General features: G+C 37.1%; 1 protein-coding gene and 1 long non-coding RNA gene across 7 annotated transcripts; one reads left to right on the forward strand and one right to left on the reverse strand.

Moving 5' to 3' along the window:
- Positions 1-7608: 7608 nt before the first annotated feature.
- Positions 7609-16565, reverse strand: LOC140528245 (uncharacterized). Its single transcript, XR_011975124.1, has 2 exons — positions 16479-16565; positions 7609-8850 (listed from the first exon to the last, which is right to left on the reverse strand). It is a non-coding gene; the product is annotated as an uncharacterized lncRNA (long non-coding RNA).
- Positions 16566-17084: 519 nt separating this feature from the next.
- On the forward strand, positions 17085-121559 carry CDC27 (cell division cycle 27). 6 transcript variants are annotated; one of them, XR_011975122.1, is made up of 19 exons: positions 17085-17177; positions 57426-57501; positions 61311-61458; positions 64692-64817; positions 76594-76691; positions 77739-77893; positions 78260-78471; positions 79346-79460; positions 85208-85323; positions 88808-88907; positions 89872-90079; positions 90527-90699; positions 94011-94163; positions 94898-95106; positions 96481-96598; positions 98476-98604; positions 103321-103395; positions 117786-117985; positions 120093-121559. XR_011975122.1 is itself a non-coding variant. In XM_072645917.1 (19 exons), exons 1-19 carry the CDS (start codon positions 17151-17153, stop codon positions 120173-120175), a joined length of 2502 nt encoding a protein of 833 aa, XP_072502018.1. In that variant the 5' UTR covers positions 17085-17150; the 3' UTR covers positions 120176-121559. The 6 variants fall into 6 exon arrangements, 4 of the variants coding, with proteins under 4 accessions (XP_072502018.1, XP_072502020.1, XP_072502019.1 ...); XR_011975123.1 differs by having other exon boundaries at positions 117786-117961; XM_072645917.1 differs by having other exon boundaries at positions 117805-117985.
- The last annotated feature ends 337 nt before the right edge of the window (positions 121560-121896 follow it).

Below are 121896 nucleotides of genomic sequence, written 5' to 3' on the forward strand. Positions count from 1 at the left end.
AATTGAGGCAAACAGGGTTAAGTGATTTGCTCAGGGTCACACAACTAGGATGTGTCTGAAGTCAGATTTGAACTAAGAAAGATGAGCTTTCCTGACTCTAGGCCTGGCACTCTATCCATTGTGCCACCTAACTTTCTCATTAGGCTAGCTGTAACCAAAAATTGGGTTTAATAGTCTCTCTTAATGACCAAAGAGCCTGAGTGAGAACAACAGGGTCTTTTGAACCTAGGTGTGTCTTCCTTCTGATTTGGATCTCCCCTGGCAAAGGTAAGACAATCCTGATTGGTAGTTATTTTAATGAGGAGGTAGGTTAAGAGTTATTCAACTCCTACCTATTATTTCCTCATTGGGAGATAGAAGTAATCTTCATGTGATAGGATTAGTTTGCAGCACATGGCTGTAGTCTGCAATGACTTTGATTGAAATTTGATTGAATTGAAATTTTGATTTGATTTGAGTGGGTGGTAGGTGAGGTTACAAAGGTGGACAACAGCAGGGTAGAGATACAAACTAAAATAATAGAACTGAGACTCAAATGACTCAACTAGCACCTCTGGTGTGAAGGCTTGCCAAGTCCTTTTCAGGGCTGCTCATCCATCTTTGGGGTTCATCTTTCATCCAACTCTCATCTGTGGCTCCTAGAAGCTGTAGCATGTGCACTGACACCCCAGTAAACCATCTTCACAGACGGCTAAATCAGATTAGGGGTAACTGACAAGCCTCAAACCCATCGGTGAGTTAGGGAGATGTCTACCCCAAACATGTGAAGACTTCCCCTGGCAGAATGGGTGGATGAGAACAATTTGTTCCAATAGTCAAGAAGATGATCGAAACACGCACTGTGGAGTGCTTAGAGCTTGGTCATACATGGAAGATGCCAAGGTCATTCACTGTATCCTGGGTGAATTCTGCCATTGGACTTCCATAACTCAGGAAGAGAGAGTGTGCCTGAGGGCTTTTTGTACAAGTGTACCTCACTTAAATCTAATTCTTGTGCAAGTCAGCATATCACTGTGATATCTTTGATTCCCTTTGAAAATGAAGGACAAACAGTTACAAAGTGTAGTTAGACAAAAAGCTTAACCTTTAGGTAGGTTTCTCCAGAATGTAGGTGAAGGGTGAAGTTGTAGGGGTAAGGAGTTTAGACTCACTCTGTGTAGGAGAGTATTAACCTATGCCAACTTAACTGAGTCTTAAAAATAAAAATAAAATCAATTTTAAGTTTTACAAAAGGATAATTCTGGGAATGGAATAATCACAAGAAAAAACAAACTTCCTAATTCTGAAGGGCAGATTAAAATGGAGGGGGAAAAACTATAAGGGAGTGCCTGGGATTACCTTAGATAATAGGAAAATGGTTGAAGCGATTGTGGTATATATGAATAGGATATTATTTTGTTCTAAGAACTGATCAAAGAGATAATTTAAGAGAATTCAGGATAATATGAATTGATGCAGAATGAAGGGGGAAGAAACAGAAGATCAGCTTATTCACAGACAGTTACATTGTAAAGAAGAACAACTCTCAAAGATTTAAGAACTCTCATCAAAGTCAGAAATATCTCCACAAGACTGATGATGAAGCATATTATCTCCAGAAAAATGATAAATACAAGGTGCAGAGGCACACATTTTTGAATACAGCCACTGTTTAAATTCATTTTACTTTACTATGTGTATCTGTCACCAGGATTTTTTTTTTCTTTCTTTCTCTTAGTTAATGGGAGGGGAAGGTGGCAGGTAAGGGAGAAAGGAGTGAGCAAATTAAAAAAAAAAGCAGGAGGGTTATTTAAATACTTTTTTTTAAATATCAAAGAAAAGAATATAAGGAGGGTCAGAAGAAATTAGGACAGTTTTGAGATTAATGTGTTTACAGGGAGAAAAATAGACCTTTAAGAAATAAAGTATTTTTAAGCATTCCTGATGAAAAGACTAAAACCGAATTAATATTTTCAAATTAAAATGCAGACTTCAAGAGGAAAACATAATGGTACATACATCTGTTCAAATGGAAGGAACTATGTGGTGATACATTTTTTATAAAGTGAGAAACAAATGTCTTCTTAAAACCTTGAAGGGTCATAAATATAAGTTGTAAGGGTCATAAATGTGACAGAACATCTGAGCGTTATTTTGTTGTTTTGATGGTCATAAGACAGAAATGGGAAATGTGCCAGACAATACTGGGGAAGAAAGGAGGAGGTGGGTGTGAAACATCATTATCATACTGTAGGTACATAAAATAAAGATTATTTAAACATGGGAGAAGGGTTGGAGGGAATGGGAATCCTGTGAACTTGACTTTCATCTGAACCAAACAAAAGAATATTGGACACAATTACACGCAACCATGCATGCACACATGAAGATCGCAAATAAAAATGCATTAAATGCAGAAAGGAAATAGGGGACAGCTAGAGGAGATTAAGAGAGAAAGGATTTTAAGAGGGAGATAAAGGAATAAGCCTAAGCAAAATAAACTATCATTTTGGGAGACATGTTCCAGTTACAATGTTGCAATGTATACTGGGGAAGATGTGTAACAGAAAAGGAAGAAAGAGTAAAAATCTAGGAATAGGAATGGAGTAAGAGGGGCAATAGGCTATTTCATGTTTTTGTTCATCCTTCATTCTAGAAGAGAACTAATGACATCACGATGTTAGGGTCAATGTACAGTATGTTCAACTGTGGCTATATAGATCAGATATTTTGCAAACTTCTGATTTACTATCTTTTTTATAAAGAGGGAGATGAGAGGAAAGAAAGAAAAGAGTGTGAGGACAGGATGGAGGGAAACACATAATTAGCAATCATAACTGGAACGTAAGTGGGATTAACTCAAACATAAAACTGAAGAGGATAACAAAATAAAAAACAAAATCCAACAATATGTCATTTGTAAGAAATACTTGAAAGTTAAAGATTCACATGGACTTGAGAGGCTGAAGCAAAATCAATGTTTCATTGAAATTTTTTTAAGAAGCAAAAATTGAAATAATGATACCAAATAAGTCTACAATAAAAATAGATATAATAAAAAAAATAAACAGGGAAACATCTTGTACTTAAAGGCACCATGGTTAATAAATTAGTACTAATAATTAATGCACATAAATCAAATAGCAAAGTGTCTAAAAGTACTAAAAAGTCAATCTAACTGAATGGAAAAACATAGTGAAATCATAATAGTGGAGAGAATCAATGTATCTCTTTCAGATCTACTAGACAAATCTAAACAAAAGAAAAACAAAAAAGAAACTAAGAATCTAAAAAGAACTTAAAAAAATAAGGATGATGAATCTATGGTGAGTCTTGAGTGAGAATAAAAAGGAAATTACATACTATCTCAATTGTGCACAGCACTTTTACAAAATTTGAACCTGTATTGGGGCAATAAATAAATCATCAAAAATTTAGAGTAGCAGAAATGTTAACCACATTGTTTACTGATCACAATGCAATAAAAATTATACCCAACAAAATATCTGTGATGAAATAATTTAAAATTAATTGGACTCAATAACTTTATTCTAAAAAATTGATAGGTCAAGCAACAAATTACAGAAATCATAGAAATTTCATCAAATAAAATTATAATAATAAGACAACATACCAAAACTTAGGGGATCCAGCTAAAGTAGTTGAGAAGGGAAAATTTATATCTCTGGATACTTTTGTTGACAAAAGAAAGAACAAATCAATAAATTGGACATACAGTTAAAACAAAAATGAAAAATAAATCAAAAAGCTTCAGCTGAACAGCAAAATAGAAATTTTGAAAATCAAAGAAATGATTAATAAAATTAAAAACAACAAAAATTCACTGAATTGATAAACAGTTCAGGTGTTTGTTTTGTTTTGTTTTGTTTTTCAAGAAAAATAATTAAATACATAAATATAGGTATACTTCAGAGATATTGCTGGTTGGTTTCCAGATCACCTCATATAAAATGAACATGGCAATTAATCTATTTTGTTTCCCAATACATATGATAGTTAAGTTTACACTATACTGTAGTCTATTGAGTGTGCGGTAGTATTATGTCTAAAAAAAACCCAATATTTTAAATTAAAAAATATTCAATTGCTAAAAAATACTAGCCATCATCTGAACCTTCAATGAGTAATCTTTTGCTAGTGGTGGGTCTTACCTCCGTGTTGATGACTTCTGACTTATCAGGGTGATGATTTCAAATGGTTAGAATGACTGGCAATTTCTTAAAATAAGACAACAATGAAGTTTGCCACATCAAGTGAATCTTCCTTTCACTTGAAAACTTATAGGCCATTGTAAGTAAGATTATTAGTTGGCCTAATTTCAATAATGTAATTCAGGGAATAGCGAAGTCCAAGTAGAGGGAGAGGATGGTAACAGGTGGAGTAATCAGAACACATACAACATTTAACAATTAAATTCATAGTCTTACATGAGCGTGCTCTGTGGTACCCCAAAATAATTATAAAAGTAACATTAAAATCCACTGGACGCAGATCACCATCACAGATATGAAAAGTTTGAAATATTAAGAGAATTATCAAAATGTGACATAGTAACAAAAAGTGAGCACATGCTGTTGGAAAAATAGTGCTGATAGACTTGCTCAGCACTGGGTTGCCACAAACCTTCAATCTGTAAAAAATTCAACATCTACAAAATGTAATAAAATAAAATGAAGTACAATAAAATGAAGCACGCCTATAATTAGCTAATCTGATAAAAGAGAAGAAAACTAAATTGCTTATAACAAAAATGGAAAAGGAGAATTCATAAAAATTAAAGATGAAATAAAAAAGTATCAGAAACTATTTTGCCCAATTATATGCTAACAAAACTAATAACTTAGAGGAAATGAATGAATACTCAGAAAAATGTCAAAATAAACTGATCAACAAAGGAAGAAGTGTTTAATTTAAATAATTTAATATCAGAAGAGGAAAATTAATAAGCCAAAGATGTAATCCTAAATGAAAAACCTCTAGGACCAGATAGATTTACAAGTGAATTTTATTAAACATTCAAAGAACAATTAATTTCATTATTACATAAACTATTTTTTCAAAATAGGAAATGAAGAGATTCTTTCAACCTCTTCCTATGACATAAATATAGCCATGATACCTAAAGAGAGATAATGCAGAAAAAAAACTGTGAACACTGACAGAAATTTTTTTTTAAAAAAATGTTAGCAAATGAATGATAACATATTGGAAAGTTTATGCATCTTGGCCAAGTTCAATATTCCAAGAATGCACAGTTTGTTCAATATTTGTTGCTGTTGTTGTTGTTTGATTGTTTCTATCATGTCCGACTCTTTGTGACCCCATTTGGGATTTTCTTGGCAAAGATATTGGAGTTGTCTTCCTGATTCCAAACCTATTGCTCTATCCACTATGCCAACTAGCTTCCACAAATTATAATTCCACTGAGTTACACACATGGCAAAGGTATACCCTCACAGCAGGACATACCCAAACAACTGCTATGTGGATCAACCAGGAAGAAAGAAATCAGAGGGAAGGGAAATGATTTTAAGATCTCCAGAGATATAACTTCAAAGAAGGCAGTCTATTTAATGACTGGTTGGGGAACTCCAGCAGCAGATAAATCATCTTGGTGTGCAATCACCTGGAATGGATGGCCTCTGAGCCTAGCATTCCCTCCAGGGCCTACTCCCCAACTCACACTGGAATTCACAGGTTAGGTCCCCTGAGGGGTGATTACTACTATTCTCAGCATTATTAAGGATAACCCTCAGAGGCAGTACTTTTAACTGTTGCTCAGGAGCCCCATAAACAACCAACCACTAGAGTTAATTAGCTTTTGCAAGAGTATTTATTAAGATTTATGGTAAGAATAGTTGGTACAAAATATGACTCCCCAAACCTGGAGTACACTCTCCCAAAAATACACACAACATCCATCAGGAAAACAGGTTCAAATTTAAAATACAATGATAGTGAGGCTTATGTGTAGAAAACCTGTATGTCAAAGCATTGAAGTTTAGGGGTGCTGGGACTCTGAAATAGAGACACACAGCTCCTAGCTCGAATGAATTTGACAAAAACCTTCTTTCAGCCAAAGACAAGGTTTATTAGAGCACTGGTCAGATTGGACATGATTCTAAAAATCCTCCATATTGGCCAGACTCTTAAGGAATCTGAGCATCTTAATGGAGGCAAGGTGGATCTTATATACAGAAGACTGTAGGAACAGAGAAGGGACCCAGATGGCATTAAGGGAGTGAAGGACTAGGGTGGTGCCAAGTGCAGACAATGAAATGTCAGTTAATTAATTGGGAAGAGTCAACTGCCTCAGGCAAATGCCAGGAACCTGGGCTGTATGGGAAAGTTCAAGGGATTTTCCTTTTTGGGGTATAGATCCGAAAGCCTTGGTCTTTTCCTTTTGGGGGTTCAGATACCATCCCTATCAAAAAGAGTACCTTCCAAATGTTGACTCTGAAAGCCTTTTCCCCTAATATATAAAATTTATGTAACTCCCTTTAGTTGTGGCTCTCTGCTGGGCTCTATGGATAAGAAATTCTAGGTGTCTTTCTAATTCATGAAGGGTCTCTTCTCTCTACCATGAAGGGTCATGCTGCAGCCATCCTCTAGTGATTATCTTTCCACACCCACTGGAGGTACTTCTACTACCATTGACCACTACTGCCTCTGGTGGACACTGGCACTGTCATTGTTTTGACCTCTAATGAGATTTGTTTCTCCCGATCTCACAAAATTGCCTGGACATTTCCATCTCAGAATACATGCTCACCAAAGATGAGGAAGGAGCAGGTACAAAGGGACAGAGGTGGCAATGTGTTCATGGCCAGGTGGGAAATGAAGGAGTTGCCCTTTTTCCACCAGCTCTTGAGAAAACAGGTCAAAGAAGTCTTCCCTCTTGATAGTCACAAAAAAATGAAAGGATCATAGAGGCAAGTCACCCCTTTTGTATACCTATTCTGTTCTGGATCAGCAACCATGAAGTCATCAGCTCTTTGGAATCTAGCCAATTAAAAGGCTTTTCATCATCATCTAGAACAAGCCCTTCAATCATTATGGCCAGAAACTGGTTCTCCAGAGTTACATGTGATAGGTCTAAACCAAGGAGGAAATATCTGTATCTACTTTGTATATACTCCATTAGGAAGGGCAAGTCAGAGCATGTGCCCTCTGTTAAATGAGCCAGACACAAGGCTAAGCAGCCAGGATCACAGGGAGACAGTCTTCAAATCACAGGTGCAGTCACTACTATTTGACATAAAATCTTCATAATGATAATGTATGTACTCAGTGTGGTAAGCTCTTATACTTAGGTTCAAATAATCACAATTATACAACAACCAGATGGAGGAAAATCTGGTTTGATTTTGATCTGCAGGTCTCAGTTAACCACAACCTCAATCATCAGCACAATGTGGCTGCTAAAAAAGCTAACACAATATTAGGCTACATGTATAGGCTAGTGCACAAATCAGAGAAAATAATAATCCCATTGTATTTGGCCATATCTAGAATACTGTGTTTGGCAATTTAGCAATAGAATTGTACAAATTAGAATGTGTTCAGAATAGGTGACCAGAATGATGGGGGATCCACAAACTAAGAAAATGTTCATTTATTTTTTTATTTATTTATGCCAAACAGTTTTAAAAATTTTGAATTCCAAATTATCTCGCTCCCTCCTTCCCTTCCCCCATCAACTGAGAAGGCAAGCAACACGACATCAACTATACATGTGAGGTCATACAAAACATATTTCCATATTAACTGTCTTGCAAAGAAAAGAACCATACAAAAAAAACAGAAAGTGAAACAACTATTTCAGTTTGAACTCAGAGTTCATCAGTTCTCTCTCTGGAGGTGGATAGTATTCTTCATCATTAGTCCTTTGGAACTGTCTTGGATTACTGCATTAAGCAGAGTCGCTAAGTCTTTCACAGTTGATTATTGTTACAATATTGCTGTTACTGTGTACAATGTTCTCCTGGTTCTGTTCATTTCACTTTGGATCAGTTCATGTAAGTCCTCCCAGGCTTTTCTGAAACTATCTGCTTATCATTTCTTATAGTATAATGGTATTTTACCATAATAATTTACTACAACTTGTTTAGCCATTCCCCAATTGATGAGCATCACCTCATTTTCTAATTCTTTGCCATCACTAAAGAAGCTACTATAAATATTTTTTACATATGGATCCTTTCCCCTTTCCTTTGATCTCTTTGCAATACAGACCTAAAAGCAATATTGCTGGGTCAAAGAGTATGCACAGTTTTGTAGCCCTTTCGGCATAGTTCTAAATTGCTCTCCAGAAGGGTTAAATCAGTTCACAGTTCCACCAATAATGCGTTAGTGTCCTTATTTTTCTACATCCCTTCCAACATTTGTCATTTTCCTTTTCTGTGATATTAGTCAATCTGATCAATGTAAGCTGGTACCTCAGAGTCTCTTTTGATTTGCATTTCTCTCACCAATAGTAATTTAGAGCATTTTTTTCCCACATATAGACGACTTTGATTTCTTCTAAAAATGGCCTATTCATATCCCTTGACCATTTATCAATTGAGGAATGGTTCGTATTTTTATAATTTTGACTCAGTTTCCTATGTATTTGAGAAGTGAGACTTTTATCAGGAAAACATGCTATAATTTTTCCCTCCTAGTTTCCTGCTTTCCTTCTAATTTTGGCTGCATTGTTCTTGCATGTATAAAACCTTTTGCATTTCATATAGTCAAAACTATCCATTGTGTTTCTCGTGATCTTCTCTCTCTCTTAATGGTCATAATCTCTTCCTTAAACTAAGAAATATTCCTTACAAGGAACAGTTGAAGAAACTAGAGATCTTTAACCTAGAAAAGAGAAAACAAAGGAGAGACATCATAGCTATCTTCAAATATTTAAAGGGTTTGTACACTGGAAGAGAGATTATTATTATTAATAACTAGTAGTAGTCATGGCAATGGTGGTAGTAGTAGTTGTTGTCATTACAGTGGTTGTAGTAGTAATAGTTCATTGCTGTCCTTCATAATCAGAGGGCCAAAATGACATCTCAATGTCAGGAACAATGTACAGTGTGTTTGACTATGGCTGATCAAACCAATACAAGCTCAGAAGGCTCTACCACAGGTCAGGCACAAATTGTCCATATGATCATTTGGGAGGGAAATGTCTCTAAAATCATACATCTCATTTTTTTTGAGCAACTGCAATTCTACTGTACTCATAAAACCTGTTTAATACAGGCATACCATGCTGTCCTGTGCCAATTTCTCCCATGTCCCACAATCAATACCAAACTTCTTCAGAGAGACGTTGAAGGTGTTTTTGTATTACTTCTTCTGGCCTCAGTGTATAACCTTGCCTTGTATGAGTTCCCTGTGAAATTGTCTTTTAAGCAAATGTACATTCAGCATTCAAATAATGTGATCAACCCATTGGAGTTGCCTCTCTGAAGTAGAGCTTAAATGCTTAGCAGTTCAGCTAGAGAAAGGACTTCAGTGTCTGGTACCTTATTTTGCCAGATGATATTCAGAATCTTGCTAAGATAAATCAAATGGAAGTGATTCAATTTTCTAGACTGTCCAGATTTCATAAGCATACAACAATGAGTTCTGCACAATGGCTCAGTATTACTTAACTTGAAAAGGCTCCAAGCCAAGAATAAATGTGCAACTTTCTGTTCTCAGGTGATTATGCACTCAGTGTAACCTCTGAGGCTGGGATGCAATACAGTATAGACTGATTCTCTGCTACTTGTACTAATTTTGGCCTGACAATTAATACTAACAAAAGTTTCCCACCAGCCAGAACTCCACCATCCATACGTAGAATCATTGGTTACAACAAGTGGAGAAATTTTAAAAACTGCGGGATGTTTGCTTACCTTGGCAGTATGCTTTCCAGGGACATACACATAGATGATGAAGTTGATGCATGCTGCATTGCCAGAGCTAGCTAAAGTGTTTGGGAGGCTCAGAAAGTGTGGGAGAAAAGAGGTATTAGGTTTCCTACCAAACTGAACTACAAAGCTGTAATGCTGACCTCATTATTGTAGCAGTAGTAGTAGTTCTAGCAGTAATAGATCATACTTACATAATACCTTAAGGTTTAAATCCCCTTTACCCCACATAAAATCTGTGACAAAGTATAGATATAATTATCCTCATTTCTCAGGTGAGAAAACAAAAGCTTAGAAAGGAGAAATCTATTATCAAAAAACTAAAAAGCATTAGGGACAGTATTGGAACACAGATCTCCTGATCTCGGGTTCAATATTCTTTTGACAATGTTATGCTAGTGTCTTCTCTGTAACTTCAGAGGGATGAACTAGTAACTAAGTATAAAACCAATTTCAGCTTAATATAATAAAGAAATTTCTAAGAATTATTTCTGTCCAATAATGTATGTAAAGAACTTCCTGTTACTAGAGTAACCAAGCAGAGATGCTGATGAAGGATTCCTGACTTGGGCAGGAAGTTGGACTATACTCCCTCTAGAGTACTTTCTAACTACAAGAGTTTATGTTTCCATGATTTTTCATTTCATATTGGTCTGTTTAGCCACACCCATAGAAAAGGTAAATAATCATAGGATCAAAGTTTTCCACAGAGCTACAGGGACCTAAGGGGCTGTCTTGTCCAATTTTGTCATTTTACAGATGAGAAAATAAGGTCCAGTAAGAAGTCTTCCCAAGATCACAAAGGTAGCAAGTAGAAGAGTGGGAATGGAGAGGAAGGGGGATTTGAATCTAAATCTTCAATCATCCTGGATTTCTACTTAATCAAACTGCAAATAAGTTCAAGTGATGGAAAGATTCTTCATCTCCCTATTATATGCAAATCACTTTGAAAGAAAGACTGGGAAGGGGTAGGTAGAATTGATTGAGAGAGATGTTGTACTTCACCCAACTTTCCCCTAACAATCGAACTGATGTCCTCCCTATACTGTCTACATGTATACCTAGCTGACTTGGCTATGGACTTGGAAAACAATGAGAGTAGCAGTGGGAGAAGAAGTCTATCAACTGTGGAAGGGTCTTTAAAAGAATCTGGAGATTGATGAACAAGTTTGTTAGTGAGTTCTCTCTGCATCTCTTGTCTCTTCAGACAAATTACATTTTTCTTCCTCATTGGAATCATTTCGTTATGTCTTCAGAATTTTATTCTGAAGTATCTCACATATCTCCTGGGCTGACTTCTTCTGAGGCATTTTACTCTATAGGATTCTAACTATCTTCCCTCTGTAACCTTTGAAATGTACTCTACCCACCTCCCTCCCCAAATCCAGAGTATGTCAGACTATGCCCAGAGTTCACCCCCTTTTATAAAATTACAAATTTTAGGATGGAATTGTCACTTTCCTTCAAGGGTTGCTATCATTTCTACCCTAGCAACTACTATTAGTGAGACTCAGATCCAAAACAGAATTCCCCTTTGTTGTCTTCTTTACCTTTCACAGGAAGGAGAGCTGGACAAACAGACAGAGACAGAGAGACAAGAGAGAGGAAGAGGAAGGAGGGAGGGAGGTAAGAAAGGGGAGAGTGAGAAGAAAGAAGGGGGAGGGAAGAAGAGAGGGGAGGAAGATAGTAGGGGCAGAAGGACAGAGTAGAGAGAGAAGGAAGGGTGGAGAGGGAGAGAGAGGGAGAGAGAGGGAGAGAGAGAGAGAGAGAGAGAGAGAGAGAGAGACCTCGTGTGTGTGTGTGTGTGTGTATCTGGATAATTAAAGTCTTTCATTAAAGTCACATTATCATGTCTATGTTTCAGATTTATGATCTATTTCCCAAACTCCCCAACTAATAGTCTCTGTCTAGGTGGTCTCTAGTATACTCCAATGACAAATTCACTTCTGTTCCTCCTTTCTCCCTCCTTTGACCTTCACCCAAATACTTTCTGTCATGTTTCCTTTTTCTATTTCCTAGATTTTCCAATATGAGTCAATCTTCTTAATGTACAGTACTGCCCCATCCACTCCACCCCCTTTTATCTATCCTGCTTTTTTGAAAAAGGACAATTCAGAACCACAGTCCACTCACAGGTTTCATTCTATCAAGACTTAGTGGCTTCAGTTTCTGTAGGAGCAAGGTGAATATTTAAGAAAGGCAAAAATTCTAAGAGATGAAAGGTTGCAGCTAGAATGCTGAAACCAAGGATCAACAAGTAGACCTCTTTATTTTGAGATCATAGTGTTTCATGATTAGCAGCCATCTAACATCTATAGGAGAATATCGGTCTGAAAAAGGTAGGCTTTTCTAGCAATAAACAACTTGAGATCTTTGAAATCCCAGTGCAATTTCCCAAATTTAATGCCAGCTAGCCCTATCCTGTTCAATTCTGGGCCCAGTTCACTATTTGTGGCATCTGAACACAATACATGCAGTAGTGAACTAACTGAATAGGTCACCCATAATAATTGGTATCTACATAGCACTCAAAAGTTTACTAAGTGCTTTATACATACTATGTTATTTGTGCCTCCCAACAAGCCCATATGGGGTAAGTACCAGAGGCATTATTATCCTTATTTTAAATGAAGAAACTAAGGCTTGTTGAGGTCAAGCAGTTTGCTCCAATTATACATATGATACATCAAACTCACCCATGTGTACACATACACACAAACACACATATTGTCATGCATAGTTAGTAAATGTGAGAAGCAGGATTTGAACCTAGATTGTCCTGGCTCTAGATCTAGCACTATGTACTGTATCACACTGCCTCTCAGCATTCCCAGCCAATTCAATGTCTTAATCTATCAGTAAGTCAACAAGTACTTATTAAGTGCTTATTATGTGCTGAGCACTGTGCTAAACACTGGGGACACAAAGGCAAACAGTCCCTTCCCTTAAGGAGCTCAGATTTTTATGAGGAAGACAACATAAAAATATCTATGTGCATAGAAGATATATAACATACAGGATGCTTAAAACTATCCTAAGCTGCTCTCTCTCTCTCTCTCTTCCCTCCCTCCTTCCCTCCCTCTACCTATCTATCTATCTATCCTGACTATGTGACTTGGGCAAGTCATTTAAGAAAGACTGTTTGCCCAAGTCTCCTCAACTGCAAAACAGGGATAGTAACAGTCCTTATCTCCCAGAATTATGATGAAGAGCAAATGAGATAATATTTGAAAAGTATTTTGCAGACTTTAAAGTGCTGCATAAACCATTTGAATGTATATTACTTCTTCTATTAGACTGGACAAATTTTTGCTTTTTTTGTTGTTTTCTCAGTACTCAGCATGGTAGCCAGCACATAGTCAGTGCTTAATAAATGCTCTTCAATTTACCAATAGATCATGCAGAATGACACCTTCTTATTTATGCCAACTTTACCTTGGGCATGTTATATTAGATAGATGATGGCTCATCCCACCTTAGTTACATGAAAGGCAGCGTGGTACAGTGGAAAGAGACCTGGGTTTGAATCTCAACTTTGATATTGACTAATTGTGTGACCATGAACTAATCATGTCAATTTTCTGAGCCTGAGTTGCTTCATCTACAAAATACCTATAATACTTACCTTATAGGAAAGATATGTGAGGATCAAATGATGTAAGATACTTCGCAAACCTTCCAGTAACTATATGGACATCATTATCTATCTACCTACATATCTATCTACCTGCCTGTTAATCTATCTGCCTTCTGTCTACTGAGAGACAGAGAGTAGCTAGAAGGTAATCTGAGAGGGAAGAGGCACTAGCAACAAGGGGATAAGGAAAGGCTTTCTGCAAGTGCAATGAAATAGAGACAAGAGTGTTGTGTGTGAGAAGCAGAAAAAATTCGAGGAGGCCAATAAGGTATAATAAGACGATTAGAAAGGTCAGAAGAAATCAGATCATAAAGTCAAGTCAATTAGCATTTATTAAGTACATACTACGTGCCAGGCACTGTGCTGAGATTAATTTGGAAGAGTGTTAAATGCCAGACAGAAGACTTTACATTTGATCCTGGAGGTTAACAGGGAACCACTGGAGCTCACTAAGCCAAGAGATGACATGGCCAGATTTGTGCTTTAGAAAAAATCACCCTGGCAACAGAGTAGAGGATATGTTAGAGTAGAGAGAGATCTGAGGCAGGAAGATGGTTATTGCAATAGTTCACAATGCAGAGTAATATGCATGTACAAATGCATTTTACATCCAATTTGCTTTTCCACACAATTTATAATTTATATGCATCTTGTGTTTTACATATAGTCAGTGGATTAGTGGAAGAATCAAACAAGAGGCACCCCCAGAACTTCACAAGATTTTATATCACTATGAGGTTAAAACCCAGAAGAATCAACACCAAATGATTTATAAGGTTAACCATTTATGGAGGAGGTGATTTGTAAAGGGTATCTCCTAGGTCCCCATCAAGGACTGATGCTGTGTGAAAGGAGCAGAACCAGGAGAACATAATACACAGTAACAACCACAATGTGGGAAGAATTTTTCTGGTAGACTTAGCCCATCACAACAAATGCACTCCTTTCACACAGCATCAGTTCATATAAGTCCTTCTAGGCCTCTCTGAAGTCCTCCTGCTCATCATTTCTTATAGCACAATAGTATTCCTTTACATTCATATACCACAAGTTGTTCAGCCGATTGGGGCATCCCCTCAATTTCCAGTTCTTGGCCACAAAGAGAGCTGCTATAAATATTTTGGTAATGTGGGACTCTTTCCCATTTTTATGGTCTCTTTGGGATACAGTCCTAGAAGTGATATTGCTGGGTCAAAGGGTATGCGCATTTTTGGCATACTCTATGGAATGGTTGGATTAGCTGAGCTCCACCAACAGTGAATTAGTGTTCCAACTCTCCCACATCTTCTCCAACATTTATCATCTTCCTGTTCTGTCATATTAGCTGACCTGACAGGTATGACTACATCTCTATCTATAAGAAATATAACTGATGTTCATATAGTATTGAAAGGTTTGCAAAGTGTCTTTCATCATTTGATCCTCACATCTTTCCTATAAGGTAAACATTATAGGCATTTTGCAAATGAAGTATCTCAGGCTCAGACATGACTAGTTCATAGTCACACAATTAGTTAAGTATCAAACTTGAGATTCAAACCCAGGTCTCCATCTACTATACCATGCTGTCTTTCATGTAACTATGGTAAGATAAGCCACGATCTATCTAATGTAACATGCCCAAGGTAAAGCTGTCATAAAAAGAAGGTGTCAATCTGCATAATCTTGATAAATTGATGAACATTTATTAAGCACTGACTATGTGCTGGGTACCATGCAAAGCACTGAGAAAACAACAAAAAAAGCAAAAATTTGTCCATTCTAACGGATGAAGCAATATACATTTAAATACTTTATGTAGCTCTTTAAGGTTTGCAAAATGCTTTTCAAAAATTATCTTATTTAATCCTCACCGTAACTCTGGGAAGTAAGGATTATTATTATCCCTATTTTGGAGTTGAGAAAACTTGGGCAAACAGAGGTTAAATGACTTGCCCAAGCCTGAGTTTAGATTTGGACTCGGCTCTTTCTGACTCCAATGCCAGTGCTCTATGCCACTTATAAGGCTAGGTATAGAGGGAAAGCAATCTTAACAGCAGACAACCTTAGGGTCAGATAGAGGTGGTACTTGAGCTGAGTCTTGAAGGAAGCCAGGGATTCTAAGAGACAGAGTTGAGGTGGGAAGTGCATTCCAGGCACAGAGAGCAAAAAAAAGTAAGAATGTATTAATGCGTTTTCAGGAGGAAGAGCATTCTGATTCCAAAGACTAGAAACTTCTTATTCAAATACATCTCTCCCTAGAACTGAGAAGAACAACTTATCAAGCCACCATAGCTTGAAGGAAATATTCCTTAAGGACACCAACTCATTTTGCTCTCATGCTTATCAAGCAGTGTTCTAATCTGTAATTTGGCCTCTGGAGTAAATAACTGGAGTTACCTTGCCAGATAGCTCTCCCAGTGCAAATTAATAATTTGGTATTCTAGTGGATAAATCTGTCTCTTGTCAGTTTGGTTAGTGTGAATCGATTCCCCTTGGCCTGAAAGCCTAGAGTGAACTTATAAAAAAAGAAAGGAAGCTTTTATGAATTCCTCTACTTTGGGATATCATTTTTCAAATTATTTCCTACTTATTTTTCTACGTAAATGTTTGTTGTATCCTCTTTCCCTTCTTCCTAAGCAAAATGCAAGCTTCTGAAAGGCAGAAATGGTTTTTTCCTTTTGTCTTTATTTTCCCCTTCTCCTAGCACAGTGCCCTGAACACAGTAGGTGCTTAATAAGGTCTTCACTCGGTTTGCGTAGCCCCTCCCCTCCAAAACTAAGCCACAGATTAAGACACATTGTGGGTGTGTAATAAATGGCTTGTTAAATTGAATTAACTGTAAAGGGCCTGACCCAGCTTGTGGAGGCTCCCAAGGCCTAAGCCGTATCTGCACATCCGAGGCGCTTAATAAAGGCTGGTTCAATTCCATTTAAAGGCTTGACGCAAGGATTCCGCCGCACCTGCACATGGTCGCTCCTGTCCAGGTTCCCAGATTCAGGACCGGAAGAGACCTCCGAAGCCGTCTAAGTGAATCCCCTTCTTTTAACCGACGAAGCCGCCGAGGGCCTGGAGCTTAAATAACACGACCAAGGTGGTGCTGGCCACGAGAGGCCCTGGCCCACACTCCCGCTACAGCCCGCGGTTCCGTACGTCCACATGGCGCACTGGGCCTCCGAGGCCCGGGCAGCAAGGATGAGGCGAAAGCACCGAGCTAAAGGGACTACAGCGGGCGGGCGCCGCGACCACGCGGCGAAGCCCACCGCCCGGCGGCTCACGGCCAGCCTGCTTGCAGCTGATTGGCCGAAGAGCGCGCGGGTAACTGAGCTCGAGGGGAGCGTGAGCTTCCTCCGTCTAAGCCAGCCTCGGTTTTCCTTTGGCTAATCTTCTAGCGTTTCCGGCTACGCTCTGCCCCTCCGCCAGCCTTCGTGTTTTTCCGGTCGAACTCGGGCATTTCCGGCTAGCCCTAGCTTCGGCGGTTTCCGTGCTGCACTCGGGTGGACTCGGCAGCCGTTCGGCCTCCCCCATCCCCCGGTAACGGTCGCTGCTGAGTTTAAATGAGCCGGGGCTGGGCCGGGCCGGAGCCGCTACGGGGGGGCCTGAGGCGCGACGGAGAGCGGGCCTGAGCCTTAAGAATGACGGTGCTGCAGGAACCCGTCCAGGTAACGAGGACCTCGCCCCCTTCAGCCCCAGGCGGCGGCGGCGGCGGCGGCGGCGGGGGTGGCGGCGGGGAGGCCACGCTCGGGCCGGGCCGGGCTGCGGCTCGGCTCGGGCAGGGCCTGGCGCGGCCTAGGCCCCGGGACGTTGCTCCTCCTCCTCCTCTGCGGACCGGCCCGGCCCGGCCCTCAGGACGCCGGATCCCGGGCCCACGCCCCCGGGAGCCCCCGGGCGGGGACGGGGTCCCAAGCGCGCCCCCGCCCGCCCCTCCTGTCAGTCCCCGGGGGCGCCTCGTGGACGCCACCGGGGAGGGAGAGAGGGAGCCGGAGTCCTGCAGGCGGGAGGGTCGGCTCGGGTCGGCTCGGGTAGTGTCTGTAGTGGAGGGGGAGGAGGATTGGCACCAGGCTGGCTAGGCGTCCCCCGGGAACCCGCGAGTTTGGGGATGGTTTGCGCTTTTTTTTTTTTTTTTTTTTTGGCGCGGTTGCAGATTTGGGGCAGGGGGGCAGGGAGTGAATGGTGTCTTAAAGGAGAGCTTGGCCTTTGGGTGACTTGGCCTTTCCCCAGCTCCTGTTGCTTTCTGATTTCAGTGTGAATTCACCACTGGACATGTGGCTTAGCCTGGCTGGAATCAGGTATAAGATACAGACACTTGCCTAACAGCCACAGTAGGGCAGGGCAGGGCAGGGTGGGGATGGTATCTATGCCAGGTTTTTCTATCACAGATAATGATGGGATCACGGGGTATTTTTTTCTCTTGCACATACAGAAAGTGGAATTTAAAAAAAAATTCGAATACCTTTCCCATCTTTTTTTAAACCCTTAAATCTTCACTGTCATTACCAAATCAGGTATGTTTTTCATGTTCACTGTTCTTTTGGGATGGAATAGAAGAAATCCTCTTGGATTTTGAGAATACGATGCAGTGCCAAATCATTTTTTGCTATGCTTTCTGAAGGAACTGAGTCCTTTGTGCCTTGGTGATGCACCAGGTTTGGGGGTTGGGGGGGGGGGTTACATTATGTCAAATGAGTTGACCTGTGACGTGGGTTTCTCTATGGTTTTAGAGCTGCTGCTGCTGCTGATGATGATGGTCAGGAAAGACTAGGTAGTATCCTTATGGTTTTGAGAAGTGTTCTGTATTACCATTAATGTACCTGTTAACTACCAACAAATGAATCTAACAGTAAACATTTAAATAATGTCATCCCCATTTATTCATTTCAGAGCCCTTAGTGTTTGAGTCAATGTGATATGGGGCTCTAATTTAGAATTGTAACCATATACAAGATATCCTAGTGCAGTAAGTGAAAATCCAAAAATATTTTCTCATTTGACCAACTAGCATTTCTCTTTTCAATAAATAAGCTTAAATTAAAAGTCCTGCCTTTTGGGGGCCTATAAAAGAATTGATAGCTATCTATGCCCAGTTTCAGTTTAGTGAGTATATGCTTGCTTCTGTTACTTCATTTGCATTTCAGATTCATTTCATCCAAGACATTTTATGCTGATACTGAGTTATAAATTTGCTTCTTCTAGCCTCAAAAGATTTTTTTTAGAACCTGTCTGCCAAGGTTGTAAGGATCAAATGAGATAATATTCGTAAATGCTTAACATACCTCTAGCACATATTAGGTGCTATGTAAATGTTAGCTATTATTTTTTTCCCCTAAAGTGATTGGCTTGTGTCATTACTGAAGTGCCACTATTACTTAATAATTACACAAAGGAGAGGAAATTTGTGATCCAGAACCCTTGGATGATACACACCAATTTTCCTTCCTTTCCATCCAAACCTTCTTATCAATGATGCACTTCAGGCCTTCTTAAGCCTTAGAATCCAGTAGCTTATTAAATTCATATGGTGAAAAAACCCAACATATCACTGCCCTTTACTTCAGAGAGGTCTTTTGTCCAGGTGAGGTTTTTTCTAAGATTTGATCTGTAGAGCAATATGAGTTCACTACCAACCTTTGATTAGGTGGTATGGTCAGGAGCATTGAGCAGACATCTTTGGCTACTGCCAATGAGGATCAGTCAAAATGGGGTGGTGCTAGAGGTTGAGGCAGGGGCTGAGATTGGAATTAGCAGGGAAGAGGAGTTTGTAGTAGCACAGCAGAAAGATAAATACACATATAAAGGTGCTATTTGTAAAGATAGAGGGAGGCATATATGGGAGTTTTGAGTAGTCCACCAAGATTTCTTATGTCATCTCAACTGGCTCTTTACTGCTTTACAGAAACCTTTTATTGGTTCCTGATTAACTTGCTTTCCCATTCCCTACAGTCTCTGTTACAGACCTCTGCTGTCCTCAAGCTAACTTTACCCTCCTGCCCCCAGCAGAGGATCTGACTTTATATGTCACTGAAACAAATGAGCCTACCTATCATGAGCTCCCCTATTCTTCCCATTTCTACTGCACTTCAAGTGCCCAGCATTATCCCTAATTCTGTACTCCTTTGCTCCAGAGGAAGAGGGCCCTCCCCCAAGCTTGGCCCCACAATCATCCCTTTTCTATAATTTTCAAGCTTTCCTCCCTTACCTGCTGGATCTATCCTCACTGTCTTCAAACATGCCTTACTCTTCCCCAACCCTAAAAAAAATATAAAACAACCCAAAACTTTCACTTGATCTTATAATTTTTAAAAAAGCAAAAACTACCAAAACAAATCTTTTCCTTTTTTTAAATTATATTTTCAAGTCATTCATGCTCCACTTTTGCACCACTAAACACCTAGGAAAAGTTGTCTCCACTCATTACTTCTACTTCTCAGCTCCTTGCCGTCTGGCTTCCATTCCTACCACTCAACTGAAATTGCTCTTTACAAAATAATCTCCTAATTACTAAATTTAATGGCCTTTTCTTGGTCCTCACCATTCTTAACCTCTCTGCAGCATCTGACAGCATTGACTATCCTATCCTCCTTAATAATCTTTCTTTTTTCGGGGTTTCCATGACACAGTTCTTTACTGATTCTCCCACCTGTCTGACTATTCTCGATCTTTACTAATCACTATTCTTATTCAGACTTCTAACCATGAGTGTCCTCTTTGTTCTGGGCCCCCTTTTCTCTCACCAATGTCCCTTGGATCTCATTGCTTCCTGTGGCTTTATCTCTTACAGATGACTCTCAAACCTATATATCCAGCTCTAGTCCTGAACAACTGCCTTTGGATATCTCTGAGTGCTTCATATACAACTTAAACTCAAACTGTCTCAAGTGGAACTCATTCTCCCCACCCAAACTCATCCTTCCTACAAATCTTCCATTTTCTGTTGAAGGAACCATCATCTTTCCGTTTACCCGGTTTCACTTTCAGTCATCCTTCACTCTTCCCTCTCCTTTACCACCCATATTCAGTCAGTTGTCAAGTTTTGTCAATTCTGCCTTCAGAACATCTCTTCCATCTTTTCCATTCATTCCCTTTTTTTCATTCACATACCCTTTTTCAGATCCTAATTGTATCTTGCTTGGACACTGCAACAGCTTCCTTTTGGGATTTTCAGTTTACAGTCTCTGCATTCTCCAATCCATCTTTCACACATTTGCTGAAATAATATTCTTAAAACAGAAGTCTATGTCACTCCCCCTAATTGAGTACCTTTGATGGCTCCTACTTGCCTCTAGAGTGAAATAATAAGTCCTCAGTTTTGGCATTTAAAGCTCTACTCAGATTCCAGCTTAACTTTACCAGGCTTATTGCACATTACTCCCCTTCACATGCTGAATATCCCAGCAAAACTGGCTTGTTTTGTGTACCTGAATTTGGCATTCTATCCCCTTGCCTTCAAGCACAGCCTGTCTCTTTCCTTCCTCCCCTTCATCCTTGTAATTCATTCTTTCCTGACCTTCATCTCTTCGACTCCCTAACTTCCCTCAAGAGGCTCAGCTTCAAGGGCTACCTCCTGTGGGAACTCTTTCCTCATCACTCAGTCGTTAATTCTCTTTCCTCCTCAAATTATCATCTCATTTACATACATGTATATGTATATGGTATGTATCTGTTTATACATTATAATGCTCCCCCCTTTCCCTCCCCCCCCCCCACTAGAACAGAAATTCCTTTTAGGGCAGGGATTTTCTTAAAATTAATTTTGTCTATTCCCAGAACCTACCACAGTGTGATGTACATAGTAGGTGCTTAATAAATGTTTGATACATTGGATTGGATAGCTCAGGCAAGTTAAGTCCATGAACTGACAACTTACCACATAAATGGTATACTTGCCTTCCTCTTTCTAGCATTGTGGGCAGTCCTCCAGGCAGAGCACCCTCTGCTTTCTCATGTACCTCTAGCCCACTGCCTCTGAAAAGTAGTGTCTTTTGATTGGCATCTGTGATTTCATCAGGTTGGAAACCCTCCTCTTTCTGAAACCCCTAGTGATTTACTGATTGGCTGACCCTGAAAGGTTAAATGACTTGCTGATGGTGGTATGGCTTTTATATATCAGAAGGAGCCCTTGAAACCTGCTCAACCTAACTCCTTGGTTTGCCCTCTCTCCACTACCACCATGCTACCTGTAACATCTCTCTTCTCTAGTCAAGGTATGCATTTCCCTTTTCATTGCAAGAGAAAGAGGAGGGTTGAAGAAGAGTAAAACAACTCCTATATATATTCACCTGCTATGTTGGTATGAGCTAGCAGAAAAGAAGAAGCCATTCCAAATGAAAGCACTTATACTGTGGTCAAAGGCTTATACTAGAGCATAGAGCCTACTGTCATCTTTCTTCTTCCTTTGCCAGTTTGACGGACTAGAGAAGAAAAAAAGTGGTGCTTGAAATTGCAGTGGGATGAAGGATGGGGCTAGTAACTAAGTGGAAACTGGAGGTAGAGGAAAGAAAAAGATAGGGAAATGATAGTAACTAAGAAAAGGAAGAGGACTTTGGAAATATTTCCCTTCTCTTCAGAAGGAATATGGAACCTAGAGATTGTAGAGACCTTACTTGTCTGAGAAACTGCGTGGATTGTGGAGCTAGATGTGAAGTTAAAGACTTTCCTGCTCCTAGGGAGAGCTGGAGAGTACAGGCTCTGCAAGAAGTACTTGTAATTGGGAATGTGTCTATCTTTCTGTGCCTCTGAAGCTAAAGTCTTTCAAGAATCTCTTCTTTTAGTTTTTTATGTCATAAACTGAGGACTTGCAGGAAGAGTGTTGATCTCAATACACCATGGATATATTTTCTGGGTCAGGACTATGAGAAGGGAAAAATCTTCCAGAGTATACTGGGCCCTTTATGTCATGAAAATCTCTGACACGAGGGTTCCCAGAGGTTTAGGGGTTTACAGTTCACTGTTTTCATCTGCCTCACTCTTAGAAAAGTATAAAAATGACAAGTTACTCTACTGGTAAACTCTTGGATTAGTAGTTTGTTCTCTGAATTTACCTGAATCTACCTAGACCACAGTAGACCTGTCTAGCTACTTTTGCACTCAAGGCAAGTGACACAAAATGTCATCAAATGCTATTGTGGAGGTCATCAGGAGTGGAAGGGATTGGGAAGTGGTGGGCTGGCAAGCTGAGTAAGATGTCACCTGAACTGTGACCAGCCAACCATCTGAGACCTTCCCATTGTAACTAATTGGTCTTGCTAATTAGATGTTGAACTTAGTTGCGTCTAGCTGCTGTTGGCACCCTCTAAATTTCCAAACCCTGGGAAAAGGCAAGGTTGATCTGCCTTAAAGTTTTGATGCCAAATTGCTGACCCCTGTTCTATAGATCCTGGGAGAAGGAAAAAGAGCCATTGGTTTTGGGTGAGTGAGTGCATAGCTAGAAGAAATTTCTCTTATCATTCCTCTCCTCCACCCCCCCCCCCCCAGAAAAATATCACACACATATATTCCACCACTACTTAGCAGATCATTGTTGGAAAAATTGACACGCATGTCAAAGCAGTGTGATTTGGCAGCTGACTGAATGAAAGAACAAGGATGAGTTGAACAATTAATTACTTTGAGTTTCTTTGCCTGGGTTGTTTTGAGAAATGATAATGGTATCAACTGAGCATAGAGAAAAGTTAAGGAAGGTCAGCAGTTCTGTCTTTGGTAATTCCATTGTTAAAATATAGCAGCCTGATATATATTAAATATAGCACATAGGAAATAATCTAAAGAGGTAAATTTCTGGATAAAGATTGTTTAATTTAATCTAAGAAAATAGGTAATATTGCCTACAGTCCAACACAGGCAAGAAAAGTTAAGGACAGAGCCCTGAGAAACTATGATTAGTGTGAACTAGTCTGCTAGTGGAACCACTGAAGAAGACACTAGAATAACTAGGGTGATAAGAAGCAGTCTAGCTGAGAAAGTGATTAGCAAGAATTTGTGTTAGGCATTGTATTAGGTGGACACTTTAGGAATATTTAGGAGTATTCAAGGAAAATATAAGATGTATTGTTAAATAGTAGCATCATCCTCTTGCAACTTATGATCTTATTAGGGGTTCATTGGTATAGGGAGCCTCCAGAGAAGGTCACCTTCTCTGCAACTTTATAATCATAGTTGCCTACAGCTCTGAGAGATTAAAGTGACTTGGCCAGGATATTTAAGAAGTAGGACTTGAATCCAGCACTTCCTGGATTTGAGACCAGCTCTCTACTGTACCATACTGCATCCCTATTCCTATCTTGACAGAATGAATTTTCTCCTCTGAATCTTTTTGTTTATGTGCCAGAGCTGATAAGGGTCCCATGAGGAGCCCTGGGGTCAGGAAGGAGGCTGGGGAGAGAGATTCAATTGCTAAGGGAGAGTGGTGCTTGGTGAAAGAACTCAGGAGGCCAGGACATCCCCTATCTGTGTCTAGGCCAGATCCTAACTAGGGGGCCCACTACTTCCCTGGCTTTCCTGGAACTTGTGCTTCTTAGGATATGACCCCTCTCTCCATGCTGCCCAGGACTGACTCTCTAAGTGGGAGGGGCCTCTAATTCAGGTCCAATGTATACAATAGAAATACAAGGTTAGGTAGACATCTTGGATTGGGAGGGGTGTGGGACTGTGAACTGGAGAATCAAAGTTAGCCAGGATCATTGATCTAGGCTTTGCCCCACAGCGCCCCATAACTCCCCCAGGCAATCCCAAATATGATGATAGTTTGAGAGTGAGATGCTACTCTAGTGATTAGGCTTTCACAAGGCAATAGGTGCTGGCCAAAGACTAGAGAAATACAGACCCCAGGACCTGAGTGGGAAATAGAGTGAAATTGGATTGGAATTGGATGAGATTAGAAGGTAGTAATTGGGTGTGGAGAAAGTAAAAGGCTGGGAGCAGTACCAGAGGATCAGATAAGGCTACTAATGGAGAAGCCATTCCCAAACTGGGCTTTTTCCATCCAAAATATGTACTTCCATATGTATGATGTGATGGTGTATTGCTAGTTTCAGTAAAGGGAATTCATCATTTTCTGCTTGGGAAAAATAGGGGCTGGGGGAAGGGGTTGAGTTAGAGATGCTATGAACATTGGTGGTAGAAAGGAGTCCTTTCTACCTTCTACCCAAGCTAACCATGATCCAGTACAGAAATAAGATACCCCTGATGGCAAAGAGGGATGAGGGTACTGTGATGTTTGGAGGATTCCTGTATTTGCCATTGGTTGTCTTGGTCTCTGCCCTACAATGTTGATAATCCCTGGTACTCTATAGGCACACCCCTCTCCCCACCAGAGTTTGGAAGAAGTAAGCTGAAGGTGAAGGGCACTATGAGCTGATCCCATCAGTCCCAGAGACTGTAGCCAGACAGCAGAGAGGTCTATGGCTGCTCTCAGTTGGGGCCAGAGGCACAGAGCATGAACTTCTCGACTGCCCTACCAAACAGATCCCAGCTGCATCCTTCTCTTGCCCTAGCCCCTTAACACAAGTTCAAGAGACAAGCAGAGGCCCTGAGGAGAGCAGGTCTGACTGTAGGTGGGCAGGGTGGGAGTGTGGTTACTTTAGCATTTCTAAGACTGACACTTGAGGCTTCACCTTGAAGTACTGGTTGAGTATAATGACAGACTGTGTATTTGAGGAAGTCAAAGTCAATAGTGAAGAACTGGTTCTGTGTGAATGCCCAGAATACCCCCCAAAAATGAGACACCAGTAGAGTAAACTGAGAAGGAACAGTCTTACAGGTAGGAGGAAAACCAAGAGAACAATGTCATGAAAATCCAGAGAGAAGAGAGTATCCTAAGAAGACAGGGTATTCAGTAGTTTCAACTGCAGAAAGATCAAGAAGGATGAGGGCTGAGAAAAGATCAACAGTTAGAGATCCTTAAGAAGTTTCGTTTGAGAATGAGTTTGAAAACCAGATTGCAAAGGGTTGAGAAGTGAATGAGTGAGTGAGTGAAGAGGAAATGGAGGCAATAAGAGTAGTCAGCATTTTCTGGGAGTTTAAGAATCAAGAAAAGATATAGGGGAAGCTTGAAGAGACAGCAGGTCAAGTGAGAATTTTGTTTGTTTTTTTAAGAATGAGTGAGAGAAGAGGCCTTTCCAGTAAGATCAGGGGCAAAGCAAGGATACATATTATCATTACTACTACTTGATATAGTCATAGACATACTACTAGACGTACTAGCTGTAGCAGTAAGACAAAGAAATTGAGAGAATAGACATAGACACAGAAAACAAAATTAATCACTTTTTACAGATGAAATGATAATACCCTTTGGGAGCCCTAAAGAGTTCATTAGAAATTAATTGAAGTAGTAGCTTTGGTAGAGTTGCAGAATATAAGTCCACATAAATCCACATTCCCATAAATAATCCAGTAAGAAGAGCTAGAAAAGAGAATTTCCATTCAAAATAACTACAGAAACTATAAAATGCTGGAGAGTATATTTCCAAGATTCATCCACAGACTATATGTATCTAATTAAAACACTTTGCAGAAATAAATAATTGAAGAAACATTAATTATTTATGGATAGAGTTGATGTAATAAAAATACTATTTAAATTAATTTACTTGTTTATTGTTATACCAGACTCCCAAAGGTGTATTTATAGACTTAGAAAAAATAATAAAAATTCACATGGAGGAACAAAAGATCAGGAATCTCAAAGGTAATAATGAAAAAAGTGGAAGGAATGGAGTGTCAGTACCAACCCTCAAAATATACCTCAGAGCAACAGCTATTAAAAGAATTTGGTACTGACTTAAAAAAAAAAAAATGAAGGTTGATCTGTAGAACTGATTCTGAAGCAAACAGTAGCATAATGTTTGATAAACCCAAAGATCGCAGTTACTGGGGGAAATGACTTACCATTTAACAAAAAAGAATGGAAAAACTAGATAGCAGTCTGATAGAAATCATGTTTAGACTAACATTTTCATATACTAAGCATAATTCCAAATGGATATATGACCTGCATAGAAAACATCACATCATAAACAAATTGGAGGAGAAAGGAAGAAATTACTCTTTGGATGTATGCATAGTGGAAGAAGTAGTTTGTGACTAAATAAGTGATAGAGAAGATCACACATGATAAAATGGATAAATTTGATTATATATGTTTTAAGAGTTTATGTACTTTTAAACAGATCTTTAATGTAAAAATTAGAAGGGAAACAGTTACCTGGGGAAAAATTCTTTGCAAACATGTTTTCTGATAAAGATCGAACGTTCAAGATACATAAAGAACTGATTTAAACATACATGAGTAACAGCATTCTTCAGTAAATAAAATGGTCAAAAGATATGAAAAGACAGTTTTCAGAGGAAGAAATCCAGTCTATCAATAATCACATGAAAAAAATGCTCCAAATCACAAATAACTGGAGAAGTGCAAATTAAAGCAACATTGAGGTTCCATTTTACATCTCTCTGGTTGTAAAATATTATAAGAAAATGACAAATGATGAGAGACTGTGGGAAAACAGATACACTAATGCACTGTTGGTGGAGCTTTGAATTAATCCAACTCTTCCATAAAGCAATTTGGAACTGTCTCTGAATAGTTACCAAACTGTGCATTTCTTTTGACCCAGCTATGCCACTAATAAGTCCATATCCCAAAAAAATAAAAGAAGGAAAATGACCAATACAAAAATATTGAGTAGCTTTTTTTTTGTAGTTGCCAGAAATTGAAACTTAAGGGATATCTTCCTATTGGGAAATGGCTAAACAAATGTATATAAATGTAATGGAATATTATTATGCTATAAGAAATGATGAAGTGGACACTTTCAGAGGAATCTGGTAAGACTCGTATAGACTAATGCAAAGTAATAGTTTGCATCTAGCACAATTAGAACATTTTATACACTGATAACATCATAGAAAAAAATTTAGATAACTCCAGTTAGCATGATGATAGCCAATGAGTCCAAAAGAATGAATATGAAACATGCCATTTACCTCCTTTAAGGGAGGTCATGAAATTAAAATGTAGAAAGATATTTGTTTTTCAAGACTTATAGATGTATGTTAAGTGGTGTGTGTATTTTTTTAATTGCTTGGTGGGGTTGGGTGTAGTAGGAGAGGGACAGATTAAAAAAATACTTGTTACTTGAAAAATTAAAAAAATAAATTAATGAGACAAAAAAAAAAAGGATGGGAGGAGTCCTGGATATGTTTGTAGGCAATAGGGAGGGAGCCAATAAAAAAGGAAGAGATCAAAGATAAGAGAGGGGATGGTTATGGAGGCAAGATTCCATAATATAGGAGAGAGGAGGGAATAGGATCAGGGATACATTTTGAAGGGTTGGCTTTGGAGAGTAGAAGGAACATCTCTTCATCAGATACTGGAGTAAAGGAGGAGAGAACAGGGGATGATATCAAGATGTTTAGAGATGGAGAGAACAGTTCATAACTGGCTTTTATTTTCTTAGTCAAGTATAAGGCTAGGTCCTCTGCTGAGAGGCTGGGGGGAGCAGGAAAGGAGGCAGAGGGAGAGTAGTACAGAAGGCTTGAGAGAAGAGAAGGGGAATGTGATATAGGATCAATAAGGGAAAGTAGGAGAATTCCCTTACCGAAGATGGCAACATAAATTTGTAAGGGACGCAGTTTGATTGTCATTTAAAACCCTGGCAGTAGCCCCTGCTTAAGTTGCATAAGACATCAATAGCTGTAGGACAAGCAGGCTAGAGATTCAAGATAAGACTGCTAACAATGAATTGTAACAGCAGGGTTAAGATCTGGAAGGAATGGGGAAGAGAGGAGAAAAAGTAAAAAGAAGAGAAGGAAAGAAGAGAAAAATCAGGTTGGTTTGGGAGGGTAGAAGAATTGGATATCCTGAGGACAAATAGATTTTGGAGGAGTAAGGCATAGAGAGAAATGGAATGATAGGAGATTATGGTTAGATCAAATAATTTCAGAATTCTTAATGATAGAAATAGAAAACTTGTAAGATCAAGAGTGTGACCATCCTGTTGTGTGACTGGTGGAGTGAAGGAATAGATCATGCTCATTGTTAGAAGTGAGCCATCTAACAAGCCCCAAACAGTGAGAAACATGCTCACCTTAAGCAAAGAACAATACTTGTTGTGAAATCAGAAAAGCCTTTATTAATCCTTACGCCCAGGGTAGCCTCCCCTGTAAGGTTACAGGACTACTACAACGTGTTCAGAAAGATGGGGCTTCTTATACTGTTTTCCAAACTTTGGATCTCCAGCGATTCTGTCCCCTGGTCATGTGATTTTATGTTCTCTCTGATAGGCTTTTCTTCACACAGCTCCTTGAGTCTGCACATTAGTTTCTGACCTCTAACCTATCCATGCTAGGTCACATCCCTTCTCAGCTAGAACTGAGGAAAACAGAATTTCTTTGTTTCCTGTGAGCATTGAGGAGATTGAGGAACTAGGAAGCCAAGATGCTTGAGGAAACATCCAAACATGTATGTTGAAGTCCTTTAATGTAAAGTCATGGTGTGGTTTAAAGAAGAGGACTGTGTTCTAAGTACTGAATTCTTTGAAAATAACTGCAGAGATTTCTCTTGGTTTTTGTGACACAACTCTTAATCCAGTTCACCTCCTACCTGTCTGATCATTCTTTTTCTTTTGCTGGTTCATCATCCAAACTCCACATCCATATCAGAACCATTGATTAAGAGTATTCCTCAAAGTTCTATTTTAGACCCTCTTTAATTTTTTTCCTTCTGCATTCTCTCTCTTGGCAACCCCATTAGCTCCCATGGTTTTAGTTATCATTCTGTATAGATGACTTCCAGATCTGTATATCTAGCCCTTGGCATTCCCCTTAGTTTCACTCCCACATCATCAGTTACCTATTGGATATGTCAGAATGCATGGAGGCAGCTTAAACTCAACATGTTCAAAGTGAAACCTGTTATCTTTTCCCCCCAAAGCAAATCTCTTCCAAATCTATTCTGTTTCTGTTGAAGGCACTACCATCCTTCCAGTCTCCTTGATTCTTTTTTTTTTTTTTTTTGCAGAAGGTAGGGCTTTCTTTTTTTTCATTTTTTCTCCAAATTTATTAATTTATTTGTTGTTAGTTTTCAGCAATCATTTCCATAGGTTCCAAATTTTCTCCCCAAGATGACATACCATCTTATATGGGCTCTACACATGCATTCCTATTAAACACATTTTCACATTATTCATTTTGGCATAGAAGAATTAAAATGAATGGGAGAAAGCATGAGAAAACCAAAACATAACAAAAGAGAAATAGTCTGTTTTCATTCTGATTTCTGATTCCATAGTTCTTTCTTTGGATATGGATGACGTTTTATATCATGACTCCTTTAGCAATATTTTAGGTCCTTGCATTGCTGTGAAGGGCTAAGTCTATCAAAAACAGTCCTTGCACGCTGTGGCTGTGTATACTGTGTATAATGTTCTCCTGGTTCTGCTCACTTCACTCAGCCTCAGTTCATATAAATCTTTCCAGGTTTTTCTGAAGTCCACCTATTCATCATTTCTTATAGCACAGTAGTATTCCTTGTTCAGCCATTCCCCGATTGATAGACATTCCCTCAATTTCCACAAAATTGGACACCACAAAAATAGCTGTTATAAATATTTTTGTACATGTGGGTCCTTTTCCAATTTTTATCTCTTTGGGATACAGCCCTAGAAGGGATATTGCTGGGTCAAAGGCTTTGCACATTTTTGCTGCCGCTTGGGCATAATTCCAAACTGCTCTCCAAAATGGTTGAATCAGGTCACAGATCCACCAACAATGAATCAGTGTTCCAACTCTCTCACAACTAATCCATTTGTCAGCTAATCCAAAATGTCATTTTCCTGTTTTGTCATGTTAGCCAATCTAATAGGTGTAATGTGATACCTCAGAGTTGTTTTGATTTGCATTTCTAATCAATAGTGATTTAGAGCATTTTTTCATATGATTATAGAGAGCTTTAATTTCTTTCTTGGAAAACTGCTTGTTCATATCTTTTGACCATTTATCAGTTGGGGAATGACTTGTATTCTTGTAAATTTGACTTCTCTACATAGTTTAGAAATGATGCCTTTGTCACAGACACTAGTTGTAAAATTTCTTTCCCAGTTTTCTGCTTCCCTCCTAATCTTGGTTGCATTAGCTTTGTGCAAAAACTTTTCCATTTAACATAATCAGAGTTATCCATTTTGCATTTCATAATGTTCTCTCTCTCTTGTTTGGTCATAAATTCCTTCATTCTCCATAGATCTGACAAATAAACTGTTCCTTGCTCCCCTAATTTGTTTGTATTATCAGCCTTTATACCTAGATTGTATACCTATTTGGACTTTATTCTGGTATACGGTGTCAGGCATTGGTCTATGCCCAGTTTCTACTATGCTATTTTCAAGTTTTCCCGGCAATTTTTGTCAAACAGTGAGTTCTTATCCCAGAAGCTGGAGGTCCTTAGGTTTATCAAGCAGTAGACTGCTATAGTCATTGACTACTGTGTCTTCTGTACCAACCTATTCCACTGATCTACCTCTCTGTTCAGTCTCCTAGATTCTTAATCTTGGCATTATATTTGACTCCTTACTCTGCCTCATCATACACATCTACATAGGTTATAAAATCTTGCCATTTCTGCCCTCACATCTCTTCCATCTTGACCCTTTTTCTCCACCAACATGACTACCACCTTAGTTTAAGCCCTCATTTCCTCTCACCTAGATTATTGCCATAGCTTCTTAGTTAATTTCTCTGACTCAAGTCTCTGCCCATTCCAGTCCTTCCTACAAACTACTACCAAATTAATTTTCCTGAAGTACAAATATGACCATGTGATTCCTACTCCATTCAACTCCATTGGCTTCCTATTGCCTCTAGGATAAAATAAAAACTTTTCTGTTTAGTTTTTAAAGCCATACAAAACTTGGCCTCAACCTATTCTTTCCACACTCATTGAACATTACTTTTCCTCTCACACTTGTAATTCATTATTAATTCAATATTAATTTAAAAAGAAAACACAACACATTTATTAAGCATCTGCTATGTGCCAAGCACTATGTTAAGTGCTAGAAATACAAATAAGAAAAAGAAAGACAGCTCCTGCTGCCAAGGAATTTACAATGCAATGGGGATGGGGGATAATACACAAAAGGGAGCTGAAGAGGGGATGGGTGAGAGGCTACTAGGGGGTTCCATGGAGTGGAAACCAAGGAGAGCTGCTGATGAAAAATGAAGCATTACCAACAATTTAACCAAGGTGTCATTTTCTCTGTTCTTCACTCCATGTCACTGTAGCCCCTGTCCCCAAGCCTTTGCACAAGTTATCCAATAATCCAGGAATGCACTCTTTGCTTATCTCTAATTCATGAAGACTTTTTCTTCTTCTAAGACAGTCCGAACTTCATCTTCTGTATAAAGCCTTTTGTGATCCCCCAATTGCTAGAGCCTTTCTTGCAAAACTATTGCATTTAATTGTTTTGTATATGTTTGTATTTATTCACATTATATCTGTGCTTTATGTGTTTTTATATATACTTGTCTCCTCCATTATATCTGCTCTTTGTGAATAAGGGTTGGTTTGTTCTTTGTACTTTTGTCCCTAACCTGGTACAAAATAGACACTTAATAAATATTTGTTGATTTTTATAGTTCCCTTTACTACTCTCTGCTTTAGTTTTTTTAGCTGTAAAACAGTCATACTTGATGAATTCTTACATTTGTTTGAGGTCAGGAATCATTTCTTCATCTTCATTTTCTCTTAGTGATAAACATAGTAAAGTGCCTTTCAGTAGTAGATGCTAAACACATGTTGCTGTGTTGAAACGAATTGCAGTCCTAAAATTCTATGTCTGAATAAGTACTGGGTTATTTGCTCTCAAGTATTACTGTTAGAGGAATTTGGAAGAAAGTTTATAGGGGGTTGAGGGTGTGGGTGGGATAAGGGATAGCATCCATGGGTAAGATGATTGGTATATATAATCTAAATAAGACACAGTGGAGAAATCTTTGATCTAGTTGTGTTCAAGAATACCCTTTATTGTTATTATGTCATATACTGTCCGTAACACAAATTTATGTCACATAATTAAGAGTTGTACATGTTTGAATGTCCCTGCTATAGCATTTTATTAATCGATAGTGGTGCATTTTAACTTGTTTAACTGATACTTAATTTGACTTGTTTCATAGTTACATTTGCTACTATTGAAGTGAATTGAAAACTTGTTTCATTATAGCTTCTGTAACTAAATTTTTTCTGATATAAATAATAACTTTTTATCTTTATTTAAGAGTTCTACTAGTGGGACTAAGAAATGCCCACGGATGTCATTGGGTGCCACTTAGAGGTCTTGGTTATAATTAATTATCTCTCCAATAGCATTTTTACAATATTTTTCTCATGTGCTTATGTAATCTTCTCTTAGGTCAGGCCTGCACAGCAACCCACCAAAGGATTTCAGGCAGCCTATGAAAATTGTAGAGGAAAACATCCTTTTTATGTAGAGGAAATTCTTTGGTGTGTAGCAAGCAAGCAACTCACGGGCCACAAGTTTTAGAGGCCTGTGTCAGATTGATATGGAATCTCTGTTTCCCTCCTATCCATTTTCTGGGTTATGAGTACTATGAAGGCTGGTGTCATGTTTTATCAAAATTTTGTTTCTCCCTCAGCACCTGGCACAGTGTTTTGTAATCAGAAGGGCTTACTGATATTATTGTTTTTTAAATTAAATTGATACTATTTGAGCACCTAACTTGTACAAGATGCTACAATAGGCATTATAGTAGGGAAGACAAGAATGGACAGAAAACTGTTTCTGGGTCTAAGGAGTATATAAGTGAGGAAATTAAACATAGCCCAGATATGGTAGAGTGTCAGTGGTATACAGGGACAGGAAAAATTAACTTTAAGTGAGGTAATTGGGTATAACTTCAAGGTCCAGTACTCAAATGCTATCTTTTCTATGGTAGATAGATATGGTTTCCACTAGTAGAGATGGGAGGGAGAGAAAATTCTTATCTAGAGGCATGGCAAGAGTAAAGGTTTGGAGGTAGAGAAGAACAGAGCTTGCATAGGGAATGGCAGATAAAACAGTTTGACCCTCAAGTGTAGGGTACATATATATATTGTACTGTTGAAAGGTTAAGGTGAGAAAGACAAACTGAGACATAATCTAGATTCGTGGAGATAAGATAGATGTTTACATGTTTACCTTACTGGAGCTGGGATATTATTGCACAGGGAGTGGGGAGCCATTGAAAGTCTTGGAGCAAGAGATTGAGTGTATGTATAGTCTTCTTTATGTTTACTTCTCTAATTCCAAGTCTATATCTAGTACATGGAGAATAAATATTCACCGAATGATAAATGAATGGATTTTTAAAAGGCTAATCTGTCTGCAATCCCTGTGGAGATGTTGTCTGGCCACCAGTTGCTACAGCTACAGCTACTTAAGACCCAGGAAAGAAAGTTCTTGCCACCAGAGTCTTTGGCACTTGTCAACATCAGAAACATGTTTATCAGTACAAATGGCATTAAAGAAGAGGCATTACTACCAGCTTTGCTTTTGCACCTTAAGGATATTAAAGCCTTTCCATCCATCTGACTTGCACTAGAAACTTTCTATATGTGATATCTCTCCAATTAGAACATGAGCTCCTTGAAAGCAAGAATTGTCTTTTCTATTTGTATTCCCAATGATTTGCATATAGTAAGTGCTTAATAAGTATTTTCTTCATTTATTCATTTTTGCATTATTATTTGGGACATAGTGATCAAGAAAAATATCACCAAGCAAAAGAGACAAGTAGGAACTTAAGATTCAGTCACAGGGTCACTTAGACTAGCACAGGCTCACTCTGCCGTGTCCTTGTAATAGCATAGCCAAAATCCAGACCTTCCAGGACAAAAAAAAAATACTGCAAGCAACCAGAAGGAGGGAGTTCAACTAATGTGTTCCTCTCTCAGATAACTTTCCATTTAGTATGAGTGCATCTCACATGTACCTAATTTTTACATGTTGTATCTCTCCATCAGGAGACATGCTCTTTAAGGGTAGGAACTGTTTGCCTTTCTTTGAATATTGTGTGCTTAACTTAGGCCGTCTCCAGTCTTCCTGATCTATATCTTGCCACTGGACCCAGAAGGTTTCAGAGGAGAAAGTGAAGTTGGTGACTTTGCACAGCCCTTCCTTACTTAAACAACTTGCATGTCATCATATCACCTCCCTAATGTTATGATCCTCTTTGAGAATGAAGGACAAACAACAACAGCTTAGCTCAGAGCCTGGCATGTTTGTAAGCCCTATATAAATGCTTGTTGACCAACCAAGGACTCACTGTCATTTGTAGCTATCACTACAAATGAGAGGAAAGTTTGCAGTATGCTGTTTCCCAAAGGCAAAATATAAAGGTTTATTTAACAGAGGTCTGGTACTTGTACAGAATACCTTTGAACATCCCCTTACTTGGAAGTGCTAAGGAGCCTGCTTCTGGGAGAGAGTCATGACGCAGAATGCATATGTGGTTCCAGTGTGCTAAACACATGGTAGTGTGCAGCCTCTTTGATTGGCTTCATTTGTGGAAATGGAATAACATACCTTGCAAAATTTAGCATAATACTACAGAGAACAAAGTGGATCTTTGATGGAATAGAGGACTTGCAAGCATTCTTAATGAAAAGACCAGAGCTGAATGGAAATAGTGAAATGCAAACACAAGAAGCAATTGGAAGGGGCTAAACAATGACTAAGTGCTTATGTTCTACTAGGAGAAAAAGAGGCCCTTCAGAATCCTACTGACTTTTTAGTGTCACAGAAAGATTTTTAAAAATAAGGGAAACAGGGACTGTGACTGGTAAAACTGTGATGGGCAAAATCTGAAATAACTGAGGAAACAAAAATTTGAGTTTGTGCATGTATCATTTATTAAGCAATACATGCCAATTGCATAACAAATTGGGACCAGGTATCCTTGGCTTGGCACTGGACCCTGAATGTAGGGGAGACCAATTTTTATGCATTAAAAGGAGAAAAAAAGAAAATAGTATATAAGCATTACAAGATTAGGTCAACTGATTTCTAATTGGAGGAAAGATTAGAGACTTTCCAAGTTAGAAGGGGGAGAGTAAACAGGTGAAATTCCCAGAAATTAGAAAGAAAAAAGATGTCCGCTTCCCCTGAGTGTATGCAATGAAAGGAACAAAGAGGCAGTAATTGATTCACCAGTGTGGGACCGATTTTCAGATAAGACATATGGTTGCTTGAGATGTATAATTGTGAGAGAACTCCTTGTATCATTCTTTGGATCTGACTGGGTTTCTGGTCAGCATAACTGTTGCAATCACGCTACTCTCATGAAAATAACTCAAAGACAGAGTGAGCAGAGGAAGGTGATTTATCCTACACATCTCAAGCCATGGGTACTGCTCACAGAGAACAGCCACACAGACAGAAGCCAAACTGAGCATTTTGTGGGGTTAGTACTTCCTGGTCCCTCCCTTCAGAACTGGGGTTGGTCCCAGCTCTTCCAAGTTACAGTCTTTCTAGCCTGCCCACTACTTGTCAGTTCTTGATGTGTTCCCTCTTCCCAAACTTCAACATAGATCCATGATCAGAAAATCGAGAGATAATTTTATGCAGGGTGTGGCATTTAGTATGCATGAAGTTTATTAAGTTAGGGCAGCTGAGGGAATACTGTGACCTCAGCTACCCCCTTAGTTTGGCCCTTCTCCTGCTGAAGTAGGCCCTTGAGACTTCTCAGTACTCCCTCCCAATCACATAGCTACCAGATAGGATGTTTCTTTCTGTGGAGGGCAAACTTTATCTCTTACTAACAATTCCTCCATCTTTTCTAGTAAGGATTTGACCTCCACAGTTTCTCAATTTCCTTTTGTTCAAACTTAGCATCATTTCACACTCCTCATTAGGGGAAGGGATTGAGGCCTTTGTGCATTCAATCATCATCTTTACATTCCCTCCTTTAAATTTTGTTTTCACCTTTTTAATGATCCCATACTCTTTCCCATATGAATTCTTCCCTTCATCTATCTCCCCTTTAAGTAGGAAGGGGGAGAGGTTGAGTGACACATTGACATATTATAAGGGGGCAGTCCCCTTATATAAGTACAGATGCAGAGATCCAAAAGAAAAAGGTAAATCATTGAATTATCCATTTAGAAGTTTCATGTCATACAAAAACATGGGGTGGGGGATGTCATCTGATGCAGCTTTTTGGTCTAGATGCTCATTTGAGCCATCTTCAGCAGAGTATCTTCTTGCCATCTTTTTGTAGAAATCTTCTTTCCTGTGTCTCCTACACAACTGATCCTGACAATTTTACATTACTATTCTTAAGCTTTATACCCCTATCACTTTTACAAAATCAAAATTGGAACTTTGGCCAATTGTCCATTATTTATTCCCCCATCACAAGGATGAGATTTCACTAAGGAACTAATAACAGGCTGTAGTGCATACATAAATACAATAAGTAATCAGTTTTTAACACAGTACATATCAAGTCATAAAACATTTCCAATTTCTGGTCACATTATACTTCTTTAAAGCATTTACAAGCTGGACCACAGACCATTTTTCTTTTAACATCAATCACCTGAGACAAGAATAATATGCTGATTTCACAAGCCCTTGACCTAATTGTCTCCATAATATTACTAAGGATTAAAGGACCCTAACTTATACGGGTGTGTGTGTGTGTGTGTGTGTGTGTGTGTGTATCAGTAGCAGATGTCAAGGCTAAATAATTAGTTGTTGGGCTAAAATCCTTAGTCTAGTAACTCAGTTCTTACTATAATAACTTCACATGTTCCTGTACTAACTTATTATTTAATAGATCTGGTATTATGCTTACAAAACTTTCATTTACAGGAATTTGGCATTAAGAGTAGGGACATAGCTGGAGCAAGGGAACCATATTTCCCTAACTTCACGTCAGTTCCAGGCAGAAGTTGTATAGATTGTCAAATGGCACTTAGCCAGGCTTATATCTGCCAGGTGTCATTAGGGAAATTGAGTCAGGAGAATCCTACGTCAGCTCAAGCAGAAAAGTCATTCTCCCAACCTTCCCACAAGATCACTTTTTGCAGTTCATAATTGCACAGAGTAGCTAGCATCGTGGATCAGTGGCTCAGACAGCCTTTCTTGGTATCCACACCTAGAGTTAGACAGAAAAAGTCACTCCCTTAAAATCTTAAAATAGTAAGCTACAATAATCAGTTTCAGATATAACTATAATTTCACATTGACTAAAGGACATCTTTAAAGTGAGCCTTAAGTAGCTTGCTTACCTTTCTCTACTTGTTCTAGTTCCTGAATAAATAACAACATAAAATCAGACTTACCATTAAAATCATGTTATTGCCCTAATAGATTTGTATCTGTTTCCCAAGCTTCTTTATTCTTTTCTAACCAAACTCAGTCTAAAAGAACATGATACATATATAAGTTCAAACACTAACTTCAACTTATTTTTAGGTCATGGAATGAATTCAGATCAAAACAGAAACATTTAACTTTTCCATCAGGGCAAAAATATTACCACAAGTTACCTGCCTCTAAGAAACTTAACACTGAAATTATTTTCCCCACACTAAAGATGTCTCTGATTTAGTCTCTGTAATTAATTTAGTCGGTTGTATTAATTGTTCCTTTATTACATCACTTTGAAACATACGATAACCATATTCCATACAGACATGCCTTTATTACGGTTAACTTTAAATCCTAGCCTTACTCTGTGGGATAAATGATTCAACATTGTGTTTGTACCTTTGTTTCCTTTCCTTTATCTAATTATTTCCATATCATTCAGAAAGAATGTTCTTATTCCATGGATTTTTATCTTTTACAAGACTATACAAGAGTACAAATTTACCCAGTTATTTGATTGAAAACAGCAAGATTACACATGCTTGCATTGTGCTCACATCTTTCACTACCTGCTTTGATTACAGAAACATTCCATAAAAAGGAAAAGCAAGGACATGACTAGATAACCAGACTCAGTCATGTTTTCTTTGAGTAGCTAATGACTTTCCCCCAGATACTGCTTTAATGCAGACAACTATACCCAAATTCAAACTCAAAACAAAATTAATATGGTCCCAAGACCTCAAACAGCAAATTTCACCAATCACAGCTTAGAGCCTAATGCAGTTATTTTTATTTTCATGGAGTTGCAATAAGCAATAAAGGGCTCACATACATAAGGGATTCCATTTAACATCTTTCCTTCTCAAATTTACACTTGTCCTGATGTAAAAGCCAATTATGAGAAATCCTTTCAATCACAAACTTTTGAGCAAGCTAGATTTATTGTTTAGGAACTCCATAATCCAAATAAATTCTTTTCCTAGGGCTGATGACCTTGCCCACACAGATGGTTTCGAGGGGCCTTGGCAAGTTTCCAAAGTAAGAAGATTTGACATGGATCCCAGGGAGGGGCTGATGCTAGTGCCCTGCCTGCTGACACTCCATATCTACAGGGGGACTGTTCTGAATGGACAGAACCAATCCAAATAAAGTTTTTACCCAATCCCCTCCTTTTCATACACAGTAATTAATTAATTTTTACGGCTTAGCATTAAAATAGTAACCCCCAAATAACTTAGCTAATAATCCCCAAAATTTCATAAATGATAATGAAACAATTTTAACTAAAACTTCTCTCTTAAAGCAAAAATAAATCTTTAAATACTGGAATTCCTTAAAACCACTTTAATTCCTAGTTATTACAGAATTAATGTAGTAGTGCATAAACCTCCAGATTAACCTACACAAATATATCCTTAGATGAAACAGGATTAAAAATCTCACACACACATATTTTCTTTAAAGGATTCTCATTTTCCTCATGGAAAATTTACAGCACAGCAACTTTTACACAGAATTCATAAGAACCTCCCCACACTTAACAGCTTCTTAACCCATTCATCATTTTTCTCTCACAGTACAATTAAGAGAAGTTACTTTTAACCAAATAGGGCTGATGATTGTTTGCCAAATCACACAATTTAGAAATACTCTAAACATTGTTGTGTATTTAAAACTTGAAACATCCTGTTATCCATTTAGGTGAGTCATTTCCAAATTACCTTGCACAGAGACTAAACTATAACTTTTAACCCACTGCATATACACATTTTTATGATAGCTCAGATTTCAAATGAAAAATTTTCCATCATAGATATCAATAGCATTATCACTGCTTGTTTATAACAAATTTTAACAGTTTCAAATTATCAAAACAACCCAATTTAGAAATATAGTAATAACACATATCAAGTTCATTTCCAGAAATTATCTTATTACTTTTGGCATTTAGAATCCATTTCAAAGTTACCAAGTATAGAACAATTACCTTATACTGCAGTCCTTATGTTTACTTTACTATCTTAAATGCCAAATAACAATAGGTAAACACTTTTATTATTTATATATGCACATATATATTTAAGTTAAATCTTAATAACCTTTCTTCTTTCTTAAAAAGTTTAAAATTATATTAACTTTAAATGTGCTAAGTTAATGTTCTAACTGTTGTCCTTAGCCCAGAGAAAAGAAGTCTTGATAATTTTGAACCAATTTTAACAAGGTGGGCTCTACTTCTCCTCCAAGCAGGGACCTTGGAATTTAATATTTAATTGAATAGTAATAATTACAAATCACAGTAATCAATATCTTTACCATACCATTCAATAAAACTTTCCATAACTTTATCTATTGGTTTTCCAATCAGGCTACAAATTTTCCTTTCCTCAGTACTCTTTCAACATATCCAAATTTTCTGAAATAATATTGGGGAGGGAGTGACTGAAAGCACATGGGCCCATTGCTCCCCCGCCCCCATTTTTCTTTACATCATTCCTTTTTCTTTTCTATCCTCTATATATTTGCTCAAGCTTTTATTTCTCTCTTTCCTAATCTTTACTCAGACTGCCTTCATTTTCCTTTATATTTCAAATAAAAAATCATCCCCCCAATTTTGTCCTACTTTCCCCAACCTTAGAAACTGGAAGGAGTTAAATGCCTAACAATTTACATACCAAGAAAGACACATTTCTTCCCCTCCCCCTCTGCAAAAAGCCCCCCCTTTTTTATCCTAAAGTAATCATTTTTTAAAGATAGAAAAACTTCTTATTTTTTGCAACTTTAAGTACGTTGTCTGATATCAGATAACCTTGATTTAATCTGAATATAAAGTACAAACTTTAGCTTTGAGACCTAATTAAACCTGAATTCATAACTCTCAGCCCTTCACTCTAGGCTTTCTGCTTGAGATTTTTTTTCCACTTGCTAATCTTCTACTAACTTCTAGCAGAGTTTAATAAATTTTAACCTATCTTAAGCATTAAGTTAAGACTGACACATTTCACCCTCTTACATTTCCAGATATGACCAGAATGAATTCAGTTACCTTTTGGTTGTGTGCCGCTACAAAAAAACTTCTCCTTTGGGTGAGGCAGGAAATGGTTAAATGTTGGGTCAGCCTGCCTTTTTTCAGTCTGAGGGGGAAAACATATTCCCTCCTTTTTCTTTCTTATCTCTCTTTTCAGATTCAAAACTTGGCCAGAATTAGGATGAAGAAAGAAAGAATTTTTACCAACAACTTATTTCCAAACCTTCTGTTCACATGGCACCTGTGCTTCTTTCCTTTCTACATGCTTAAAGCCCCTTTAAAGCTGCACATGCCTTATTTCTTTCTATTTCTGACCTGACACTTCTTCTGTACTCTTTTACTTATTATCAATCATAAAAGCTAAACAATAAAATAATTTTTCTCCCCCCAGCCCCATCCACCCACTCCTCTGAAACTGATCTAGGAGAGTTGAAGAAGGGAAATAAAGCGGCATTCCAAGGACAATCCAGCTACAGCCCTTCAGCTCTTATTGATTGGCTAGCTACATTTTAAACCTTACAAGGTGTCAGATTAGACATAAACACAAACTCTCATTCACACAGAAACATAAACACAACATATACAGACAGAGCAATACAGGTCTAAGAATCAGTTCATTTGGCCATTCAAAATTGTTTCCTGGGGTAGATGCGTTACCCCAGTCTGCTAGAATCTTCCCCAATGGACTCTCTCAGGGAATTTCTAGAGGTGCTTCTCCACCTCCCCTGAGTATCCCAACCTTAGAGCTCTTCGAATCTTAGGACTCATACTCGAAGGTCTCCAAAGGATTAGGCTTGCCTAAGACCCCTGAAACCTCACTCTGATGACCCAAACCCTGGGCAGGTTCAGTTAAAGGGGAGGAATCTCTGGACTAACAAGGTGGTACTTTGCCACCAATTTTCCCAACTTCATTCAATATATTGACTAGGAAAGCCTCGGTTGTCACCAATTTGACCTTTTTTTTTTTTTTTTTTGCATTCCTCTGCACACTCTTCTTGTTTAAACAAGGTCTGGGTTTCTTTAGGATGTAAGGGGGAATTCCCAGCCTGGATACAGAGACTGCTCCAAGATTGAGCAGGAGCTCTCTTCCCCTATCCATCTACTCACCTTCCCCCCCCCCCCCCCCCCGCCCAAGTCTCAAGCCCCACTTGGGCACCAAATTCTTGGAAACATGCCACTCTCATGAAAATAACTCAAAGACAGAGTGAGCAGGGGAAGGTGGTTTATTCTATACATCTCAAGCCATGGGTGCTATTTACAGAGAACAGAAGCAAAACTGAGCCTTTTTATGAGATTAGTACTTCCTAGTCCCTCCCTTCAGAACTGGGATTGGTCCCAGCTCTTCAAAGTTACAATCTTTCTAGCCTGCCCACTAATGTGTTCCCTCCTCCCAAACGTACTTCAACCTAGAGCCTATGATCAGAAAATGGAGGGTTAATTTTATACAGGGTGTGGCAGTTAATATGCATGAAGCTTATTAAGCAAGCTCAGTTGAGGGAATACTGTGACCTTGGCTCCCCCCTTAGTTTGACCCTTCTCCTGCTGAAGCAGGACCTTGAGACTTCTTCTCAGTACTCCCTCCCAATCACATGGCAAACTTTTATCTCTTTCTAACAATAACCTAGGTACTTACTCAGTGGTCTCTAAGTAGCAGATAGAGGTGATCCAACTTCCCAGTCATGCAGGACTAGGTTCAAACAATGCAATAAAGTTTTCTCCCAGTTCCCACAGTTGAATAAAGTTTTCTCACAAGACAGAAATTGGACAAACTAGTCCCATAATTGAATAGAAAGGGAACAGAATTGAGTCAGAAGATGGAGTCAATGTGGTTTACTCAATTCCCACAATTTTCTGAATTCTCTCAAGACCAGGGATAATTTTGTTCTCTTTTGATGGTCTTGAATGAAAAATCCATTTAAGGAAGAACTAAGGAGTAGAACACTACCTCTCTTAACTTATGAGAAGAATATATAAAGTTGGACAAAGGGGTAGAGGGAGTAGGTATCACATGAACCTCCCTCTTGTCTGAATTGGACAGAGTAGGAAGAGACATATTTAAACTTGGTGCCTGGTTTTTCTGTCTTTTCAAATACATCCTTAGTCTGTCTTGCTGGTTCTTTATCTATGTCACACCCACTAACTCTGTGTGTCCCTCAATGGTCTGTCTTGGGCCCCTTTCTCTTTTCATCCTAAACTGTTTCACTTGGTGATCTCATCGTCTCCTATTAGTTTAATTGTTGTCTCTGCTGATGATTTTCAGATCTTTATGTCTGGCTCTAGTCTTCCTTCTGAGTTATAGTCATGCATCTCCAGTTGTCTCCAAAATCGATGTCCTGTGTGCATCTCAGACTCACCACATCCAAAGCAAAACTAATTATTCCAACCTTTCCCTTTCCCTCCCCCTTTCAGAACTTCCCTATTACTGTTAAAGGTACCTTCACTCTCACTCATCCTACATATCCAGTTTGTTACCACATCTTGTCCTTTCTACCTTCACAAACACCTCTTCTGTATTTTCCCTTCTGTCATATAGCCATAACCCTAGTTCAGATCCTCTTCACATCTTGCCTAAATTAGTGCCTTCTTACTGGTCTTCCTGTTTCAAGTCTTTCCTTATTTCATAACATTTTCTACTCTGCTGCCAAGGAGATTTTTCTAAATTGTAGATACAACCATGTTACTACCCAGTGAGCTTCAGTGATTCCCTGTTAACTCCAGGATCAACTATAAAATTTCTTTGATTCTTCATAATTTATCCTGTCCCTTTCTTGTCTTTCTAGCCTTCTTATACTTTATTCCCTTCTTTCTAATCCTATAATCCAGCTATACTGGTCTGCTTACACTTTCTCAAACAATACATTCTATCTCCTATTTCTGTCACTTCTTACTGACTGTCCTCTATGCCTGGAATAAACCTCCATTATCTCCATCTCTTCATTTGCCCAGCTTCCTCCAAGACTTAACTCAAACCACACCTTTTACAGGAGGTATACCCTCCAAGCTACTCATACCTTCCCCTTTCAGGCTACCTCTATTATATTTTGTGTATATCTTATATGTACCTAGTTATGTACATAATCTTCTTCATAAGCATGTATGTTCTTTGAGGGCAGGGACTGATTTTTCCTTCCTTTATAATCCTGAGGCTTAGCACAGTGCCTGATACACAGGAAGAATCTAATTAAGGTTTGTTGGCCCAGTCAATTGTCTGTAGCATCTTTGCAAAGTCAAAAATTGACTTATCTGCTAGGACTTAAAAGCCTCATAAATGCAAAATAACATATATAAAAGACATACTTTACTGACACAATGCAATAAGAATTTTAATAAAGGTCTTTTGAAGAGAAGATTCAGTCCTTTTTAATAGTAATACTTTTATTTTTAGGCATTTCCCAATTACATTTTTTTAACATTTTTCAAGTTTTCAAGTTTCCTACCCTCTCCTACTCATTGAGAAGTAAATATAATATCTTTTATGCATGTGAAATCATGCAAACCATATTTCCATGTTAACCATATTGCCAACAACAAAAAGCAAGGAAAATAAAGAGGAAAACTGCTACAATATGCACTCTGAAGTGGATAGCATTTTTCATTATGTGTCCTTTGGAATTGAGTTGGTTGTTGTTTTTTTTGTTATATAATTTCTATTTTTTTTAGTTTATTTATTTTTAGTTTTCAACATTCATTTCCATGAGATTTTGAATTCCAAATTTTCTCCCCATCTCTCCCCTCCCCCACCGCAAGACACCATGCATTCTGATTACCCTTTCCCCAAGTCTGCCCTCTCTTCTATCACACCCCTCCCTTCCCTTATCCCCATTGTCTCTTTTCTCTTGTAGGGCAAGATAGATTTCTGTATCCCATTACCTGTATTTCTTGTTTCCCAGTTGCATGCAAAATCAATTCTCAACATTTCTTCCTAAATTTTTGAGTTCCAACTTCTCTCCCTTCTTCCCTCCTCACACATCCCCACTGTGAAAGCAAATAATTCAGTATAGGCTATACATGTGTAATTATGCAAAAGACTTCCATAATAATCATGTTGTGAAAGACTAACTATCTTTTCCTCCATCCTATCCTGTTCCTGATTTATTCTGTTCTCTCTTTTGACCTTTTCCCTCCCCAAATGTGTTTGCTTCTAATTACTCCCTCCTCCCATTTGCCCTCCCTTCTATCATCCACCCCACAGCCCACTTATCCCATTCTCCCCTACTTTCCTGTAGTGTAAGATAGATTTTCATACCAAATTGAGTGTGCATGTTATTCCTTCCTTAAGCCAAATGTGATGAGAGTAAGAGCTTCACCTTTTCTCTCTTACCTCCCCCTTTTTCCGCTCCATTGAAAAAGCTTTTTCTTGCCTCTTTTATGAGAGATAATTTTCCTCATTCCATTTCTCCCTTTTTCCTGCCAATATATTTTTCTCTCACCCCTTAATTTTATTTTTTTAGGTATCATCCCTTCCTATTCAACTCATCCTGTGCCCTCTTGTCTATATGTATATAATCCCTCCGACTACCCAAATACTGAGAAAAGTCTCAAGAGTTACAAATATTATCTTTCCATGTAGGAATGTAAACAATTTCAAATTTAGTAAATCCCTTACAATTTCTCTTTGCTGTTTACCTTTTCATGCTTCTCTTGATTCTTGTGTTTGAAAATCAGATTTTCTATTCAGCTCTGGTCTTTTCATCAAGAATGCTTGACAGTCCTCTATTTCATTGAATGACCATTTTTTCCCCTAAAGTATTATACTCAGTTTTACTGGGTAGGTGATTCTTGGTTTTAATCCTAGTTTCTTTGACTTTCTGGAATATCATATTCCAAGCCCTCTGGTCCTTTAATGTAGAAGCTGCTAGATCTTGTGTTATCCTGATTGTATTTCCACAATACTTGAATTGTTTCTTTCTGGCTGCTTGCAATATTTTATCCTTCACCTGGGAACTCTGGAATCTGACTACAATATTCCTAGGAGTTTTTCTTTTTGAATTTCTTTCAGGAGGTGATCAGTGGGTTCTTTCAATATTGATTTTACCCTCAGGTTTTAGACTATCAGGGCAGTTTTCCTTGAGAGTTTCGTGAAAGATGATGTCTAGGTTCTTTTTTTCATCATGGCTTTCAGATAGCCTCATAATTTTAAAATTGTCTCTCCTGGATCTGTTTTCCAGGTCAGTTGTTTATCCAGTGAGATATTTCACATTGTCTTCTATTTTTTCATTCTTTTGGTTTTATTTTATAATTTCTTGGTTTCTCATAAAGTCATTAGCCTCTATCTGCTCCATTCTAAATTTTTCAGTGAGCTTTTGAGCCTCCTTTTGCATTTGGCTAATTCTGCTTTTTAAAGCATTTTTCTCCATTTTTGGCTTCAGCATTTTTTTGGGTCTCCTTTAGCAAGCTGTTGACTTGCTTTTCATGATCTTCTTGCATCACTATCATTTCTCTTCCCAGTTTTTCCTCCACCTCTCTTACTTGATTTTCAAAATCTCTTTTGAGCTCTTCTATGGCCTGAGACCATTGCAAATTTATTTTGGAGGTTTTGGATGAAGAAGCCTTGACTTTGAAGTCTTCCTCTAATGGTATGCATTGTTCTTCCTCATCTGAAAGGATGGAAGAAAATACATGTTCACCAAGAAAGTAATCTTCTATAGTCTTATTTTTTTTTTTCCTGTTTTGGGCATTTTCCCAGCCAGTTACTTGACTCTTGAGTCCTTTGTCAAGTGGAGGGTATGCTCTAGGGACCTGTAAGTTCTCAGTTCCTCCAAGGTGACCCAATCAAGGGAGAGGAGTTTATTCCTCTCCTGGCTTATTCTGTGAACTGGAAGCTTTTTTGCTCAGGATCTGCAAGTAGGGTTCCCTCTCCATAACTGCCTCATCTCCATTGCACCAGTGCACCTCCTTACCCCAGGGCTGCCACTCAGAACTGAGACCCAGATTAGGTTGATTCCCCCCAGGGTCTTTAGGGGAGGGCTCCAAAAATGGACATTATAGCTGCCCCAGCCCCAGGGCTACAGCAGGACCTTGCTCCCTTCACATCTAGGTGAAAGAGCTTTCTCACTGACCTTTGAAGCTGTGTCTGGCAGTTGTGGGTTGAGGAATCTGGGAACCACACCTGCTACCCGGGATTCCATGCCCTGAAGGCTGTTCCAGTTGTGTCCCTGCAGCACCGCCCGGCCAAGGCTGGACTGTGCTCTGTGGGCCCTTTGGAATTGTTATGGATCATTTTAGAGTAGCTAAGTCTTTTGCAGTTGATTATTGTTACAGTATTGCTGTTACGCCATATGGTGTTGTCTTGGTTCTGCTCATTTCATTTTGCATGAATTCATATAAGACTTCTCAGGTTTTTCTGAAACCACCCTCTTCGTCATTTCTTATAACACAATAACATTCCATCATGATTATATAATCAACTGGTTTAGTTGTTCCCCAGTTGATGGACATCCCCTCAATTTCCAATTCTTTGCTACCACAAGGAGTTGCTATAGCTTTGTACAGATAGGGTCTTTTACCTTTTCTTTGACTTCTTTGAGATAAAGACCTATAGCAGTATTGCTGGGTCAAAGTATATGCGCATTTTTATAGCCCTTTAACCATAGTTTCAAATTGTTCTCCAGAATGGTTGGAGAGCATTGTGAACAGAATGGTTCACAAATCCTCGAGCAGTGTAGTAGTATGCCTGTTTTTTTCATATCACCTCCATCATTTGTTATTTCCCTTTTCTGTCATGTTAGCCAGTCTAATAGGCATGAGGTGGTGCCTCACAGTTGTTTTACTTTTTATTTTTCTATTAGTGAGTTAGAGTGTTTTTATATAACTATTGATACCTTTGATTTCTTCTGAAGACTGCCTGTTTATATCCATAAAGGATTCAATCCAAAAAGAAAAGGTGGATAAGAAACAAATAGAAATAATAAATAATAGATAATGTCATCAAAAAAATGACAACAATTTTACAACATACTGAAATTTTGGGGATTTAGCCAAAGCAATCCTTAGGGGAAAATTTATTTCTCTAAACAATTTCATCAATAAAGGAGAACAGATCAAGGAACTGGAAATGCAACTAAAAATATAGAAAGACCAAAAATTTTAAAACATAAAAATAGAAATTTGGAAAATCATAGAGGAGATAAAATTGAAGGCACAAAACCATTGAGCCAGGTACTTTTTCTCAAAAACCAAATAAAATAGGTAGGTGGTTGATTAATCTTATTTTTTTTTAAAGAAAGGAAAAACAGATTACCATTCTAAAAAATGATAAATAATCACAAGAAATAAAAGGGAGTTAGTAGAAACTGTTTTACCCAACCATATGTCAGTAAAATTGATAACAAATGAAATTGTTGGACATTTGCAAAAATATAAAATACCAATTTTAGTAGTATAATATACATAGAATTTTTTTAAAAAGAAAATAAACAAGCATAAATGAACTAACAAAGAAAAAAAAATAACCCAGGACCATATAGATTTACAAGAGAATTATAACAAACATTCAAAGTATTTAATTCCAATATTACATCAATTGTTTTGCAAAAATAAAAAAAAAGGAATCCCATCAAACTCATTTTTAATGATATAAATATTGTCTTGATATCTAACCTTGGAGAGACAAAACAGAGAAACAAAGATATGGAACATTATTGCTAATTAATATCAATTTAAAGATAATGAATAAAATATGAGCAAGGTAATCACAGCAATACATTTAAAAGATTATATACTGTGACCAGATTGGATTTCTACCCAGAATGAAGGATTGCTTTGTTTATAGAGAAAACTTTAAACATGATAGGGGGTATTAATTACAAAAAATAAAATTGACTTGATTATTTCAAAAGATGCAGAAAAAGCTTCTGACAGTCCAATACCTATTGCTGTACAATAGAGCCATTTTAAGCAAGTGACATTCTTCACTCTAATCCTTTTCCCCAAACCCTTCAGTTACTTAGAGGCCTAGTTTTGTCTTTTATTACCTCCTTCTTTGATCACCTACTCCCAGAGAGTTTTAAAAATTATGCATGGGCATTAGGTTTAAGCTTTGGGTTTTAAGGGTGCAAAAATATCTTAGGATACTGCTTGAGTACTGCTTTGAAAATTTGCCTCTTAAGATAAGTACAAATGCAAATAAGTACAAATACTCTGTGTGGTAGAGTAAGACAGAGTTTTTTTAAAGAAATGAATCTCTCCCCAGAACTCTTCTCACTAAAAAGATAAGATTTTTATGGGTAAAAGGAAGTTTCAGAAATGTTAGTTTAATGATTGACTGAAGTTTGGTTGTATGTAAACTGGTAACCATATACTGAGGTGGATGGGAAGCAGAATTATTTAGAGAACCTGTGAATTAGAGTGGTTTCTGTGTGCATTTAATAATCCACTACTGTATGCTAGGGAAGCTACCGCAGAAAGTACAAAGATGAACTAGACAAATATCCCTGCCTTAAATGGGTATACTATTTATCAGGGAAAATAGATGGATTCTGTTCAGTTTGGCAAACATTAAGTGCCCATTATGTAAAAGTCATTGTTGAGTGTTGGAGATACAGTGGTACAACATAAATGCCTACAGTGTTTAAGGCCTATTGAGAAAATAAAGATGAAACACAACAGTTTTTGTCCTTGAGAAATTTATAGTCTAGTACTGGGAATACAACATACACAAACAAGTATGTGTTAAGGGCAAGGTAAGGAGTGCTTTAGAAGTGGAGAGACGCCTCAGGGACACAATGGAAGAGAACACCTCTCCTTGAAGAAAGGGAAGAATTTCGAAATTCACTGTTGACAGGGAAGACAACATAACAGATTCAAAACCAGCAAATGATCAAATTGAAAGGTAGAATGCATAAAGGGGAATTTTATGGGAAAAAGAGGTTAGAAAGGTTTGTTAGAATCAGACTGTGGAAAACTTAAGTGTCAGGCTAAGCAATTAGGTTTTATTCTATAAGTAGCTGATTGCTGCTGAAAGGGTTTTGAACAAAGCTGTGACATCAAACCTATATATTGAAAAGATTGTTTTGGCAGTTATGTAAGGAATAGATTGGACTGGAGATGCTAATAGCAGTTATGAAGCTCTTGTAATAGTACAAAAGAGATGTGATAAGGGACTAAATGTTGATAATGAAACTGGAGAAGAGGAATGAGTACAGGAGATTGAAAAGGTAAAATCAAGAGGATGTGGTAACTCATGGTAATAAATTGAATATGGGGATGTAAAGGAGAAGGAGCCATAGATGACTGAGAATTCAATTCTAGATGATAGTAGAAAAGTTGGAAGGAATAGCAGGTTTATGAGGTAAAATGTTTTTACATGTTAATTTTCAGATACCAGCAGAACATAAAAATAAAGACTCTCCAGTCCTAATTGCTTACTTGACGGTCCTACGTAGATGTTCTATAAGCATCTCAAATACTCCATGTATACAACGTAACTCAACTCTTCTCTGCTCCCAATCCTCCCATCTGCTAAACTTTCCTATTTCTATGAAGGGTACCATCATCCTTGTAACTAAACTTCTTCTAAATTCAAGTTTGCAGTATCATTGTCCTGCTTAACACTTCATTCACCCTCACTTAATAAATCTTATAATTTCTATCTCTATTACATCTCTTCCATCCATCCCCTTTTGTCTGCTTACATAGCCACCACTTTAATTCAGGTTTTCTCATCCTTTTCCTGGATTACTGCAATAGCTTCTTGGTCTCCCTAGCTCAGGTCTCTCCCTGCTCCAATCCATCATCTACACAACTGCCTGCATCATTTTCTTAAAGCTTAGATCTGAACCTCATCATTCAGTAAACTCCAGGGGCTCCCCTTTACCTCAAGAATCAGGTAGAAACTCTTTTGTTGGTTATTTAAAGCTCTTGATGATCTGACCTCATCCAACCTTTCCAGGTGTACACACATTACAATACCTCCATACTGGCCTTTTTGCTATCCCTGACACACAACACTTGTATCTTCCATCTCTACTTTTACACTGGTCATCCACCATACCTGAAAAGTTATCTTACCTTACTTCCCTCTCTTGGAATTCTTGATTTCCTTCAAAACTTCAGTTGAAGTGCCATTTTCTGCATGAGGCTTTTCCTGGTACCTTCCAGCTGTTAGTGCCTTCCTTTCCAAGGTTATCATGTATATATTTTATTTAAATTACACACATACACACACAAATGTTGTCTCTCAAGTTGTGGAAATGTGAATCCTTTGAGGGCAGGAACTGTTTGATTTTTATTTCATCTTTGTATCCCCAGTGTCTACCCCAGTTCTTGCCACGTAGGTGGGTAATACATGTTTTTCGATTGACTTGCGTTTTCTAGAAAGCATTTGGTAAAGTAGGCAGTGATTTAAGAGAAACAGGGAAGGGAATGAGCAATTACATAGTGCCTACTATGTGCTAGGAACTATGCTAAGCACTTTTTACAAATATCTCATTTTGATACTCACAACAACCCTATTGAGGAAGCAGGGGTGGACAGACCTCAAGTGAGTCACACAGCTAGTAAATGTCTGAGGCTATATTTGAACTCGGGTCTTTCTGACTCCAAGTACAGTGTACCACCAACTGTCTCTGATGTATTTGTAAAAGCATTTAACTGGAACCAGGTGGCTTAGGTTCTAATTCCCATGCTGATATTTGTAATGTGTGATCTTAAGCAAAACTTTTTACCTTTCAGGGCTTCAGTAAAAAGTGCAAGGTTGAATTAGAAAGTTTGTAAAAGTCCTTTTCAACTCTAAAAACGAAAGAGGCCAACTTGGCATTCTCTATTCTCTGCTTAGACTTTTTATTCATTTAAAGTTTCTTGAGCTCCGGAGAGATTGGGGAATCATCTGAAAGAAAGGTAATAAGAAGTTCGATCAATTCAATATCTATGGCAAACTATAATTCCAAGGATCCAGTAATGATACATGCTATCCACCTTCTGACTGAGAGGGGAGGGATGCAGAATAAGATACATTTTTGGACATGACCAGTGTACAAATTTGTTTTGCTACACTAGGCATATTTGTTGCAATAATTTTTGCAATAGTTTTTGTTTTCAGTGGGTAAACTGGGAGGAACAGAAATTAATTGGTTTTTAATTGAAAAAAAATTCACATCCAAATGTAATGGAGTTAATAACTGAAGCCTTGAAATTGGTTGAGCTCAATAAGCAAGAAGAGTCTAGAAATAACTGAGGACAAATCCTCGAGAGATACCCACTTTGGGGCATGAGAAAGAAGAAGAACTAATGAGGTAAAGTGAAAAGGAACAGTTTAGAATAAAACCAGAAGAGAGCAGCATTTTAGAGACAAAAATATAACAAGGGAAAGGGAGGAATCAGTAGTCTCATGCCACAGGAAAAGGTCAGGAATATTGAGGGCTGAGAAAAGACCACTAGATGTGTCAATTTAAAAGTCCTGATTGCAACTATAAAGTAATACCCTAGAATTTGTGTTTGTATCTGCATTGATACACCTTTCACTGGAGTAGTTCGTAACTTGTAAGTATTAACTTAGTATATAATCTTCAAGATTTGTGTATCTGAAAAACTTATCACCCTATTGTCAATATAGTAGTGAGCCTCTCTGAACTTAGCTAAACTGGTCTTCTGATAACAGACCTATCATTGGACCTATCCTTTTTTTAAATAAATGTATTTATTTTCAGTTTTCAACGTTCACTTCCACAAAACTTTGAATTTCAGATTTTCTCCCCATCTCCTCCCTACCCCCACTCCAGGGCAGCATGTATTTTGATTGCCCTTTTCTCCAATCTGCCCTTCCTTCTATCACATCCCCCACCCCCATTCGCCCCATCCGCTTCCCTTCTGTTTTCCTGTATGGTAAGATAAATTTCTCCACCCCATTGCCTATATGTCTTATTTCCTAGTTGCATATAAAAACAACCTCTAACAATCATTTTTAAAGCTTTGAGTTCCACATTCTCTCCCTTCCCTCCTCCCCATCCACCCTTATTGAGAAGGGAAGCAGTTCAATACAGGTTATACATTTGTGGTCATGCAAAACACCTGCATAACAGTGATGTTGTGAAAGACTAATTTTATTTCCCTCTCTCCTGTCCTGCCTTCCATTTATTATATTCGCTTCTTTGACCTGTCCCGCTACCAAAGGGTTTGCTTCTGATTCCCCCGATCTGTCATCCCTTCTATTATCTCCCTTCTCTTATCTCCTTCACCCCTGCTTTCCTGTAGGGTGAGATAGATTTCCATACCCAATTGAGTGTGTATGTTGTTCCCTCCTGAAGCCAAATCCAATGAAAGGAAGGCTCACTTATTCCCTGTCACCTTCCCCTCCATTGTAAAAGTTTTTTCTTGATTCTTTTATGTAAAGTGGTTCACTACATTCTACCTCTCCCTCTCTCTTTCTCTCAGTACATTCCTCTCAACCCTCAATTTTCTTTTTTAGATTTTATTCCTTCATATTCAACTCACCCTGTGCTTTCTGTCTCTCTATATATACATATTTATGTGTATATATAAACATATATATATATATATACATATGCATATACATATATTCCTTCCAACTATCCTAATACTGAGAAAGGTCTCATGAGTTACAGATATCATCTTTCCATGTAGGAATGTAAACAGTTCAACTTTAATAAGTCTGTTATGATTTCTCTTTCCTGTTTACCCTTCCATGCTTCTCCTGATTCCTGTATTTGAAAGTCAGATTTTCTAGTCATCTCTGGTCTTTTCAACAAGAATGCTTGGAAGTCTTCTATTTCAATGAAGTTCCATTTTTTCCCCTGAAGTATTATACTCAGTTTTGCTGGGTAGGTGATTCCTGGTTTCAATCCTATTTCCTTTGACCTCTGGAACATCACATTCTAAGCCCTCTACTTCCCTGGTGTAGAAGCTACTAAATCTTGTGTTATCCTGATTATGTTTCCATCATACTTGAATTGTTTCTTTCTGGCTGCTTTCAATATTTTATCCTTGACCTGGGAACACTGGAATTTGACCACAATATTACTAGGAATTTTCCTTTTGGGATCTCTTTCAGAAGGTGATCAGTGGATTCTTTACATTTCTATTTTACCCTCTGGCTCCAGAATACCAGGGTAGCCCTCTTTGATAATTTCTTGAAAGACGATGTCTTGGTTCTTTCCCTGATCATGGCTTTCAGGCAGTCCAACAATTTTTAAATGATCTCTCCTGGATCCGTTTTCCAGGTCGGTTGTTTTTCCGGTGCCGGTGAGATACTTCACTTTGTCTTCTCTTTTTTCATTCTTTTGGTTTTGTTTTATAATTTCTTGATTTCTCATAAAATCATTAGTTTCTACTCGTTCCATTCTAATTTTTAAAGAATTATTTCCTTCAGTGAGCTTTTGGACCTCTTCCTCCATTTGATCTATTCTGCTTTTTAAGACATTCTTCTCCTCATTATTAGTTCCTTTCATCTCTTGCCATTTGAGTTGGTCTAATTTTTTTAAAGGTATTATTTTCTTCAGCATTTTCTTGGGTTTCCTTTAGCAAGCTGTTGACTCGTCCTTCATGACTTTCTTGGATCACTCTCATTTCTTCTCTCAACCTTTCCTCCACTTCTACTTGACCTTCAAAATCCTTTTTGAACTCTTACATGGCCTAAGACCAATTTGTATCTTTTTAGAGGCTTTGGATGCAGGAGCTTTGGCTTTGTTGTCCTCTTCTGCCTGTATGTTTTAATCTTCCTCATCACTGACATCATAAGAAAATACCTCTTCACTGATAAAGTAAGAATCTATAGTCTGTTTCTTTTTCCTGTTTGCTCATTTTCACAGCCAGTTACTTGACTTTTGAACTTTGTTAAGTGGAAGTCTCCAGAAGCAGCCTCTGCTTCAGCAGTAACTGTAATCACCTGGGGCTGGGGCTGAGGCCAGACCATACTTCCCTCTCAACCAGGTGAGAGACACTGACCTTTGAAGCCCTCTTTAGCATTTGTGGGTTGAGTAGTCTGGAATCCACAACAGCTGCCTGAAATTCAGTCCCTTAAGGCCTGCTCCTGCTCTGTTCCCACTGGTGCTCTGCTCCCAGCCTAGTGCAGTAGACCCTTCCCATCAACCTTCCAGATTGTCTTGGGCTGGCAATTTACTTCACTGTCATTTGGTGGCTTCTGCTGCTCTAGAGTCATTTTTTAGAGGTTTTTTAAGGGTTTGGGGGGAGAGCTCTTCTAGAAGCTTCTACTCTGCCCTCTTCTACTTCTTGGCTCTGCCCACCCCACCTTGGACCTATTCTTAAAACTTTTCTAGCATAAGATTTAATCAGTCAATAAACATTAAGCACTTGCTTAAGTGCCTGGCACTGTAAGTGCTGGAGATACAAAGAAGAGGCAAAAGACAGTTCCTGCCCTCAAGTAGCTCACAATCCAATGGAGGAGACAACATACAAACAGATATATACAAAGCAAGCCATATACAGTATGAATAGGAATTAACAAAGGAAAGGCACTGGAACTAAGAGGAATTAGGAGTTAGTTGAGACTTAAAGGAAACTGTGGAGGTCAGTAATAGGAGCAGAGAAAGGAGAGCATTTTAGGTATGGGGGGACAGAGAAAATATCTGGAACTGAGAGATGGTGTGTCTTATTCAAGGAACAGCTAGGAGACTAACGTCACTGTATTGAAGAGTATGTGCTGGGGAGTAAGGTATAAGAAGACTGGAGAGGTTGGAGAGGGCTATTTTGTCTTTGCTCTTGGAGGTAAGAGGGAGCCACTGGAGTTGGTTTGTTTTTTTTTTTTAAATTTTTATTGTGTTTGTCCATTGTTCTCAATGAGGACCGTGACATCAGGGAGATGATTATATAACTTGCAGTTGACCTTGATTTGAGTGAGGGAAAACTGAGCAAGGTCACCAGCCTCACTTTTTCCTCCAGACCCATCTGGGTCCAGTGGCCAGATATTCATTAGGACAACTAGTTGTGGCTCTGGATGCAGTGAGAGACCCTGGCCCTTTTAGGCTAAAGCCTTTTCAGGTTTTCACTTTGAGTGAGATACACCCATTCAGTGAATAGGCTTCTTTAAGTAGTTACTCAAAGGATGGCCTCTTAGCAAAAAAAATCAAACTGGGAGAGGAAGACCCTCAGGATTCCTAGATAAAAGAGAATTAATTACTATTTAGCATTTACTGGAGTTTATTGGGTAGAGGAATCCCATAGTCAGACCCCTACTTTAGGAAAATCACTTTAGTAGCTGAATGGAGAGTGGATTGGAGTGGAGAGAGATGTGAGGCAGGCAGATCCATTGTCAGGCTATTGCAATAATCAAGCTGTGAGGTGATGAGGCTAGATTGATGGCAGTGTAAAAAAGAAAGGGGTATTTTGGAGAGATGTTGCAAAGGTGAAATCAATAGGCTTGTGGCAACAGCTTTGTTGGGGGAGCTGAGTGGTTTAAGATAGTGATGAATCCAGGATGATATTTCCCTCTACAGTGATAGAGAATGTAGGAGGGCAGGAGGATTTAGAGGGAAAGATAATGAGTTTTGTTTCTGACATATTAAATTTAAGATGTCACTGTACATCCTATTCAGGATGCCTGAAAGGCAACTGGAGAAGTGAGATTGGAGGTCAGCAGAAAGATTGGGGCAGGAAAGGTTGTGAAATCCATGGGAACTGATGAGATTGCCAAATGAAGAAATATAAAATAAACTGATCAACCTGCCAGATGACAAAGGTAAATGTAGAAATCTGTTCCCTGTATTAATAAAACTGAGACAAGCTGAATTGAGTAAATAATATATGTACTTATAAATTATCAGGTCAGTATATAATTTTTACTCAAATTTCCTCACAAACTAGATTAAATATTTTAAATGGTGAGTTTATAGGTAGCCACTAAGAAGGGAAAGGACCAGAGAGAACTAAAGAAAAATAGGTGTAACTCTCAGTGTTCCTTTAATCCTTTGGATGATGGTAATATTAAGCTGGCAGTAGTGAATGTGGTGGAGTTGTCTGTTTAGTCTTATTACCCTGTTGAGTTTCATTACAGGTATTTGGTTTGTTGTTGTATGTACTGACTAGGTTTGGAGAAAGTCAAGAGGTAGAATAACAATGAAATTGGAACCTTCTCACTGGTCTTATTTGTTTAGTGGTCTTCCTTCCCAACTTTCCTCCAGATCTGAATCAGTTTGAAAAAGTTTGTGGAGTTGAGCATTTTTTGTGCTTACTAAGCAACTGAGTCAACAAGTGACTTTGGGGAACCAGAATTGAAGAGTTGCCTTGTTTGTAGTTTTTAATTTTAATGGGGAAGTCTTGTTACTAAAATGGTAAATGCTTACTGATATCACTGGCACTGAGCTTATCCCCCATTAATCAATTACTTTTAAAATGACCCAAGTTCCTAAAACAATTTTAGGCAAGGCATCAATTTTACTATTTAGCCAAATACTGACATTGCTTGAATTGTGGGTGCTAATTTGAAATATTCAATTCATCCTTTAACTATTCTATTAGGTGTAGGCACTGTGGAAATAAATAAGATTTTTGAAATATGCACAAACCATTCAAGATCTCAGAGGTCTTTTTTTCTCTCTCTGCAGGCTGCTATATGGCAAGCACTAAACCACTATGCTTTCCGAGATGCAGTTTTCCTTGCAGAAAGACTATATGCTGAAGGTATGTGACCCATTTGTTTTAAATTTGCTCTTTAATATTATTTACAATTTCAGGCTCTCTTCTGGTTTTTACTAGTCAGAATCAGAAGAAATGTTTATGGCAAAAATCTTTTAGATTAATTTATAGATGAGAGTTTTGTTACTTTTTATTTTATAGGTAGTTTTAGTTTTAGAGGGTAAACTATAAGTGTACATTAATTTTATTAGATGGCCACTTACTACTGTTAAATTTTGTGATGGCAGGAATTGTCTGATTTTGAGAGAAATGCTAAGAAAATTAAGATTCCTCCTCAGTTTAATTGGCTACTAGGGACATGCGCCAGAGGCAATTTATATTCAGCTGAGATCTTGAGTCTTAGGGACCTTAGTAGAGGGTTTATGCTTCCCAGGACTAAGGCATGGGGAGTTCACTCCTTGAAAAAGGTATCTTCTATTGGGAATGAAGCCATTGCTGAGTGGGATCCCAGTCACTAGGAACAAAAGCACCAGATATCTACTGATTCAGAGGATAGGCTATACTGCCTTGCCACCTCTACCTTCCAACTATATTCCCAGTTTTCCAGTGTATAGAGTGATGACTTATGGACACTGACACTATCATTTTCATGTTGACCTGATTATTTTCTTTTATCTTATGACTAACAAACTTGTACCTCTTGCTACCCTTACCTTAGCCTTGTGATTGACAATCACTATTTACTGAGAAAAAAACCATTTTCCTCTTTTAGGGCTCATCCATATCCACCACAGTACTATACCTCTACAGCCAAATCTTCCTCTGTCTTCTCATTTTAGTAGATGTAGCACCAGGCCTGAAGTCAGGAAGACCTGAGTTCAAATCTGGCCTTAGTTCCTTACTAGCTGTGTGACCCTGGGCAAGTCACTTAACTTCCATTTGCCCTAATCCACTGGAGAAGGAAATGGCAAACTGTTCCAGTATCCTTGCCAAGAAAACTCCTTGGAAAGTATGGTCCATGGGTTAACAAAGAGTCAGACACAACTGAACAACAACTGTAGATCCCAGTCCTGTATCACCCCCAATACCTGCCTTCTCTGTTCCTGTTTCTTTGGTGCTGAACAGTTAAGGAATTCATGCATGTGTGCCAATTTTGTCCACCCCAGATTCATGTTGATTCAGTTTTGCTGAGATGTTACTGCTGCATGGGAATCCTTTTTTTCTTCCTCAGCTGAGTCTCCATTCTGATCTCAGTGGCTCTTTCAGGTTTCCTCTTCTTTTCTCAAGTCTCCTGTATGGTCTCTTGCTTTTCTCTTTAGGAGCAAATAACATTAACTTCTATTTCAAATGAAAAAATCTATGCTTTTTTTCTTGAATTCCCTCATATCCCCCTATTCTATGCTTGAAAACTCTTGTATCTTTATATTCCTTTTGTCCTTTGCTCCAGTTTCTGAGGAAGAGGTGACCTTTCTCTTTGTGCCTACTGACTATCCCATAAGCATACCACTTCCATTTTCTATCCATTGGCTATCCTCTGTGCCTATAATGCATTCCTTTCTCACCTCTACTGTTTGGAATGCTTGGTTTCTTTAAAGATTCAGACCAGGGACCACCTTCTTCATAAAACTTTTCCTGGCTCCCCCAGTTGCTAGTTATTCCCCTTTTCCCAAGCTACCTTGCCTTTATTTTATATGTATTCTGTGTATATTCATTCATCTGTGTTATCTGTTGTCTAATTAGAATATAAGCTTCTTGAAAGCAGTAATTGTCACTTTTGTCTTTGTATCTCCGGTGTTCCTCTTATGGTAAGAGCTTAAAAAATGCTTTTCTCTCAGTTTCCTTCCTACTTGACTGTTCCTTTTGGACTTTTTGGCTAGTTCATTATTTTTCATCCCCCCCCTTTCTCTGCTGCCCCATCCTCAAGGAGTGTTACTCAAGTTTCCTTTCCTGGTCTTTCTTCTCATTTCATGCACTCTTTCTCTCCCTTTCCAGTTTTATTTCACATAATAACTTTCATACAATGTTGTGGTATATGTACAAGTGGTAATCAAAACCTACTTTCTGTTAAAATGCTTTCCAGTTTTTTCAGCCAATCTCGTTAAATAAGAAGCCCTCCCTCCTAGTAATTTTGTGGGCTACTGTGTTTAATTGCTTCTGGATCATGCTTATCTAGTCAGTTCTACTAAACTACTTTTACATTTTTTAATGTAATAATTTTAATGAATACAGCTTCATAATAACATTTCCAGAACTCCACTTCTGTTTGACAAAATCTTCTGAGAAAACTGCAAAACTATTTGACAGAAACTAAAGTTAGTGAAACAGCTTGTGGCTCAATGGATAGAGCATTGGGGCTGGAGTCAGGAAGATATGAATTTAAATTTACATTTCCTAGCAATGTGACTCTGGACAAGGCACTAAACTTCTGATTGCCTGACAAAAAGAACTACTGGATTCACTGAAGAAGGAAATGGCAAACCATTCCAGTGTCTTTACCAAGAAAACCTCGTGGACACTTGGTCCACAGGGTCACAAAGAGTTAGATGCTGCTGAATGATATAGAGATGATCATAAGTGATAAAATATATAGTTTCAGTTAAATAAAATTATGCCGCCAATCTTTTTATTTCTCTTGAGATGCTAGATCTTTTTGTTTCTTCAAATGAATCTTGTTATTTTGTCTGTTCTAAAAAGTACTGGTAACTTGATGTAGCATTAATTTTAAGTGATTTTCATTTTCTTATTATATTGATGTGGATCAACATGAACAATAAACATTCTTCAAGTTATTCCAGTCTTCCATTTTTAAGTATTATTTTTAATTATTTAATTTTATTGATGCCTTTCTACATCACAGCTGTTTCAACTCATGCCTTTCATCACTCAGAGCTTTTTCTTATGACAAAAAGTTAATCAAAACCACAGCATCTGGCCCATAGTAGGTACTTAATAAATGCTTATTGACTGACTAGTGTCTGAAAGAAAGCATATGCCATATTGCATGCCCATAGCCTCCCACATCTCTACAACAGAAGAAGTGAGGTATATTTATTCTTCTTTTCATGTGGTTATTGATAATGGCATCTTTTCAAAATTGTTCATATCCTTTTACCATTTAACTATTGGGGAATGAATTTTTTTAAAATAATCATTTCTTTCACTCGTTTGGTTAAGAATTTTCCCCCTTCCCATAGTTGTGAAAGGTATTTCTTATTTTTCTCCAGTTTGTGGATATGTTGCCTTTTATAGCTAGGTAACATATTTACCTGGAACTTACTAAAATGTATAATATAAGGTGCTAGTCTAAACTTTAGTTGTAGTCAAATTGCTTTCCAGTTTTTCCATTAGTTCTTAGTGAAGAGGTATTACTTTCCCAGATAGTCATTGGGCTTAACTAGCATTGAGCTACTGTGTTCATTTGTTTCTGATTATTATTTATTTGTCTTTTCCACTGATCCATTTTTCTGTTTTTAATTATTACCAGGTAGCTTTGATAATTATTCCATAATATAGTTTGAAACCTAGATGGACCATTTCTCTTTCATTCCTACTTTTTTTCATTCTTTCTCTTGCGATTTTAGCTCTTGTGCTTATTAAAGATTTTTAAGTAGAAGTATGATAGAGTTAGATCTGTGTTTTTGTTCTCTTCTTCTGAAAAGTAATTACTCTGTTGTTCAACTATAGGTTGTTTTATCCTCATTGAAATTTCCAAACTGTTTTATATTAAATAATTGCTTTATATTCCTTTGTTTTTAGTTACTAGTGAATGATCATAAAATGGAATCTTATTTCTTGCAGTTGCTTGTTATTGAGGACAAAAGAATAACCATTTTTAAAATTTTTTTCCCCTTCAGTACACTCAGAAGAAGCATTGTTTTTACTGGCAACCTGTTATTATCGCTCAGGAAAGGCATATAAAGCATATAGACTCTTGAAGGGACACAGTTGTACTACACCACAGTGTAAATATCTACTAGCAAAATGTTGCGTTGACCTCAACAAGTAAGTTAATTAGCTAACTTTCCTCTATTAATGCTATATATTTAGACAAAACATTGTGTTACTTGTCAGGTCCTGTTATTATAAATTCAGCATTACTATCTAGATTCTTGTGTGTTAAAATTTTGTTGTATTTGAATAGTGAGATAATTGGAGTGTTTTTATTGAAATGCAAAGGTAATATCACAACAGTAGTTATTGGAATTTAACCTATAATTAATCAATTCTACTGTCTCTTGAGATGAGGTGCTACAAGTGACAATACCTTTTGAATGGAACAGGCATATTTAATGAAGACCACTCAGGGAGTAGAATAGGTATATTTATTGAAGACCCCTCAAGAGCCCCTTGTGTCAGCCCCGTTTGTCTCACTGGCCCTGATAAACCAAACAATAGAGATTCTATTTTTCTTAAATTCTTTTTGTGTTATGAGTTAGTCCTTGACAGAGACTGCTTTTGCTTACTCCCAGACTACCTTTGCTCACTCTCTTATCTCCTTTCCCAGACATTGCCTTGTGCCCCATGACAGTCCTTAACAGAAGTTGCTTACTCCCTTACCCCCTTTGCCAAAAATGTTTCTTGTATACTTATTCATTGTTGCTGGGGTAGATTTTCTGTGGATAGATTGTACCCTCAAGGCTCAGCCAATGGGCTAAGAGGAAGGGGGTTAGTGTGGGGGTGTTGTGGTCAGGGTCTATAAAAACTACTGTGCAGGGCATACCCTTGCCCTTCCCAGCCATCACCATCTTGAGTGCAGGCGGGAGTGCCGTTTCTCAAGAAAACTGAATAAATATCTTTTCTTTTTACTCTTTTGATGAAGACTCTAGTTTTATTAAGGGGGGTCATTCCGCACATGACCATCTCCATTTTATGTGTGGAGATAGCCAAGAGTGTAAGTTCTATTAAATTATTTTTGAAGATTAAGTGAGGGTTTGTTAATAGACCTCCTAAGAAGTACCTATTGATAAGAGCCCAAACATTTATTTGTCCACAGACTAAACTGATGACTTAAAAAAAAGAAAGCTGAAAGAATCTAGAAAATTCCTGAAAAGTTTCTTTTTTACATTATCTTCATTTCCAGTTATCCTTCTCAGTCCCTTCTATCTAATCTAATTTGTAATGAAGATTAAAAAAGAACAGTATAAAAAAAAAAACCAGGTTAGCAAAACTAGCCAACACATTAGCAGAATCATTAACAACCTGTGGAATGTACCATATCCATAGTTCCCCATCTCTGCAAAGGAGGTACATTTTCTCATCTCTTCTCCAGTGCCAAGCTTGGTCATTATTATTATGTCATGCATTTTCTCTTTTTTGTAGTTTCCATTCACATTGTTGTAATAATTTTGTATTATTGTTTTTCTGTTCTTCTTAATTCACTGTATATCAGTTATGTAAATCTTCTCATGCTTCAATGAATTCTTCATATTATCATTTCCTATGGTATAGTAATATTCTATTCAAAGGTTTCTCAGTGAGTTATTTAATACTCCAAAAAAGCATCAAGAATTTAAATTCTAAAAACCTATCGATGTATTTTGCTCATTGATTCTATAGGCAAAAGTTCAAGGTTAGGTATTCTTAATTTATATTCAAATCAATTCAAATACATAAGATATTAGTTTTATATAAAATAACAGTAGATTGTCATTCTTTATGTTAGGATAGTTATAGTTTTAAATGTTTATAGTTTATATATTTATAGTTATGAAGGGTTAAGTGGATTAGTCAAGAATAAGATGTTAGTAATTAGAAATATTTTTCATGATGGAAATTTATTTTTAAAAGTAAATTTAAAATATAAACCTTTATGAACCCTAATTTCCTTTTGTAAATAAACCTATATTGGAATCAAAATCCTATTTTCTCATTCACCACTACTTTAAGAGATTTCTGGGTAGAACTTAGTAGGGAAGTCTTGGTTCTGTAACTAACTCACTATATGACTTTGGATAAGTCACTACATCTATCTGGGCTCTGTTTCTTCTTTTATAAATAAAAAGATTGGATTTGACAGTCTCTATGCTTTGCTAAGTTTATGATCTCCATCATTTTAGATATAGGAATGAATCATGTTTTCAAGGAAATATTAATAAGTAAATGGCTGATTACTGATTGTTTAATGTCAAGAAATTACATTTAGTTTTGTTTAGTACATGTTCCTATTTCACGAAATTACAGAACTGCTAAGTACCTCATCATTCTTTAATTTAATACCATTTAATTATTTTCCCAAGTAAAATTTATTGATTAGTTTGTATGTGCTACCTAGAAAAAATCCACAGATTGACAAAATTCAAAGTATTAGCTTTAGAATTAGGCAACTTAAATTCAAATCCTGTCTCTGTCACTTTCTAGCTCTGTAATAAGCTGGGACAAGTCTCTTTACCTCCTCCAGGGGTCTAACATTCTATTATTAATTTGACTTGTTCTTTCTTCAAAGGCAAAACTGAAATTTAATAAAGAATATGCTGCCCTAACCGTAAAATTGAAAAATACCTGCCTATATAAAATCCTCTTCTATATAAAAATATATCAACACTTTTTGTAGTAGCAAAGAACTGAAAACAAAGTAAATAACTATCATTTGGGGAATGGCTAGGCAAAATGTAGTATGCTCTAAGAAATGATAAATACATGGAAAGTTTACATGAAATAATGCAGAGTAAAGTAAGCAGAGTCAAGAAAACAATGTACACAGTGACTCTAGTAATAACAACACTACAAAATAAAAGTGAATGTCATTAAACTATAAAGAACAAGCCTAGTTGCAAAGAAGAGATATGAGAAGATATCCTCACCCCATACCTTTGCAAAGATTAGGGGTTTATGGGTGTGAAATACTGCATATATTTTTCAAACTTTTTTAGTAATTTGATTGGTTTTGCTAATTTTTCTCCTTTTTTTGTTTAAAAAAAAATTCTTTATTATATGGAATGGCTCTCTGGGAGGCGGAGAGTCATGCTGTAAGAAACTTCAGTGATATGAAAACAAAAGGTATCAAAAAATTTATTTAAAAAAAAGTGCCTGCCTGCCTTTTCTTCCCTACATACCTGGAAGAGCTATATATCTCAGGTTACCTAACCTACTTAAAGGTAAGAGTTAGAGTGTCAGTTGGTGTGTTTCTGACAGACCCTTGCCTTATCTGTTTTATCTCTAGTAGAGGTTGGTAATAGAAGATATCTTTATATATAGTAATTTTTGATTTTGTGCCTAAATTTGTGTTTTATTTTAAGGCTTGCTGAGGGGGAACAGATCTTATCTGGTGGAGTTTTAAATAAGCAGAAAAGCCATGAAGATATTGTCACAGAGTTTGGTGATTCAGCTTGCTTCACACTTTCATTGTTGGGACATGTGTATTGGTAAGTGAAAATTATTTCAGCTGTTAGAAATCTGTGTTTATAATGAAGATTACAGTTCTACCCAAGTTATCTAACTTATTCTGTGCCTTATCAATCAAATTAATTGTTTGCAACCCATGAGTTCTTACAGGTCTAAAAAGTGGTACTGATTGATTTATTTTTATCAAACATCACTTGTCCATCTGTTGCTATAGACATTGGGTTCCCAGGCTTTTTGAGCTTACAGATGTAGTGAAGATACTGGCTTCTATGTCTCACTCTCTAGTTGTCCCTTTTTACAATTTCCATGCCTTTCTCTCACCTTGGAGGGAAGAATGCCAAAATGTAGGGCATTGAAAGGGAAGAAAAAGGCAAGGAAGAGAGTAAAAAACTGAAGCTTTTCTCTACATTTAAATATCTCCCTCTCCATGGAGAGACTTTACTAGCATTTTGGGAGAAGTCTTTTTTTCTTTCTCCTTCCTTCTTCCCTTTCTTTCTCCCTTCCCTCTTTGTTCTCTCCCGCATTCCCTCCCTCCTTTTCATCCTACTTCTTTTCTTCTCTTCCTTTTTCCCTTCCTTCCTCCTTTCTTCTCTTTTCTTTCTTCCTTTCTCATTTCTCTTACTTTGGTCACTGAGAAGTTAAATGGCTTGCCTAGGGTTTCAGAGTCAATATGCATCAGAAGTGGGACTTGAAACCAAGTTCTTCCTAATAGAAACAGCCTAACTATCCACTACACCATACTGTTTCTCTGTTATTTTTTAAAAAGAAAATTGACCCCAGTTGGCATAGAATTTTTGTCTCTTTCTCCTCAACATATTTTTTATTTTATTAACTATTTCTTGATTACATGTAAAAAAAATTTTAATGTTCAATTTCTTTAAAATTTTGAGTTTCAAATCCATTCCCTTGAGAAGGCAAGTAATTTGATATAGATTATATATGTGAGGTTATGCAAAACATTTGCATATTAACCATGTTGCAAAAGAAAACACAGGACCCCTCCAAAAAAACCAACCAAACAAGAAAAATAAAGAAGGTAAAAAAAAAGTGTGCTTTGATCTGCCTTCAGACTCTTTGGAGATGGATAGCATTTTTCATCATAAGCCTTTCAAAATTGTCTTGGATCATTGTATTGATTAGACTAGCTAAATCATTCACAGTTGATCATTGTACAGTATTGCTGTTACTGTGTACAGTGTTTTCCTGATTCTGCTCACTTCATTTTGCATCAGTTCATGTAAGTCTTCCTAGGTTTTTCTGAAACCATCCTTGTCATTTTTTTGCTTTTAAAAATGAGCATCCCCTTGATTTCTAGTTCTTTGCCACTACAAAAAGAGCTGCTTTAAATATTTTTGCACATATAGGTCCTTCCCCTCTCCCCTTTTAAAAAATTTCTTTGGGATACTAGTAGTGGTATTGCTAGATTAAAGCATATACACAGTTTTGTAGCCCTTTGGGCAGAGTTCCAAATTGCTCTCCAGAATGGTTGGATCAGTTTACAACTCCATCAACAGTGCATTAATGTCCCAATTTTTCCACATCCCTTTCAACATTTTTCATTTTTCTTTTCTGTGATATTAGCCAATCTGATAGGTGTGAGATAGTATCTCAGAGTTGTTTTAATTTGCATTCCTCTAATTAATAGTGATTTAGAGCATTTTTATATGATTATAGAAAGCTGATTATTTCATCTGAAAACTACCTGTTCATATTCTTTGAACATTTATCAATTGGGGAATGTCTCAGATCGTTACACATTTGACTCAGTTCCCTGTTTAAGAAATGAGGCCTTTTTTAGAGACATTTGCTGTAAAAAAAAAAACTGTTACCTGCTTGCTTGCAAAAAAAAAAAAAAATTGTTACCCACTTTCTGCCTTCCTTCTAATCTTGGTTGCATTGGTTTTGTTTGTGCAAAAACTATTTAATTTTATATAATTAAAATTATTCATCTTACCCAATTCAAATTTTTAAGAAATATCTTTTTCCATTAGGCCAATTGTGCTCTTTAAGGTGTTATTTTCTTCAGTAATTTTGTACTTTTTTTTCTTTTTTTTACCAAACTGTTAATTCTCTTTTCCATAATTTTCTTTTATCACTCTAATTTCTCTTCCCAATTTTTTCTCTACTCATCTCTTTCTTTAATTCTTCCAGGAATACTTGTTGGACTTGGGCCCAGTTGGTATTTTTCTTTGATATAGTGGGAGAGGTATGGTCACTGCTCTCCTAGTCTGCACTCTGATCTTTACCGAGGAAAGGTCCCTGGTCCCCTAAATCCACAAGTGCTGTCACTCTCTTTGCCTTGGAGTTGCAGCTAGGCCACCTGTTTCCTTGTGATTGACCCCTTGCCCAGCTTGCAGTTCCAAGGCAACCCAGAATTGTAAATGGACAATAGAGTTGCCAATAAGTACCAACTGTACCCAGTGCTAGCAGTGGTTCCCCTGTAATCTATTTCTGCCCAGTTGTTCAACCCCTTTACCATCTCTAGGCTAAGAGTTTGCAGAACTCCTGTGGCTACTGTTGCGTGTAGGCTTTCCACTCCAATGTCACAAACTTCCAAACCCCTGAGTTTTCTTTGGTTGGAAAAATAGCTCACCCTGACCTTTTGTTGTCTGTGCTGCTCCAAAATTTGATTTTAGTGTCATCTTGAAGTTATTTAGAGGGGAATGTTGAGAGAGTTCATCTGGGTTGCCAGTAATCCACCATTTTGGCTCCACAATCTGGTATAGAATGTTTTAAAAACAAGAAACACCAGTTCCTGCCTCAAAAGAGTTTCTGTTCTAATAAAGGTAGATTATGTAGAGAGACAGACAGATAGATAGACATAGTAACCATTTAAGGACCTTTTAGTCCTGAAAGTTAGTGAAAGTTGCTGAATAGAGCCTTAGGGGCCAGAATGACATCTCATCCAAGAACAAAGGTAGAACTGAGTTGATCATATTTTCAGGGAAAAAAAAAAAGGCGGCAGGGAAATGGAGAGTGCAAGGATTAGAGGGAGGGGAGGAAAGGGTATAAGCACTCTTAAAATTTTAGACATTCTGGGAAATATGGCTGTCTGGTTTCTACAGGCCACTCCAGGCAAAGACCTCCACCACTTGTTTTCCATCACTAACTTCCCTGTTACTGTCAAGGACATTATCATCGTCTCATTCACCTAGGCTCAAAATCTTGATGTCATTTTTGACTCCTCCCTCATATATCCAATCTGTTAACAAGCCTTGTCGATTCTATCCTAGCAACCTCTCTTGTATTATGCCTTCTACTCTTCTATCAATATAGAAACATCCTAGTTCAGGCCCTCATCACTTTTAGAATATAATAGTAATAATGAAAACTGACATTTAGATAGGACTTACTATGTGATAAGCACTGGGGTAGAAACTTTACAATTAATACCTCATTTGATCCTCAAAACAGCTTTGGGAGGTAGGTGCTATTATCCCTGTTTTACAGATGAGGAAACTGAGGGAAACAGTTTAAGTAACTTCCCTAGGGTTACTTAGCTAGTAAGTATCTGAGGAGGAATTTGAACTTAGATCTTCCTGACTCCAAGCCCAGCATGCTGTCCATTGTACCACCTAGCTGCCCTCAGTGGTAGCTGAATATCATAGTAACCTAATTTGGTCCCCTTGCCTTGTGTATTTATTTATTGTAATCAACCTTCATTAAGCCACCAAAATGATTTTCCCAGAGTAGATCAAATCAGACCAGGTGGAAACACATATTGTCTGTCTGTCTGTCTGTCTCACTTTCTCTCTCTCTCTCTCTCTCTCTCTCTCTCTCTTCCTCTCTCTTCCTCTCTCTCTCTCTCTCTTCTCTTCCTCCCTTCCCTCCTCCTCCCTCCCTCCCTCTCCCCCTATCTTCTCAGTAAACTGGTGGCTCCTATTACCTTTAGAATCAAGTACAATGTCTTTTATTGACATTTAAAGCTTCTCACAACCTATCCCCCTCCTACCTTGCCAGTCTTCTTACTCTTTATTACCTTCCACACACTTGACAGTCTAGCTCTGTGGGTCTACTGGTTCCTCATACATGACACTTCATCTCCCATCTCTGTGCCTTTGCATTGACTATCCTTCATGTCTGACATGCTCTCCTTCCTCATTTGTACCTCGACTTCCTTCAAGACTCAGTTCAAATTTCCCCACTTTCTTCAAGAAGCCTTTCCCTGTCCCCCCACATTCTAGTGCCTTCACTTTTCAGATTACCTTCTGTGTACCTTATTATCGTGTTTCTGTGTAGCTACGTATTTCTGTGTACCTTATTATTGTCATGTTTCTTTCCACCATTTAGAATCTAAGCTCCTTGAGAACAGAAAGCATTTTTGCCTTTCTTTAGATTCCCAGTTTTTAGGACAGTGCTGGGTACATAGTAAGACTTTACTTTGTATTTCTTGACTGACTGACTTATAGGTTTCTTCAAGTAACTGGCAAAATATAATGGCAATTATTGTGGGCAGATATTATGGCAGAGACCTGGAAGTCATAAATTTTAAATCCTACAGATTTTCTTTTTCAAGGATGAAAACTCTATGGCATTTCATTTCTGTGAAGGAGTTGAGATTTCCTTCCTGTTCTACAGGGGGAAAAGAAGACCTAATGAAGAATTGGAGAATAACTGATACTAGTGGGTGTTGAGGAGATGCAATTACAGAGGAGAAGTACAACACACTTGAATTGGCAGAGGTCTGTGAGACCTTGTTATCTCACCTGCCCCCTGTCTTATATCTAAAGGAAAAATAGACATCTGTAGCTCTGTAGTGCTTTGAGAGTTTGAGGTGGCAGTGGTCTGGGAACATGATAGATGGGTTTGTACAGTTAAGCAACCCTGACATGTGTAGAGGGAGAACAAAATAGCTTCCTTCTTCTCTCTGAAGTATCTTATTACTTATTTTAATAGAAGTGGTAGGTTGAAGTAGAATTGAATTCCCAAAGTAGGACAGTCCTACTCAGTAATGTTTATCTTATATGTCACATATCTATTTACACTAAAACTACACACAGTATTCTAGGTGTATACCTGCAACAATTTTGTACATGGGGGCAATATGTATTTTACTTCTAGTATAATTTCTGATAATGCCCAAAATTTGGTTGATTGTTTGGGGGGAGAGTTGGGGGAGAGGGGGTGGAAATGGAGAGGATGGTGTGGTATGGAGAATTGCCAAAACACATTAATTTTAGGGAATAGTCAGAATAAATCTTAAAGATTCCTTTCTGAACCATCACCTTCAGGTAATTTCCACCATCATCAGAGGCTTAGGAGGACTGTCCCTTTAGAATGAGATCTTGAGGATGAATTAAAAAGCACTTACTAAGCATTTACTGTGTTCAAAACACTGTGTTAAGTGCTGGGGATATAGATGTAAATAGAAAAAGTAAGACAGTCCTTGTGGTCAAGGAGCCTACATCCTAATAGATGAAGATAGTATATATAGGAGGCCTGAGTTGTAGGGCAGACAGAAAGAACCAGTGGTCCTTAGGAGGATGCTACAACTTTAGTATCAGTTCTATTGATAAAACTATATCCTTGACTTTAAACCATGTAACAGCGGCAAGGAATTTAATGGTGACAACTTTTTTTCTATGTATCCAGTAGCTGTGGCTGCTGAAGAGGCAGAATTTGCTTCCCTAGACAACAGCTTCATGGACAGGCTGGAAGCAAGGTGGTGCTCCTCCCAGGCTCTTGGGTACAGGGTTCTGGTCTGACCCCAACGGGTCTGAGAGAAGATGGTGATCAAAGTAGCAATGGTGGTGATGGTGGTTTGTACTACCTGTAATCTAGTTCCTTTCATCCCCTTCTTCCCCTTTTGCCAGTGTACAGTGGTAGAAAGAATGCTGAATTTGGAATCAGAAGAGACTTGAGTTTAAATCCTGCTGTGTGACCTCAGGCAAGTCACTTCCTCTTTGAACCTCAGTTTCTTAATATTGTACTACCCACCTACAGAGTTGTGGGAATTTTAAATCTTAAAGTTTGAATCTTAAAGCACATTATAGATTGAGTGGCTGTAATATGTTGGATGCATTAATAATACCACCCATTTAAATATCTACTTAGAGTGCAGAAATATCTTTCTATATTATGAAGCACTCCATGAGTACAAATTATTTATATCCCCAGCTCTTTGTCCAGAACATAATAGGATCTTAATAAATGTTTCTTGACTGATTGAGCTAAGTAATTTACTGCTATACAGCTTGACTTGGTTAAATAACTCTGGTTATTTCATGGTACCAGTATATTTATTTCCCATGCCATCTAACTCTTAACACTTGGGGAATCACCTAATTGAATTTTGTTTACAACTTCTCAGTTTCATATTTAATCTGCCTTCTCCAAATCTGGGAAACCAAACTTCCTCAGATCCTTTATTTTTTTTTTTTTATAGAATTTCTCCAGCAGCACTCCTTTTAATACATATCTACAAAGGCCCTTCAGCAGCTATTTTCTTAGTCTGTTGTCTTGACAAACATTGACTCTCATTAGTATGTAAATTCCTTGAGGGCAGATACTGTTTCAATTTTGTCTTCATATCCCCACTGATTAGCACAGTTATACATGGTAAGTGCTTAATAGATGTTTGTTAGTCAGTCGGTTTATTGATAACTGTCTGTTGCTCAGAATAACTTCTCATCTAACATCTAAACATTACTTTTGCCCCGCTATCCCAGTTGGACCTCCAAGCTCCCGTTTTTTGTTGTTGTCCAGTTGTATCTAACTCTTTGTGACCCCATGGACCGTAGCACAACCAGGCCCTTCTATCCGCCACTATATCTCAAAGTCTGTCCAAGTTCATGTTTGTTGTTTCCATGATAATATCTATCCATCTCATCTTCTACCATCCCCTTTTCTTTTTGCCTTCAGTCTTTCCAGGTGAGTCCTGTTTTCTTATTATGTGGTCAAAGTATTTAAGCTTCAGCTTCAACATTTCCTTTCAATGAATAGCTTGAATTAATTTCTTTAAGTATTGTTTGATTTGACCTCCTTACTATCCAAAAAGTCTCCTCCAGCACGATAATTCAAAAGCGTTGGTTCTGTGGCACTCAGCTTTTCTTATAATCCAGCTCTCACAAGCCATGCATTGCTACTGGGAAAACCTTTGAGTATATAGACCTTTGTCAGCAAGGTCACATCTCTACTCTTTAGTATATTGTTTAGGTTTGCCATAACTTTCCAAGAAACAAGAGTTTTTTAATTTCATGGCTGCCATCACTGTCAGTGATCTTTGAGCCCAAGAATCTAAAATCTTACATTTCTTCCATTTCTTCTTCCTCTATTTGCTAGGAAGTGATGGGACCAATTGCAATATTCTTAGTTGGGGGTGGGGTGGGGGGGGTTGATGTTAAGCTTCAAGCCAGCTTTTACAGTCTTCTCTTTCACCCTCATCAAGAGACTTCTTAATTCCTCATCGCTCTCTACCATCAGACTGGTATTGCTAGTGTTGTTCTGCATATCTGAAATTGTTGATGTGTCTGCCAGCAAGCTTAGTTCCAGCTTTTGATTGATCCAGCCTGACATTTCACATGATATACTCTTCATATAAGTTAAATAAGGTGACAATATAGAGCTTTATTGTACTCCTTTTTCAATCTTAAACCAATCAGTTGTTCCATGTTCAGCTCTAACTTGCAACTTGGCCTGTTTTCAGGTTTCTTAGAAGACAAGTAAGAGATCTGGTATTTCCATCTCTTTGAGGACTTGCCACATTTTGTTGTGATTCAAACAAAGGCTTTACGAAGCAGAAGGAGATGATTTTCTGAACTCCCTTACTTTTTCCATAATCTAGCAATTTGGTTCTCTAGTTCCTCTGCCTCGTCAAAAACCAGCCTGTTTTTCTGGGTAATTCTTGGTTCACATATTGTTGAAGTCTAGCTTGCAGAACCTTAAGGATAACCTTGCTGGTGTGTGAGATGAGTGCAATTGTTCAGTAATTTGAACATTCCTAAACATTTCCTTCTTTAGAATTAGGCCACAAACTGATCTTTTTTATTCCAGTATTCCAGTGGCCACAATTTTTAATAGAATTTTTAATAGCTCAGTTGGAATTCTGTTACCTGCATTAGCCTTATTGTTAGCAGTGCTTCCTAAGGTCTACTTGACTTAATTCCCCAGGATGTTTGGGTATAGATTGGTAACTATACCATCATGGTTATGGAGCTGTTTCTTATATAGTTCTTTTGTGTATTCTTGCTACCCCTTCTTAATCTCTTCTCCTTCTATTAAATCCCTACCGTTTTGGTCTTTTATGCCCATTTTGCATGAAACTTTTACTTGGTATATCTGATTTCTTGAAGAAATGTCTTGTCTTTCCCATTCTCTTGTTTTCTTCTATTTCTTTGCATTGCTCATTTTAAGAAAGTCCTATCTCTTCTTGCTACTCTTGTAAATTCTACATTCAGTTGGATACATCTTTCCCTTTCTTTTTTCCCTTTTATTTTCCTTCTTTCCTTAGCTATTTGTAAAACCTCATCAGAAATCCATTTTGCTTTTTTGTTCTTCTTTTTCTTTGGAATGTTTTTGCTTGCTGCCTCCTATACCATGTTACAAACCTCTGTCCATAGTTCTTCAGGCACACTGTCTACTAGATCTAATCCCTTAAATCTGTTCATCCCTTCCAATTCATATTCATAAGGAATATTATTTGGGTCATAACTATATGGTCTGATGCTTTTCCCTACTTTCTTCAATTTAAGTCTGAATTTTGCACTAAGAAGCTCATGATCTGATCCAGTCAGCTCCAGGTCTTGTTTTAACTGACTAGGTAGAGCTTTTCTACCTTCGACTGCGAAGTGTGTTATCAATCTGATTTCTATAGTGAGCATCTTATGATGTCTGTGTGTATAGTTTCCTTTTGGGCTGTTGAACAAGAATGCTTTTGACCAACAAATTATCTTGACAAAACTCTCTTAGTCTTTGCCCTGTTTTATTTTGTACTTCAAGGCCAAACTCCAAGGCCAAACTTCCCTGTTATTTTGATTTCCTACTTCAGCATTCTAATCCTCTATGAAGAATGTGACATTTTCTTATGGTATTATTTCTAGAAGATGTTGTAGGTCTTTGTAGAACTGATCAACATTGACCTCTTCAGCATCAGTGATTGGAGCATGGACTTGTATTACTATGGTGTTGAACAGTTTGCCTTAAATTTGAACAGATATCATTGTCATTTTTTAGATTATATCTCTGTACTGCTTTTCTCACCCTTGTATTGACTATGAGGGCTACTCCACTTCTTAAGAGATTCTTATGCACAGTAGTGATCATCGGAGTTAAATTCACCCAGTTTTAAATTTGATAATTGCTTCCCATTAGTAACTATTTGGTCACATTCTTGGTGTAAAGAATATTGGATTAAGAGTCAGAAGAGGCCTGAATCATTTACCTCATAGGACAGGGAGGAAGAAAATAAGCACTTATTAAGCACCTACTATGTGCTAAGCACTTATTAAGCACCTACTATGTGCTAAGCACTTTACAACAGCCCTGGGAGGAAGGTGTTATTATTATCCCTATGTTACAGCAGAGGAAATTGAAGCAGACAGATGTTAAGTGACTTGCCCAGGACCACACCTGTGTCTAAGGCTAGGTTTGAAGTCAGGACTTCCTGACTCCAGGCCTAGCACAATGTTCACTGTACCACCTAGTTAGCTGCCTGTAAGACTCTTGTAAGCATAAAATTATATCCTCTATGTAAAGCTCTTTGTAAACCTTAAAATGCCAGCTGTAATTATTACACTGCCTGTGAATCATCTCTTGGCTCATTATAAAATGACTATTTTAAATCCCACTTTTGTATTCAAATCATCACACTTACACGGGACAATTATTGTCCTGTATTTGGCTTGTCCTGCTTATTGTTGTTCAGTTGTTTGAGTAATGTTTGACTCTTTTGGTTGCATTTGGGCCATCTTGGCAAAGATACTGGAATAGTTTGCCATTTCCTTCTCCATCTCATTTTACAGATGAGGAAACTGAGGAAAACATGATTAAGTGACTTGCCCAGGGTCACATAGCTAGTATGCATCTGAGGCCAATTTGAACTCAGGAAGATGAGTCTTTCTGACTCCAGGCCTGGCGCTCTATCCACTGTGCCATCTAACTGCTCCTCAGCTTAGTGTAGTTTGAGTTAGTTCCCTCCCTACCAGATTTTTGTCTTATACTTAGCCCACCTTCAACCCGTTCATTACGAATAAATGAATGAAAATATCATTCTTAACCCCATATCCTTGGATACGTCTCCTGTCTGACCTCAGTTTTCCCCATCTATAAATTGGGAGGTTGGACTAAATGTCTTCTATGTTTGTGATGGTCTCTATTTAATTTGATCCTATGATTCTGTGATAATTCTGTGTTGTTAGGATTTAAATAACCTTTGCTATATTGCTTTGGGAAGCTTTAAAAAAAAAATCTAGGTGATTATGTCCATTAGTTCTCTCTTTGTCTGTGTCTTTATAAATTGATATTAAGAGGCTTACAAAACATGGATTTCCCTCGCACGGAAAAATTTACCTTTTTTTACAGTTGTTCTACATTTTTATTCATTTGTCTTATATCTTATTATAGATTCAGTTATCTACTAGGTTCGAAAAAGAAGATTTTCAGGTTACAGAATTCCTGCAAAGAGATGTTATATTGACAATTCAGTTATCAATCCAGTTAAATAAACGTTTATAAAGTGCCTAACAAAAATAACCTCTACACCAAGCATTTACTTTGTGCTTAGCATCATCCTCTGGCACAGTAGCCATTTATGATGTTATACATTTCAGCTAACAGCATTACAATTTTTCCTGTGAAACTTTTTGATTGGATGCCATCTGATGTTTCATAAAACCTTGGAATTTTGCAAGAATCACTCCCATGTTTTCTTTGATATCTCTTCTCTCCTTCTAAAATACTACTAATCTTAGCCTTCTTCTGTAGAAGTCATCTTTTTATAATGACTTTGACACCTAAATCATTTTAAGTCTGTATCTTGACAGTAGTAATAACTAATGTTTATATAGCCCATAAGGTTTGTAAAATATAATCTATCTCAGAAATCAGTATGTTCTAGATCAGGAGTGGGGCCTCATGGCCACATGTGACCTTCTAGGTCCTCAGGTGTGGCCTCTTGAGTGAGTCCAAGTTTTAAAAAACAAATTCTTTTATTAAGGAAATTTCTTCTGTCAAGTTTGGGTTCAGTCAAATGGGCCACACGTAGACCTAGAGGGCCACATGTGGCCTTATGGCCACAGGTTCCCCACCCCTGCCCTACATCTGCTGTAATATAGGCCTTTTAGCATCCACTTTGTAAGGATAGCAGAATTTCTTGCCCCCTTTCCTTAAGCAAAAAACTTTCATGAGAGTTGTCTTCAATTGTGGTACAAGAGCTTTTATAGTCACCATAAAGTCAAGGGATACAGATATTCCTTTCAAATATGCTCTTTCCCAGAAGTTAAAAGTAAGATTTAGGTACCTTCATGAATTATTTCCCTTGAGGACTTGAATTTGTTAGGTGTCTGATAGGAGAGAAAAGCTAGCATCTTGTGTATCAGGGAGGTGGTGGATAGCTCATTTAATTTTACTCAAGTTTCTCCTGATTTAGGTGTGTGTGTGCTCCCACCTGACAGCTGGTTTGAACTGGCCTATTGGAGTCATAGTTGCAGGGTGATAAGTAGGGGGAGTTGACACCAGGGAGCGTTGAGGAAGAGGACCCTTGTGCTTGCAGAAGGTGTATCTTTTTCTATTCAGTGATTATCTTTATTCTGAATGTTGTGGGTTCTCTTCCTTGTTTAAACTGTTTGTTTTTCTCTGCAGCAAGACAGACCGACTCGCCAAAGGATCAGAATGTTACCAAAAGAGCCTTAGTTTAAATCCTTTCCTCTGGTCCCCCTTTGAATCATTATGTGAAATAGGTAGGTTTGGAGAGGTGGGTTTTTTGTTTTATTCCCGTGCTTTTGCTTTTTCTTAAGAGGAAAAATATTTATCTATACAAAAAGATTTTCTTTCCAAAGTCCTGCTGAGACAAGATTGGAAGCACGGTAATCAGTTGGGGTTAAATGCTTTGTGGAGACTTGATTTAGGGATTTCCTCCTGCTTGTATTTCTGAGCATCTATGACTTTTTAGTGTTTAGAATTTGTTAGAAATATTAAATTGTTAATCTTTACTACTTAGAGCTTTTTAATTTTAGCTATACTATTTCTAGCATCGGATATTGGGAATACAGCACTGGTAAGGTATGTACTTATTAACTTTTAATAAAAGATATTCACTGAATGTCAAACCATTATGTGGACAAAACACAAATTCATGCTTTAAGTGGAGAGAAGGGATACCTACATATTTTAGGGTGACTGGAAAACCAGGGCAAGCACATACTGTAGATCAGTGGTGTCAAACTGAAAAAGAAACAGGGGCCACTAGACCGTACATAATGTGACCTGTGAGCCTCATATTGGCTTAGAAAATCACATTAATTATATCTATGTTTTATTGTATTCTTTGTTTTTGTTAAATATTTCCCAATTACATTTTTATCCAGTTTGGGCCACATTTGAGAGTGTGGGCTACTTCCAGCCATGTGTTTGACATGTGCTATAGATATACTTTTATTAAAACATCATGACCTCTCTCCATGAAATTTTAGGAATGATTAAACTGCCTGCTGTGAACTAAGTAACCACTGTCCTTCTTGTGTATTGCCTATTCTCTGAAAAACAACAAAGGCAAAAGTAGTCTCATTGTAATCTGGCTTCAGCTTTGTCTTAGAAAGGCAAATCTGAGCAACTGAAAGATAGAGGAGGGGTTGGCTTAAGATGGAAAATTACAAAATCATTTGCAGTAGTCATTGAATTTTAAGCTTGTGTACTTCTTAGGTATTAATTCAAGTTATTTGTGTTAAATTTGAAAAGATTTTAACCTTTTTAACCTTGCTTTGGGGGCGGTCTTTTTGTCTTCACAGGTGAAAAGCCAGATCCTGACCAAACATTTAAATTAACATCGTTACAGAACTTTAGCAGCTGTCTGCCCAACACTTGCACAACCCTAATATCTAATCACAATTTATATCACAGGCAGCCTGAGACAGTTCTGATGGAAACACCCCAAGATACAATTGTAAGTCTTTTGAACACTGCTGCTTTCAAATTTTAATGTTATACAAAATAGAATCATTGATAAAAACGCTAATGTGTTTTAGTTAACATGATGCCGAGAGAGACAGCCTGTTATTGCATGCAGAATGCTAGACCAAGAGTCAGGGAGACCTGGCTTCAAGTCCCACTTCTGATGCTTGCTATCTGAGTAATCCTGGTCGAGTCATAGAACCTCTGTCAGCCTTGGTTTCCTCATCCATTAAAAAAATGATATTTCTAGAATTTCACAGGTTTTTTTGTTAAATGAAATAATATATAAAATGCTTTGCAAACAAACTTGTGAAGCACCATGTGTATCTGTTGTTATCGCAGAAATTTTCTGTTTCAGGAATTAAACAGACTGAATCTAGAATCCTCCAATTCCAAGTACTCCTTGAACACAGACTCCTCAGTGTCTTATATTGATTCAGCTGTAATTTCACCAGACACTGTCCCTCTTGGAACAGGAACTACCATACTGACTAAACAGGCTCAAAATAAACCAAAAACTGGGCGGAGTTTATTAGGAGGACCAGCTGCTCTTAGCCCTTTAACTCCAAGGTAAGGTAAACAGTGCTTACTTTGTGCCATTCTGCAGCAGGTATTGAAGCAAATGTCGAGTCAGCTACCAATATTTGTTCTATTTTCAGAAAATAATTTAAGTACAGTAAGTGCAGTTTTTCTAATTGGATTATTAAATGGTAGCTAAAATACTCTTACTGGTATGCCTTAGACATTGCATTCAGGTTTATTGTTTCTCTAGTATATGCCTATATATAGATGTTTAGTGTATAGTGATGAACCTTTTGAAATGTTGTACCTTTTAAACGGCTAAACAGGGGAAATAAAACCATAATTCTCAAACTGTAATTTGCCAAAATATATTGGAGGAAGTAGAAAGAAATTTGAAGATCCATTGAAACTCATGGGGCTAGGGCAGTTTGTTTGTGCGTTTTTATAATGGTTAATTATAAATTTACATTGAAATGTAAGTCACTGTTGCTTTCACCCCAGAGGAACCAAGAATATGTTGGTACAAGGTTACTTATGGAAGGGACCTCTACATACTTGGCTTCATTTGCCACAGGAGCTCTCCTGACTAGATTTGTTACAGTGGGCTCTTTCAAATACAGACTGAAGTTCAGTTAATCTCATGGCTTGAAAATTGTTTCCATCAATAGAATTTCTTTTATGAAAGCAACTTTCTGAATCTCTTTAAACATTACTTCTTTCAGCAGTTGGTATACAATTTAATTTTCATGCTATATTTTTAGTCTTGGGTAGAATTCAATTCACGGTCATCAATTGTGCTGCCTCTCAAATCCTCAGACTAATTGACCGTTCTCTTCATTTTTTCATCTTCTAATTTAAGTATACTGCTCCTTTATGTATGACTTGATGACTTTTTGACACCTTGATTTCAACCTCTTCTCAGTTTTGGGATACTGCCACTAGAAACTCCAAGTCCTGGAGATGGATCATATCTACAAAACTACACTAACTCGTCTTCTGTAATTGATGTGCCATCCACAGGAGCCCCCTCAAAGAAGGTACCTTGCCTTTGAAATGCTGTTTTGATCTTGTTTAAGAAGAATTAGTTTCAAATTCTAGTCAGTTTACAAAATTAGTCTTTCAGAGAGAGCAAAGTTTTAAGCAGTGTGAAAATTGACTTTCTAATTTTTTCATTGTGGCAAAGGGAGTAAGTCAGAGCATGGTGATGGCATTCCCTTAAGCGTTGTACAATTAAAAAGGGTCTGAAGCCTGCCTTGAGTGAGGTATTGGTAACCTGGAATCTCGAAATCAGGATTTCCCCTTCTAAATTTGATTAACGTATATACAAAGCTAAACAAATTTTTAGTGTCTAAAACAAAAACCCCACAGTTACACAGCTGATTAATTTTATTCGTTAATTGATATATCCAGTTTTTTTTCCTACTTATTTATGAGATCCTTGATACTCTTAATATCATTCCTAGCAAAATTAGTATATTTTTAGATAACTTCATATACAGGGGCAAAATATTCTCTTAAGAATTTGATCTGCTGTTCATATTTTCATCAGTTTTATAGCAATAATATAATTCCTCTGTAACCTAAAAAATTTACTGCAAATATTAAATATCATGTTTTAAATTTTACTTATTAAAATTTAACAAAATTTTAGGTATTAAAGTTAATTTCTAATTTTTATGTACTTGTATTTTAGATACAATTATGTTTAATTTTATTTAGCCTTGTCTTTTTAAATTAATAGACAGTTTTAGGTAGAAGGGTTTTTTTCTACTTCAGGTGACTTAGAGCCAGAAGGAATGTGTGGCTTGGATGTTCCATTCTTTCTTCAGGAAAGAAATGATTTTAAATACTTACATAAAAACTCACATAACTAGTGAGTAGTGACATTATGTATACACCTTGGACACTTTCAGTTACATAACTCATATTCAGCAAGGATATGTATAAAAATTTGTTAACTTACCAAACCCAGTAATTAGGCCAATAGATAAAGGAAGAAAATCAACTCTTAATTAACTTAGTGAAAAGAGAATTGGCCTAGGAGTTAGAAAAGCTGTGTGACCTCAGCTAATCAACTCACCCACACACATTTAGTAAACACTTGCTTTGTGCCAGGTTGGAGACCCAAAGAAGAAGCAAAAACAGCCCCTGTCCTAAGGAGTTTATATTCTAATGGGGGGTAAAGGGAGGTGACAATGTGCATATAAAATAGGTACGTACAAGGTGCTTAAAAGTGAAAGCAAAGTAACCTTAGTGGGCTAAATAGAAGCTTGGGGAACCAGGCAAGGCTTCATGTAAAATATGACTTTTGAGCTGAGTCCTAAAGGAAATTAGGACTGTTAAGAGACACAGATAAGGGGAGAGCAATCCACATATGAGGAAGAGCCAGGGCAAAGGCACAAAGATGAGAAATGAAGTGTCCCGTGTAAGCAACAAGAGGGAGGCCAGTACGGCTGAACCGTAGGAATATGTGGAAGAGAGTTATGTGTAAGAAGGCTGTAAAGGTTGTGAGGAGCTTTAAGTGCCAGATGACTAATGGTTGTTCTAGAATTGATTAATGTTTGATCCTAGAATTAGGTATTATGGAACTACTGGAGCTTATTGAGTGGGACAGTCAGGGAAGAGATGGTTAGGTACACTTTAGGAAAGTCATTTTGACAGCTTTATGAAAGGATAGATTGGAGAGAATAGAAAGCTGAGTCAGGAAACCAGTTAGACAAGGGGTGAGGAGTACCTGAACTAGGGTGATGGCTGTGTGAGTGGAGAGACGGTATGTATATGAGATATGTTGTAGAGATAAAAATGGCAAGATTTGGCAGTTAATTTGATATGCGTGTGGGTTGAGTGAAAGTGATAGTCCAGGCCAACAATGTGGTTGTAAACCTGAGTAACCAGAAGAATGGTGCTGCCCTACAAAATGTTACAGAAATTTGAAAAAAGGATGGGTTTAGGGAGGAAAAATAGTAAGTTCTCTCTTAGACATGGTGGCGTTGAGATGCCTATGGAGGAGCCAGTTCAAAATAGAAACAGGATAAATACTTGTTGGTTGATTTAAACTCTCTGGGCCTTAGTTTTTCTCATCTGTAAAATGAGGAGTTTGAATTCTAAAAGCCTTTCCAACTCTAAAATGATAAGATTTATAGTCTAAAGTATGAGTACTGAAGCTTCTGAAGTTACTAGGACAAGGTCATCAGAGCCATTTATGCAATTCAAGGGCCATTCTGTAAGCTAAATAAAAAAAATATGCATTATCAGTCTAAGAATATATACTTGTACATGAATGTTTTTCCCTTTTAAAAGAAAATTTGAAATATATAAATGGATTAGCTCAGAATTAATTTGTTAATTTATTAAAAACCAATTTCTAAGTCCCCTGGTTTATAAATGGCTCGTGTTCCAGAAGTTCCTTATTTAAGTTAGTTGTTTAAAATTTGCTATGCATTTTCCCATAGGAAACTGTTTTACTTGTTGATTAGTTTCCCTGGGTTTAGTCCCTCCAGAGGCTGTTTAACCCATAGCAAATCTTAGTTGTAGTAGTAACAATTTGAGTTAAAGGCAAGAAGTTCATGCCCAAGAGGAAAAGATAATAAAATGTCATTCCTTCTCTTTTCCTAAGCAAGTGGATTCTTGGGCAAAAAAAAAAATTTTAAATGGTTAGATTTAATGTTGGTATCTTCTCACTTCCTTTTCTCTACCCTTCTTTCCCAGGTACCCAGTGTTCTCATGTTGCTTTTAGTTGCCCACTTTGTCAGTCTACCCCCCCTATGTCTCAATTCACCATTTCTTTAACTTCCCAAATCAAAATATCCTTCCCAGTATGCCACACTCTTATTTGTTGTCTCCCTCAACAGAATGTAAGCTCCTCAGGAGCAGGGCCCTTCTTCTCTTTTGTTTTTGTACCTACAACTTGTAGAACAGTACTTAGCATATTGTAGGACCTTATATTTATCCAAGAATCCTTCCCTTACACCCAGTCCCAATTAAAGAAAAGCTTCTCAGATATTTCTTATTAAATTGTGAATAACTGTCTTTTTTTCTTTTCTGTAGCTTTTTGTATTTTTAGCCCAAATGAATTCTAATCTTTAAACCCAAATGAATCTCTAATTCAGTCAGTGTGAAATTAAAGTGAAATTAAAATTTCAATCAGTGTTAGCCTAATTTTAAAGGATGGGTGTGAGGGGTTCCTGCTTCCTTTACCATCCAGGTAAGCTGTCCCTGCCTAGATTTTTATCCCTGAACTTAGCTCCCCAAAATTTCCTTTTTTCACTTTTTCTTCACTCCTCCATTTATGAACTCACAGGTTTCCAAAAAGCTCCAAGGGCCTCACATGGCTATGATAAGGCCTCAAATATTATGGAGTCTCCTAGATAGTAATGACACTTTAGCAATGTGGAGAAATTGCCTATAATTGTATTGTTACTGCATTTGAATGACTATACTAATTTGTAATACGTGTGAAGTTGTGCTGTTTTAGGAACTTTGAAAATATAAATGAAATAATAAAAGTGTAGTCCCTTACCAAGAATAATAAAAGTGTAGTCCCTTCCCAAGGAAGTTAGATTATAATTTAGGAAAATATCATTAGCCTTCATAGAGATACAGGCCTTGACATGATCAGTTCTTGAAGGATTGCTAAGATTTGGAAAGACAGAAGGTGGGAAAAGGCATGAATGCTTATATAAGTATGATAATGTGTTCAGGTCAAAGTGAAGCTATTATAGATTAAATTTTTTTAAGTTAATATCATTTTAGTTAATATAACTAATGTCTAATTTTTGTGGACCTATATGAATTTGACTAATTAAAAGTAAGTAATTTTACTTAATTTTGGTGTTTTTAAATTAATAGATATTTTAGGTAAATAGCTTTTTCCATGCCCTGAATAGTTAGGTAGTGGTAGGAAGGGTTTGAGTAAGCAGGGTAACATCAGATCATGGAGATCCTTAAAAACCAAGTAGAAGAATAGACGGTGGAAGCAGTGGGTGTAGGTATGTGGCGTTTTTGGTTTTGTTTTTTTTAGCATAGCAAAAACGTGATGAAATTAATGCTTTAGAGAGAGTAATAGCAATGGTATAGAGGGAAAAAAGATAAGTGTTTTAGAAGCTAGCCAAGAGGTTGTTGGAGTAATGTTAAGTACGAGGTGAGATAGCACATCATGGAAAATTTCAGAAGTGACAGATTTGTCACAAAAGATAAGTATCCTGGCAGACCGTGGGATGGCATCAAATCAAAAGAACTGAGTTAAAATTGGGGTTTGAGAAGTTAAATATATAGAGAATGCAAGAGTCAAGAAAAACAATGGTCAAAGGCCAGATAAATAGAAATCAAGAAAATTTTGAAGGGTCAAGCAAGGTGGGAAGGCCAAATAGGAAATGTGTAAGAGTTGAAGGAGGAAGAGAAATACATATGATCAGGTAATATTGTCAGCAGTCTAAAGACCACAGACATTAAGGAAGCAAAGGGAAAAAGCAAGCAAGTGAACAGGCACATGCAGCATAAAGCACCTTGGTTGCTGTTAGGTTCGTTCTCATCTTGGTGAGTTGATCCTGAGCAAGCCAGAGCAGAGGCACTCAGGTAAAAACAGCTAAAAACAGTCAACCTGGTAGTGAGAATGAGGGCACTTCTGATAGATGAAAGGAGGTCAGTTTTGACTCCAGAGTTTGAGCATGAATGACAATGAACTTTATGTTGAATATGGTGAGTTTGTATGTCAAGCCTAGCGGTAACCATCTGGAATTATCAGCAAATAAAGGGGGAGCCATAAAAACAAAGGACTTCTAGTAAGAAAAAGAGTAATCATATAGCTAAAGTCTAGGTGGTGTCCTCAGGGAGAAGAAATAGAAGAAGAAAGAGAATGTCTTTATTATTAAAGTCAAAAGTGGAAAAGTCTTTCCAAAAGGCTGTGGTGGAGGGTCTGGAGGCAGGGGGGTGGGGAGTTAGCAGTGTCGAATATTGACCTAGAGAGGTCAAGCAGAGTTGAAATATATAAAAGACAATTAGATTTAACCAGAAGGTAATTTTAAGAGCCTTTAAAGTGGGGGCCAATCACTATCAAATTATGTCAGGTTGGGTTAAGGAGTGGGAAATGGACTAGGAAAGGCGGGGAGAAGGGAAAGGGTATGGAAACAGCCAATAGAATACTTTAGTTGAAGAAATTTGGCAGTGAAAGGAAGTCTAGAAACAGAATATATAGAGAGGAAACAGCAGGTCAAGTGAAGGTTTTTTCCAATCTAGGAGAGTCAGTGGAAGGAGAGAGATTGGAGATGCTGGAGAGCAGTGGATAAGTTCAGGAGCAACGCTACTCAGAAATTGGGAAGTATTGGGATAGACATCTCTCCTTCATAAATTTCTGTAGTTCTTATTATCTATTCTATTTATTTGGCCCTTAGCAGATATTTCTTAGTATTATTCCTTATCTTTTTATGTATTTAGTCCTCTGGTCCAGATTTTAAGGCCCCTGAGGGCAGGGATTGAGTCTGTTGGCTCTTGTATCCCTAGTTTAGGAACTTAGTACCCTGCCCATTAATATAGTTTCCATAGGGGAGTTTCCTTCTGTGTTTGATTTTAGAAGTGGTATAGAGATGCAAATAGGTTGAGAGAAGGGTGAAGATACTATCTGTGTCTGAGCTTAGGTGAAATAGATATAATGATTTCATGCTCTAAGCTACAGCAGTGGTCATATATACTATGAGACCTTTGTACATGTATCTGGAAAAATATAAGTTTGTGATTCACAGTACGATTATTGCCACAATAGCAAACATAAAAATTTTGTGTTATGCAGTCTGTTGGCAGAATCAGCCAAGCTGGAACAAAGTCTGTCTTCTCACAGAGTGGAAATAGTCGAGAGGTAACTCCAATCCTTGTTGCACAAACACAAAGTTCTGGCCCACAGACAAGGTATTTATTGGTATTTTTCTCCTACATTTGTATAGTTTTCTTTGCAGTTCTCACCCTGAGGCATCATGGTTTTTCATAGTTTCTTGATCTAGGGCAGGTTTTAACTTTTCCAGTGTTTGAAAATCTTCATATAACTTTTTAAAACATAGAATTTCCCAGCTTTGAGTTTTTATGCATCTTTATACAGTTTAAATTGAATCTGAAGCAAAACTACACTGTCCTTGCTTCAGTAAAATGATGAAGTTTGCATAATTAGCGTATTTTAAACCTTTTTTCATTGAATGCCTATTACAATTAAAAATAAAGGGCTACCAGCTAATTAAAACATCTTTAGGCTAACCAATCATTGTGTAAATTTATATCTAAAGTAAGCATTTCAAATTGCCCAGATAAAATATTTTCTGCTTGTTTATACACGTGTTTTACTTAAAGGGTCGATTTTTGGCAGTCTCTACTCTTCCCTGAGTTTGATTTCTGGAGACTATACCAGTATGTAGGTCCTTGGAATAAGGCTTCGGTTTTCTTAAACGGACTTGCTTATGAATGGGGGTTACATTCCTGATTTGGCAACAGATAGATGTGAGTAATAGTACGTCCTAATAAAGCTACAACAGTTGAACAGCACACCTATTACTTCAAAGAGTAAACTTATATTTTGTCATAAAATAGACATAATAAAAGTAATAATACCTGCTATTTATTTTGTACATTAAAGTTTATAAGGTTTATCACATTTGGTCCTCATATCTCCTCTGTGAGGTAGGCAATACACAAGATACTGTTATACCCATTTTACAGATGAGGAAACTGAGGCTGAAATAAGTTACCTATAAGTCACAAGCCTCTCCTAACTCTGTACTTTAATTATCAGGAATATGTAAAAATGCAATCATTCTTTATCAAAAATTCAACCTAAAACTATTATGATAGCTGTACTAAATGTTAATTAATGACTTAATTAACAACAACCCTGTCTTCCTTCTTAGAACTGGGAAAAAAAATGAAGTATGATTCATATTGCCCAAGTGTCTCCTTTTTAAAAAAAAAAAAGTTGCCCAAGGCAATTTGAGGTGCTTACTTTTTCCTCCAAAAATAAATTGTCCTGTAGCAATGCTCAGAATTTTCCTCAAAAGTGTTTTATCCCTTCTGTTTGAGAATCTACTGACAACTGTAAGAGCACTTCAGACTTCATTAGAAAGCCATAAAAACAGGGCATTAACAAAGAAAGCAGAAATTTTGACACATCTCCCAGAATCAGTTGATAAAGCTAGATTTGGGCAGCATCCTGATTTTTCTTGTACCTCCCCAGTGATGGAATATAAACATTTAGAATTGGTGTAATCATTCAAGAGAGCAAATTTTGAGAAGCAGGGAGAGATGAGTTACCTTTGTTGTTGTTTAGGAAGGTGTTCCTCTTATGAGGTTACCTTGGCTGAGAGTTTTGGTGTTAATTCAAACTTGATTTTGATTTAAAAAATTTGTCACCATTTAGCAGTGCTCACAGGTCTTTAGTTATGCAGATTCCTATTTACACAGTCTATTCATATGTATGTACTTGATATAGCATTACCAATGTTTCAGCCCACCCACTCCATACCTTCACATTTATAGGCTAAATACCTAGCATTTTGTTGATTTTTTTTTTTCCTGTGGAATCCAGGGACTTTATAACCACCAGGGTCTTAGGCAAAACCAAGAAGAGGACGTTTCTCTTTGGCACCTTCTATGTCTTAGCACCCTTTCTCCAGTCCCTACTCCTAGAACAGTGTTTTGTGGTTCAGAGTCCCCCATTTGTACATCCCTTTCCACAAATAGCCTCTTCATGACTTGCCTTCCTAGATGGTTTACTTTAAAAAAATCAAAAACTCCTTTCCTCTTACTTCTTCCCTAAAATGACCTAATCTCCCAGAATTTCCCTCTAGCTATTAGAAGCTTTCAGAAAGATTTTTTTTCTGATAGGAGGTCTGACGTAAAACATTGTCATTTATTATTGAGAATGGCTGACCAATAGGTTTAACTTTGCCAAGGGATATCTGCATTTTAAAGGGAAGTTTGTCAACTCAGACAAATAGCTAATCAGACGATGGCATAGGGAAAATGTTTTTTAACTTGTTCTAGGCTTCTGCTACTGTCTTTGACACTCCTGATTCCCAAGGACAAGATAATGGGGTAGGGAGAAAGATGATCTCTTTCCTGTTGTTCCTATTTTTCCAAAGGGGTAGAAATAACTCTTCCACCTTTCCTTTGACATTTCCCCTCACCTATCTGATATCTGGTGCCCCTGGGCACTTACTAGTGTTCTTTTTATGAGAGATTTGTAGCCACAGCCAGTTTCCTCCATAAGGTTAATCTTGCCATCATGTTGTCCGTAGTGCCTAACCACTGTCTTCCAGTGGGCCTGAAATGAAAATTTGCTTCCCACCTTCCAAAACCCTTTTCTTCCTTCACATTGCCACCTCTTCTGCATTTCCCCTTATATCACTCTTACCTTTCCTATGTACTTCTCTAACATAGACATTTAGCTGTTTGTGTATGTGTCTTGTCCTTCCCTTCTCTTCCCACCCCAACCTTCCATCCCTGTCACACACATACACAACAGTATTCTAGATTGTAAGCTCTTTGGAGAGCAGGAATTGTGTCCTTTTTCATCTTTGTGTCCCTAGCATGTAGCACAGAGCCTTATAAGGAGGATACTCAAGGCATAAATGTTTGCTGTATTCAGTGCTGGTTTTTTTTTTTTTTTTACAAAGGCTTTGATTCCCTGTGTAATTTAGAGTTTGATCTACAGTGAAAATATGCCAGACTAGCTAATAATACTTACATTTGTCTAGCACTTTGTAGTTTTCAAAGCTCTTTCTCATATATCATTTCATTTGATCCTCACAGCAACCATGTGAGGCATCTCCATTTTACAGATGAGGAAACTGAGGCTCAGAGCAGTTAACTGACTTATCCCAAGCTTAGCTGGATTGTGAGCTTGGCATGGTTTTCTGAGTCCTAGTCTAGCAGGCTATAAAAGTTCTATTTTCTTAAGCACAAAAATCCTTGTGGTGATGCATTTGTGTGGATTAAAGAATTCTTTTGAGGAGGTAAGGTACATGTTTAACATTAGTGTTTATGTTAGCAACAAGTTCAGAATGTGTTCCTGGCCCAGCTGTTTTCCTATTGCCTTAGATTTACTATCCTGAAGATGGATATTAAGATAAAATGGGTTATAAATGAGTTTGTTGCCCTAGAGTCTCAGTGCATATTGTGAGGTTTAGATTAGCAATTTTAAATAAAAGGTTGCTGTGCCTCAGCAGTGTTACTGTAATATATAAAATTTAAATGGCGCATTTTCATAGAAGTAAGGGTAGTAGTCATCACCTCTTGAGTTCACATCTGATTTTCTTAATCTCTTGAGTTGAAATAGTAATTAGCATTTTAACTTTTAAGATGTATTTTTTATAGTATGTCATTTCTTTAATGAACTTTTTTTTAATAGTACAACACCTCAGGTATTGAGCCCCACTATTGCTGCTCCACCCAATGCACTGCCTCGAAGAAGCTCACGACTTTTTACTAGTGACAGCTCTACAACCAAGGTAACTGATTTAATCCATATTACGCTACAGAATTTTTGTTCATTGAGTCCTCCGTCTCAAGTAGGTAGTTACTTCTTTAAGTGACCATTTTAGAAGTTAAAATCAGTCTAGGTATCAAAATTATCTCTCACTTTTTCTCTGGGTTTTTTGATTATTGTTGGTTTGGTTTTTAGTTTATTTTTGAGACTAGGTTTTCCTATCTTGCCCATACTGAAACTGAAGCTGCCACTCACAGGCCTGATTCCAATACTGATAGGGAAGCTTTTACCTGCTCTGTGTTTCTAATCTGAGACAGTTTGTCCCTCCTTAAACAGCCAGATGATTCCCCATTTTGGAGGTTTGGCCTTATTAGTGCTAGAATTCATGTAGCTTTTTTAGCTTTAGCACAACTGTAGCTCAGCTCCCAAACTCAAGAGTCCCACCATCCTGTCCCAGGACTTCCAGTATGCACTGCCATGCCTAGTTTTAAAAACTATCTTTGACAAGCCTTGTGGGTCCCTTGTAAATCATCCTATGACACCTGGAAGGAAAACTGTATGGTTCTTAACAAAGGTCACTTAATATTGGCAGTGAGTTCATTTGCCTTCAAGTACCCATGTAGTATTTCATATGTTTTTTTCTTTTGATAAATTCAAGCATTTGAGGTACTTGCCACCAGCAACTATACTTCTATTGACTGATTGCAATGATTTTGATTAGTCAGTCTGCCTGTTGTTGCATTTAAAATTAGTTACTAAAGAATATACTCCTTATGAAAAAGCTTATTTCCTGAGAGGGAATTTCTATAAAAATTCATGCATCACAAAAAACAGTAACCGCTTTAGGAAGAAGCTGGTAGCTAGTGCCATTTAACTCAAGGAAAACAATATATAGTTTGTTCAAACATGTACATCTGTTTATATTCCAGTTATCTGGTATATAAACAGGGTGTCCCAAAAGTCTTTTTTTTTCCCTCTTTTTGCAGGAGAATAGTAAAAAGTTAAAAATGAAGTTTCCACCTAAAATTCCAAACAGGAAAACAAAAAGCAAGACTAATAAAGGAGGAATAACTCAACCAAACATAAATGATAGCCTGGAAATTACAAAATTGGACTCTTCTATCATTTCAGAAGGAAAAATATCCACAGTAACACCGCAGATCCAAGCTTTCACTATTCAGAAAGCAGCAGCAGGTCTGTTTTAAGTCTTTCATGATGTCTTTATGTTTCCTTCAAATAGATTCACTTTGTCATTTTTAATTATTTATGCTACTTTCATTCAAGTGCCCTAATACTCAATCACTCAGTCGTGTCCTACTCTTTGTGACCCCATGAACCATGGCTCACTAATACTGTCCATAGGGTTATCTTGGCAAAGGTATTGGAATAGTTTGCCATTTCCTTCTCCAGTGGATTAAAGCAGACAGGTTAAGTGACTTGCCTAGGATCACATAGCTAGTAAGTGTCTGAGGCTGAATTTGAACTCAGGTCTTCCTGATTCCAGACCCAGAGCTCTGTCTACTGAGCCACCTGTTTATCTCTTCCTTAGAAGACTAGGGGGCTTTTCAGTACATTGTAGCTATGTTTGTGTACTGTTCTATTATGCTCTTTTACTTTATTTACTGTATTGTTTTCTCCTAGAAGGTTTGATGAGCCTTCTTCGTGACATGGGGAAAGGTTACTTAGCTTTGTGTTCCTATAACTGCAAAGAAGCGATAAACATACTGAGCCACCTTCCTTCTCACCACTATAATACTGGTTGGGTACTGTGCCAGATTGGAAGAGCGTACTTTGAATTGTCAGAATATATGCAGGTGAGTGTAGAAATATATATGTACATACATGCATACAGACACACAGACACTTCTGTAGGCTCGTGAAAATTTCCAACTTCATCCTTGGATAAGGCTGAAATATTTGGCATATAATGTCACTGTAATGGTATTATGATTTTTTTTTCATTTTTTTATAACTTAGAGAAAACTGTTCTTCCTTATTTTAAAGGATAGATAAGTTTATCTCTTTTGGGATGGTGCAAGGCAAAGATGGAAAATTACACATTTCCAGGATAGTCTGTAATAGACTATAGTAGTGTAATAGTACTAATATTTATGTGTGCTTGAAGGTTTTTAAATCGCTTTTCTTTACAGCCAGGTGAGGTAGAAAGCGTAAGTATTAATATCGTCAGACCCAGAGAAGTTAAATGACTTTATGCAGAATTGCATTGGTCTGAAATTATACTCCTTGTAAAGGAGATCAAGTATGATGAATCATCAGATATACCACTGAAATCATGGGGATAAAAAAGATATCCAAAGTGCTTTATGAAAACTTAATTATTAGAATGAATTTCTGGTATATAAAAAATAAGTTTTGCACATTAGATACATAGTATGAAAAAAATCATCAGAATCTTTACTGCTATATTTTTACACCTCCCCCCCCTTTTTTTAATCAGTTTTGATAGGGGTGATAAAGAGCATGACTTAATCAAATTGAACAGTACACCAAAAATACAATTTCTCTTCCCTTGTTCTCCTCCCAAAAAGATTTCATGTAGCAGCAATTCTAATTGATTTATTTTTAAACATAAAACATTTACAACTAATAGTGAAATTACCAAATTTACTATATTTATTATTGGGTGTTCACACAGTTTTTGTTTTGAGGTAAAAGCAATATTGCTATATAAATATGCTTAGAGAACATAGTATACCTTAGGAAATTATAGAGAGCACACTATGAGTCTTGACATTATACATAGGATCATAGCACTTATAACCAGAACCAGAAGGAGCCTGAGCGAAACATGTATGTCTGGTTTAGCCCTTCTCACTCATGTCCATTTCTTCATGATCTCATTTTCTTGAATTTTCTTGGCAAAGGTACTGGAGTGGTTTGCCATTTCCTTCTCCAGCTCATTTAACAGATGAGAAACTAAGGCAAACAGGGTTAAGTAGCTCACCCAGGTTCACACCACTAAGAAGTGTTTGAGATCAGATTTGAACTAAGGAAGATGAGTCTTACTGATTCCAGGCCTAGCACTCTCTCCACTGTGCCACGTAGCAGCTCATCTGTATGTGTACACACAAACAAAAACTGTTATGGTCATCTTCCATCTTAAAATAAAATAGCATATTTGCAAACTTTTATAATCTTTTTTTTTTTATTTTTTTTAATTTATTATTATTTTATTTAATACAAAAAAAATTATTATTTAATGGCTGCCAAGTCCTACAATTCTGAGAGCGCTGTTGACTTCTCTGAGTGGAGGGAGCATTGTTTATTTCTAGGCAACTGGAGGGGAAACTTCCCATTGTCTCTCTCTCCACTACAGTCCTGTCTCACTGTTTTCTCATGTCTCTGATTCTCTGTGGCAAACTTTTATAATCTTAACAGATTTTATTGGTAGCTGGCATAGGAGTAGAGCCTAAATAATTTCATTTGAATAAACTGTTATTTATAGTATCACTAGTTAATCCTGTTTGAATACATAGTGCAGATTATGTCCTCTATAGATATTATTTCTTTAATTTCTCTGTCATTTCATGTAGAATTGTCAAAATACTTCTTATTTAAACTAGAACATATTTTAAATATATTTTAATTTAATTAAACATTATGAAGTGACTACTGTTACTATGTGTGAACTATGTTGTTAGATGCTGGAGGCACAAAAATAAAAAATAATAATAATAATAATAAAAGTCTCCTGTAACATGTGCATAGGTAAGTGTAATGCAAAGTAGTGTGTTCTGGGCAAAAAAAGATGATCCAGAGTGCTTTAAGAAAACTTGAGGAAGGAGAGTACATTTTGCTTGCTTTGAGGTATCAAAGAAGGAAAGTTTCTTGGAGAACATGGCACCTGACCTAGACTATGATGAAAATAGGAACTGAGTACATTCCAGACAAGGACAATAACCTGGAGGGAATAGGTGTTGGCAGGAGATAATGTGTCAAGATCAGGGGAGCTAAGTTGCACAGTGGATAGTGTTAGACTTGGAGTCAAGAAGTCCTATGTTCATATGTAGCCTCAAATATTTACTAGCTGTGAGATTCTGAGCAAGTCACTTACCCTCACTGTGCCTCATTTTCCTCATTTACAAAATGGGGGTAATAATAGCACCTACCTCTCAGGGTTGTTGTGAGGATAAAATGAGATAATATTTGCAAAACATTTTGCTATTTTGTTTTGTTGTTGTTCAGTTGGATCCGATTCTTTGCGATTCGTTTTGGGTATTTTTGGCAAAGATACTGGAGTAGTTTGCCATTTCCTTCTCCAGCTTATTTTACAGATGAGGAAACTGAGTTAAACAGGGTGAAGTGACTTGCCAGGGTCACACAGCTATTAAGTGTCTGAAGCCAGATTTGAATTCAGGAAAATGAGCTTTCTGACTCCAGGCCTGGCACCCTATCCACTGTGCCACCGAGTTGCCCCTTTACAAAACTTTAAAACACTTTATAAGTGCTTTTACTCATGTTGTTAAAAACAAATAGTCAAATTTGACAGGAACATGGAATATATGATGGAGAGTAATGAAATAAGCATAGAAGAGGACATCAAGCAATGCACTGAATGTCAGACTAAGAAGTATTTTTTCCTTTAGGCAACAATCTCAGTAGATTTTTTAAGCAGAAAAGTAACATGGACAAATTTTTACTTTAGGAATATTATTTTGACAGTTGAACAAAGGATGGCCTGGAATTCTGGGATCCTAGGAAGGGTGACTAAAGTAGGAATTGAGGGGTGTTTTTATGTAACTTGAAATCTTAGACTTCAGCAGAAAAATGTCAAATTTCTGGGACTGTTATATAAGACTGAAGTGGATGATCTTCAAACTGATGCGGAGCTCTGGCCTTCTGGTCCTTCTTGTACTTCATTCAGTGAATACTTATTGAATGCCTCTTTACTGCACTGTGCCGTGCTAAGCACTCTATGAGGGGGAATTCAGGGGTGAGTTAGATGTTTTTCCTCCCATCAGACCTTCTCATCTAGCCTGGGAAGTAAGAAGTATGCATACAAAGCTTGTACATGCTAGTGCCTCTAGAGCAGTGCAGCAGTGCGCATAGAGAGCACTGAGATGTTCTGTTTTGTTTTTCTGACTAGTTTCCATTCCTGTTTCAGGCAGAACGAATCTTCTCAGAAGTGAGACGGATTGAAAATTACCGAGTAGAAGGCTTGGAGATCTATTCAACAACACTTTGGCATCTTCAGAAAGATGTTGCTCTTTCAGTTCTTTCAAAGGACTTAACTGACATGGATAAAAATTCACCAGAGGCATGTTGATATTAATACTTATATGTAGAGCCAACTCTCAGTTCCTAGAGAGAAGTGGGGGAGGAGCAATAGGGTGGCAGTAACCATTTCCTGTTGGTCCCACCCATATACAAACTCAAATCCTAGCTCTGCTAATTCAGTCTCTGTGACCGTAGGCAAGTGATTTAATCTTCCTAGGCCTCTGTCTCCTCTTTGTAAAATGGAAGGGTTGGTTACCTAAGGCTCCTTCCAGCTCTGAATCTTACAATCATTTCCATGCACCCATGCCAGGATCCAAATATGCCACAAAAGTGAGTAACACCCTTGCATGTAGTGGGTGCTGTTAAATTGAATGTAAATTGATGAGATGAAGCCCCATAAAATCTGTAAATCACAAGGCAGGCAGTCTCATTATTAATCCAGAGAGTTGACTGGAATATTACTGCTGTTAATGAGATATTTGGTGAAACAGAACATGTTTAGGTGAAATGCCCATTCGCTCATTCATTCATGAACACTTATTAAGCTAGTTGCTCCTCCTAGTACTTATTAAGAACTTTTATTTTTATATTTTGGTAGTATCTGCATAGTGACAGTATGTTCTTATATTGATGCACTAGGATAAAGAGTACCATTCAGACTGACTAAATGAATTAGCTCTGTGATATGAAAAGAGTTTGGGATTTTTGTGAGTTCAGGTATTTTTGTTATGTAATAAACACATGTCTTAGATATGTTTTATTATGTTTTATTAGGCCTGGTGTGCTGCAGGAAACTGTTTCAGTTTGCAAAGGGAGCATGACATTGCCATTAAATTCTTCCAGAGAGCTATCCAAGTTGATCCAAATTACGCTTATGCATATACACTCCTGGGGCATGAATTTGTGTTAACTGAAGAACTAGATAAAGCATTAGCCTGTTTTAGAAATGCAATCAGAGTCAATCCTAGACATTATAATGCGTGGTAAGTAAATACTAAAACATCTTCATGACAACTTTGATATTGTGGAAAGTTTTCTGTTGTATTATTTCTGGAAGTTGCTTTAATCTAGTAAACTGTCTATTACCTATCAGAGGTTTTACGTGCCGCAACACTTGGTGGTTAAATGCTTAACCAAATTTTTTTTTATATGAAGCATATATAAAACCAACCCTTAGCTGAGCCCAGTCATAAATTTTCATTTTAACCTTTACACATACCAAGTGTCCTAATGAGGGCTACTCATAATAATTAAGTAATTTGTAATTTCCATTTTCCTTTTTTATTAAAGCATTAGAATGACCAGTAGTTGAAAGGTAAGAAAGAAACTAGAAAGAAGCAAGGAGCCTAGGTAGTTCACCAATTGGATAAAAATTGCAGCTCAACTATATGGAAAAATATTCCTGATGTGGTTCCAACTAAATGACATTTAATTTTTATTTACTTCTATGGCATCTATGTTTTTGCTTTCTTTGTTATTCCTTGGGGAAACAGTTCTTTCCAGTCTTATTTTTTAAAAATATAAGAATAGATTTTTGTTTTTTCACTACTTCCTCAGCACTGTATTGTCAGCCAAATTACTTACTGTTTTTCCTGATTGAGTTATTGGACCAAACTATAAGGGGAAGTGTTGATGTTAACTCAGTTAAATAAGATTTTTTTAATAAGAGATTATAATTTGGTAATATTGAAAATACTCAGTAATATATAAAGCTTTAAATCCATTTTTTTTTTCTGCTGGGTTTTAGTTTAATTCAATTTTTTCTTTCCATTTGGTGCTTAAGGTAGCTGAACTTAATTGTTTTTGTGTTATTTTTTCAACATTCACTTTTTTAAGATTTTGAGTTCCAAATGTTTCTCTCCTTCCTTCCCTCTCCCCTCCCCAAGATGGCAAGCAATCAGATACAGGCTATTCTCCATGAACAGTCATATTAAACATATTTTTGTGTTGTTTCTAAATGTAAATACTGTTTACCTGATTTACTCATGTAACTACATCACTGTGGAAGGCAAAAACATAAAATAGATTTCCAACACATTGAACATGTGAGCTACTGTACTACTTCCTTGTTAAAATATTTTCTAAGTAAAGTTCTACTTTTTTATTTTTCATAAAATTTTGAAAATGAGTACCTAACTGCATGGACTCTATTAATAAGATGTTTCTCAAAGTAGTTAGCTACCCACCTTAGTAGTTTGCTTTTCACCTCACTAGAAAATCAGCAATGTTTTGTCACTGACTAAATTCCTTTTCATTGAAGTCCCAGGGTATGAATTTTTGGTCACTTCTTCAGCAAAATTAGCATCTAAACATTCCTAGCAGTTAAACTGAAATAACGTTCTTTTTTGTACTTGTAGGTATGGGTTGGGAATGATTTATTACAAACAAGAAAAATTCAGCCTTGCAGAAATGCATTTCCAAAAAGCGCTTGATATCAACCCTCAGAGTTCAGTTCTACTTTGTCATATTGGAGTTGTAAGTAGCTTTCTGTTTTAGAGAAATTTGGTAAACATTTATTAAGCACCTGCTCTGTGCCAGACACTGTGATAAGCCCTGAGAATTTAAATAAGAAACATAGTCCTTGCCTTCAAGACAGCAAAAGGAAGCTGGGGTGGCAGAATTGGGGAGGCATGGGGGATGGGGAGGTGATGTCCAATAGAGTGCAAACCAAACAGCTGCTGGTGGTGGAAAATGGAGAGTTCAGATCTGAGCCTTCTTTAAAGGAAGGATTTGGGAGGAATTTAATGCTTTACCCTTCAGTCCTACAGTCAGAGGAAGAGGCAGCGAAGGGTGTTATATCAAAAACTGATCATCTTATCCTGATAGGCATAATGTTTCTTTTTTTTTATTTTGTATATCTTATCTAAGTAAAAAATACTGTTCTTCCCCCCCCAATGGAAAATCATTTAAACAAATTCAACTAAATAAACATTTATGTACCACTAAATAAACACTTGTATAAATTCCAAGAGTGATACAGAAATCTACTAACTCCTCAGTAAGTTGTTGTATGATAGGAAAATATGAAATGCCAGATCATCCATTTGCAACCAAAGCTTCATGTAGCTGAGGAGTAGGCTGCTTATCTCTTTTAAGCTCCTAGTATTTAGGATCAGGAAAAACTTCCAAACAATTGAAAATATCGAAAAGTAAGATGGGCTGTCTCAAGAGATAATAGTTTCCCAGTTCATTGGAGGTGTTTCAAAAGAGACCAGATGACCACTTTTTGAGTACTTTATAGGAGATAATTCCTTTTACTTGTAAGTTAGATGACTTCCAAGGATCCTTTGAACTCTCTATTTTTCTAATTCTGATCTCAACTTTCTGCATAGCACAGTTTGCCTGCCTGATAGAAAAAACAATCTTTCCTAGAATCATTGCATGGACAATGACTTAACAAACAGAAGTGGGCAATATTTTCATGCTTTCTTTCTTGTTATTAGTGTTTTTGTTTTGTTTAAGCCTCAGACCAACATTCATCCCATTCTGAGATCTTTACAAGGAACATGACAGTACATGACCAGAAACATAGGAATAAGTTTTGAGAATTGTGCTCTTATCTTTTGATCATTGATTCAATTTGCCTCTTTGGGAAAATAATTTGCACTTTTTATGGGCAATATTATGTAATGGAAAGAGCTTGGATTTGGAGTCAGGAAACCTAGGTTCAAGTCCTGGTTCTGGTATTATTATCTGTCTCCATGGCCAAGGCACCTAATCTCTCTATGTTTATTTTTTATCTTAAAAGATGGCTAATAATACTTCTCACAGAATTGTAAAGAAAGCGTGTTTTGTAAATGGAAAAATACTATATAAATGTGAGCCATTATAGATGTTTTAATAAATCATCTGAATGAAAATGCTCCAAGGAATATGGTAAAGGTGACACTAGATGTTTTGAAGCAAAATCAAGGAAATTGTGCTTATTTTTAGTTTGGAAAAATTGTTACACACCAAGTAATGTTTTATATATACATAATTTCATGTTCATTATTTTAGAGGAGAAAGATATTAATTAGTATTATCACTGATCTCTCTAAAATTTGGGTTTTTGAGTTGTGAAGAGAAAATAGGAGTCTCCCTTTTTTTGTAGGCTCTTAACAGATGCTTGCCCAGCAAGCAGTCTTTGATGCAAGTACAACCTCACTACTTAGAAATTCTGTGAATGGCCAGTTAATAACATCTAAACAGTCTGACTAAATAGTATAAGATGGCTCCATTTTAACTAACTGGAATATGGGTAGGGTTGTATGTTCATTTCTTTTATAATAGATTTGGTTCAGTGCTACATTTATACTGTATCTCCTTTCAGAAAATCAAGAGCATAAAACTTTACGTAATATTTCTTGTAGGTTCAGCATGCACTAAAAAAATCTGAAAAGGCTTTGGATACCTTAAACAAAGCCATCATTATTGATCCCAAGAACCCTCTATGCAAATTCCACAGAGCCTCGGTTTTATTTGCAAATGAAAAATATAAGGTAAGTTAGGCCACAGTCAGTATAAAACGTTGTATAAAAGTTTGTATAAATGTTAATTGATTGATTGGTTAGTTGGTATATGGTGTCTTCCTCTGGATAGTTATCGTTTTCTAGCCTAGATTTTCTGTAATTTGAGTCTTGTTTTCTTTTTATAGTCTCAAAGTCTAAGTAATTTAGACTTTGGCTTCTTTCTGAACTGTAGGATTACAGGTTTTTTTAATACTTAACATTGAACATTTTGTTACATAAGTGATATTTCTATACTTCTTTTTACTTCATTTTTAATGTTTTACTTTTTGGTACATCCGCAGATTTTCATAAGTTAATAGAAGATACTGTTTTTCCCTTAAGGTATTAACCTTCGTAAATCAGATAAGGTAGATGTGAACTGGACATTTAAGCACTGAAAAAAATGTATAAGCAGTAATGGAGTATGCCTTTTCTCTTGTTTTACTCTCTTCTATTGAGGAAGATCTAAAGTGTATGATAAAAATTTTATAGAAGAAAAAGTTGTAAGTAGAGAAACCAGGGTGAAGAGGGAAGAAAGAGAAGAACAAAAAAAAAAAATTGAGAAGAGACTTATATAAAATAATGCAATTGTTTTTTCTTCATTCAGCCTGTCATAGGCATCCAGAAGTTGAGACAGCCAGCCAAAGGAATTCAGATTAGTTTCTTACTGAAAACACTCGGTGCATAGTAAGAGAAGGAGCCAAAGACCTCCATTTTAATTGAATCTCTCTTCCTAGTAATTTTTTCTTTCTTGTTCTTGTCCCCTTGGTTTTTATCTTGTTCCACAACATTAAATGTTGCTGAAAATAATTTTCTACATAAAGACCCATGATTTCATCTGTTAGCATCCCTTCTACTGATAAAGACTACAGTTCCTCTATTCCTTAGTGGATAATTTCATGAGTTTCTCTGATCAAAAATAATCTCCATTTGTTGGCCAAGTCTCATAATAAGCTTACCTATGTTTTGACTGGTCAGTTTGTAACTGAACCTGTGATCAAGCTTAGTAAGACCTACTGGAGTTTGCTCAGCTAGCATAGCCTTTGAGAATTCTAGATTGCTTCTTTGCTGTGACAAGGCATGGATGAATTCTTTAATGAAGGCTAAATCTTTTAGCTAGAAGTTAAATATAGATAGACCAGTTTCTTATTTCTGTTCTAACTTATGTAGCTATTATGCTTCTCCTCTCCTTCTATTCCTCTTTGGATACTATCTTTGGACAATAGTAGGTAGACACTTACCTGTCTTGTATCTCTTTCTGTTTAATTTTGATCCTTTCTCAGAAATCTAAATATTACTTTTCCACTTCAGACTTTTTGTATTCATCCTTTGTTGCCGAAGAAGACCATCAGAGAAATGATGACATGACTTGCACTTGACTTTGTTTTGAGTGAGGGAGGGTTGTGCAGGTCACCAGCTTCACTTCTCCTCCAGAGCTGTCTGTCAGACTTTCTCAGTTCTTTCCTCTTTGATATTTTTTGACACTGTAGTCTACATACCATCTTATTTCTGTTTTATTTATTTTATGCTTCAGTGAGAATTTCTGTTTTCTCAAGAAAATGTCTCCTTTCTTTTGCAGTTATTCTAGTAGAAGGATTTGATTTAAATTTGTTGTACATGAAAAATATCATAAGAGATATTACACCAGGTAGGAATACATCATGGATTAAGTTAGCCTTTATAAATTTTTCCAGAAATTTTTGGTCAGGTGTAGTGTACAGACAGTGGTGGTGATAGCGACCATTTAGAGGCAATATAGCCTCTAGTTTGACTGAATCTCAAACCCTTCACTCACTTATAATTTAGCTGTATGTCATGAAGATGCATTTTGCCTGGCAGTATGCTCCGGTATCAACCTGAGGCTTGAAAAACAGATTATCCCCGTGATCAGAAACTGTCAAATGAACCAGAGATGGAGCGCCCAGGATTAGTATCCCTCAACCTGATTAAAAGTTGTTGGTCCCTGTAATATCGTGCCCAAAGTTTAGTCACTTCATTTCACTAAAATTTTAAGCTCTGTCATGAAGGGCTCTACTTTTTGACCCAATAATTCTGTCATTTTACTATCCACTAGGGGGAGTAATTTGCATGAGTATTTTCATTTTGTTTTTTGATGTTTTACAAGGTGGTTCTTAAAACATTTTTCTTTATAAGCCACATATACTGGCAATACTCTTAAATGGAATATTAAAGATGGAATTTTCTTAGAACAGTAGAACCACGATTTCATAGGAACCTAAGTGTTCTTTTCTAGAAGCAATACAATGTAAAGGAAAAAGACCTGAATTTGGAATCAGAAAACTTTTTTTTTTTTTTTACCACTTATGAGCTCTGATGTGGTAAAGTCAGATAGTCTCACTGAACCTCAGTTTCCTCATCTGTAAAATGGAACTGATCTCTCAAGTTGGTTAAGAGGAAAGCACTTTGTAAAATATAAAGTGCCATATATAATCATTACTGGGAAGGTGCATGGTGTTGATAAACAGTGATACCCCAAGTGCTTAAGCAAAATATCCTTAATATCTCTTGTAAATATATTTTAAGCACAAGCTGATGGCTAAATATATTGAAAAGCAACAGAATATTTCTCCAAACTTAGAACTTTTAATCAGTGGTAGTAATTCTCCTTTATCCATAGATCATTGAAGTGATGATATCCTTATTTTATAGATGGATGTATTTGAGAACAAATGATTTATTTCAAGTCATTCAACTGCAAAACTTGAAATCTGTAAAATTTACTCTAGCCATATAACTATATTTCTCAAAAAGTATGCTGTTATTTCAAATTATCATACTGAGAAGAACAGAGTCTGAGACTGTGCCAGAGGAGATTTATGTGAAAGAAACTATGGCATTCCTGTTATTTACTTAGTAAAATTTGATGGTTTGGGCTTGCTATTGGGGATTCTTCAATGGCATATATCTTAAATGTACATTCAAGTATGTGCTTCTAGAGTTTGAACAAATTTTTAAGTCTAATCCAAATGAAGGAAAATCCTCGTTATTTCTGAAGGGTTGGGTTGTTTGAATCAGGTTGTTGAAGAGGAAGAGTCCTTTAAAATATGAAAGTATCAAATGCCATATAATAATTTCATTGTCTTTTATTTAATGAGATTTGACTACTGCTACTATCAAGAGACTTTTATCTAGCACATTCTTTTAATTTTCATCCTCTGTATCTCTAAAGCCTCACATTCCAATATTCTGCTTCTTCTGTGCAGTAGCAAGGAGGCAAGACAGTAGTTCCTGAACAGCCCTGTAAATCGGAGTATTCCATCCCTTTGCACAGATGCTTAGAGCCCATACTTCCCTTTGGTTTCATTCTCTCAAGACCAACTAGTAGTTAGAAAGAGGGAAAGGATTAGAGATGCGTTGACCTGTTCTTCTTGTAGCACACACACAAAAAAACCCAGAAGTAATTTAAAACAGTAAACTGATCATTCAGTTCAACAAATGCTTATCAAGTGCCTGTCTTACTTGATGTCATCTGACACTTAACTGTGTCACTCCGAGCAAGTCTGACCATAAGTTTCAGAGATGGTGCCAACCTAGTTGAAAAGAAGGAGTTTCCTAACCCTGAAGTTTCGACACCAATAAAATCCTAGGCCATTCCCCATCCTTGTCCCCAAGAACACTACAAAAAAAAAGGAGTACACGGAGTTCAACAGCTCTTAGTTTTTAAATTACCTTATTGTTTGTAATCATAATTTTTAAATCTATAAAAGCCAAGAAATGTTTAATTTTATTTTCTTAAGAATAATGTTCTTAAACATTTGGAGTATGCATATAATCAATATATAAATATAGATCCTCCAAGTGAGGGAGGGTACCTTATTTTCTAAGCTTTAAAAAAGGAAAAATGCTAAAAAGATTTTTTGAGAATGTATATAAAAATAGTATTAGTTTTTCCTTGTATTCATTCAACAGGTATTTGAGTACATAGTTTGTATGAGGTACTTTACTAGACTTACTGCTTCCTTCCAGACTCAGGCTTCCCCATTCACTGACACTTTTATTACTCATCTGACATCTTCACTGTCTTTGACCATTGCCTTTCATTGATGTTTTCTCATTTACAAACACAGAGTTCCATCTTTCAACTTTTTGTTTACTTTTTCGCTCCAAAGCTCTTTAGATACAAAATTTTTTTGTTTCCTTGTTTTTCCCTTACCAGTAGCTAAATGTTAATATATATATTTGTATATTAGAAAGATTAGTAGTATATTCAAAACAGCCTCCAAAATACGGTTTTAAGAATGGCAACTGTCAAAGAAACTTTCAAGGAGGAAACTAATGCTTTCCTTTTTATTTTAAAGATGGAATACCAAACTAATTTAAGTTTGGGGTAGGAGAGCATTCAAAGCACTTAACTTTGTTACAAAGGAGGAGTATTTATAGAATTTCAAATTAGAACAGGACTGTTAGTAGTTTCAGTAGGATCTTAACCTAAAATGATGAACCAAAGATGTGTTTTCTTTTTTGTTAATAATGTTCTTCAGTTGAGCACCTTCCTTTTCTTTGTTGACTTTATTGGTATGTGCGTTTTGTTCTCATAACCGCCAGCCAGAACTGAAGAATACTGAAGTATACCTAGAGAGAGATTAAGATGGTTTTAGAAATCTATAAAACAGGAATTTTTTTTGTTCAGAACTTGTAGCATTTTGTCTATTGTTCTGAGACTTAATTGTGTTTTCTCTCTTTCAGTCTGCTTTACAGGAACTTGAAGAATTGAAACAGATTGTTCCCAAAGAGTCTCTCGTTTACTTCTTAATAGGAAAGGTAAAAACTGGAGCTGTAATCCTGAAATAAGACTTTCATAAACAGAAACTAACTTTCATAAAGAACAAGTCTAAGATGTCATGTATTAGATGCTCTGGGGAAATGCAAATTAAGCAGATAGTACTCACTCTTAAGGAACAAATATATGGGAGAAAAAAAAATTTTAAAAATACACATAACCAAAACATATAAGCAAGTGCTTAACTAATTATAAGTCTGGTTTGGAGATCAGACTGTGGAGAGTAGGTTAATCTGGGGAATATTATAGAAGAAAACTGAGCAGTTTTAAGAGGGAAGGCATATTTCAGCATGAGAGAGATGAAAAAAATTTTATCACAGTACTGTGCAGCATTTTTAAATGTTACAAATGCACATTGATTGGTAAGAAGAGCATTACTTGGTCCAATGTTTTGAGATTTACTGAAATTTTCTGCATTTTCCTTTATTTTACATGACATCATATATTTCATTTGCCAGAAATGTACCACATTAGGGATTTTGGAAAGAGGAAATAAGGAATCATAGAAAAGGGAAACTTTAGGGTATAACAGGTTGTGCTTAACCTTGAAGATTTGTCTACATGTTTAATAACAAGTATGAGAACGTGACATTTGATTGCATTCTTATCAATTAAGACCTTTAATAATGATATTGCCATTATTATCTCAAACTTATATTTCATTTTAAGATATGGAAAGCACTTTTCTCGTAATAACTTCCAATCAACAAGCATTATGTGCTAAGCACATAATACAAGGCAGAAGTGAAATGGTCCCTGTCCTCAATTAACTCCATCCTAGTCAGGGGAGAACATTTTGTATGTATACACATATATCCAAAGAGATACAAGGTAATGTGCAATGAGGAAGGTGTTGATAGCCAAAAGATCATGCCAGACTTCATGTACAAGATGGCACTTGAGCTGAGCCTGGGAAGAAACTGGAGGTCCTAAAGAGACGAAGGGCAAAGACATGAAGATAAGCATGTGGTGTCTCAATATTCATAGAGATGACACTTGAACTCATGGAAGGTGATGAAGTTTCTGAGTGAGGGATTGCAGAGTAGAGAGAGAAGAGTCCGAGATACAGTCTTGGCAGTCCATGTATCTCGGGGCATGATAGGATGATCCAACAGAATCTGAGCAGAGTGGTCAGACAGGTAGGAAAGAACAAAGAGAAGAATGTCACCGTCAGCAGTATTTAATGTGTTCAGCAGTGTCAAATGCTGCAAAGATATCACAATAGCTGTTTAACTCTCAAAACGTTACTGTCCCCAATTTACAGGTGAGAAAACTAAGATTGAACAAAGCTCAGACACATACCCAAGGTTGCACCCTAGGATTCAAACCCAGGTCTTCTCACTCCAAGCCCAGTATACTTTTTACTCTATCATAATCTGTGGCGAAAGGACACCGTAAAGGCTTGCCAGGGCAGTCTCATAAGGAGTCCTGACTGCCTTTATACCTTTAATTGACAGAGTTGCAGGAGAAGAAGGCTGCTGAAGCATGGTGGCAAAGTCCAAAGAGTTACATTAACAGAACTATAGAACAAAATTCAGTACCTTTTATCTACTGGTACAGTCAACTGAAAGGTTAATATTTAAGCCTCGTCAAAGCACAAAGCAGTTTTTCAAAACTACAAAATTGGACGCTTATCATTTTACCTTGGCACTACATTGTCCAAATACTCCTAGTACTTGTTTAATGGTTATGTTGTTAAAATTAGGTTGTTCCTCTTCTTTCCACTGGCTGTCCTTTTCAGTATAGAAACTTCTCTTGCCAGCAGCCTGAATTTGTAACTGCCCCATCACACTGTTCCTGTCATTGGTCCCACAGCCTTCAGACCTTATGAGCTCGCAAAATTTCTGCCAATCTACAATAATTGGATTGTCTTAATGTGGTAGAAGGAGAGAGTGGTATTGAGGGTGGTGGGGAATGGTACTATGGAATTTAGAATTTAGTTCTCCCATCATAGTTGGGATATTCAAAGCTTATCTCCTATAAAGTCCTATACCTGTTTTGCCTAGATTATAAGATTGAAAATTTAGATCTAGGAAGGATCTTAAAGATCATCTAGTCCAGTTCCCTCATTTTGTAGTTTCAGAAACTAAGGCTTAGGTTGTAACAGCCTGGACCAAAAATGTCCTGGTGTCATTGAGCTTAACCGTATTCCTTGAACTTTGTAATTCTGAATCTCTCCTCTGAGATGATTCAGGCCAGCCTACATATAGCAGGAACTCAATAAAATTTTAAGATAATAGAATGTTTTTATCTCTTGGTACCTTGGGAAGAATTTCCTTGATAGTCCTGCAGTTTACCTTCTTATTTGATTAAAGATAGTTTGCTTTCCTGACAGTGTATCATGCAGAAGCTAATTTCGTCACAAGGAAATTCAGGATTTGCTCACAATTTTAGAACTTTACAGCTGTGAAGAATCTCAGAGATAACCTAATCTAGATCCCTTATTTCATGGATGAGGAAAATGTGGCCCTGAGAAGACAAGGCAAGAATATTGCCCAAGGCTAACCAGGGAAACATATTCTTTACAAGTTCTTGTCCTCAAGGAGCATAAATTCTTTGGGGTAAACAGAACATACATGTGTATGAGGTAGTTTTTAAATAGAGGCTCCAGCAATTTGGTGGGAACCAGGAAAGGAAATTCAGTAACTTTATTAAGCACCTACTATTTGCCAGATACTGTATTAAGTGCTCAGGATACAAATAAAAAGACAGCCCTTGCCTTCAAGGAGTTTACAATCTAATGGGGGAAGGCAATACACACAAGGAAACTGACAAGCAAGGGGAGGCCGGGCACCAGGGGGAATAATGTCCCTTGAAGACCAAAGAGATTTGCTGGTGAAAAATGGAGAGTTACCAGATCTGAGACTTTGGAGGAATTAATTGCTCTAGCACTTGAATCAACAGGGAAAGCAGCTGAGGGTGGTAGATATCAAAAACTAAGTCAAGCAGCACAGTGATCAGCTTATCCTCAGTGGCATTGAATGTTATATAGGAGGAACAGCAAAAAGGTCAATTTTACTACGCCATAAAATTAGTGAAGGTGAATGATGTGTAAAAGTTAGGAAGGTGTGTTGGGGCCAGGTTACAGAGAGCGTTTTAAGTGCCAAATTGAAGAGTTCATATTTGATATTAAGGATAATAGGGGAGTTTATTGAGTAGGAGAATGCACTGTATGAATCAGACTGTGCTTTAGGAAAATCGTTTTGGTAGCTGTGGAGAGGATGGATTAGAGAGGGTAGATATCTGAATGAGAAAGACCAGTTAGAGGCTGGCCAGAAGTAATGAGAGTCTAATCCAAAATAATGATTGAGGACAGAAGGAAGGGGGTAGATGAGAGATTGTGAAAGAAGAATTGGCATGATTTGGCAACTGTTTAGATATGGGGGAGAAAAGCAGAAGACGGAGGAAAACTAGTTACAGAGGCTGCTAGTTGATACATTGAATCACACACTATATGTGGGGTCAGGAAGTCCTGTATCAAATGCAGCCTCAAGCACTTAATAATAGCTGAGTGACCCTGGGCAAGTCACTTAACCTCTCTCTGTGCCTCAGTTTCCTCATGTTTAAAATGGGGATGATAATAGCACTTACTTCCTAGAGCTGTTGTGAGAATCAAATGAGAAGATATTTGTTTAGTGTTTTGCACAGTATAAAACTATAAATGCTGGTTATTATGACTGAAGTTCCAGATCTGGGTGACTGGAAAAAGCATAATATGCTTGACTGTGTTGGGTTTGAGATGCCCATGAGATATCCTATTTAAAATATCCAACAGGCACTTAGTAATCCAGGAGCTAAGAAGAAAGTGCATTGTCTCTCTCTCCACTTTATATATAAGGACTATATTTGTCTTACAGAAGGAATTTTAGAGGATTCCTTTTTCCCTATCATTTATCAGTTTATGTAATATTGGAATTTTCTTTTTTTGATAGAATGTCATTTGTAAATCCATCTCGGCCTGGAATAATTTTGGTTGAGAATTCCTTAATGAGTTACACAGTTTCTTTTTTCTGAGACTGGGTTGTTTTAATTCTCTTTTTCTCATTTCGTTAATATGCATAGTTTATATTTTGTAAGTATTCATCCATTTCACCTGTCAGCTCTGTTGGCATATAATTGGGTAAAATAATTTCTAATTTGGTTTCTACTCTTTAGAAAACATTGGGATTAGCTAATAGTTTATTTTGTTAGGTTTCCTTTCCTTTTTCTTTTCTTTTTTTTAAATGGTTCATTTTTTCTTTCAATTTTAATATCTCTTCCTTGGTTTTTAAAATTATTTTTGTGTTTGTTGAAATTTCTTTAATTCCTTGCCTGATTTTTTTCTGGATGCATGCCTATTTCATGAATGTTCTCTTCTTTCTGTTGTTGATGAAAGTGTTTAGTGATACATGTTTTTCCCTAGGAGCTACTTTGGCTTCATCTTAGCACATTGTCTTATAGTTGGCATTTTCTTGGATGAAATCATCTATTGTTTCTGTGACTTTTTCTGACCCATCAGTTATTTATGATTGAGTTACTTCATTTCCTTTTAATTTAGATCCTTTCTTAAATACCCTTTATTGTTTATACTTTTTCTCTAACCAAGATTCTAATTAGGCAATTGACTTGTTTATCTTTTTCTTAGACTTCCCTAAGTCTATCAAGGTCATTTTGCAGTTCCCAGCTATTATGGTTTTACTATCTATTTATTTCTGTAATTATCTACCTTTACTTATTTGAGAGGCAACATGGCTTAGTGGGTAGAGAACTGACCTCAGAGCCAGGAAGACCTGGAGGGTCAAGTCCTCCCTCTGACACATACTTTGCTTCATGATTTTAGGAGCAAAAATAAATCAAATTAAAAAGCATTAATAACTCCCCTACCAAAAAATATATAAAATATAATTAGCCTTTCTTCACCAGCCTTCTGCCAAATTATTTTCATTTGGTGAGATTTTTTTTTCTAGTTCTCAAGGTACCTGGGCCCTTACTCATTTACAAACCCAGTGTAACAGTATGATTGTTAATTACTTATTAGAAGGATCAAAGATTTTATTGGCAAATAGTTTTTCCATTAAAATGACTTTAGGAGATGACCCTCAGCGGTTACTGTGGCCATCGTTCTGTGATGATGAATGCCTCCAACCTTAGCTAGACTTGTCCTCAGATAATAGACATAGTCATTAAGTTCATATTTAGAGCCTTGCTCACCTGCATTCTAATAGCATAGCTCCCAAGAATTCATTGTAATGTGACATCTCATTAAATATACTTGTTAGTGTTAGCTAAATTTGATATTGAGACAATGTATTTTTTTAAAGGCTTGTGATCCAGATTATTGACTTCTTTAGCATATGAGATCTGCTTGATATATTTACCATGATTATAAAGAAATGTCTCAGGTATGTTCCTAACACCCATTCAGCTGTCTTAAAGGGTTAAGTCAGTCATTTCAAACAGGACAGAGGTTAAATTCCAAATCACCCAATGGTGTAAAATAGTATAATTAGAGTTGTTGCATGCATTATGAAAATGCTTCCTTTCCACTATTTATTGCCTCACACATAGAAGATCCATGTTTATCTCCTCAGTAAGATTCATGTTTGTTTCATTGGTGTGAATACTCTCTCCTTCTTGTCATCTTGTGCAGTCTAGATCCACCCATCCCACTGGAGGCCTTCCTTTGCTTTTTCTAATATCTCTGAGAGTATCAGTGTGGCATTCTGTATACATTTCTTTTTCCAGTTATACGTACATACACACACACACACACACACACACACACACACACACACACACACACACACGTTCTCACTGTTGTCTTTTTCATCAATTTTCATCGAATCATTAGTAATCATTAGGTCATCATTAGTAATATGCTTCATGCAGCCTACTTCCATTGCCCTTTGGGTGACTTATAAATTTGATTTTCCTGAGGTAAGTTCACTTTGTATTGTGATTTGCAGGCAAAGCGTTACCAGAATATTGTTGCTAAAAATATGGACTTTTACAAAGAATGTAGATAAAGTACATGACCCTTAACGTACTTTAAGGAAGTAGGAAGGACAAAACAGTTTGTGGTACATTAATGTAATGAAATATTACTGTGCCATAAGAAACAGTGAACATGAAAAATTTAGAAAAACATGAGAAAACTTATTTGAACTCATGCAGAGTTCAGGAATCATAAGCAAAACCGGAAAGATTATGTACACAATGACTACAAACAAGTAAATGGAAAAAAACAAAAAAAAGTTTAGTGCTGCAGAAATTATAATGATCATGCTTGATCCCAGAGGAAAAAATGACAAATCCCTCCCCCTGCAAAGAAGGGGAACTATTGATATCATATCATATCCTCAGACTTAGCTGATGCATTGGTTACATTTGCTAAACATTTTTCCTTTTTTGTTTTTATTCTTTGTAACAAGAGGAAAGTGGGGAGATATATATGTGTGTGTCTGTGTCTGTGTGTGTGTATATGTATATATGCCTGTATGTATACATATATACATGTATATATACATATATACATGTATATATGTATATAAAATTTGGAATTATGTAAATGCAGTAAAAAAGTTTAAGGTTTTTTGTGTGTGTGTCAGCAAACAAAGTGGGATCATTGAAAGCCATGTGTACTCTGATTTGATTTCCTATTCAGTTCTAGCCTTAAATCACTATTTGCATCTCCTATACTAGGTCATTGGTTTATAGCTTTAGAACTGGAAGACATCTTACTAAGGGAAGACAGTACACAAAAGGAAGCTGTAAGGGGCGGGAGAGTGTTTCTAGCAAAGGGATCAAATAGAGCTGCTGTTGATAAATGAAAATATTTGGAAAAGTTTGAATGCTCTATAAAGGGATGTCTTTGGGGGAGAAAGGGCAGTTCATTGTTCAATATTCCAAACACAGAGGAAAGGCAACTGAAGATGCAAAATTAATTTTCAAGATGACGAGATTCCAGGTGTTGAGCTTATCCTGGAGGAGGCAGAATATTCATGGAATCAAAACCAAGTGGAACAGCTGGTGGTAAATGATTAATTAATGATCATTGAATAAAGTCATATCCCTGGCCACATCTCTCATAGAAGCCTGTATGATTTTAACAGGCATAAGAGGTATCGTTAATATGATATCCCCTACCAACTGGATCATTTCTTCTCTTAGTTTTTTACCCCACCTTGAAATATCCTCTTTGTGGGGGGAGGAGCCAAGATGGTGGAGTAGAAAAATACACATATGCTAGCTCCAAACCCACAGCCCATAAAATACCTGTAAAGAAGAACTCCCAACAAATTCTGGAGCAGCAGAAGCCACAGAACAAGGGAGTGGAGGAGATTTCTGTTCCAGAGAGACCTGAAAAACCTACACGAAAGGTCCATCCTGCACCTGACCCAGAGCAGAGCCCAGCCCTGCCTTGGCCACACAGCACCGAGAGGAGCAGATCCGAGCAGGCTTCAGGGGCAGAATCTCCAGCGGCCGCACGGATCCCTCCACCCACAGGCCCCAAAGGTCAGTGAGAGAGTCTTTTTAGCTTGCCGAGAAGGGAGCGGGGTGTCTCCATAACTCAGGTCCCCTCGGGAGGCAGCAGCAGACAGGGGCTCCCAAAGCAGGCAGGAGCCTGGATCCATTGTTGAAGGTCTCCACGTAAACCCCACCCCCAGGGAAGTAAGCCCAGAGAGGCGGCCCTGCCCCCACCTGAGCACCTGACCTTAATCTCACACTGAATAGCAGCCCCACCCCCACCCAAAGCCCTGAGGCTGGGGAGCAGCATTTGAATCTCAGACCCCAAGTGCTGGCTGGGCAGATATGGAGGTGAAGTGGGTGTGGAGAGGGCAATCAGAAGTCAAGTCACTGGCTGGGAAAATGCCCAGAAAAGGGAAAAAAAATAAGACTATAGAAGGTTACTTTCTTGGTGAACAGATATTTCCTCCCTTCCTTTCTGATGAGGAAGAACAATGCTTACCATCAGGGAAAGACACAGAAGTCAAAGCTTCTGTGTCCCAGCCCACCCAGTGGGCTCAGGCCATGGAAGAGCTCAAAAAGGATTTTGAAAATCAAGTTAGAGAGGTGGAGGAAAAACTGGGAAGAGAAATGAGAGTGATGTAAGAAAAGCATGAAAAGCAGGTCCACACCTTGCTAAAGGAGACCCAGAAAAATGCTGAAGAAAATAACACCTTGAAAAATAGGCTAACTCAATTGGCAAAAGAGGTTCAAAAAGCCAATGAGGAGAAGAATGCTTTCAAAAGCAGAATTAGCCAAATGGAAAAGGAGATTCAAAAGCTCACTGAAGAAAATAGTTCTTTCAAAATTAGAATGGAACAGATGGAGGCTAATGACTTTATGAGAAACCAAGAAATCACAAAACAAAACCAAAAGAATGAAAAAATGGAAGATCATGTGAAATATATCATTGGAAAAACAACTGACCTGGAGAATAGATCCAGGAGAGACAATTTAAAAATTATGGGACTACCTGAAAGCCATGATCAAAAAAAGAGCCTAGACATCCTTCATGAAATTATCAAGGAAAACTGCCCTGAGATTCTAGAACCAGAGGGCAAAATAAGTATTCAAGGAATCCACTGATCGCCTCCTGAAAGAGATCCAAAAAGAGAAACTCCTAGGAACATTGTGGCCAAATTCCAGAGTTCCCTGGTCAAGGAGAAAATATTACAAGCAGCTAGAAAGAAACAATTCAAGTATTGTGGAAATACAATCAGGATAACACAAGATCTAGCAGCTTCTACATTAGGGGATCGAAGGGCGTGGAATAGGATATTCCAGAAGTCAAAGGAACTAGGACTAAAACCAAGAATCACCTACCCAGCAAAACTGACTATAATACTTCAGGGGAAAAAATGGTCTTTCAATGAAGTAGAGGAGTTTCAAGCATTCCTGATGAAAAGACCAGAGCTGAAAAGAAAATTTGACTTTCAAACACAAGAATGAAGAGAAGCATGAAAAGGTAAACAGCAAAGAGAAGTCATAAGGGACTTACTAAAGTTGAACTGTTTACATTCCTACATGGAAAGACAATATTTGTAACTCTTGAAACTTTTCAGTATCTGCGTCGTGGGTGGGATTACACACACACACACAGAGCACAGAGTGAATTGAAGAGGATGGGATCATATCTTTAAAAAATGAAATTAAGGGGTGAGAGAGAAATATATTGGCAGGAGAAAGAGAGAAATGGAATGGGGCAAATTATCTCTCATAAACGGCAGGCAAAAGACTTTTTAGTGGAGGGAAAAAGAGGGGAGGTGAGAGAAAAACATGAAGTTTACTCTCATTACATTCCACTAAAGGAAGGAATAAAATGCACACTCATTTTGGTATGAAAACCTACCTTACAATACAGGAAAGGGGTGGAGAAGGGGATAAGCGGGAGGGGGGGAGATGATGGAAGGGAGGGTAATGGGAGGAGGGAGCAATTTGAAGTCAACACTCTTGGGGAGGGACAGGATCAAAAGAGAGAATAGAAGCAATGGGGGGCAGGATAGGATGGAGGGAAATATAGTTAGTCTTACACAACACGACTGTTATGGAAGTCATTTGCAAAATTACACAGATATGGCCTATATTGAATTGCTTGCCTTCCAAAGGGAATGAGTGGGGAGGGAGGGATAAAGAGAAGTTGGAACTCAAAGTTTTAGGAACAACTGTTGAGTACTGTTCTTGCTACTTAGGAAATAAGAAATACAGGTAAAGGGGTATAGAAAGTTATCTGGCCCTACAGGACTAAAGAGAAGATGGGGACAAGGGAAGGGAGGGATGATAGAAGAGAGGGCAGATTGGTGATAGGGGCAATTAGAATGCTCGGTGTTTTGAGGTGGGGGGAGGGGAGAAATGGGGAGAAAATTTGGAACCCAAAATTTTGTGAAAATGAATGTTAAAAGTTAAATAAATAAATTTTTTAAAAAAATATCCTCTTTGTAACAACTTAAAACAGTGAAGTATGATCACCCAATGTACTAACTACAATTGATAACATCTCTAACATTCTATTTTATTGTCAGTTTTCTTGGACTATTCTGTGAATCAGAATTCAACTTCCTTTTAATGACATTCATTTACTTTGTAAGATGGGGGTGAGTGAGTGCTTGTGCAATTTTTGCTCTGTTCTGCATCATAAAGTTAATCAAAATCCTCTTATTTCTCTGAGTTCCTTATTCATAATTTCTTACTGTACTATACATTATGTACTTATGTTGCATTTATGTATCACAGTTAGTTATTCCTCAGTTGGTGGGCACCCAAATAGTCGTTTATTCCAAAAGTGCCTGCTACAAATGTTTTGATTTATATTGGACCAAGATTGAGAATATAGAATTTGATAAGAAACTTAAGACCATAGGGACACAAGTTAGGTTTTCCTCGCTGTTGATCATTGAAGGCAAGGATTGCAAGAAAGGCTGTTTTGAAAAATGAACATTGAAAAATGAATAATTAGGTGGTATTGAATGGAATTTGGATTTCTGGACCACAGTTTAAAGTATAGGGACCGAAGATTCCTGGCCAAAGATGAAGTACACCTAACAAAGATGAATAAGAATACATTAGGGACCCTGGGGAGTTGTTATAAAAAAAGGAAGAAGAATAATAGTTAAGATTCCCAGAAGGTCATAGAGACATGCCTTCACTACACACGAATGCCCAAAGTTTAAGCAATAAGCAAGAAGAATTAGAATTCCTCATCTAAGGAATTTAACTTAAGTGCCACTGAGACATGGTGGAATGAAGCCCATTACTGAATCGTGGCTTCAGATAGGAATAACTTAATTCAAAAGAAATGAGATATGTAATAAGAAGGATGGGCTAACACTGTATTAAATACATATCCTCATATGAGGAAACCTGACAACCAGAGGGAGGAAGTATGATGGAGAATAAAGATCAGTGAAGCGAGAAATTGAAGCCATTTTTTCATTGGCATATACTACAGAGGAAGAAAAAGAGGAAATAAGTGAGGATTTGGGAAAACATTACACATCTAGTATAGAGACATGACATAATAGTAATAAGGGATCTCAATTGTCTAGTTATCTCCTAAAGTACTCTACCAAGACAGAGTACACTAATATCAAAGTCCAAAGGCGGAGGAAGTCTCAAAGGGAAATTATGTTCTAGAGCTTATCCTCATTAACAGGGAATAGCTAGTTGCTGAGTTAGAAATAATGGGAAACCTAGGAAAGAAGTGACCATTTTATTCTAGAGTTTGTGACAGACAAGAAGTCTGGACATAATCTTGACATGCACCCTAATAAGTTATAGAAAAGTCTACCTCAAAGGATTTAGAGGACAGTTAGGTAGATTGCCATTCTTCTGTTTTCTTCTTTGAGTCTAGTTAAAGAATACAAAAAATTTACCTTTCTTTTTATCAGCCTTAGTTCATTATGAGTTTAAGCATTCCTAACAGTATTATTGTATAGCTATTACATTTTGTATTAATTCTTATCCTGCTCTTGCTTCCAACTTCAGTACAAGGCTTAAAAACCTGAATTGTTTGGTGATTCTCCTGTGTTTCCACGTTGTCTTAGGTAGCTCCTCTCTTTACTCATCAGCGGAATTGTTTATCTTCAAAATATCATTTTTCTTCTTATCCCTCCTGACTTCCCCTGTAGAATATTAATCTATGGAACCCTACCTATCCTTTCTCTGAAGCTTTTGAAATCTGCTTTGCTGAAATACAGATTGTGTCAGACTGTGTCTGACCTTCTTTTCCTTATGTATCACAATCCTACCACATCTTCTTTCCCTGATTGCGGAATTTCCTTGCATGAGTGTTTGCCATGCTGCTTTGTCCCCCTCTCTTACTTATCCTATTGCTTTTCAATGGCATTTACCTTTCCATTGATAAAAGATGTTCCACAGAAGGCTATATTATTACCATTGTACAGTTGACCAAAAATAGAGGAACATAAGCTCTTACTCTGTTTGTTGCTTGTTTAAAAAAAAAAAAATTATTTCTTTCTTTTTGTTGTTGTTTTATAGTACCATAGTTTCCCCTAGTACCTCCCCTCCTTTCCCTCACCCAGAACCACCATCCCATGTAACAAATAACATCTTAAAAGACAAAAAAGAAAAAGAAAAAATTCAGCAAACACTAATTAGTGCATCAAAAAAAATCTGAAAATATGTGCAGTATGCATACTTGTATACTGCCTCTTCAAAGGAGTGTGGCTAGGATCCTTTAGTCATGCTTCTATTTGTAGTTTTGTAACATTCCGTTTTTATTTTTTTGTGTGTTCTTTTTGTTTACATGGTTGTAGTTATCATGTATATTGTTTTCCTGTCTCTGATTACTTCACTTTGCAACAGTTCGTACAGATCTTTCCATGCTTCTGTAAATTTATCGTATTTATCATTTCCTGCAACATAGTAATTAAAAACAAAAGCATCTGGTACACTAGAGTAAAACTCTGCCCTAAAGTTTCTTCTTCAACAATGACTGTCGTACATGGATCAAAATTATGTAAGATTGCTTGAAAGATATAACAACAGAAAGAACTTTGTCCAGTGATCTGAACATTCATATCAAGGGAAACATATACTGTGTAAGTAGTCTGTATGCTCATAGTACCTGAGAGTATCAGTAAAGGCTTCATGTAGAAGGAAGAGCCTGAGTTGAGCCTTGAATGGAGCCAGGGAGGCAGCAATAAGGAGGGAGAGCATTCTAGCGTTGGACTACCAGTGCAGAGAATAGAGGAGATAGAGTGTCCTGTGTGAGAAACATCAAGTAGACTGGAATGACTGATCTATAGAGTACCTGGAGGGGAGTAATGTGTGTGAAGAGCTTATTAAATGCTGGAAAGAGAAGTTTATTGTTTACTCTAGAGGTAATAGGGAGCCACTCAGATTTTTTCAGTAAGGAGTGACATGGTAAACATGTGCCTTATTGGAAAAACACTTTAGTATGTGTATGGAAGATAGATTGGAGAGAGAAATTTGAGGCTGGGAGACTAGTTAAGACTCTTAGGGTAGTCTAATCAAAAAGTGATTGGGGCATATGCAAGAGATGTTGTGAATTTAGAAACAAAGAGTCATTAGATTTGGAATATTGTCTCATTTTATATATCTCTGGTGTACGGTCCAGTTTTGTTCTTTGTAATAAGAGCAACACTTTGTACCCATATTTTGTGCATTTTTGTAGAGACATCTGAAGCTGTAGGTTTTGTTGGTAGGTCCTTTTTGTAGGTCCTGTTTTGGACTTTGACTTCTATAGATTTCTGAAAGTATCTATTACTGTTTTTCCTATTTGTCATTGCTAGGCATTAGGGTTGCTTGGTAGAATTCATATATTCCATATATTTGCCTCTTCTCTCAAGACTAAGCTGTGTCCCACCCCCTCAGCTGAAAATGATTTTATTTGCTTCAGATTTGTTTAACGCATACTTTGTATTTTCTATGCTATTTATGGCCATGATATGTCCATTCGGTCACGCTATCCTATTAGATCATGAGCTCCGTAAGGGAAAGAACCTTGTCTTGTTTTTGTTTTTCAAATCTTAATATCTTTAGAACCTAGCACAGTGTTTTGTAATAAGGATTCAAGAAGTATATATTGGATTATATCTACAAGAAAGTTCTCCTGTTGGGTTCTTTGTTTATTTTGTTTTCAAATTTCTTAATTAGACCCTTTAAAGTTAGAGATGACCAAGTACATTCCATGAAAGTGTATTAAAAGAGCTGTGGATAAAACAGGACACATCAAAATATCCCCCTATCCATTATGGTCATTTTTTTAAAAGAAAAATAATTGCAGTAGATTAGCATTCTTCAGCCAGCCTTGTAAGCAGCACGTTCATAGTTGAGATAACATTCATGAAAAGCCTTCTGCTTCCATTTTTTTTGTATATAATATTTGGAATCTCCTAGCTGGAAAACACTGGAAGATAGCATAGTTACCAAGACTGAAAATGTTTTAAGCTAGAACAAGCACGTTGATAATTCCTGGTTAAAGTAGCAATTAAAATTAACAAGATCAAGACTCATGGGAACAGAGGGTATAGAAGTTGAAAGATAAATCAAATGTGTAGAAAATCAAGGTCATGTGAGATTAAAATTTGTCCTCTGTTTTTGCATGGTGGTTTTTGCTTCAACAAAAGAGCATATTCTATATTGTAGATCTAAGATTATAGGAAATGAAAATCTCAAAGTCTTAAAGAACACCCCCCCCCCCCCCCCCCGTGGAAGATCTCCTTTGAACTTGGAGAATAGCATTTGAAAATATTAAAAATCAAAGAAGAAAGCATGAATTTATGTATAATGTAGAAGTACATTCAGATTGATCAACTGACAACTTAGAACAAAAACAGGAACTCACTTTAAATTTTAAAAGTTGTGTCTTTTACAATTGAAGTCAGCAACATAATGAAAAATGTAGTTTCAATATTTATTTTTAGGTTTACAAGAAGCTAGGTCAAACTCATCTAGCCCTGATGAATTTCTCCTGGGCAATGGATTTAGACCCTAAAGGAGCTAACAACCAGATTAAAGAAGCAATTGACAAGCGTTACCTCCCAGATGATGAGGAACCCATAACTCAAGAAGAACAGATCAGTGAGTGTTATCCATATGAATCAGGTTTGTATTTCTAACTAACACAAAAAAGTGTGGTGTATCTCATGGGAATCAGCATCACTTCAGAGTGAACAATTATAACAATAAAAACATGAATATTAAACATATACATACACATATATAAATAGAAATAAAAGAAATATGGTGATATTGGCTATTGTCTATAGAACTGACCTGACCTTTGTGTAAATCATATTAAATTAAGGAAGAACTTAAACACTGTTCTAAACTGAGAAAATGCAATTCCATGAACATTTATTAAGCAAGTACTGTGTGCCAGGCAATGTGATAGATTATGGGGCTACAGAGACACAAATAAAATTCTCACTAGAATTGTACGTTCTGCTAGGGAGTTTTCACTGTCTTGGAAGATATTTGCAAGGAAGATATTCTAGCCAGGTTTAGTAAAAAGTGTTAGAGTAGCAGTCAGGAAACCCTAGTTCCAGCCTTTGTTCCCTTGATAATTTGCTTTGTGACTTTGAATAATTCATTAGGGTTTCACTTTGATTTCCTTCTGGAAAATAAGACTGATGTTAAGAAGGTAAATTGCAGTAACTGAAGTAATAGCACTTTGAAATATATACACTTTTAAATCAAATAATGAGAATTATTTGTGCATTTTAAGTTATAAAAAGAGAATGTTTCTGAGGAAATAATTATTGAAATACCAGTGTGACTAATACTTAAATAAGCTTAAGAATAAAAGGGAAAGGAAAGAAGGGAGGAAGTTTACCAATATTTAATCTCCCATTTTCCTCATTTTTACAATTGAGCAATTAAAGTTAAGTGACTTGCCCAGGGTCAAACAGCTAAGAAGAATCTGAATTAGATTTGAACTCCAGTCTTCCTGACTTCAGACCAGCACTATATCAGCTGTGCCACCTAGCTGCCTTTAGATTTAGAACAGTTTTTCTTGTTTGGTTGTTTTTTAGTCTTGTCCAATTTCATGACAAAGATGGTATAATGGTTTGCCACTTCCTTCTCCAGCTCATTTTACAGATGAGGAAACTGAGGCAAATAGGGTTAAGTTACTTGCCCAGAGTTGTAAAGCTATCAAATGTATGAGTCTGGATTTGAATCCAGGTCTTCCTGACTTCAGGTCTAGCATTCAATCCATTGAGCCAACTAGTTGCACCTTTAGAATAGTAATTTAAATTTAAAATGCCTTAAATTGATTGCTTCTTTCAAAGATCAGCAATTTTAAATCATCTATTAAATACCACACAAGTTTTTGGTATCACCAAATAATGGTGGGTGTTATATGCTACTCTGAAGTACCACTATATAGATTGACAGACATTATTAAATAGCTCATAACAGCCAAGTATATAAAATTCAGTTGAGGAGACATTCTATCTCCCTTGTTAGAGTAGGCAAGCATCAATTTGGGATTTCTCCATTTTGTTTTTAACTTTTAGGGTAGGTATCAATAGTAGTAGACATAAAATAGTATTTACAAAATTGCTTTTTAATTAAAATTTTAAAATAGTAACTAGATCAAGCCTAAGAAACCAACATTGTAGAAATTATTCATATTGAAGTGTATTCCTATAACATTTATCATCTATATCCCCTTTTTGGCATTGTATTGGTATTTGTGTTTTTAGATACATATGCACTGTTTTCCCAGTTAGATCATAAGTTCATTGAGGAGAAGAATTTGTTTGAAGGTGGTTAGCTGTCCAGAATCATTATAAGAGAAGACTAAGCAGGGATTCCCATCCTCTTGCTGTTTGTTTTAATAAGCATTTGAGTAAAGGACTTTGAATTTCATGTCTGACAGTGAAGAAAGTGTTTTTTATACATTTTTCTTTACTTCCTTGAATCCACTAATCTTTCTTATCCTCACAATAAATCCCAAGGTCAGCTCTCTTTGACATGCTATCCTTGAGTTCCTTAAAGGATAACTTAGTAACCCTCTCTAATTGTATCCAAAATAATTGTACTTTATTTGCAAGGAAGGCAAACATTTAGATAATTGTGTTTAGGATTTTCTTTCATTTTGTCTCCTAATACTGCTTACTTGTCTTGTTTTCATAATAACAGAGGACATATTTGTTAGATAGCTTTCTATTGATCACGTGTATTTTTGTTGTTGTTGTTCTTAAAGTGGGAACAGATGAATCCCAAGAGAGCAGCATGACAGACGCAGATGACACACAACTCCACGCAGCAGAAAGTGATGAATTTTAACTTCTGGAAGCTAGACATTTGCACCTGGATGTATGACTAGTGCTGTTATTTTTTCTTGTCCCTCCATGTTCTGAGTCTTCACATCTTGAGCCAGCTTTGTCATTGTCCATCGCTTAAACCAGGAGTGTGCCATTTTCATCGGACCCAGACTGTACACAGAATGAATGAATGGCAGTGCAATATTCATCTGCTACCAAGACTGGCTCTTTGACCTATATGAACAGGACAGTTTGTGGGGGAAAGACTTCTTTTCTTTTGTCTTTTTGTTTGTTTTTTTTTTAATCCTAATTTTTTTTTAAAGGCTCCCTTTGTTGGAAAGCTATCATGGAAGGAAGAGTTGTGTTTTGCCCTAAGGGAACCATTAGCCAAGGGAAAATAGTGATGAACCAGAATTTTTTTGGTCTTTCTCCAGAAACTTGTCTTAATTTAGTTGTATTCTTGGTAAGTGGAGTGACTGACCTTCATTTCCAGGTTTTTCAAGGATGGTGTTGGCAAGTGCTAGATAGAACAATAAAAGACATTGCCTATTACAGAGTAACTTGAATGCCAAGGAATGTAAATTACCTTAAAGTTACAGTGTCTCCTATAAACAAATATAATGGGCATAATCCGGACACCTGAGTGTGTAAGAATAAAATGTCCCACCATACAGTGTAATCTTGTGGTTGGTAAGAGGAGAGTGTCCCAGAAGAGCAGATTTTACAAAATGTTTTTATACCTAACCAAGAGTTTTCAGTTTATTCACCTAGCTTCAGCGTGTCAATCACTGTTGTTTTGGTATTACAGACTAAAAAGTTGGTTGTCACCTCTTTTCTTAAGCCCTGTGGGATCACCTTTAACATTCAGAGATAGGGTAGTTGCCTATTAAAAGATCAAACCCAGTCCCCTAACAGGAAATAAAATTCATAATAATAAACAGTGTACAAACACTAAATCAATCTAGAATCTAAGGGATCATGATAGTGGAAGCCTTAATATAATTAGAACCTTTACCACAAACTTGAATCTATATTGTTCAAGACAGTATCCTTTCAACTTTTATAAGTGTTGTTTAAGCAGGATGCGAGAATGTACAATTAATTTTGGGTTGTGATGGTATCCATTTTTAAGGTTCTTTGCTTCTAATTCATTTTCAGTGGCATAGGTCACCAAAATGTTGATTTGAAGTAGGTTAGGTTTAGGCCACTAGAAATTTTTCGTTGAAACATAAGCCAGACTGTATGAAGGTGGCAGAAGTTCTCTCCTGTGTCAAAGTAGTGCACAGCAACTTTGGTTGATGGTGTCCCTTGGGAATGGACATAAGTTTATCATATTACAGGATTTTAAAGAGCCAATTATGCACAATAAATTGGGAATGATTGAAAGTTCACAACAACTTATTTAAGTAGTCTTAAAACGTGTGTTCCTCCTTTATTTTAATGTATGTAATTTTTAGGGGACCTTTAGTTATTAACATTTTTTTTATTTAGTGCCATTGTCATAGTGTATATCAAATGACAGTTTCTTAATGACAGGAGTAAATACAGTTTTGGGCCATTTTGATGAAGGAAAAACTTATCAACCATTGACTTGTACTTGCTAACCAAGCTGTGAAAATTAGGTGGATTATAGGAGATAGGAAAATTTTTTAATCTATGGATTTATTAATGTTAGAATATGAGTAGACTTTTCATTCACTCTTTGTCTGCTCTTTTAAACATACACTAAATCCCATTGCCAAT

This window comes from Notamacropus eugenii, chromosome 2 (genome assembly GCF_028372415.1).
Source record: "Notamacropus eugenii isolate mMacEug1 chromosome 2, mMacEug1.pri_v2, whole genome shotgun sequence".
NCBI classification, from domain to species: domain Eukaryota; kingdom Metazoa; phylum Chordata; class Mammalia; order Diprotodontia; family Macropodidae; genus Notamacropus; species Notamacropus eugenii.

Coding starts and splice junctions, on each gene's coding strand:
- CDC27 (XM_072645917.1), top strand. CDS start 17,151: ATGACGGTGCTGCAGGAACCCGTCCAG. Junction 85,324..88,807: donor AGTTCTGGCCCACAGACAAG/GTATTTATTGGT, acceptor TTTTTTTAATAG/TACAACACCTCAGGTATTGA. Junction 117,986..120,092: donor GTGTTATCCATATGAATCAG/GTTTGTATTTCT, acceptor TTGTTCTTAAAG/TGGGAACAGATGAATCCCAA.